Source organism: Rana temporaria, chromosome 1, assembly GCF_905171775.1.
Source record: "Rana temporaria chromosome 1, aRanTem1.1, whole genome shotgun sequence".
Taxonomy (NCBI): Eukaryota; Metazoa; Chordata; class Amphibia; order Anura; family Ranidae; genus Rana; species Rana temporaria.
In genome coordinates, this window is record NC_053489.1 from 180,628,517 (window position 1) to 180,751,008 (window position 122,492).

Consider the following 122,492-nt stretch of genomic DNA (forward strand, 5'->3'; position numbering starts at 1 on the left):
TACAGGCACTCCTGCATTAGAACTACAACTAGCAGCATGAGTCTAGGGATACAGGGAATCCTGCATTAGGACTACAAGTAGCAACATGAGTTTAGGGATACAGGGACTCCTGCATTAGGACTACAAGTAGCAGCACGAGTCTAGGGATACAGGGACTCCTGCATTAGGACTAAAAGTAACAGCATGAGTCTAGGGATACAGGGAATCCTCCATTAGGACTACAAGTAGCAGCATGAGTCTAGGGATACAGGGACTCCTGCATTAGGACTACAAGTAGCAGCATGAGTCTAGGAATATAGGGACCTCTCCCCTAGGACTACAAGTACCAGCATGAGTCTAGGAATATAGGGACCTCTCCCCTAGGACTACAAGTACCAGCATGAGTCTAGGAATACAGGGACCTCTCCCCTAGGACTACAAGTACCAGCATGAGTCTAGGAATACAGGGACCTCTCCCCTAGGACTACAAGTACCAGCATGAGTCTAGGAATACAGGGACCTCTCCCCTAGGACTACAAGTACCAGCATGAGTCTAGGAATACAGAGACCTCTCCCCTAGGACTACAAGTACCAGCATGAGTCTAGGAATATAGGGACCTCTCCCCTAGGACTACAAGTACCAGCATGAGTCTGGGAATACAGGGACCTCTCCCCTAGGACTACAAGTACCAGCATGAGTCTGGGAATACAGGGACCTCTCCCCTAGGACTACAAGTACCAGCATGAGTCTGGGAATACAGGGACCTCTCCCCTAGGACTACAAGTACCAGCATGAGTCTGGGAATACAGGGACCTCTCCCCTAGGACTACAAGTACCAGCATGAGTCTGGGAATACAGGGACCTATCCCCTAGGACTACAAGTACCAGCATGAGTCTGGGAATACAGGGACCTCTCCCCTAGGACTACAAGTACCAGCATGAGTCTAGGAATACAGGGACCTCTCCCCTAGGACTACAAGTACCAGCATGAGTCTGGGAATACAGGGACCTATCCCCTAGGACTACAAGTACCAGCATGAGTCTGGGAATACAGGGACCTCTCCCCTAGGACTACAAGTACCAGCATGAGTCTAGGAATACAGGGACCTCTCCCCTAGGACTACAAGTACCAGCATGAGTCTGGGAATACAGGGACCTCTCCCCTTGGACTACAAGTACCAGCATGAGTCTGGGAATACAGGGACCTCTCCCCTAGGACTACAAGTACCAGCATGAGTCTGGGAATACAGGGACCTCTCCCCTAGGACTACAAGTACCAGCATGAGTCTGGGAATACAGGGACCTCTCCCCTAGGACTACAAGTACCAGCATGAGTCTGGGAATACAGGGACCTCTCCATTAGGACTACAAGTACCAGCATAAGTCTAGGGATACAGAGACTCCTCCCTTAGGTCTCCTAGAAGGCCCGGGCTCCTCGTGTGGTCCCTGGTCTGCTGTCATTTCCTGGGTCACGTGGTGTCAGGTAAGCGGCCAGTGTGGGAATGTTTATCCCCTCCCCCTCTCCCCGGTGTAACACAAAATGGAAGGCAGGTTGTGATTGGCAGATTCCACACACAGGGAGCCGGCTGATAACAATGACAGGACTCGGGTTTTGTGGCTGGGTTTGTTCCCTCAGGACCTTCTCTCTCCATCACATATGCCATAAACACAGATAACAGCTCCCCTCCCGTGTCTCCCTCCCTGCCCCGGTGTTCACCGGACACTTCCATCTTGTCTGGCGACTGTTTAGAGCCGCCATGTAAATCTATCCGGCAGATTCCACACACCGCTTTCCTTCCACAACAAGGGGGGATTCCCTGCACCGCTTCCCAATACTAAACACACATTTACCACGAATAAGCACTAACGTCGCCTGAACAACCTAGAAAATGACCGGGACGTAGGCAATGTGAACGTTAAAGCGGTTAGAACTTGACGGTTATTGCGGTAGCAATGTATATCAATAACGGCTAACGGTAAAAAAAAACAAGACCTCAATGTAGGTAAGGAAATTATATCCGGGGGGTCATCCTGGTTTTTTAGAACGGTGATTTTTGTGCATCTAGCAGGCGGAATGTGTTGAGACGAAAGTGCGATGGGGGAGAAGCAGGCTGATCGCGGGGACTACTGACTGGCTGGGGACAGAGGAGGGAGGCGGAGGACAGGGGAGGCCGCGGTGCATTGTGGGCTGCCCCAGAGCGAGCAGAAGCAGCTCACACACACAATATGTGTTGCCTCGCCAAAAAGGAGCAGGCAGGGTGCCCTCCACAGCATGCCATGTAACCCGGGCAGGCTTCGGTGAAGCGGCTCAGCCTTTCCTGCGGGGGCAAGAAGAGGAGCCCGGGCGCAGGGGAGAGGGGTTGGGGGGTTGGGGGGGTGGGTGGTGTGGGAAAGGCGGGCAGGCATGTCTTTCAAGGAGGCCAAGCTCGGGGAGAGAAGCAAGAACCCAGAAGACCATGGCAGAAAGCAGAGCACAAGTGAGCCTGGGCATTGTATGTATGAGTGTGTGTGCCCCCTGTCCTGGAGTGCAACCATGGGGGAGCATCCTAGGGGCTCAGTGTATGTGTGCTCCCCCCTCCAAACCCCAACATTCACATCTCCTTCTTTATGGCTTGCAGGCTGGATCAACGGCATGGAGGCGGCGGGCAACCAAGCCGGCACTTCTGGCGAGAAGAAAAGTCACCATTGGAGGAGTTACAAGTTGATTATTGACCCTGCACTGAAGAAGGGCCAGCACAAACTCTACCGATACGATGGAATACACTTCAGTGTGCCTGTATGTCACCCCTTTCTCATTACCCCCCCCCCCCCCCCCCAGATCTAACTCCCATCCATAGATCTATGTGTGCATTCTGACAAGTGTGCCTGTATGTCACCCCTTTCTCATTACCACCCCCCCCAGATCTTCCTTCCATCTATAGATCTATGTGTGCATTCTGACAAGTGTGCCTATATGTCACTTTTCTCATTACCACCCCCCAGATCTTCTTCCCATCCATAGATCCATGTGTGCATTCTGACAAGTGTGCTCCCTACTTGTATGTGCTCCCTACTTGGCTGTCAAGATCTGTGCACCCCCTTCAGGAGTATAGTGCTGTCCTGGATGGAGCCCCCCATCTTCTTCTCCCTGTCAAGAGTATAGTGCTGTCCTGGATGGAGACACTCTCCTCTTCTCCCTGTCAAGATGCATGTCCCCCCTGTATAGTGCTGTCTTAGATGGAGACCCCAATCCCCTTCTTCTCCCTGTCAATATGCATGTCCCCCCTGTATAGTACTGCCTTAGATGGAGACACTCTCCTCTTCTCCCTGTCAAGATGCATGTCCCCCCTGTATAGTGCTGTCTTAGATGGAGACCCCAATCCCCTTCTTCTCCCTGTCAATATGCATGTCCCCCCTGTATAGTACTGCCTTAGATGGAGACACTCTCCTCTTCTCCCTGTCAAGATGCATGTCCCCCCTGTATAGTGCTGTCTTAGATGGAGACCCCAATCCCCTTCTTCTCCCTGTCAATATGCATGTCCCCCCTGTATAGTACTGCCTTAGATGGAGACCCCCTCTCCCTGTGAAGATGCATGCCCCCACCCCTATAGTGCTGTCTTAGATGGAGACCCCCCTTTTTCTCCCTGCCAAGATGAATGTCCCCCTCCCCCTGTATAGTGCTGTCTTAGATGGAGACCCCTTCTTCCTTCCTGTCAAGATCCATGCCTCTCCCTCTTCAGGTGTATAGTGAAGTTCTGGATGGGCACTCTCCCATCTATAGGTCCATGTGTGCATTCCGACAAGTATGCCTGTATGTGCCCCACTACCCGCACAGCGGTCAAGACCCATGCACCTCCCCTCCTTGGTGTGTAGTGCTGTACTGGATGGCGACCTCTTTCTCACCCTGTCCAGATACATGCCCCCCCCCCCCAGGTGTATAGTGCTTTCCTGAATGGAGGACCCATCTCCTCTCATCTATAGGTCCATGTGTGCCTCTTGACGAGTGTTTGTACTGATGGATTGTTTATTTTGCAGAACTCGGGCGTCCCCCCGGTGGACACAGTCAGAGATCCCCGGATCGGCAGGATATGGACCAAAAACAAAGAGCTGGATCTACCTGTGCCCAAGCTCAAGGTATTACAACAGCTGCTGACAGCGATCATCCTCAGCACATCCCTGGCTGGCTCTTGTTTTTTGTTTATGGAACTGTAACTATGTCGCCGATTGCAGCCCAGCCGTCAGTGATTAATAATAATAATAACATGTGCACTATCCATGGACTGTGTACGATCCGCCTTCTACAACACTCTACAAAGTAACCATCTTCTCCGGCCGGCCGGCGACTTGTGTATCTGACAGCTTCCCCCCTGTCTGTGTGTGTCTCTATCTCTGTGCCTGCGGAGGAGATCCCGAGTGTCGGATCACTCATCTCCATTCTCTTCTTCTTTTCTCTTCTCAGATCGATGAGTTCTATGTCGGGCCGGTACCTCCTAAGCAAGTGACTTTTGCTAAACTCAACGACAACATCCGGGAAAACTTTCTGGGCGACATGTGCAAAAAATACGGGGAGGTGGAGGAGGTGGAGATCCTGTACAACCCCAAGAACAAGAAACATCTGGGCATTGCCAAAGTCATCTTTGCCAGTGTGACAGGTGCCCGGGATGCAGTGAAGCACTTGCATAACACCTCTGTGATGGGCAACATCATCCATGCGGAGCTGGACACCAAAGGTGGGTGATGCAGGGGGGGCAGGATTGGGGGTGAGGAAGGGAGAGGGGGTGATGGGTACCGATTTGCTCTGTTCATTACTATCCCACTGAAGGATGTGTTTGTGTGTGTGTGTATGCTCGGTCTGTGTTGTACCCTGAGTCACGTGTAGAAAGTGTTGTCTGTTGCTAGGAGACTAGAGATCTAGGCTGTCTGTCATTAAAACTTTGTGCTCCTAATGTTTCTCTGTAATTTTATTCCACAAACTGTTATTATTCTTTCATGGTCTCACACCTTGATTGCTGGAATATGTGTGTGTCAATATCCCTACCTCGATTTTGTGTGCTTTTTTTTTTTAAATCTGTGTTTTGCATGCAGACTTTCACCAAGTGCCAAGCTAGAAGATGCAAATAAAACAGGGATAGTGTTACAAGGGACAGTGCTAGGAGGGTTGCCTTGTGTTTTGGTATCTTTGCTGCTTTGTTTTTAGTTTGAAATTACTCACTTTGCTCATGCAAAATATAGATAATTAGCATTGTAGGTGCCACTTGATTGTGTGTGTGTTTGTGTTTTTTTTGTTTTGTTTTGTTTATTTTTGCAACATGAGTATGTTAGTTTGTATCTGTTAGCTTAGTATCTAAGCATTGCATTGTAGGCTGTTCTAAGATATTGTCAATTGTAATTGTTTTTGGCATTCCTATGGTGGTATAGCCTTTGCTTAATAACTGTGGTGTTTTTCTGCTACTTTTGAAATTTTCCATGGAATTGCACTTAGTATTTTGTCTTAAGCTGTATTTTGTCTTAATCTAGTAAGGTTTGATAGTTCTGCATTCTACTTTTAAATTTTTGACTTTTTAAGAAACCTTGTATCATTATTGTGGTACTTTTCTAGTAAAAATAAGATCTTCAGTTTACAGAATTCCTATTTTGTTCTCTTAAAAGTAAATCCTCCAAACATATTCATGATTTCAGTTAAAAAAAAAAAAGGGAAAAATTAAATCAATTATGGTTAAAGGGTCACTAAAGGATTTTTTTTTTTTAGCTAAATAACTTCCTTTACCTTACTGCAGTCCTGGTTTCATGTCTTCATTGTTCGTTTTTGCTTTGAAGTAGCTGTAATTCTGCTGTGATCTCCACACTTCCTGCTTGTCTGGCGCCTAGTACTGGGAGCTTTTCACGGTGGTCTAAGCTGTCATTACTGTGTGTCTAAAACTCCTCAGTACCAATCATATTCATTTTAAAAACAAAACACTGCCCTGGATTTGTTTGTTTTTGTTCTGTGGGTCTCTTTACTTCACAGAAACATGAAACCAGTTTAAAACCGAAAGTGAAACTAGAGGCACATTATATGATTGAATTTAATCAATTTTTAATCATTTTTAAAAGGAATCGGTTAACTTTTATGTCTCTATACCCTGTAAACAGTCATTTCAGCAAAATTTTTTTTTTCCTTTAGTGACCCTTTAAGCTAGTAAGGTTTGATAGTTCTGCATTCTACTTTAAATTTTTAAGAAACCTTGTATCATTATTGTGGTACTTTTCTAGTAAAAAGAAGATCTTCAGTTTACAGAATTCCTATTTTGTTCTCCTAAAAGTAAATCCTCCAAACATATTCATCATGTTTCAAGTTTTCAGTTTAAAAAAAAAAAGAGAAAAATGAAATCAATTATGGTTAATGCAGGTGTACAGTTTCATGGATGGTAATACCTGTGTGCAGTATGCATACACTAAAGTTTTTTTTTTTTCTTTTTGTCTTTCCAAGTGTGTGTGTGTGTGTGTGTGTGTGTGTATTCGTTCCTCGGAAGGTTTCCTTTTCTCTGTTTTTATTTAAATAGAGTTAAAAAAAAAAAAAAATAATCTTTTGCTAAATCGGTGTCGCACCAATTGGAACGGTGCCATTGTCGTCAATAGGCTGCGACTTGTCATGCGATTTGATCGCTCCAATGTGAACCTAGGCTTAAAGCGGTTGTAAACCTGCATCAACATTTTTTATTTTTTTTCTCCTGCAAGGCAAAAGTCATAATGAGCTAATATGCACCGCATATTAGCTCATTATGAAATACTTACCTCGGAACGAGGTGTGTAGAACTTACCTGGTCCACGCCGAGTGAGATGTCCTCTTGCCTGGCGTGTCTTCCGGGTATCGCCGCTCCAGCGCTGTGATTGGCTGGAGCGGCGATGACGTTGCGCGTGCGCGCAGGAGATTTAAATTCGGCAAGGTCCGGCGGCTGCCGGTCCTTTCGCCGTAGATCCCCCCCCCCCCCTGCGCATGCGCCGCGGCGCATTGCGAGGGGAATATCTCCTAAACCGTGCAGGTTTAGGAGATATTCTCCTTACCTACAGGTAAGCCTTATTATAGGCTTACCTGTAGGTAAAAGTAAAAAAAGTGGGTTTACAACCACTTTAAATAAAGATGTTGATTTGCTTTAAATGTGTGTAGTATGTATGTAAATAATTGTTTGAGAAGGCTGGTGCCTGCAACAGATCTAAAGGGTTGTAAGGATTAATCCCCTCTTAATATCTGGTGTACATATTTGCTTTCTGACAAAAGCAATGCAAAAGGAATAGCTTGGAAAATATGTATGTAGACACCATCCCTGCACATGTTAGTGTTATGCATAGTGTTCAGTTACCACTGCACTCGCTGCTGTTATTTTGCAGTAAGAATATTGACTGGATGTCAAGAATACAGAATTAATTAATTTATTTGCTGTGTAAATGGGTCTCATTTCATTGAGGAGAGTATAGGCTTGCCAAAAGCTTTGACATTGCCCATGTATACATGCTGCAAATAGGAAAGTTTCACTTATTTGAAAAAAAAAAGTCACTAAACATCCCATAACATATGACTTCAAGGAATTGAAGATGATACAAATAATAAATGCATGTTTTTATAGTCCTATCAGACATTGGAATATGGCTGAATCATTTTAAAACATCATCATTTTAAGTTATAGTAAACGTATAACCTTCCAGTGTTTCCTTGTACAGTCAAAGTATAACCTGCTGACTTTATTGACATTAAAGTGGTAATAAACTATCACTTTAAAATTTGTACCTGCAGGTAAGCTTCTATTCTTGCCTATATTATTATGAATATCTCCAAAACATGCACAGTTTAGGCTCCAATCGATGATGTCACTGCACGTGTGCCATGAATGCGGAGAGTGCCATTCCACAATCGAGACTCCAGTGCGCATGCACAAGAGTGACGTCATCACAACCTGGCCGTTATAACGGCTGGAGAGTGCAAACCCAGAAGGAAGACCTGGTGAAGATGGAAGCACCAGGTGCAGTGACAGCTCAGCACAGGAAGGCTCCATTTGAAAGGTACATCTGTCATAATGGGCTAGTATGTAGTGCATCCTAGCACATTATTGCATAAACCTGCAGGGGCCCAATTAAAAAATTGGTAGTTTTTACTACCGCTTTAAAGGATAAAGCTAATTTAAAAGAGAAGTATGGCCAAAGTGTTTTTTTTTTTTTTTTAGGCCATACATCTCTTGTTGTTCGGGAGTGAACTTTTGCTTTCCTCTAAACCAAAATTGCCCCCCCCCCCCTTATTGGTTGAACTAGATAGACTCATGTCTTTTATTTAATTTTTTTTCCCATCACACTAACTATGTTAGAGTCAACTGACAGTGGGCTATTGCCGCTTCAGGCTCAGGAAAGATCCTGGCCCAATTGACAGCTGAATCCACTGCTCCGTGTGAAACCTGCCACCTCCTCTTCCCAGTGCTTCAGGGAGCACTGGAGGAGAAGAGCACAGTGACTGTCTCTGTTCCAAGCAGATCGAGAACTGAGAAATCATGGGTTGTATGATTGATCAGTTCTCAGGCATAGAGCTGACGTGGAATAGCTGTAGCATCACACCAATGTTGCACCATAGAGGTTAGTATGGATGTGTTTTATTTTTTTTGACAAGCCCTATACATCTCCATTATTTTATTTTGACATATTTTAATTTGTGATCCTTCTAGTAATGGTACTTCCTGTCATAAGGTGACAACACTGTTTCTGCAGTGTTGTCACCCTGCAGCCACAGCTACAGGCTAATTATTATTATTTTATTTTTTATTGAAAGCCCATGGTGTGTGTAACACACTCAAAAAACTTCACCTGGTGCAAAAAAAATGTGCACAACATAAAGGAGTGACACAAAAATGTGCAGCGGGTACACTTGGCCCTCTAAAATCAGAGGGCCCTTAATCCCCTGGGGAGTTGGGCTCCTGACAGGGAACAAGGTACTTACACTATGGTCTGTCCAGCCGAAGCCAGACAGACCCCTTTCTCTGGAGGGTCTGCCGAAACAGACCCGCCCAAGTACTCGGTGAGGCTCCCCCGAAGGAAGACCCCACGAGAGAGGGTGAACTAAGCCAGAAGGCCATGTCCATCCCCTCCCAAGACTTTCAGGACAGGCCTGAGGACCAGTACCCTACTCATCACAGGCTAATTACACAGTGCATAAGCACATTCAGCCTGTGTGCTCCTGTACTGGAAGCCATGTGTTATAGTCTGATTTTTCACAGCCTTTAACTGTTCTCTGCTTGCAAAAATATGTTTGGAAAGTGCCACCTCTCCCAGAAAAAGTCAGAATATTTTGTAAAAAAAAAATTACAAAACCTAGAATTTTCTCCAAAGGATTTAACCCTATTTTTTTTTTTTTCTTTCACTGAAGATTCATTAGCATAGTATTGACTAATTTGACCCACAGGCCACATAACGTTCTATCATAGGGAGATTCACCCTCTCTATTCATCATGCTTGGAGTTCTCACCAACAGTGAAATACTATCCCACATTTTAGGTTATCCCCAAAACAGTAATAGAGGGGAAATATTCCAATGGGGACCCTGGTTCTGGTGACCCTAGTGACAAAAAATGATCTCCTCAATTGAGAGGGATTTTGTCTAACTTCCTTTTCAGACTATAGAGCGGCACGATTCTGACCAAAATGAGAATCGCAATTTTTTTGCTTAGAATAAAGATCACGATTCTCCTGGCGTAAAATCATTAACATTATATAAAAAAAATTAGGCTAACTTTACTGTTTTTTTATTCATTGCATTTGAAAGACCGTGGCGCAAATACAGTGTGACATAAAATATTGCAACAACCACCATTTTATTCTCTAGGTTCTCTATTAAAATATATAATGTATAATGTATGTTTGGGGGTTCTAAGTAATTTTCTAAAAAAAAATGATTTTTAATTTGAAAACAACAAATGTCAGAAAAAGGTTTAGTGTTTAAGTGGTTAAGCTGTCCTAATTTACATACATAAATCTATTCCTTTGATGTAAAAGACAAATTCATACAGTGTTTAGACTTAATGTTCCACTGATAAAGAATGTTGTAAAACTTGGCACACTGCCCGGACTTTTGAAAGCTGAGAGCAGAGAGAATTTTCTGCATACAAAAGTTCGGGAAATACTTTGTCAAGATCACAACGGGAAAAAATTGCGATAACGATTCTTCACGATTAATCGTGCAGCTCTACAAATCGGGAATATTTTTCCTTTCAGTGGCACCACCAACTTGGGGACATTTTTTTTTTTTTTTATTTCAGTAACCTTGCTGATTCATGGACATTCTTTTGTTTGCCAGTATTTGTACACCAGTTTTATAGTTTTTACTGGTACTATTTAATTGTATGCCACAAACACTTTGGCGTTTGCCACTATTGGCCCAGGACCCTTCTCCATCCAATACAGGGTGGGCCAAGGATGGTGGTGTGGGGGGGGGGGGGTGCAGTTTCCCATCTTTGCCCTGGTCACTGGTTGACATTGTCCCAGCACTGGGTACATCTAATTATGTGTATGACACTGGTGGCTTCCTTCTTGGAAAATTGCATGCAGCCTTCGATGGTGATGCCTCCTCTAAAGTTCCAGCAGTGAAGACTGACAGATGGGGCTGGAGTACAGTGATCCCAGCAGGCCCTTCTTTGTGCAGCTCCCTAATTCAGGAAACAACTTCTATCTTCAGCTTGTTCAGTTAAGCTTTTAAAATGAAGATAGAAGCTGATTGCATAGCATACATGACTGCTCCAGTTTTGATAAATTCTCCTCCTTCTATTCCTTTCAAAGAATACAAGGCATTCTGTGACTGGACAAGGGGCGTATGAACATCGCAATTGCAGAATGCCTTGTGCTGTTTGAAAAGAATACAAGATGTTTTTGCTCTGCTCTACCCCTCACTGCCAGAACTTCAGTGGTGACGTCACCATCAGAGGATGCATGTAAGTAACATTTTTCATGTTTTTGCCCCCTTTAGGTAGATTGTCCCTCTCTTTTTGTACTATTTACCAATATCATTGAAAGTGAAAGTAAAAAATAATTTGGTTTGGGGTTGTCCCCAGGCCAGTAATAGATGTGAAACCTGTCAATGGGGACACTACATAGAAGGTATAAGAAAAGCGAGCCACTAATGCCCATGCAGGGGTTAACCTTTTTGGCCTCTTCCTCTTTTTTTTATTTTTTATTTAAAGTTGTGTTTATTGAAAGAAGCAAGATACAATCTCTGATCCAAGTTATGCAACTTGACGAGGACTACGATTCAACAATAGACGAGGTGTTTAAGTGCAACTGGTAGACATAACAGTTGGCTATAATGACATGGCAAAAGGTGGCAACAATTAAATGAAAGCCAAACTTCATGCCTTATTAACATGCAAATACAAGATGTTTTATTGATATAGTAAGAGATAGAGGGAAAAGAAGGAGAAAACATAATAAAAAAAAAGGGTGGGGGGAAGCTCATTTTAGACATATAGTTCTATCTCAGAAACAAACTGGCTTCATAATAAAATAGAACTTAAAGGGGAGTTCCAGCCTTGTTATGTTTATTAAAAGTCAGCAGCTACAAAAAGTGTAGCTGCTGACTTTTAATAAACAGACACTTACCTGCTCCACTGTCCAGCGATGCGGCTGCCTGGAGCGTTGCGCCTCCATTCACATTGTGGGCACCCGGCCATGACAGCTTTTGGCTTCACGGCCGGGCACTCACTGCGCATGCGCGAGTCACGCTGCTCTCTGAGTGGACAGGCGATCTCCTGGGACCTGTCACGTGTCCCGGGAGATCGCCTTGAGGGAGGGTCCGCTTAATGCGAAAGAAGGAGTCGCCTAGGCGGCCCGTAGGTGGAGTAGGACAGGAAGTTCCACTCCTACCGACGCCCCCACTCCCCCCCCCCCCAAAAAAAATTGCATGCCAAATGTGGCATGTAAGGGGCTGAGGAGTGCTTAAAGCGGAAGTTCCACTTTTGGGTGGAACTCCGCTTTAATGCGTTTTTGTTACCCCAACATTTCATATTCCTGATATGTGTCTGATGTACCATGTACTTGTATGAGAAAGTATTCTGTCCTGTTCTCTTTTTGTATTGCTTCCTTTATGTGAAATCCCTTTCTCCTATTAAAAACTGACCACACTAAGCAGGAGAGCAAATCGTGGTCAGTTCTCTAGGTAGGCTGGGAACTCTGTGTGCTCTCCTACAATGATCAGACTTGTCCTGACACGCCCCTCCTGCACAGACTGAGCTTCCCAGTAAAAGTGTGCTGCTGCTTCCCCTACCACCAGCTCTTATGCAGCTGAGAACAGAGGGAAGGTAATCGCTTATTAAAAAAAAAAAAGGGGGGGAAAAAGGTATTTACATATTTATTTTATTTTTATATACAAATGTTTTGCCTTTTCATTTATTTTTTAAACCAAGTGGGTTGTTTTACAAGGTGATCGTTTACAACCACTTTAAAGAGTAACTTCACTTTAAGATTTTTTTTTTTCCCCTTTTTCTTCCTTTGTTATATGAACAAAAATAAATGCGTATACTTACCTGCTCTGTGCAAGGGTTTTGCACAGAGCGGCCCAGATCCTCTTTTTCTGGGTTCCCCTAGCGGCGCTCCTATCTCCTCTATTTCATCGAGTGCCCCCACAGAGAGCTGCATTCCATAGAATGCATTATGGTGAAAAACCCTGAGGGTTTACAACTCCTTTAAGTCTGGGCTCTGATTAGGCCATGCAAGGACGTTCAGCTTTTTCCCCTTCAACCACTGTGTGGTCATTTGTACTGTGTGCTTTGGGTCATTGTCATATTGGAAGGTAAACCTTCCCATTGACAACTTTCTGGCAGAGGGCAGCAGAATTTTCTCAAGAATTTGACAATATTTTGCCCCATCTATTTTTCCTTCTATCCTGACAAGTGCTCCAGTCCCTGCTGCAGAGAGAGGCCCTCATACCAGGCCCTCATAATATTACCACCTCCTTGCTTTACTGTAGGAATGATGTTATTTGGATGGTGAGCTGTATTGGCTTTCCGCCAGACATATCGTTTGGTGTTGAGATTAAATTTTGGTCTCATCTGACCATAAGACCCCTTTCACACTGGGTCGGTTTGCAGGCGCAACAATGCTAAAAATAGCCCCTGCAAACCGACCTGAAACAGCGGCTGCTGTCTCTCCAGTGTGAAAGCTCTGAGGGCTTTCACACTGGAGTGGTGCGCTATCAGGATGGTAAAAAAAGTCCTGCTAGCAGCATCTTTGGAGCGGTGTGTGTGTTTACTACTCCTCCACTGCTCCTGCCCATTGAAATCAATGGGGCACCGCAGCTATACTGCCGTCAAAGTGCCTCTGCAGAGGCGCTTTGCAGTGGTTTTTAACACTTTCTTGGCCGCTAGCGGAGGGTAAAACTGCCCCGCTAGTGGCCAAATAGCGACGAAAAATTTATGGTAAAGCACCGCTAAAAATACCGGCACTTTACTACCGACCCTGCCCCAGTGTGAAAGGGGCCTAACAGAATCTTCAAGGTGCTTTTTGACAAAGCTCAGTCATGACTGCATGTGGCCTTTCTTGAGGATTGACTGTTTTTTTGCCATCCTCCCATACCAGCCACATTTGTGGAGAATTTGTGATATTGTTACATGAACACAATGACCACTCTTTGACCACTTTCACACTGAGGCGCTTTTCAGGCACTTTCGGTGAAAGAAAAGCGACTGAAAAGCTCACGAAAACCTCACGAAAACCTATTTCCATGAAAATCAATGCATGCTTTCACACTGGGACAGTGCGCTGGCAGGGCGGTGAAAAAAAATACCCTCTCCATTGAAATTAATGAAAAGCTCTTAAAAAGCGCCTGCAAAGCTCTTCAAAAGTGCTCATTGTTTTACTGGCAGTTTAGAAGCGCCTCAGTGTGAAAGAGGCCTTAGTCATATAAATTCCTGCTTCAGAGTTGGTGTAGACGTTTTGGTAGCCTCTCTGACCAGTTTTCCTCCTGGCTCTTTCTTCCAGTTTAGAGCGACGTCCTGATCCAGGGAGGGTCTGTGTTGTACCATATACCTGCCACTTCTTAATAATTGACTTCACTGTGCTTCTAGGTATTGAATATGTTTTTATCCATCTCCTGACTTGTGTCTGTCCACAACTTTATAATGGAGATCTTTTGACAGTGCCTTGCCATCCATAGTTAATTGTTTGCTTCAGTTGTACTATCAGGGACTGACATGCTTCAGGAAAGCTCTTTTCATACTGAACTAATAAAAATGACCACAGCTAATCAGTTTAAAATCAAATGGCTTTGTGTGTCATTGATAATGTGATTAGCTACACCTGATTGAGTTTACAAGTCATTTTTAGGGGGGGCAATCCCTTTTCCAACATTTTAGTTCTATATCTTTCACTTGCATGTTATAAGTTGCACTAAGGAAATAGCTGCATAAAACAAAAACTGTGCCTCTCAATTTCAGGCTGCAAAGCAACAAAGTGTTATTTTTAAGGGGGTGATTCTTTTCTATACAGACCTGTAGGTGCCCTCGTGCCTGTGGTATTGCCAGCAGTTATTTGATAGGGTAGGAATAAGTTTGGTAAGTGTAATTGGTCTGTATTACCATTGTGCTGGTATTTTATAATTACACTCTAGGGCTTTACAGTACATAGAGAGGGAATGGGTGAGGGAAAAAGCGATGAGCCAGTCCACATTGGAGAAATGTGTATCACAGTTTAACTCCCATTGGGCACGGAAGGGAAGTGGGGGAGCTTTTGCATCCTCCCTATGAAAACTACAGGCACTCTACAAATTGTGATTCACAGGAGATTTTTGTGGGCTTGGGTCAAGGTGAGAATAATTCTTGTCTGGATTATGAGGAGAATGCAAAATTAGACTGGGGTAAGCATATAAAGACTGTGCCAACTGAAATGTATAGGTTGCTATTTATGGCCTCTTCTGTTTGGTTTCCTGACTTTGTAGACCTTTTTGCTTAAACGAGTACAGCTTGTTCACTCTGCAAAGTGAATGTTCACTTAAATTTCTAATCCAATCATGTGCAATCAAGTCCTGTGATTTTTTTTTTTTTATATATTTTTTTTTTGCACGTGCAGCTTAATAAGTAACGATGAAACAGTGTTACTTTTGTAATGCCCAATTATCATGTACAAGGGGAAAAAAAAACAGGTATTTGCTTGTACATGATTGCATCAGTAAACTAAGTGAATGTGTTTACTTTATAATGTTGACCTGCTCTATTCCTTTAGTAAATCATCCCCACCATTTGGCAGCAAATATGAGTTGAGTTGAGAGGTATCTTAATATAGCACTGTCTTACCTGAAGGGTCCCAACATGCATAGCAGAGTTCCTGGGAAAAGAGGAACCAGTAGCAGCAGAAAGGGTGGAAGAGAGAGGCTACGCAGGGAAGGCTTTTGTGAAAAGCCAAGTCTTCAGTAACCCGCGGAAGACCGGCATAGTAGGGGCCTCCTGGAGCTCGACAGGGAGGCTATTCCATAGAACAGCACTCTGGTTTGAGACAGGGCTGTGGAGTCGGTAGATAAATGTTCCGACTCCTCAGTTTTATGTACCTCCGACTCCTCTGTATTAATATGCAAATGTATTTTATACATTCCTTGAGGGAAAGAAACGCAACCTACCACAGGACTACTGGCTGGGAAGCCAACAGTCTACTGTATTGCACAGTTTAAGCAAAAGACAAACACAATGAAAACAAAGTTTTTTATTCTAAAACATGATTTTCCTAGGAGAATCCCATAGTCATGTTTTTAAGTTTAAGCTAACAATCGGAGTTTACAAGTTTTTATAGCCTTAGCTAAATGACAGCAGTTTTTCCAATGGTTTACAGCTTCAGTCTTGAACTATTGGCCCTCCATTCCCTTCACTTATACAAGTGTCTCACTCTCTAGTCCTGCAAAAAACATATTTAATCCCTTATCAGTGAGAGGCTAGGTTACCCATGGGCGCTGCGTTCCCTGTAAAAGCAGAACACAACACTATGGAAAGTATAAGTATTGCAGCTCCTAATTGTGCGTTGCGTGCCATATAGTGAAGCACATGAAAAGCATGCTTCTTCACGGTCACTTAACGTGTTCGTTTTGCGGTTACGTGAGGCACTGCATGCATTGGTCTTTATTCTTACGGTAGAGAAGTCATTAATTATAACTTTTTGTGAATTGGGACATTTAAACTTGCTTTTTTTTTTTTTAAATTCCAAACTAAATTTAGTAGGAGTCGGAGTCGGTGCATTGTTTGCCGACTCCGACTCCAGGTACCCAAAATTTCCCCCGACTCCGACTCCTCGACTCCGACTCCACAGCCCTGGTTTGAGAAGGCCCAGCCACCACGCCGGATCTTCTTGGGCACCAAAATGTAAAGAAGATCTCTGCCGGTAGATCTGAGTGATCTAACAAAAGCTTGTTTATGGAAACGAGAGCAGAGATGGCTTGGGGCCAGGCCTCTAATAATCTTAAACATAATACATCCAGCCTTAAATAAGGTGTGATAGTGGACCGGCACTCAGTGCAAGGCGCAGATGACAGGGGTGATATGATCCCTCAGTGGGACATCCATGAGTAACCTAGCTGCAGCATTTTGAATAAGTTGAAGCTTCTGCACTAACATCTTTGGCAATCCCAGATAAAGAGCGTTGCAGTAGTCTAGGCAGCTACCTATCGTGGCGCGGATGACATTTTTTTGTCCGAGATATCCAGATATTTAAACGGCCCCCTCAGGAGTTTTAGCTGCCAGTGACATGCACTGATGACCTTTTTTACCTTAAGAGCCAAAGTTATTCCTGAATCTAAGACAAATCCCAGATCACGGACCTGGGGGGCCACTTTCAGAGCAGGACCAAATGAGGGAGGCCAAGGTGGGATATCTGGGGGGGTGGCAAGATCACCTCAGATGATCACCTCAGTTTTTTCCCCCATTAAGTTTCAGGAAGTTGTCAGACATCCAAGTGTTAATGGCCTCCAAACAGCTGGCAAGGGTGACATCAGCCGTCTGGTTCCTAGGAATCTTCAGGTAAACCTGGGTGTCGTCCGCATTAACGTGGTAATGGACGGCATGGGACTTTAGCAGGTCGGCAAGGGGCCTCATATAGATATTAAACAGCAGGGGAGACAAGGCAGAGCCCTGTGGCACTCTGCAATCAAGGGGGTGTACTTAGAGTAAAAGGGGCCAGTCTTGACTCCCTGAACTCTGCCCTCTAAAAAAAAAAGAGGCCACCCATGCCAAAGCCGACCCACTCATACCCAAAACAGATCTCATCCACTCCAGTAAGATTCCATGATTTATGGTATCAAACGCGGCCGACAGATCTAAGAGAACCAGAGCTACTGAGTCACCCCTGTCCAAGCTGTGAAGGACATCATCATAGACACAGATGAGGCTTGTCTCTGTTCCATGTCCAGGTCGAAATCCGGACTGGAATTCGTCCAAAAGACGAATTCGTAAACCTGACTTCAATGGCTACATATTTGTTAAGGATCAGAATGTATTAAAGTCAAAGGATCAGCATGACAGCTGGACAGCTTGCATTTTCATAAGGGCACATAAATGTTAGTGTTGGAGAAGGTCATGTCAAGTTCTACATTTTTTAATCTGTTACCTCGGACTGTTCGCAACCCTCCTTCTCTTCTTCGCTTTTTTTTTTTTGTGTGTAGCTTTATGAAAGCTGCCAGGAAGAACAAATGAGACCTTTTTAGCTGCAAAATGTGCAGGTATATAAATGATATTGCAAAGTATTGTGTGAAGAAGACAAACACTGCTATGTGTTGGCAGAAGTGAAATCTTGACTTCTGGTCATGGAATAATTACTCTTCCTGCCTAATGGAACCCTACTGCATCTACGCGTGTGCACAGCAGAACATCCTACAACTTTTTATTTATTTTTGCACAAGTGTACTGTTCATATTTTAAAAAGGAACCACCGGTAGTAATGTAATGTACAATGCAGATCTATAAGACAGTATCACCATGCCAAAATCAAACAATCTTAAGCAGCAGTAATGGATTTTTTAGTTACGAACTCTTGATAATTAAATTAGAATTTCATATACATAAAGAAATTGCCACAAAAGCAAATGTATTAGGTAGTGTATGCAAATAATACTGTTATGTTTGTTTATTGGGTAGTATATCAGTTTGTGATCAAATTTTCAGCAGGGATGGAACTCTGTAATATTACATGCATACATCTTTCTGTCTGTTGGAAAGCATCGGTTACTTAAAAGTTATGTTTTGTCCATTAAAATAGTGATTACCGTACATGTTGTGATTAGAAGCAAAAATGTTACTATTCGGTGCAAACAACTTACTTGCATCCTTGAAAGTTACTGATACTTTGGCTCTCAACTGTCAAATTTGCAAAGGCTATTCTGCATTTAACTGCCTATATCGGGCATGTCAAATTCCAATTAAAACAGGAGCCAAATTTGGATTGGATCACCCAGGAATAAGACCATAGTAGTTCTAAGGGTTGCACCTATATATTTTTGCTAGAGACCATTTAGAGATAAATATACCAATTAAGCCTTTAAAAAATAGTTTGAAAATGATAAAAAGACTTCTCACCATTATGAGTTCTAAAAAGTACTGGAACCTCATACATACAATACAAACAGATATTAAAACATCCCAGTACCAGACAAAGAAACAAAATAAAGGTCACAATCTTTGCAATACAGTCTAAAATAACTTTCTTTTAAAAAAACAATGAAACACTATCTGAATAACCTATATTGTAACTGCATAAAATTAAAAATGTACATTATGTGGTACCAAACCAGGTGTCTGGAGCCATTCCAAGTATCTCTGATACTAAGCCGTCAGTAGGAAAACAAACCTTCAATCCTGTAAATTGAAAAGAGGGGCCTCCGTGGATCAAACTTGTTTTTCCAGCACACCTTAGATGCTCAGTTAGATTGAGATATGAAAAATTTGTAGACCAAGTTAACACCTCCAAAACCGTTGTGTTAGTCAAACCACCTTCTTCTATTGCTCCATGGTCAAGTTCTAATGTTTAAATAGCCATTGTAGGTGCCTTTTTGGCTGTAAATAAAGGTCAGCATGGACACCCTAACATATGCCGCTACACAGCCCCATATGCAACAAACTTCAATGCACTGTGGTCTGACATGTTTTTATCAGAACGAGCATTAACTTTTTTCATCAATTTGAGCTACAGTAGTTATTCAATTGGATTGGACTTCACGGATCAGCCTTCACTCCCCATGTGCTTTGACAAGCCTTGGCTGCCCATGACCCTGTTGCCAGTTTTCCTTCCTTGGCCCACTTTTGGTTGGTCTTGATCACTGCAGACTGGGAAGATCCTTCAAGAGCTGGAGGTTTGGAGATGATCTGACCCATCTACTCATTACGATATGACCCCTGTCAAAGGCCCTCAAAGCCCTTTTATTTTTTTTTATTTTTTTTTCTGCTTTTTAATACACCAACATCAGGGACAATCTATTCACTTGCTGGCTAATATATCCCACCCAGTTTTAGATGCCATTGTCAAGAAATGGTGAACTGTCAGTGGTCATAATTTTAATAATGGCTGTGTATGTGTGTATACATAATTTGTACCATGATTTAGACTGTGCACACATTTTAGAAATAAGAGGCTCTTATGAAATATTTTTCTTGGGGTCAGAAAAAAATGATGGGTCACATTTTTAAAAGAAGCAACAATCCTAACAGAACTGACATAGCTGGACAAAGAAGCAGAAACAGTCTACAATGTGTGCAAAAAAAGGTGTGATGAGCGCTACACACTGAAGTGAGAGTGATATATAAAAAACCACAACAACTTCATAAGGCCCATTATAGGATTCCATTATAGGATTCCTTTGCTAAAGGACATTTTTTTCTCCTTTTAGGACTTTGCTTATCTCCATTCCACACATATGTTTTTCACTGTTTTGCATTTATTCATTTATTATTTTACTAGTTATTCATTTATTGTTTCACTAGTCATTTTTTTGTTTATATGTTATGAGCCACTTCATCACTAGTTATACTTCTCGATTAGTAGTTGCTAGCTTACGAAGTTGTTGTGGTTTTTTATATATCACTTTCACTTCAGTGTGCAGCGCTCATCACACCTTTTTTGCATTTTTCTGTTTGTGTCCAATGACCACTACTAGATAGAGCTGCTTCCACGTTATTTATTCCAGCTTTTTTCACTTTAATATTTATTTACTCCCAGTAGCGCATTTAGTTCTTACCCACTCATTTAGTCTACAATGTGTGTTTTACTTCTTAAAAATAAGAATAAAAATGATATATAATTTACAGCATGCAGTTCCCACATGCCTATACATACTTAGGCATTTTTATAGCAGAACAAATTATATAACATCTGAAGGTTGCCTAATCAAAATTTTCAATGGATCTGTAGTTATAGGGACGACCCTGATGACTGCCACATTGTAATTTACAACAAAGAAACAAACAGTAACTCTTATGCAAGTATTGGATAGAGTATTTGGATACGTTTTGTTAACCCGTATTTGTACTTTTAAGAAAGTATGTCAAATTTTAATTTTAGAATTTTCTAAATTTCTGTAGCTAACTGATTAGCTTACATTTTAGCTATCAATTTAACATCTACTGTAAGCAAAGATGTCAGCCAGTTCTGATTCTGGGAGTAATGAATATTTGCCTGGCTGTCATGTAGTCACTAATATTACTGACCATTTGGGAACATATACAGGACCATGAAAAAGTATTCATACTCCTGGAAATTTTGACATGTTGCATCCAAAGACGTATATGTGATCAACCAACACAAAAGTGTCAAGTGAAAGGAAAATACATGGTTTTCAATTTTTTTTTTTTACAAATTAATGTGTGGCATGCATTTGCATTCAGCCCCCCTGTCTCAAGTCTTTTGCAGACTAACAGGTTTTCTTCTAAGATTGCCCTGTATTTGGGTCCATCCATCTCCCCAACTACTCTGACCAGCTTCTCTGTCCTTGCTGAAGAAAAGCATCCCCACAACATGATGATGTGTTCGGGGGGGGGGGGGGGGGGGGGGGTTGTGCAGTGTTAGTTTTGTTTTTAGGCCAAAAAGTTCAAATTTGGTCCCAAATCCTTTCCATTTTTGGGTGATGGATTGAACAGTGCTCCGTGAGATGTCCAAAGCTTGGGATAATTTATTTTTATTTTTAAATTCAGCTATATCGGTACCGCCATGTTGCAACCATTGCTGGAGTGCATGTCTCTTCTCACTCCTTTATCAGCATCACCTCCAACATAAATGGAGCCAGCCAAGTGCAGAGAGAGAAAGGAGCGAAGGGAACAGACCAAACTGAGACGAGAGCTGAGCATCCCATAGCTGCAGTCGCCGTGCTACAAGACGCACTGTTATCAAATATGATGTAGTGCAGGATCCAAGATGCACATCTCCAACTCCCTTTACCACTCAGCAATTTAAATCTTTAGACTGGCTAAGGACCTGCTAAAAAGCAGCATGCAGCTGAAAAAACACGAGATTTAGGCCCCATGTACACCAGACGTTTTTACAACCTCTCCTGAATGATTTAACTTGACAGATGGTAACCCACGTCTAAAACTTCAGTTTTGCCGCGTTTACATGTTGCGTTTAGCAGCGTTTTACCTCGTTTGTGTTTTTAGAAGCGCTTAAAAAAAAAAAACTTTTGCCTTTGTTTCCCTTTGCTTTGAGAGCTGCCATTACAGATCCAAGCCAAACTGCTTTATTTACATTTCAGGCTGTCGTCAATCTGCTCTGTATTTTGTAGAGATATACATCTGCATATCAGAACAGACGGCCAAGAAGGCATAAGTAATCACTATAGATGTGCCATATTTGTGAAAGTGTGGCAGTATTATTTGGTGAGTACAGATCCATGTGGGTGTAGGACAACATGTGGTGTTTGGAGGGTTTAGTCATCGCCACACAAGGTAAAGAAAGAAGCCTTGCTACATTTATTTTTTCCTTTGGACACTGTATCACTTTGTATCAGCTTCAGCTCGTTCTTGGGACACTTGAGTTTTTTTTTTTTGAGGATTTGTGTACACATTTATTATTTGCATTAGTTTTGAAGTGATATTATTTAGATGATTTTTATATAATCTCCATCTTTAGGCCCCTTTCACACTGAGGAGTTTTTCAGGTGGTATAGCGCTAAAAATGGCACCTGAAAACTCCTGCCCAGCATTCTCAATGTGAAAGCCCGAGGACTTTCACACGGAGGCGATGTGCTGGTAGGAGAGAATAAAATCTCCTGCAATCAGCATCTTTGGAGCGGTGTGTAAACCTCTCCTTCCCATTTAAAACCATGGGAAACCGCGGTAATACTGCCCGCAATGTGCTTCTGCAGAGGCGCATTGCGGGCGGTATTAACCCCTTTTCGGCCGCTAGCGGGGGTTAATACCGCACCGCTAGCGGCCGAATCCCGCGGCAATTCCGACGGTATAGCGCCGCTATTTTTAGCGGCACTATACCGCCACCGCACCACCACTGCCCCGTGTGAAAGGGGCCTTAATATAAAAAGTCTACACACCCCTGTTAAAATGTCAGGTTTCTGTAATGTTAAAAAAACGAGACAAAGCTAAATAATTTCAGAACTTTTTCCACCTTTTCAATGTGACCTATAAACTGTTGAGCAACAAACCTGAAATATTTTAGGTGGAGGGAAATGAAAATAATATGGTTGTATAAGTGTACACCCCTTAAACTAATACTTTTGAAGCACCTTTTGATTTTGTTACAGCACTCTGTCTTTTTAGGTAGGAGTCTATCAGCATTACACATCTTGACTTGGAATATTTACCCACTCTTCTTTACAAAAAAATCTATCAGATTGCGAGGGCATCTCCTGTGCACAGCCCTCTTAAGGTCTGGGCTCTGACTGTGCCATTCCAAAACCTTAATCTTCTGGGAAAGCCATTTTTTTTGTTGATTTGGATGTACGCTTTGTCTCGTTGTCATGCTGAAAGATGAAGTTGCTCTTCATGTTCAGCTTTCTAGCAGAAGCCTGAAGGTTTTGTGCCAATATTGACTGGTATTTGGGAAAATTTCCTAATTTCTTCCACATTGACTAAGGCCCCTGTTCCAGCTGAAGACAAAAAAGCCCCAAAGCACGATCGTGCCACCACCATACTTCACTGTGGGTATGGTGTTTTGAGAGACTTAAGATTTGTTTTTGCAAAATTTAGCCAGGCTTGGATGTTGTTCCTTGTAAGAAAAGGCTTCTGTCTTGCCACTCTACCCCATAGCCCAGACATATGAATAATACAGGAGATTGTTGTCACATGTACCACACAGCCAGTACTTGTCAGATATTCCTGCAGCTCCTTAAATGTTTCTGTAGGCCTCTTGGCAGCCTCCCTGACCAGCCTACTTTGAAGGGATGTCCAGTTCTTGGTAATGTCACTGTTTTGCCATATTTTCTCCACTTGATGATGCCCATCTTCACTGTGTTCCATGGTATATTTAATGCCTTGGAAATTATTTTGTACCCTTTTCCTAACTGATGATACCTTTTTAACAATGAGAAGACCCCTCTGATGCTTTGGAAGCTCTCTGTGGACCATGTTTTTTGCTGTAGGATGCGACTAATAAAATGTCAGGAAAGACCTACAAGAACAGCTGAACTTTATTTGGGGTTAATCAGAGGCACTTTAAATGATGGCAGGTGTGTATTGACTTCTATTTAACATGAGTTTGAATGTGATTGCTTAATTCTGAACACAACTACATCCCCAGTTATAAGAGGGTGTGCACACTTATGCAACCACATATTTTTTTATTTTTTAGTTCTGAAATTATTTATCTTTGTCTAATTTTTTTTACATCACAGAAACCTGACATTTTTAACGAGAGAGTGTGTGTGTGTATATATATATACTTTATTTCCAAGAGTATTGGGACCCCCTAGCCTTTACACGCACATGAGCTTTTAATGACATCCCAGTCTTGGTCCGTTGGGTTCAATGTTGATTTGGTCCACCCTTTGCAGCTAAAACTCTTCTGGGAAGGCGATCCACAAGACTTAGCAGTGTGTCTATGGGAATGTTTGACCATTCTTTCAAAAATGCATTTGTGAGGTTAGGCACTGATGTCTTTATGGATATTGATTTGTGCACTGGTGCGCAGTCATGCTGGGACAGGGCCATTCCCAAACTGTTCCCACAAAATTTGGGAGCATGAAAATGTACGAAATGTCTTGGTATGATTGGATTGGAATACTTATAGAGCGCCGAATGCGAGTTGTGATGATGCCTTAAGAGTTTCCTTCACTGGAACTAAGGGGCCAAGCCCAACCCATGAAAAACAAATCCCTCAACATATCCCCCCCCCCCCTTTCCACCAAATGATTTGGACCACTGCACAAAGCAAGTTCCATAAAGACATGGATGAGCAAGTTTGGGGTGGAGGAACTGGCCTGCACAGAGTCCTAACCTCAACCCGATAGAAGACCTTTGGGATAATGGAGACTGAGGGCCAGGCCTTCTCGTCCTGACCTCACAAATGCGCTTCTGGAAGAATGGTCAAACATTCCCATAGACACACTCCTAAACCTTGTGGACAGCCTTCCCAGAAAAGTTGACTCTCTTATAGCTGCAAAGGGTGGGCCAACTCAATATTGACCCCCTACGAACTAAGACGCCATTAAATTTCATGTGCATGTAAAGGCAGTTGTCCCAATACTTTTGGTAATATAGTGTGGTTGTTATTTATAATACAAATGACACTTTGCTACAATTTAAAGCAGTGAGTGTACAGATTGTATAACCATAGACCTTTGCTGTCCACTCAAAATAACACACAGCCATTTAATGTATAAACCACTGGCAATAAAAGGTGAGTACACCCGTAAGTGAAAATGTCCAAATTGTGCCCAAATTTGACCAAATTTAAGATGCCTGCTCCCCATTCACACCTGAGACCTTGTAACACTAACGCAGGATTTGACAAATTTACTTAGAATCTAGGAGCCAGCTAAAAAAGTTAGGAGCCAGAAAACGCGCCCCGTCCCAACGAGCTCGCGCGCAGAAGTGAACACATACATGAGTAGCGCCCGCATATGTAAACGGTATTCAAACCACACATGTGACTCAAAAGATGCAACCCGTTTTAAACCTCGCCTATGGAGATTTTTTAAGGGTAAAAGTTTGACGCCATTCCACGAGTGGTTGGTAATTTTGAAGCGTGACATGTTGGGTATCATTTTACTCGGCGTAACATTATCTTTCACAATATAAAAAAAATTGGGCTAACTTTACTGTTGTCTTATTTTTTTTAATTAAAAAAAGTGATTTTTTTTTTCCCAAAAAAAAAGTGCGCTTGTACGACCGCTGTGCAAATACGGTGTGACAAAAAGTATTGAAACGATCGCCATTTTATTCTCTAGGGTGTTAGAATAAAAAATATATATAATGTTTGGGGGTTCTAATTAGAGGGAAGGAGATGGCAGTGAAAAGAGTGAAAAATTACACATTAGAACTGCTGTTTTACTTGTAATGCCAACGGCCACCACCAGATGGCGCCAGGTCACAGAAGGAAGCTTGGGACTTCACAAGGCCGCAAAGCCGTGGCCTCAATTACCGGCAGGCGCCAGGTCACAATTCTTGCGACTAATGACACCAGTGAGGGAAAATGGCTAATTGGGCCCAATTTGGAAATTTCCAGATAGGGGTGTACGCACTTTCCTATTTGGGCGAGCAGGCATCAGTGGTAAAGCGCCGCTATTTTTAGTAACACTTTTACCATAGTTTTAGCAGCACTTTTCGAGCACTAGCGGGCGCTATTAACCCCAGCTAACAACCGAAAAAAGGTTAAAAGCGCCTCTGCAGCGGCGCTTTGCCGACACTGCCCATTGATTTCAATGGGCAGGGACGCTTTGGGAGCACACCACTCCTACAGCTCCTCAAAGATGCTGCTTGCAGGACATTTTTGAGCGTCCTGCCAGCGCACCACTCCAGTGTAAAGCGCCTCTGTGTGAAAGTAGCCTAATGGCTGTGTGTTGAGTTATTGAGGGGACGGCACATTTACACTGTTATACAAGCTGTATTAAAAAGCAATTTCTTCAGTGTTGTCACATGAAAAGATATAATAAAATATTTACAAAAAATGTGAGGGATGTACTCACTTTTGTGAGATAGTGTATTATTGTGTGCTTGTCTCAATCAAGAGCATGAAGTGTCATTTCTGTCTGCTGTCCTGTTCCTCTGCTATCAGCATGAGTCACTTTTGATAAGTTTTTTACTGACACCAATAGAAAAAGTTGACGTGGTTTCTCCAGCACACAGCTTGGGATTTACAGCCTCCGCTTGGGCGGGGGGGGGGGGGGGGGAGTACAGGTGTTGGAAGTTTTTTTTTTTTTTTTACATTAATGTATTAATAAAACAACACCTATTGTGTTAAGAACCACTTGACGACCAGCTCGCGTACATATACGTCATGACTTTAAAGATGAATATCTCGGTAACGGATTTCCATGGCTGGTCCTGTAAACGATAACGGTGGTCTCCGCGGCGGATTCGCCGTGAGATCAGCGTTATCTGTGGCGGGAGAGGGCCCCCCTCCCGCCGCTTTCCCGCGCCCTCCGCCGCTTACCGGAGCCGTCGGCAGCAGCGGAGGCGATCGAGGGTCCTTCATGCTGCTGTGTGTGGATATGAGTGAGGGCAAGATGGCCCCCACCTGTCTCCATAGCATAGCAGGGTGGAAGCGACATCAAAAAGTCACTTCCGTCCATGCGTCTTAGAGGCACTTTTTTGTTATTTTTTCAAATTACATTTTTTTTTGCATTTTAGTCTAAATATGAGATCTGAGGTCTTTTTGACCCCAGATCTTATATTTAAGAGGACCTGTCATGCTTTTTTCTATTACAAGGGATGTTTACATATAGGAATAAAAGTGGCCTTTTTTTTTTTTTTTTTAACACAGTGTAAAAATAAATTAACATTAAGTAAATAAAAATGTATTTATTTTTTAAAGTGCCCCGTCCCGACCGAGCTCGCGCGCAGAAGCGAACACATACGTGAGTAGCGCTCGCATATAAAAACCGGTGTTCAAACCGCACAAGTGAGGTATCGCAGCAATCGTTAGAGCGAGACCAATAATTCTCGCCCTAGACCTCCTCTGTCGTTCAAAAGATGCAACCCGTTTTAAACCTCGCCTATGGAGATTTTTAAGGGTAAAAGTTTGACGCCATTCCACAAGTGGTTGGTAATTTTGAAGCGTGACATGTTGGGTATCATTTTACTCAGCGTAACATTATCTTTCACCATATAAAAAAAATTGGGCTAACTTTAGTGTTGTCTTATTTTTTTTAATTAAAAAAAGTGATTTTTTTTTCCAAAAAAAGTGCGCTTGTACGACCGCTGTGCAAATACGGTGTGACAAAAAGTATTGCAATGACCGCCATGTATTCTCTAGGGTGTTAGAACCCCCAAACATTATATATATTTTTTTCTAAGTAATTTTTTTGCAAAAAAAAACTGTTTTAAACTTGTAAACACAGAGTCTGAAAAACAGGCTCGGTCCTTTTGTGGTTAAGTCATTTAGAAGTTACCTCTTCATTTCAGTCCACAGCAGTAGTTCTCAACCTTTCTAGTGCTGTGGCACCTTGATAAAAATTCCCAAGTTGTGGGGACCCCCAACAATAAAATTATTTTCAAAGTGTGGGCTGTCAGCACCCAAGGCAAGACAAGTAATTTTGCACCTCCAACCCATGGACATTTTGCGCTCCCTGAGTGTCTTCCACTTTGAACAGTATTAAAACCTCATATGGTACATTTTAGGATGTACCACTCTTTCCTTCTTCTCCTTTCTTTCCCTTTTATCTCTCTCTATCCCAATTTCTTTTTTTTCCCCCCATCCCTCTCTCAAGCTGTCTTTCCTGTTCTTTCTCTTATTCTCTGTCCCCTTTTCTTTCTTCCTCCCCCTCTTTTCCTCTCCCTTCCATGTATTCTCCATTTTTATTCCTTCTCTTAAGCCTCGTACACACGCTCAGTTTACTTGGCAAGAACCAGCGAGAAAACTGCTGGCAGAGCATTCTTGCAGAGTAAACCGAGCATGTGTACGAGGCTTTCAGGTTTCTCGACAAGAAAACTGCCCAGAATCTAGATGAGAAAAATAGAGAACATGTTCTCTATTTTCTCGTTGTGACATTCTCAGCAGTTTTCCTGCAGAGAAACCCGAGAGTGTGTATACTTGGTCGCCGTGGAAACCCACGCATGCTCGAAATGGCTTAGACGCATGTGCGGTAGCTTCCTAGGCATCGGTAGGATGCAGCAAGATGGCGGCGACGACTGCATCGAATGTGTAGAGTGCATGCTTATCGTACGCGATGACGTCACCGTGTTTTTGCCTTTCAAGAGAACCGCAAGGAGAAAGGAGAGTATGTACACTTGGGCGGCAATAGATTCTTGACAAGAATCTCGTCAGGAAAAACAAAGTTTTTTTTTCCTGACGAGATTCTTTCCCGTGTGTACAGGGCTTTACTCCTTGGTGGGGGGAATAAGATGAGTGGCAGTGCTGGTGGGGGGGTGGGATGAGTGGCAATGCTGGGGAGAGTTCTGATTAGCCAACTTAGGTGCTCTTGATCAAGGTCATCTGCTGATCTGAGAACTGTAGTGGGGACTTTTAATGGCAACTATAAATCGCAGGTAGTGTTACCCACTGTGTCTCCGACTTTGTAGTGTCTCGTAGCAGTGACACCTATGCTGAAGTCAAGTGATAGGGTCTCCTCCAGCCCCTCCCATCTCACAATCCTCACCAGTCAGCGGACATCTAGTCTCTGCCCCCCAGCCATGCCGTAAACTGAATGGGCGGCTGCAAAGAGGCTGAGTAGGTGGCCTTGGGCTCCAGGAACAGCCCAGCTGGGAGGCCACAGGCTCCAGGGACAGCCCTGCTGGGCAGCCGCAAAAAGTCTGGGAGAGCAGTGCGGGCTTCAGGAACAGCCCAGGATTTGGTGACCCCTGGCAAATCATCATTTGACCCCCGAGGGGGTCCCGACCCTCAGGTTGAGAACCACTGGTCTACGGCCAGCAATGAACTGTCAAGGTTCTTTTCTTTGCAGTCATGGCAACTTTTTGGGACGCTTTTCCAGAATCTTTATTCCCATTCTTCTTAAAATGGCGTATTGCTCCTGCACCAGATTTTTCTGTGTTTTTGCGGTTTTTAATTTCTTTCTTTACACACTGTACGTAGCTAAATGTTAAGGAGTGGGCTGGGAAGCTGGCTGTCGTGTTCTTATCAACTGATGAGTCATCGGCTGTCAGCGGGGTTTCCCCCCATGACAGCTGAATGTAAAAAAATAAAGATTTGCTGGCAAAAAAATAACGGTGGAAAAAAAATACCAACGTGGGGTCTCCCCTAGGTCCATACCTGACCCTTCGGGTATGATATGGATTTGGAAGGTACACCCCCCCCCCCAGGCCAAAATTTAAAAAAAAGAACAGCATTGGTCCCCCCCAAATCCATACCAGACCCTTGACCCCACCTCAAAGCACATTGTCCCCCATGTCAACGGGGACACGGACATCTTCCCAACAACCCTGGGTGACTCGACCATCCTCTCGCCTACATTCTCTCTACTGTTTGTAACTTTAAGGAATGTGCCATCACTGTGGGGATGTGAGTCTCCATGGGTGTACTTGTAGTATGGCAGGATCCAGTTGCTTCCCCCGGCAGGTCCCGTTACTATAGCACCCATGGTAATTTGCAGCCTGACCTCACCATGCCCATTGCAGAATTCCATCTGTGTACCCGAGTCCGTGCAGTGTTAAAAACTCGCCCTCCTCCTTGTGCTGTTCCGTGATAGGCGGAACACTCGGTTTGCCAGCAAACACTGTGTTCAGTGTTCCGCCTATCACGGACACCCTCTCGTCCTCTCGTCTATCACGGACGAGAGGGCAACCGTGATAGGCTGAACACAGTGTTTGCTCGGAAACCGAGTGTTCTGCCTATCACGGAACAGCACAAGGAGGAGCGCAAGTTTTTACCACTGCACGGACTCGGGTACACAGATCGGATTCTGTAATGGGCACGGTGAGGTCAGGCGGCAATGGACTCCGGTACGCTGACTCGAGTATAAGCCGAGGGGGTCATTTTCAGCCCAAAAAGAGGGCTGAAAAACTCGGCTTATACTCAAGTATATACAGTACTCTGTTTATCTTTGTAATAGTAAAACGTGTTTGATGATCTGAATCATGTAAATGTGACAAATATGCAAATAAAATAAAAAATCTGGAGCGAAGCAAATACTTTTTCACAGCAACCCCCCCCATACAGGCCTGTGCATGATATAGAAATCCTCCCTCTTTTGGGTGATTTTACTGTTTTTATCATGTTGATGTACCTGCCATAACACAGTGGAGGAAAAGGACAGGGCTTCATGATAAAGAGGGGTAGTTTTTCTATCCACATAACGTTGGTATCTGCAACCATTTTGCATTTGCTATATTTTGATTTGTAGAGTGTGTAATAAGTTGCTTTTATTAATTTAAAGATGTTGTGCATGTGCAACATAAATTCCAAGATAATTATCAGTACATTGTAACGAAACATTCCCAACCTAGATTACAAGGGACTTTTACAGAATAACACTTGCTGCTACCTCAAGGTACTTGCGTTTCAGGACTCTTATTATATACTTTTTCTTTTCTTCACTTAAATTTCCTTTTTACTAACCTTTTTTCCTTTAACAATATTTGCTTATGTCTTTGTCTACAGGCGAGACACGAATGCGGTTCTATGAACTGTTGGTTAATGGTTTGTACACGCCTCAGACTCTTCCAGTTGGCAGTGACTTGGATGCTTCACCCACTGTGAATGAAACGCCACAGGTAAACACTTTTTTTTTATTTTTGTTATTTTGTTTTTTTTGCTTGCACCTTTTTGAACAGTAATACTCATGCTTTTTCATTTTAAAAACAAATGTGTAGAAACGTGTTGCCAAATGCTGAAGGGTAGCTGGAGCCAAAAAGTTTTCATTTAGTCAAAAATGTTTCAGTTTCAATAATGTTTTTTTTTTTTTTTCTCCATATGGGGGCTTAGGAGACCTGATCCAGCCCTACCCTGCAGCAATATATCACATGGTTACATAGTAGGTGACGTTGAAAAAAGACACAAGTCCAACCTATGTGTGTGATATGTCAGTATTCCATTGTATATCCCTGTATGTTGTGGTCATTCAGGTGCTTATCTAATAGTTTTTTAAACGAATGATGCTCCCCGCTGAGACCACGGCCATTAGAAGGAAATTCCACATCCTTGCCGCTCTTGCAGTAAAAAAAAACCCTCTACGTAGTTTAAGGTTAAACCTCTTTTCTTACCTGTTCAATAGATCAATTGTGATCTGTTTGCAGTTATTATCAAGCCGTACATTACTGTTGCAAAATGTGTAGAAAGGGCTAAGCCGGATCGGCTCTGCTCCTTCTAAACATGAATGCTAGAGTTGTAGGAGGTGCTGATAACCTTGTGTCAAATCTCCTTTATGCACAGTGCTAAAGTATTGTTTTCTATGATGCTACTAAGCGCTCTTACAGAGTACTTTTTAGCAAGCCAAGTAGGTGACTGTTTCAGCTCATGAGCTTTAGGCCGGGTTCACTCTGGTACGACACAACGGTCATACTACTTTGGATTCGACTTTGCCCTGTGACTTGAAGTCCGACATGCACCCCTCTAAAAGCATACCAGGCCCTTCGGTCTGGTATGGATTGTAAGAGGAACCCCTACGCCCTTATTAAAGGGGGCTCCCAAATTCCGATAAGCACACTGTCCAAAGACTCCGAAAACCAAAGGCCAGGGTTGTCGGGAAGAGGCCCTTGTCCTCATCAACATGGGGACAAGGTGCTTTGGGGTGAGGGGCCGCAGGCCTACCCTAAAGCGCCCACCCCCCCCCATGTTGAGGGCATGCGGCCTGGTACGGTTCAGGAGGGGGGGGAGCTCACTTGTCCCCACCCCCTTTCCTGACCAGCCGGGCTGCATGCTCGGATAAGGGTCTGGTATAGAACTGGGAGTTCCCACCTCAAGATCATCAGCGCACAAGTCGCATGCTAAAGTTGGGTCAGGTAAGACGGTGATCCGACTTTGATGCGACTTCAGTGATATTCAATGGGCTGAAGTAGGATCAAAGTCGGACCAAAGTAGTACATGGAGCGTTTTCAAAGTCGGACCGACTTGTGTCTGACCATTGAAGACTGTTCCCACAGGGAAACATTGATTTTAGCATGTCATGTCAGAAGCTAGGCAGCCGCTCAGCCGTTGTCACCAGCTGCGGGAGGAGATGTCCTCCTCCCTTCCGACACTCCGCCCAGGTCTCCCATCCCACCGGGAGGCCCAGACGACCAGCCGCCACATCCCCTGGCTCGCCAAGGGCCCTAACAAAGCCAAGGGGTCCGATCCTCTGGAGGGGACCCAGCAGCTGTGGTTGCGCCCCCAGGTGGCAGTGCACCCTAGGCGGCTGCCTAATTCGCCTAGTTGGAGCGCCGACCCTGCCCTCGGGTGGCTTGAGAGGCCTTTACAGGTGCTATTTTTGGCGATAAAATGCCTAAAAAGCACCCCAGTGTGAAAAGGGGTCTTAAGGTTTAGAAAAGATTGCTGGTGCATTGGCGGTTATTTCTCAATTGTAAACTATACTGTATAGAATATATTTTTTTTTCCCTGTTCTCTTCCCTTATGAATCCTTGTTGATAACCATTTTCATGTGTGTTTTTTTTTTTTTTTTTATTTAACTTAGGTTAACGAACTTGTGAAACGTCCTAAAGAAACAGGTGTAGCTGCATCAGTTACCCCAAATAGCAGTACCCCATTTTCCCAGGATACAGCCTATTCAAGCTGTCGACAAGACACCCCAAACTCTTACAGCCAGTTCACCCCTCAGTCACAAGGAACCCCTCACACCCCACGTCTGGGAACACCTTATTCTCAAGACTCCAGCTATTCCAGTCGGCAAACAACACCAGCTTATCATTACGCACAAGACTTTAAACCAAGGAGACATGAAACAAAGTTTACGGACGCTTACAACCGGAGGCCTGGACATCACTACGTGCACGGCTCCAGTGTTTATAGAGGATCTGAGCAGACTTTTAATACTACCAGATCTCAACCGGAGACTCCACAGTTTTCACATACATCACCCTTGAGTCAGTCTGGTTTGAATTTTGGTAAGTCAGCCTTTTCCCCTTACCAGGCATCTTCCGTTTACACCCAGCACGAGGAGACTTCTTTCCCACAGACATCACGAGAACCTGATTATAGAAGAACAGCAGCGCCACCACTGCCACCAGAGCCTTTTTCTGATGACGTGTGTAGCGCTATAAATATTGACTTTATACCAGTTAAGGAGAAACCAGAGGAACCCCCCCCACCAGAGCCTGAGTGCCTCATAGAGCATAAATCTGCATCTCGTGCTCGGACCCCTGAGAGTCGGAACTCTCCAGGAACTCCTACTTTGGAGTCGGCAATGCAGCACAATAGTTTAGACTCCAGAATTGAAATGCTTTTAAAAGAGCAAAGAACTAATTTACGTTTCCTAAATGAACAAAACTCGGACAATGAGGTTTTGATGCAAGGAAGTCCTATATCATCCTCTTCTTCACAATTATCACCTATTCCTCCTTATAGTTCGAACTCTCAGTATCAGGATGTTACACCTTCTTCTAGACCTTCCAGCACTGGGTTAGAGGATATAAGCCCAACCCCACTGCCAGATTCCGATGATGATGAGCCAATACCTGGCACTGCATCTCTCTGCCAGAATTCAAGGTCAACAACTCCCATTGATCAACTGAGTCAGCCTTTCAGAAAGGTGGATAGTACAGAATCAAAGGAACATATGGCAGGCGATGAAACCCCTACATCGGAAAAGATGGATGAGGTAAGTTAAGATGCCCAGAAAGAAGCCTGGAATGTATGCAAATAGATTTTGTCTGTATTTATGAACTTGGTAAATTACTGCAGAGAATTATGTAGGAATTGCTCTTACTACTAAATGGATTTACTTTTGTATTCAATGATCTACGTTAAGCTGTTTAAGCTGCTGTTTCTGAATATGCATAGCTGTACTAGTGGGTTTAGGCTATTTTGAGAAGAGTTATTCTCAGAGCTTTTTTTCTCAGAAAATAGGTGCAGGAACTCAACCACGACCCGTTCAGATTTCACAAACAGTAGAAGGATCTTAAAGGGGCATTAAATACCAGAATTGCATTACATACAGTGTGCAGAGTTCAGGGGGTTACAAAGCTGTCACTTGTAAACACAGAAACCAGACTTATGTGTTTACAAGTGATTGTGGTGAGCAGACACCAAAGGGTCTGAGCCAAAGGTGGTGGAACCGAGTTCCCCCAAGTTCCCCCTGAAAAAAAAGCCCTGGTTATTCTTATTCTTTAACTGGAGAGATTTCCCCGCCGGCGCATAAGGCGCGTCACCAGTTTCCGAAAGAAGCGAACGTCGGTGCGCAGGCGCCGTATAGAGCCGACTCGCAGTTCGGGTTCTTTTGGAAACTCGTGACGCGCCTTATGCGCCGGGGGGAAGTTTTTGTCAACACGTCAATCACTTAGCCTCTGCATAGGAACGCCCACTCCTGTGGGAGCTAGTACCCGGGGGAAAATAGCTATACGACGGTATGTACAGCAAAAAAAAAAAAATCAGCGTACTGTCAATGTTGGAAGTGAGCTCAATGTAATGTTAGAAAAATGTTTTTAGGGTGAACCTCCCCTTTAAGTCATGATTCCTCTGAAGCTGATTAACACCATTACCTCAGCATGTTCGGCTAACCCAGGGCTCAACAAATCCCGGTCGCCATGGCGACTAGACATAGTGTCCTGGCATAGCATACTAGCTCATTAAGAATTATTTACCTGAGATCAAAGCCCCCAGGGGCTCCCGTTCCCTTACCTCCGCCGCCATTGATACCCGGGTTACTTCCGGGTATCGCGGCTCCGGCGCTGTGATTGGCGGGAGCCGTGATGACGTCACTCCCGTGCATGCGTGCAGGAGACGTCAGTGAGGGAACGATCGCCCTCACTAACGGCACACTCGGTGCGTCTGTGCCGTTGTCTACAGCGCGCATGCCCTGTAGACATGGGTGCAGTCTTTTCAGCAAATATCTCCTAAACCGTGTAGGTTTAAGATATATTTGTTGCACCTACAGGCAGGGCTGTGGAGTGGTAGATAAATGTTCCGACTCCGACTCCTCAGTTTTATGTACTTCCGACTCCGTCTCCCCGACTCCGACTCCTCTGTATTAATATGCGAATGTATTTTATACATTCCTTGAGGGAAAGAAACGCAACCTACCACAGGACTACTGGCTGGGAAGCCAACGGTCTACTGTATTGCACAGTTTAAGCAAAAGACAAACACAATGAAAACAACGTTTTATTATTTTTTTTTTATTAATCAATCAAGTGGCTGGATAGTAGCAGCAGGCATAAACATCAGGAACAGGATCTTTACCAGTTCAAAAATACAAACCACATTATTTGGTTTTTTTAGAACAAAAACAAAGCTTATCTATAATGAACCAAAAACAAAATCTGTAAAACCTAGAAATGGTTTATATTATTCTTGAAATGTAGTTATAGGCTTAGCAAATGCAAATCAATTCAATGTAGAGGAAGAGAATTGCCTCTGCCAGATCCTCTTTCATAGACGCTCTTAAGTCAGAATTTATTATTTTTAGGGCTGAAAATAATCTTTCGACACTGAATGACAGCAGTTTTTCCAATGGTTTACAGCTTCAGTCTTGAACTATTGGCCCTCCATTCCCTTCACTTATACAAGTGTCTCACTCTCTAGTCCTGCAAAAAAACATATTTATTTAATCCCTTATTAGTGAGAGGCTAGGTTACCCATGGACGCTGCGTTCCCTGTAAAAGCAGAACACAACACCATGGAAAGTATAAGTATTGCAGCTCCTAATTGTGCGTTGCGTGCCATATAGTGAAGCACATGAAAAGCATGCTTCTTCACGGTCACTTAACGTGTTCGTTTTGCGGTTACGTGAGGCACTGCATGCATTGGTCTTTATTCTTACAGTAGAGAAGTCATTAATTATAACTTTTTGTGAATTGGGACATTTAAACTTGCTTTTTTTTTTTTATTCCAATCTAAATTTAGTCGGAGTCGGTGCATTGTTTGCCGACTCCGACTCCAGGTACCCAAAATTTCCCCCGACTCCGACTCCTCTACTCCGACTCCACAGCCCTGCCTACAGGTAAGCCTTAATCTAGGCTTACCTGTAGGTTAAAGTGGTCTGTAAGGGTTTACAACCACTTTAAGGCTCCGTGCACACAGCATTTTTTATAAGCTAAAAAAAAACGCTAGAAAAACATGCTGGATGAAAAATTCTGATAATGGCTTTTGTGCCGGTTTGTAATGGCATTTTAGTAGCTTTTACAGTATGTGATGAAAAAAACGCAGTTTTAGTAGTGTTTTGGAGCATTTGGGTTTTTTTTTTTCTGCCAGGGAAACTGTCCCAAAAAACAAAAAAAAATATTATGCTGCTCCCAAACACCGAAGCTTGAAAAATGCTTCTCGCATAAAATAGTGTGCCTTGACACATAGATTACAATATTCGCGTCTAGAAACAGGAACAATGTTCACGACCCCCACGTTGCTTCTGCCTCCCGCTGTGTACCCTTTAGTACCAGAACCCTCTCAGCAAGCCGTTTGCTAGGGGATACTTGTGCATGCTTGCGTAAGTATAAGGCTGCATTCACACCTGAGCGTTTTGTTTTCAGGCAGAAAGTCGCACGTTTTTACAGTGATTTTTGCTGCGGTTTTGTACAGGTCAAAAGTATACCGATGTAAAAAGCAGAAGAACGCCTGTAATCTACCCAAAAAGAAGCTTGTGTACTTTTTTGAGCTTCAGGTGACAACGCTCAGATGTGAACAGGCGCCATTAAAATGAATGGGATTTTGCTTGTTGGACATTTTTCAGGCGGGTTTTGGGCATTTTACAAGCTGAAAATGCTCAGGTGTGAATGCAGCCTTAGGGCTCTTTCACATGGAGCGCCCGTACAGGTCCGCCTGTCAGTTTTTTTTTTTTCCGGAACTGAACGGGCGCTCCGTGCTCCTCTATGGAGCCACGGATGTCAGCGGTGACATGCCCGCTGACATCCGACCCGCTCCGATCCGCCAAAGTGTGACGGAGGAAAAACCTACTTTTCCATCCGTCTGGCGGATCGGATCGGGTGAACACGGACATACGGTGTTCACCCGATCCCCCCTGTCATCTGCCGCCCTGTCATCTGCCGGCTCAGCTGGGATCAACGGAGCGATCCCCGCTGAGCAAGCGGAGGTGCACGGGGCGGATCATTACTGATCTTTTTTTTTTTTTTTTTTTTTAAATGTTTTTTTTACTTTTTGCTATAATACATATCCAAAAAAAGACACATCAGTTTAGGCCAATTATATATTATTCTACATATTTTTGGGGAAAAAAAACGCAATATGCGCATATTGATTGGTTTGCGCAAAAGTTATCGCGTCTACAAACTATAGCAGGGCTTGACACATTTGCTTAGAATCTAGGAGCCAGCTAAAAAATTTAGGAGCCAGTTTTTTACATCAACTGTCCAGTACTCAGAACTGCATGTCCGGTGCATCAGGCACTGATGAGGCTGCGCTTATGGGCACTGATAGGTGGCGTTGATTTGTTGTATTAATTGGCACTGACAGGTGGCACTGATGAGGCTGCGCTGATAAGCACTGATAGGCTGCACTGATTAGATAGCACTGATGAGACTGTGCTGATAAGCTACAATGATGGGTACTTATAGGTGGCACTGACAGGCTGCAATGATGGGCACTGATAGGCGATGCTGATAAGCACTGATAGATGGCACTGATCAGGCCATGCTGATGGGCACTGATGAGGTGGCACTGACAGGCAGCACTGATGGGCACTGACTGGCGGCACTAATAGGCACTGACAGGTGGCACGTATAGGCACTGATAGGCTGCACTAATCGGGCTGCGCTGATGGGCACTGATAAGGTGGCACTGGTCACTGATGAGGTCGCACTGACAGGCAGCACTGATGGGCACTGACAGGCGGCACTCGGCGGAGCTGTGCCTTCTCTTCATCCCTTGCATTGCCTCCTGGGAAATGGGGCACACTGTCTTCTGGGATCTGTGTGTGTTCTAGAAGACACCCATTCCCAAAGCGCCATACGACTCGCACATGCGCAGTAGGAAACGGGCAGTGAAGCCGCAAGGCTCCACCGCCTGTTTCCCTTCGTTAGGATGGCAGCGCCGGCAACCGATCCGATGGACGCGATATCGCGGGCTCCCTGGACAGGTAAGTGTCCTTTGTAAAGTCTCTTTTTCTTAAGATTTTTAATAATCACTTTAAATTTGGATAGAAATGTTTAGGACACCTGTAGATTGGTTCCCCTCACCTCCTCCTATTCTTGTGTGACGGCTGGAAATTTAGGATTGCATTTAACTTTCAATGGTCACCTGAAAAGACTGAGGACATTTAAAACCTGACAGAGGTTTCTATCTCTTACCTACCCTATGCAAAACTAAAAAAAAATAAGAAAAAAGTTGCTTAGAAATACACTTTTAAAGGGGTTGAAAAACCGCCTGTGACGCAGCATCCCCCCAAAGCCCCCCGTTTACTTACCTGAACGAGCACACCAGCTTCAGCCGGTATCTCGGGTCCTGATTGGATAGATTGATAGCAGCGCAGCCATTGGCTCCCACTGCTGTTAATCAAATCTTTGTCAATGGACGCAGCAGCAAGACACTGGATCGCTCCCGCACGAGTGCCCCGAGGGAGAGAAAGGGGATCGGGGCCACTCTGTTCAAAACCAACTGCACAGAGGAGGTAAGTATGACATGTGTTGTTTTTTTTTTTTTTTTTTTAAAACAAACCTTTACATATCCTTTATGAAGCATTACATTGCAGTCAGATGAATCAGTATTTGCAGTGAAACACAGTAATGTGTACATACTATAGAGATGCTTAAAGTGGTTGTAAACCCACTATTTGGACTTTTACCTACAGGTAAGCCTATAACAAGGCTTACCTGTAGGTAAGGAGAATATCTCCTAAACCTGCACGGTTTAGGAGATATTCCCCCCGCAATGCGGGCGGCGCATGCGCAGGGGGGAATCCACGGCTGAAGGACCGGCATCCGCCGGACCCTGCCGATTTTAAATCTCCCGCGCGCACGCGCGGGAGTGACGTCATCGCCGCTCCAGCCAATCACAGCGCTGGAGCGCCGATACCCGGAAGACACGCCGGAGCAAGATGACATCCTGCTCGGCGTGGACCAGGTAAGTGGTACACACCTCGTTCCGAGGTAAGTATTTCATAATAGGCTAGTATGCGGTGCATACTAGCCTATTATGCCTTTTGCATTGCAGGTTTGGGGGAAAAAAAAAAAAGTGTATGCGGTTTACAACCGCTTTAAAGACATAGGTGGTCACAGGGTGTTTTTTATTTAAATCACTAGTAAAAACCCTTGATTTAAATCGGCTTGATTTTAAATCATAGTTTTTAAAGAGCAACTGTCATCTCTGTCCCGCATCGGCTCCTCCTCTGACCCCTGGTCGACTCACCCACAGTCCCATTAATTTTAATGGGACGGCTGGTGATGTGGCAGTGACACAACAAGGTGAGGGACGTGGTGGCATCAGGTGAGTGGATGCCCGCTAACGGGCGCTGCCATGATGGATCTGAAATGACAGGTACTCTTTTAAATGTAAGGACTCATTCTTGCTGGTAGTTAGAATCTTTAATATTTGCAAACAAAATGAAGGTTTCCTATTTAGAATAATAAACTGTCAGGTTAGTAAAACAGCGACATCCGAACTGACTACTCGCACATAAATAGAGAACTACTTAAATTATTTTATTTAAATAAAACAATAACATTTATATTACATATTCTTGTATTTGCTTAAAGCGGTGGTTCACCTGAATTGTTTTTTTAAAAGCCAGCAGCTACAAATACAGCAGCTGCTGACTTTTAAAAAATGGACACTTACCTGTCCAGGTCGCCCGCGACGTCGGCAGCCGAAGCCGAGCGGCAGCTCGGCTTTCGGCTTCTCCCGCCGCCATCCTCGATGAGGGAATTGGGAAGTGAAGCACTGCGGCTTCACTGCCCGGTTCCCTACTGCGCATGCGCAAGTCGCACTGCGCCGTTCCCCTTTGTGTTCTGGGAGCCGAGTGTTTCCCAGAACACAACGGGGGGGGGTTGGGGTGACACCGAGGGGCCGGAGTCTATACCGGGAGTCTATACCAAGAAGTGGTGCAAATACCTGTTTTATACAGGTATCTCCCCCCTGAAAGGTGTCGAATGTGACACCGGAGGGGGGAAGGGTTCCGAAAAGCGGAGGTTCACTTTTGGGTCAGCCTCTGCTTTAAACATCAATGTTTAGTAACCAAAGTGCATAAACAAAATATCTTTGGAAAAACAAACAAAAGAACTTCAAGTAGGTGGGCGTCTAAAAACGTCAGTTTAGCCGCGTTTGCGTCTAGAAGGGTTTGTAAAAAAAAAATTTAAATGAAAAACGGCTGTAAACGAAATGCTGCTAAATGTGAGTTATTGCGTTTAGCAGCGTTTACAAGCTGTTACAGGCATTTGGCGTTTCAAATACCTCTAAACATCTGTCTGAACCCATTTTTATTGCGTTCCAAAAAATGCTTCTAATCTCAACTGCCTAGAAATGACTATAAACGACCCAGTGTAGTACATGTACTGATAACAGAGGAGAGTTCAGGGGCAGCTGAAAAAAAAACCTCCCAAATGCTCCTAAGGCCCCTTTCACACGGATGGATAGAATGGTGCTTTTAGCTGCGGATCTTACCGCAGGTGGAAGCACACAATGCCTTCCTATGACACCTTTCACACACTGCGGTTACCTGCGGTTTTGTGTGAATAGAAAAAATAGAATTGAATGCGTCCAGGTGCGATCTGGCGCAGCTATCGGCACATAACTGCAGGTAATCGCAGTGCGTGTCAGCTGCGTTTGTATGAATCTGGAGGGGGGACTCAAGGCTGGGAAGCCTAAAATCCCCCCCAAAAAAACGATCACAGCCAAAGCAGCGCCATTTTTTTAATGCAGAGGCTTCCGCCGATCATAGAGACTCCGGCGACCATCTGGTACGCCTGAAATCTCTGATCAACATTCGGGGCCGCCGAATTCTCTCACCGACTCACCGAACGCACAGATGAGTCCTGTAGAAGCACCGGAGTGATGAAGGTAATCCCTTGCTGCTTTTTTTTACAACAGCAATTTAAAGTGTAGATCCACCAAAAAGTGAAAGCTCCGCTTAGCAGCCTCCACCGCTTTTGGCACCTTCCGAGGGGGGGGGGGGGGTCGGTGTAAAGGGTACCTGTTTTTTACTCCACGCCAAAAAAAACAACGTGGTGTCCGTTTCCCCCCGCCACCCCCCCCCCCCCCCCAAGAGCCATACCATGCCATGCGAGTCTGGTATGGATCTTGAAACGGAACCCCCATGCCCAAAAAAAGATAAAATGCGTACGGCCCCCCAAAATCTGTACCCGGCCCTTATCCTAGCATGCAGCCCGGCAGGTCAGGAAAAGGGGGCCCCACCCATGTGAATTAAACCTAAAAAGGCAGTGTAGCGTAAATAAAAACAAGAGACGGTTTTGACATGTCCTTTCATTAAAAATCTTCTTCCCGTCTTCTTCCTCCAATGTTTTCCTTCAGGTGTTCTTCCTCCATTCTTCTCCGGCCCTGAACCAGTCCTCCTCCGATGCTGTCTCCCATGGTTGTGCCAGCTCTGCTCTCTGCCGGTTCTTATATAGCCATGGGACGTGTCCATTCGCTGACGTCACCATGAGACCTTGCCCCCTGTGACGTTACTGGATAGCCACGCCATGGCTATATAAGAACCGTCAGAGCGGGCTGGCACAATGACGGGAGACAGCATCAGAGGAGGAATGGGTTGGTGGCGAAGTCTGGAGGAATACCGGATCACCACCACACCAGTCCCAGTGCCCCTGATCATTACCAGCAGTCATGCGTGATGCTCTCTGAAGAGCCATCCATGTTCAGATCGCTCTTCAGAGAGCATTGGTCAGGCAGTGAGAAGGCTTGTATTGCCTCCTCACCACCTGCTTTAACTCCTTTGACTGCACGTAAACAACCCCATTCACTTCAATGGGTCACGATCTTTGGGCGTACAGGGGGTATAATAGCTGCAAAGCATTGCAGCCTCTGGCGTGTGTAAGCTTGACCACTGCCTCTGTGTAGTTAACGAGGGTAATGGTTGAGGGGCTTAGCAACCACAAGGTTTTACCACCCCAAACCTCCCACATGAACAAGCCCTAATAGTGTAGCCAGTAACAGTTCGTGTCCTTGATTGTCACCTGTGCTGTCTGCGCAAGTGACAATATATATATATATAATATATATATATATATATATATATATATATATATATATATATATATATATATATATATATATATATATTATAATATAAAAAAAATCTTTCTGCTATTTTACAAAAACAAAAAATTACATTTCTCTTATCGTCCATGGACGGACACTCCAGACATAACCCTCCTCACTGCAGCATGCAGCCTCAGTTTCGTTCTGCCTAGCAAGGAGATATGGTTCCCTTTGGGCCAAGCACCCTGAGGAGAAATTTTATTTTACCTTTTCTTGAAGACTCTTCTTTCAACTGTCGGCTGAGAGACAGGCTGGATAATATAGATCCTTGTAGTCTACATAGTCCAACCAGCAAGCGTGGGCACACCTTTGCAAAGAGGCTGGGTCTGCCACGCCATACCCCTTGACTCCTAAGGTGGCCGGTGAGCTTTGCTCCGAGGTCCACATTTGACTGGGCTGTGGTGTTGTCTTATTCACAGTGGAACGGGCCGACAGCTACCTCCATTGCGGTTGTAGTTCTGTCAGAAATGCGTCAGCGAGTCCTCGCTCGGACGGGTAAGTACAGTCCCTCCCGCTTCGGTGGGTTGGTATGGCTGGGCATTCCTGGGGTTCAGGGGTCCTCTTCTCCTCCCTTCCCTGCTCCTTTTCCCTTGCTGCATTGCTAACATTGCCGCTGTCAGGGGGGAGGGGGCCTTCCTGAGGGGACTGTGTTATCTGGCCTGTGTTTTTTCTTTTTTGTATGGGGCTTTCCTGTGAGGGGTTTTTCACTGTTAAAAAGCCATAGGAGGCTTTTCCTGTTTAAACGCAGCATTTTGCAGCTATTTGGCCGGCACTGGCGCCATTTTTTGGGAGGGTTTTTCAATGAAAACTCCCATTGGCGGCCATTTTGTTGTAGCCGCGCTATGGCGCAGCTTACATTGCGGTCAGCCATTTTCCTGTGGCCGCGTTCTGAACGCTCGGCGGCCATCTTGGAGTAGTCCTAACCCCTAGTGCTGTATCCTACGGCGCACACAGGTCCCTGCAGATGCCGCACAGTTACCTCACGGTTCTTTTCCTCTTACACGCCGTGTGCTGAGAGCAGACGGCAGCGCTGGGTAGTCTCCTCCTGAGGCGAGTCCCCTGGGTACCCCTGGTCAGCGCAGCAAGTGGGTGAGATGCCCTGAATAGGGCTCTAGGAGCTTCTGTTTATTTGTAAGGACAGGTGTGCATATTATACATACACACTATGTAAATATTAATATTTAGAGTCAGTATCTGGGTCCTTCCCCCAACATGCTGGTGGTAGCAGCAGGTGTTAGCACCTGGGATTCCCACAGAGGTTTTATTGTTAGTCCTGGTCACGATTGTGCCAGGGTGGGGGTGGACTGCGGATGGGCGGTAAAAGAGTGCCCCCTTCCCCCTTTTTCCCCTGGGGAATGCTCTGTTATGGAGCCATGGACCAGGTACCTGGGTAAAAAAAAAAAAAAAAAAAAAGAAGCAGGATAAGGCACTTATGGGTGCGCTTCTCGCTGCTGCAAGGGACTCTCTTAAGCTGGATAGTGCAGCTGGGTTTCCGCCAAGGGCTCGGTCTTTTTTGGATCACACAAATCGGACCGCTCTGTGTAGGTGTTTTCCTTCTGTGCCCTTCTTTGATAATTTCTAAGATGCGGTCATGAGAACAGCCGCTGAGGGCTTTTGTAGTCCCTCACCGCCAGGCGGTTCAGTGCCCCTTTGAGGAGAGGTGGGCTTCTTCTCCGGTGGTGGACCCTCCGGGTGTCATAGGTGACCACTCTCCCTATTGCAGGAACCCCCGCTTGTATGGATCTGACTGATAGAAGATCCGAAGTACTGACCTGTTCCATGTTTACCATGCTGGGGTCTGACTTGCAGCCTATTGTGGCCACTACTCTGCATTTTGCACCAGACAGTGGAGGAGCACCGACTCTCTCCTGAAGATATTAGGCTAGCGGACCAGCTGGTCCAGGGCCTCATATTGGTTTGTGATGCTTCATTGAATGCTGCGCCCTTGTTATCCAGGTCTTCTGTTTCAGAATGGTTTTATGCACACAGTGGTGTAGTGGTTAACTCCATTACTTGGCAGAAAGAGAGTCATTGGTTTGCATCCGGACTTGCTCGTCCGTTCACGCTTTTTCCAGAATTTACATGGTTGCCGTGAGTGCATCTTCTGATGCTTCTTTTGGCCGCTAGTTTTTGCAGGCGGCTGTTTAAAGTTTCACCTCCTCCATTGAGGAACTCTGCTTGTTTTTGGGGTGAAGTTAAAATTGTTTTTACGGATATATTTCCCACCCCTCGTTTTTGACACTGCTTGGGGACGTCCCACTTGTCAAGATTTAAAGAGCTGTGTCCGTCCATAGACGATAAGAGAAAATAGGATTTTTTTGTACTCACCGTAAAATCCTTTTCTCGGAGTCCATGGATGGACACAGCACCCACCCCTCCTTTTTAGATTTGTACTGCTTGTTACGAACTGAGGCTGCATGCTGCAGTGAGGAGGGTTATGTCTGGAGGGACTGCCCCCTGTGCGGGGTTGTTCAACTCTGTTAAAGTAACATCTATTTAATTATCTAACATGTTTCTGCCTAGTCCTCTCCTGTAAACAGGGAACATAACCCACTTGTCAAGATTTAAGGAGCTGTGTCTGTCCATAGACTCAGAGAAAAGGATTTTTATTTTTATTTTCAAAAGACTCTCACTATTCATTTGCCTGTCATGGCATTTTGGAGCCTCAAAAATGAAATAGGCAGCCAGTACATCAGGATTGGTCAATTTTCAAATATATACCAGTTTTTGGTCAATTCACTTTCACACAGGATAAATAATATACACTGATTTGGAGTACATAGAAATGTAGTAGAATACCTTTTGACCTAAATTTATGAGGAACAATTATTTAATTACAAAATTTTATAACCAAAATTAAACTTCTTTTTTATTTTTTTAGTTTATATAGAAAAATGTAAAAAAATTGTTATTTAAATTCTTAACAGCGCTGAAAACTGAAAAAATGGCCTGGATTGGAAGGTGGTGAAAGTGTCTGGACTGTAATTTTACTTTAAAATCACTGCTCTCAGCGCATTGGTACATGTTCCCCATGGCAGTGCCCAGTACACCCCATGCCATTTTTTTTATTCACAATACTTTGCCTATTCTAGACTATCATCCGAACCATTTTTCAACATTTAGCTCCCATCATCTTCCAAGGGATTTAGACCCCAAACTTTAGTCATGTTCTCCGCACCTGCTTACACCAAACTTGAATATGTTCGGCTCAACACTATTTCTTACCCTTTGCTAATCTAAAACTAAGAATAAAACCTTTTGGCTCTACATACACTTTTAAGAAAATGAGAAAGAATCCAACATCTGGTTGCTGTAGGCAACAATAATGTTATCACTTTCTCCAATTACATGTTTTAAATGCAATTTGGATACAGATACTCCTCGTTTAATGACTTACCTGTTTAACGACCACTTGGACTTGCGACCAGCTCTCTGCATCCTAACGACCCGCTATACATCATTGTATTGTACAGAATTTTCATTTGTGTTCTGTACTTGTGCAAATTAAAATAACAACATTGAGCTGGAGTTTTGTGTTTTAGACCTTTTCTTCACAATACAGTACAGTAATTAAGAATGCTTAAAATATTGATTTACTTGTGGCTCCCTGTTTTAACGACTAATTTGTTTAATGACCTGATTGTTGGGATGGAGCCTGGTCGTTAAGTGAGGAGAGCCTGTATCTTAATATGGATTATTATACGCAGCGTGAAATAGTCGGTGCTGTCGTTGTGTATTCACAGGTTGTTTCACAGCTTCTCTGCTTTGTGCAATTACAGCAAGGGTACAATGCTTTTGTGCGTCTCTGTTGACTGAGGATAAGAGACCAGCTGCTCTCTGGTAACAGAAGTCTATGGTGAAACGTTAGATTTCAGGGAATGAATAATAGGTGATGTAATCAATTTCTGTTTCTCATTTTCAGCTTTGCACCTGCTCTAAAAAATGTAGGTGCATTTCCTCTTCACTGTTTTGGAATCCTGTTGAAAATGACGTTTCCTTGCTTTTTAACTAAAATTAAGGAATGCTGAAAATCTATGAACCAGATTTATATTCACCATACATGTTAATGTGTGTTTATTGTAGGCACGTAAAGTGGAGCTACACTGCATCTGATCACCACAAACTAAAAACTGCTAATAAATTATTTGTTAACTAGTTGCCGCCGCCCACCGTCAAATCCCGTTCTGGGATGCCTTAATATAAGACAAAACATGTAATTGGGGTGCTGATTATAATAAAGTGCCAACTGTGTCACCAATTAGTGCCAACCATCAGTGCCCATCACTGTCCACAAGTGCCACCGATCAGTGCCCAATAGTGATGCCAGTCAGTGCTGCTATCGTTCCCATCAGTGCCGCCTATTAGTGCCCATAAGTGTGGCATATTGGTGTCTCTTCATCAGTGCCCATAAGTGCCACCTCATCAATGCCCACCAGTTCAGCATATCAGTGCTCATCAGCGCACATCAGTGAAGGAGAAAAATTACTTAATTACAAGATTTACTGTCAGAAACCAATTTTTTTTTTTTCTTTTCAAATTTTTGGTCTTAGCTGTGATTTATATACCACCACCATCAAAAAGCTTTTTCTCTTTCGTTCATAGACGGACACAGCCTTCATTGACCTTAGGGTTATGCTTCTTTCTACCAGGAGATTTAGGCAGAATTCTACAGCACTTAAGGTGTTAAAAACTTTCCTTCATGCCGCTCCTCCCAGGGGGCGTGGCTCCCCCAGGCATAACCCCCACTCTGCTCTAGCAGCTTCAGTTTGTTTCTGCCTAACCGTCAGGAGAGTCAGGCTCTCTCTGGAGTCCTGGACTCTGGAGTTTTTCTTGCAAGTTTCTTGCGATTTTTCTTGCGATTTTTCTCGCTTTTTATTATTTTGTTCCTGCATTTTTTGAATCCTGCGATTCTTCTATCAACAGCCGACTGGGTGACAGGCTGGGTCCTCAGCCCTTGTAGTCCCCCCAGGTTCGGCCTTCGAGCGTGTGCCGGCCCTCAGCTCAGCTTTGGGACGTCCACGACAGGCCCCATTTGCTCCAGGGGCGGCCGGGGAACTTCGGTTCTAGGGCACACATATGACCGGTCTTTATGGCCTTGTCACAGTGTGTCTGGCCGACAGCCATGCCGTTTAGCGGACGTTGGTTCTGTCTGGGATACCTCCAGCCGGTAGTCGCAGGACAGGTAAGTAGTGACCCTTGCTCAGGTAAGTGGTCTGGCTGGAATTTTCCCTGGGGAGGTCGACTGAGGGTTCGCCCTGCTTTCCTCTCTCCCTTATTCCTCTCCTTCCTTCCCTTTTGGGTAGCGGCTGTGAGGGGGGTTTTTCTGCGGTCTCTTTATTATCACCGGGGCCTGTGTGTTAGCTGGGGCTGTGTATGTTCACTGCAGGGGGCTGTAGTGTTCTCTGCGGGACTTGTGTGCTGTTTTCTATGCTGCTGTGGCTGCTGACTGTCTGTTTTAAAAAAAAAAAAAAAAAAAAAAAAAAAAAATTTTTTTTGAAAAGTGCGCCACGGCCGCCATTTTGCCGTAGTCGCGCCTTGTATATCTCGGCGGCCATTTTCTTGTGGTCCTTGGCAGTTTTTTTGCATTACGGCGGCCATCTTTAATTTTCGTTTGTCCTCGTGTGGCCGTTTTAGCGCTCGGAGAGACCGCGAATCTCTCCGTGGGGACTGTCAGCAGCGCAGCCGGCTTCTCAGCACATCATCAGGCTCCTCTCAGCGCGATGCACCAGGCGGGGTGGTGAGTTCCCTGGGGGCCCTCATGCTCAGAATAGAGCTAGAACAGCCGGGAGGTGACCGTGGGTGGTTCTCTGCTTAGCAGTTTGGGTAACTCGGTGGTGGGATGCCCTGGAGCCTGTACTAGGTACTATCCTCCCCACTAAGGCCTGAGTTAACCCTTGATACCCCTCCCCCTGCCACTTCTGTTGAGGGAGTGTTATTTCTGAAGCAGCTAGTGCCTGGTTGGGGGGTAAAAAAGCGCCCCCTCCCTGAGCCTGCTTCAGGGGATGCCGCTGACATTATACTATGCCCGGCTATTGCGTCTGGTTCTGTGGTGTCAGTGGATGCGGGATATAAAAACCCACGCGACCAAGGAATTTGTTGGAGCTCTTATTTTCTGCGGTTAGAGCTTATAGCTCAGTAACTAGACGGTTTGTGGTTTTGGCGGAGGTACCAGTTGTACCGGTCCCTTTTGGGTTCCGCAAAAACGCAGCGCACTGCAACTGTGTTCCTTATTTGGACTTTTTATGTTACACCGCAGTGTATGTGTGTGTATATATATATATATATATATATATATATATATATATATATATATATATATATATATATATATATATTTTTTTTTTATTTTATTTATTTTTTTGCAGTCCCTGAATGCTTTGCGACCCCTTTGTAAGTAGGTGGGTCTCTCCTCCTGTGGACCCTCCGGTGTCCGGATGGAGCAAAGCCGCCACGTTGCCCGTGGAAGGGGCTCCTGCCTATGGGTACCCCGCTGAGACCGGTCTTGACTCGGTCTCTGGTGTCACAGACTCTGACTAGAGGGCTGTAGCTCCTGCTGCAGGAGCTGGGGGCACAAGATGCTGCTGAGCCCTGTAAGGACCTAGCTGAACGTTTGGTTCGGGGTCTGTAGTCCGTCTGTGAGTCGGTCCTGGATGCGCTTCCCTTGCTTTCCAGGGCCTCCGCCTGTGTGGGGGTGTTTGCGCCGCCTCGTGTGGCTTACATGCTGGTCTTCGGACCGATCCTCAAAGGGTCCTTGGTGGACTCACCCCTTTAGGGGTGGGCGGCTTTTTGGGCCTCCCGGGTTGGCACTCCTAGGGATGCCACGGGTGGTAAGAGCACGCTGCTTCCTCTGCTAGGAAGGGCAAGGAGCCTCGCCGTCTCCCGAGCGGTTCGTGCGCCCAGCACGGTGGGTATTCTGCAGGGTGCTAAGGCCCCCGCTGCGGGGCTGTGACGCGCCTGGCACCACGTGCCTTATGGGCCTGCGGACGGTATTGCTTCCGCATGTAGGTCTGCCCCCGCCCGTGTCGGGTGGGGGGCTGGCTTTGTGATTTTGCGGCTCGGTTGAGGCCTCTTCTTTCCAACCGTTGGTTTTGCGAGGTTTTCTCGCGGTGCAAGATAGATTCTCTCTCTTGGCTGCCTAACAGATTTTTTCCTCCGTCCTCTGGCTTCCTCCGGTTCGCATGTTGGTTCTGTCCAGGATCTTCTGATCGGGGGGGTGATGGTGCCAGTTCCCTCAATGGAACGGTCTCAGGGGTAATACTCCAATCTGTTGGTAATCCCCATGGTGGACGGGGTCCGTCCAATCCTGGGCCTCAGGGCCCTCGTTTGTTTTTTTGTAAAGTACAAAATTTCAGGATGGGAATTTTTTTCTGGCGTCCTTGGATGTCATGAACGCATACCTGCATGTTCCCATATGCTCTAAGCACCAGAGATTCTGGGCTTTGCGGTCAGGGAGGACCTTTTTCTTTTTGTGGCCCTCCCGCTCGACTTGGTGTCGACACCACAGGTTTTTACCGGGGTGCTCGTCCCGATACTGGCCCGGCTGTGTCAGCGGGGGTTTATCGTGGGGTGTCTGAGCGACATTCTCCTACGAGCTTCTGAGAACTCTGCATTTGTGGAGCCGTGTCTATCACGTGTCAGACTCTCCAGGAAGTTTGGCTGGCTTCTGTTTTTGTCCAGAAGTCAGTGTTGGTCCCGTCTGGGACTGGAATTCCTGGGACTAGTCCTGGATTCCGCCGGGGCGGGAGTTTTGTTCTCCTAACGGAAAAATTTAAGACTCGGCAATCTGCTGGGCAGCAGTTGTCGACCTAGTGGTGGTCATCTCCGCGATTCTGCTTGAGGGTTCTGGATCTGACGGTGGCCTCTTTCGAGGCGGTTCCGTATGCCCAATTCCACGCCAGGGTGCTACTGGAGGACCTGTTGTCACGTGGGGACTAGCTTCCGTCATCTCTGGATTACCAGGTTCGGATGAGTCATCTAGTCCCTGGTGTGGTGGCTGATGTTTTCCGGTGCTTCGGGCCGGGAAGTCGTTTCGGCCAAGCCACTGGACAGTGGTCGCGACGGATGCCAGCCTCTCCGGTTGTGGGAGGGGTTTTTGGGGCACCCAGTCAGCCCTGGGGTGCTGGACTCAGGTGGCGACCCACCTACCAATCATTGTTCTGAATCGAGCTTTGCCTTACCTGGTGGTCCCTGGATCTACAGGGCCGACCATTCGGGACCCTGTCCGTCAACGCTGTGGCGTACGTCGACCATCAGGGAGGCACACAGAGCTCTGTTGCAGCGACGAGGGTCGCGCACATACTTTGGTGGGCCGAAGGGTCCGTTCCGGCTCTATTGGCCGTGTACATTCCGGGAGTACGGAATTGGCAAGCCGACTCCTAAGTCGGATTGTGCTTGACCACGGAGAGTGGTCTCTCCACCCGTAGGGGTTTTTCAGTATATGTGCCGAAAGTGGGGCACTCCAGGCGTGGTCCTTCTAGTGTCCCGCCTCAACCGGAAGGTGCCATGTTTTTGGCCAGGTCACGGGACCCGTGGGCTGACGCGTCAGGTGCGTTGGTGGCTCCTTGGGGTCGCTATCGCCTGCTTTACACCTTCCCTCGGTAGCTTCTTCCTCGCCTGCTGCGCAGAGTGGAAGCCGAGGGTATTATCAATCCGGATTGCCCCAGATTGGCCGCGTCGCTCCTGGTACGCGGACCTGGTGCGTCTGGTGGCTGACGCCCCCTAGCATTTTCCCCTGGGGGTTGATCTTCTGTTACAGGGTCCGATCTTCCACCCTGTTTTTACAGCCACTGGCTTGGCGACGTGGCTGTTGAGAGCCTGGGGCTGAAGGCCCGAGGCCTATTGGGCTTGGTGGTCTCGACCGTGCTGCCGGCACGGTAGTGTACCTCACGTAGGATTTACATCATACGTGGAGGGCCTGCATCTCTGGTGAGGAGATGAAATGGCACCCTCGTACGTACGTGGTATCCAGGATTCTGATGTTTTTTACAGCAAGGAGTGGATCAGGCTCTCGCCTTACGTACAGTTGGGAATCAGTTTTCTGCTCTGGCTGTTATTTTCAATGAGCCTTGGCGTCGCACTCCTTGGTGCGTACGTCTGTTCTGGGGGTCTGGCATATGGCCCCTCCACTACCCCCATGGGACTTGTATTTAGTCCTTTTGGTTCTTCTGGATGCTCCCTTTGTGGACATTCGGGAGGTTTTTTGTTGACTGTCACGAGACGGGAGCAGGTTTAGCTCAAGTGCTAGAGTACCTGCCCTTCAGGCATTTGACTCTGGGTTCTAGCCCAGGAAGGTCTGCGTTGTCACGTGGCCGTGGCTCGTCGTGGGCATTTCCACTGTGATTTTTTCTGGTAGCAATTACCTCGATCAGACGAGTGTTTGTCTGAACTGGAGGCCTTGTCTTGCAAGGCTCCCTGCTTGGTCATCCATAAGGATGAGGTGGTGCTGCGGCGCAGCCGTCTTTTCTCCCCCAAGGTGGTTTCGGCTTTTCACGTTGGTGTGGACATTGTTCTTCCATCCTTATGTCCTTGGCCGAAATGGAGGGAGGTGGCCACTTTTACATCCTCTGGATGTGATTCGGGCCCTACGTATGTACTTATCTGCTACGATTCCGTTCCGGAAGTCGGTCTCACTGTTCGTGTCGCTGGCTGGTTCTACCAGGGGGCCTGGTAGTCTCGTCGGCCACCTTTTTCCGGGGTGGATCCGACGGATTGTGCTTCAGGCCTATGCCCTGAAGGGGCAGGCGCCTCCCTTTTGGGTTACGGCGCATTCGACCAGGGCGATCGGGGCCTCTTGGGCTTTCTGGGATCATGCCTCTGTGTTACAGGGGTGTATGGCAGCGACCTGGTCGTCGTTCCACACTTTTTCTAAGTCTTAACCACTTCCATACTGGGCACTTACGCCCCTTCCTGCCCAAGCCAATTTTCAGCTTTCAGCACTGTCGCACTTTGAATGACAATTGCGCGGTCGTGCTACACTGTACCCAAACAATTTTTTTATCATTTTGTTCCCACAAATAGAGCTTTCTTTTGGTGGTATTTGATCACCTCTGCGGTTTTTATTTTTTGCGCTATAAACAAAAGAAGAGTGACAATTTAAAAAAAAAACACTATTTTTTACTTTTTTATTTAATAAATATCACAATTTAAAAAAAAAAAAACGTTTTTTTTTCCTCAGTTTAGGCCGATATGTATTCTTCTACATATTTTTGGTAAAAAAAAATCGCAATGATCATATATTGATTGGTTTGCGCAAAAGTTATAGCGTTTACAAAATAGCTGATAGATTTATGGCATTTTTATTTTATTAATTTTTTTACTAGTATTGGCGGCGATTTGCGATTTTTTTACTGTCACCGTGACATTGCGGCGAACACATCGGACACTTTTGACACGTTTTTGGCGCCATTCACATTTATACAGCGATTAATGCGATAAATATGCACTAATTACTGTATAAATGTGACTGGCATTCAAGGGGTTAACACTAGGGGGTGAGGGAGGGGTTAATATGTATCCCTAAATTGTGTTCTAACTGTGGGGAAAGGGGGGTGACTGGGGGAGGTGACCGATGCTGTGTCCCTATGTACAAGGGACACAGATCGGTCTCCTCTCTCCCCTGACAGGACGTGGAGCTCTGTGTTTACACACAGAGCTCCACGTCTTGTCCCTGTAGCCGCCGATTCCGAGTGCCTGGCGGACATCGCGACCGCCAGGCACGCGCATCGGCATCTCGGGGACGCGCCGGGCGCGCGCGCACGGCCGCCGGCGCGCTCGCGCGCCCCCCAGTGGCCGCAAGAATACAGGACGCAATATGACGTCCTGTTGAATTTTCAGAGTAACCGTGGAGCCGTCATTTGACGATGGCCCGGTACTCTAGTGGTTAAAGGTGGATGTGAGTGCATCTTCTGATGCCTCCTTCGGCCGCAGGGTGTTACAGGCGGCAGTTTACGGTTGGAGTTCCTCTGTTGAGTGACTCCGGTTTTGTTTGGGGTGTAACCTGTTTTTGCTGTGTTATTTTCCCACCCCTCGAATTTTTTTGACACTGCTTGGGGATGTCCCTAAGGTCAATGAAGGCTGTGTCCGTCTATGAACGAAAGAGAAAAAAGGATTTTTGTACTCACCGTAAAATCCATTTCTCTGAGTTCATAGACGGACACAGCACCCACCCCTCCTTGGTTTGTACTGCTTGTTACGAACTGAAGCTGCTAGAGCAGAGTGGGGGTTATGCCTGGGGGAGCCACGCCCCCTGGGAGGAGCGGCATGAAGGAAAGTTTTTAACACCTTAAGTGCTGTAGAATTCTGCCTAAATCTCCTGGTAGGAAGAAGCATAACCCTAAGGTCAATGAAGGCTGTGTCCGTCTATGAACTCAGAGAAATGGATTTTACGGTGAGTACAAAAATCCTTTTATTTGTGTGAATAAAAAGATAAAAAATGAATTTGTGTACAGTGTAGCATGACCGCGCAATTGTCATTCCAAGTGCGACAGCACTGAAAGCTGAAAAATGGCCTGGGCAGGAAGGGACTGTAAGTGCCCAGTAGGCAAGTAGTTAATATATAAAGTGAACACATCCATCTACCCAAGTCTCCATGCTTTATTGTGCTGCTAAATCGCTTTAATAAATAAAAACTCCAAGCATTTCTGGTCGTGGCCATCTTGAGTAAGGGTAAATGATTCATGAAGCATTTACTTCCTAGAATTAACCTGCCCTTGGCTCAGGCATGCAGGCAGGAGGGTGTGCTTAGCTGAGAGAACCCCTCATGAAGACTCCTGGGATGTATTACATCATTTGCCTAGGCCTGGATACCAGGAAGGTAAAGGAAGATATATTTACACGTTTTAATTTTTTTTATATGATATACCTTACTATCTATTTACCAATGCTAGCAGCACAAGGATTACAAATAGTCAATGTTGACTGAGCGAGGGAACATACGCTTTAAGGAAAATTTTCCTCAGAGAAACATAAACTCTGTCACTGCTCATTTCTCATTCTACAAATGCTGGTTGCCTGGCAGTTTTACTAATCCCCTTGCTTTATTACTTTGAGTCACTAACCAGAAGAACAAGAAAGCAGATGGGGACTTCTGATTTGACACGCTTGTTCTTGGTCACTTTCTCAGGACGTAATAAAGCCAGGCGATCAGCGTAACAACCAGTCGGCTAGCATTTTTAGATCAGGTAAGCACCAGTGGCAGCCCCTATGTTTCCCTTGGGGAATTTTCACTTCTACGTGGAAAGATTAAGGGAAATCGTAAATCGTACATCTGCAAAGGAAGTGCAGTTTAGAAAAAGTAAGGGGGGCTGCACAGGTTTTGAGAACCATTTGCGGACTTTGGACATATGGGGTGCTCCAAAAAAAGTCATCCTAAATATTTTGTGCACATCTCGTACGCCATAATCTTCCACCCTGAGTGCAGCTTCAGTACCCAGCAAATCTATTGGAGCTCTTGTTGCAGGATCACAGACCGTGATTCCTATGTAAATGAAGCCAGCAAACACTATGGGTGCTTCATTGTTGAATGCATAGTAAAAATATTATTTCTGCAATTTTAGTTTGGCTATGTGTAGGGCAAAGGGGTGAAATTTGCTATGTGTAGGGCAAAGGGGTGAAATTTGCACTTTCTGTCTACTGTAACAATAGCTCTTTTAAAACAAACATTGGTCAAACTAAACAAAATAACAATTATTTTTATTTTTCTCTTGTGTTGCATAGCAAATAATAATAATAAAAAAAAATGCATATTTTGCATGACAGTATTGACAAAAGAAATGCTTGTTTGTCACTCTACAAAGGATATGTGTATTAGAGAGATTTGTTTGTCCCCCTACAATTGATGTGTATTAAAGCTTTGGATTTTTATACATTAAAATAACAAAGATGTTATACTTGCCTGCTCTGTGCAATGGTTTTGCACAGAGCAGCCCCATTCCTCCTTATCTCGTGCCCCCCTCTGGCGCTTCTGGTCCCTGCCGAGTGCCCCCAGAGCAAGCGGCTTTGGGAGCACCCAGGAAGGCTTGCTCCTGAGCCGCTCACACACAGGGCTTCGGTTCAGCCCCTAATCTCTCTCGCCCTCTCCCTCCTTATTGGCTCACTAGCTGTAAATGACAGCAGTGGAAGCTATTGGCTCCCACTGCTGTCTCAGCCATTGAGGCGGGAAAGTCCCCAGAGAGCTGTTGCTCTTGTGCACAGCACTGACAGATGATCAGGCAAGTATTGGGTGGGGTGCTACACAGCGAAGGTTTTTTACCTTCATGCATGAAGGTAAAAAAAGAGGCGTCCTGCCCCCCCAGTAAAAAATGTACAGTCTGCAGCTACACAGTACACTTGACACTTGCCTGTCTTGCAATCCAGCGATGCCAGCACCACAGTTGTTGTTTTTATCAGCTATCGGGTCCTGCGCTGCCATTTGTAGTAAGGGAACCCAGGTGGGAAGCCTTTCGGCTTCACAGCTGGTTCACTCCTGCACATGCGCGAAGTGTGCTGCGCTTTCTGAATGGCCTAGCGGCGGGGGGGAAGGAGTGGGGGGCCGAACTTCTGAATGATCGTGCCGCGATGACAGGTACCTGTCAAAAACAGGTATCTGCTCCCCCCAGAAATGTGCCAAATGTGGCCCCAGAGGGGGGAAGGAGGCTGATAAGTGGAGCTTTCACTTTTGGGTGGAATTCTGCTTTAAACCTTTAGAACCACTTTAATTATTAGTAATGGTAAAATGTATTTGTAGTAAATATTGCTGTATTCCATAAGGGGTTTGTGTGAGGGAGCGGATTCTCATCTAAGACCAAGTCATTCATTAGGGCTCCATTTCCACGGTCCTTTAGCAATGCTACAAATTCTAATGGCGAAATCTACTGATTTATGCAGCTAGGATTGACAGCTGCTCATGCAGATAGCTGCAGCCACCAAGCATGTACAGTGCAATGAAAGGCTGTTGGCGGCTGCAGCTGTTAGTGACTGCACAGCCAGTGATCATCTGCAGAGATTGCAGCTGTACCTACTTTGTGTGTGTCCAGCCACAGCGTTGCTAAACACTCAAGCAAATGGAGCCTTTGAAATGCTGCAGTACGTTGTGTTGGCGTGTCCCTATGTTTTATAGTAGGAACTATCTCCATTTTCTTGCATACAAATGATTTCACTATTGCTATTAGAAGCACTCTGTTTTCATTGCAGCACAGGCACTTACAATTGAGAAGTTTCAGTAGAATTGAAGCCCTAATCCTAAAGGTCACGCAGATTACATATTATTGTTGTTGGCTTAAAGGATACGTTTGTGTAGTTTAAGTAGGTATCATGTTGTTATTGTAACATATTCCTGAAATAGGTTTTCATGGTTGCATGTTTATTTTATGCCACATTTTAATGACTAAGAATCTATACTGATTTGTAGATTCTATTCATATGCAAGTAAGAACAACCTTTTGTTCAGTGGCCCTGTATTTGTCACCAGGCATTGGATTATGCTAAGATTTCCAGTGCATTGATCCTATTATTTCAATAAAAATTTCACAATGGCTAAATACTTTTTTTTCCTGTTTTAACTGTACTAAAATTTACAGTAGTACTCATTTTGTTATTAACAGATCTCTTTTTATTGATATACATTGTATTAGATTTCTAAAAGAATAATAATGGTGATATCTCTGTTTGTTTTTTTATAGGTTCATCCGTCTTCAGGAGAGGACATGGAGATTTCAGATGATGAAATGAACACTTCTCCTATCACTAGTGAAGAATGTGCCAATTCCATTGTTGTGAATTCAGCTGTCACTAGTTCTGGCGTTATGACATCGGTCATTTCTATCCTACCTCCTGGTTTTCCTCCACTACCACCACCACCTCCCCCTCCTCCCCCGCAACCTGGATTCTCCATGCCACCACCTCTCCCCCCACCACCTCCACCAACTCATCCTTCAGTTACAGTACCTCCTCCACCATTGCCTGCCCCACCCGGAGTACCCCCACCACATATGTTGCACCCTCCACCACCACCATACCATCAAGGCATGTTCCCCATGATGCAAGGTGAAATGATGAGTGCCCTAGGTAATCAGTGGGGAGGAATGCCTATGTCCTTTCAAATGCAAACTCAGATGCTCAGCCGCATGATGCAAGGACAAAACCTTTACCCTTACCACCACTTCATGGGGAATTCCATGCAGTTTAGTAACCAGCATTCGTATCGCCCTTTTGCCATGTCCTCTTACCTTTCACGAGGTCAGCCTTGGCCACCTTACCCAAAGTTCGACCCTTCTGTGCCACCACCAGGCTATGAACACAAAAAGGAGGATCCACACAAGGCCACTGTGGATGGAGTGCTGCAAGTCATTGTTAAGGAACTTAAAGCCATCATGAAAAGAGATTTGAACAGAAAAATGGTTGAAGTGGTGGCATTCCGGGCGTTTGATGAGTGGTGGGATAAAAAGGAGCGTCAAGCAAAGGTTAGTATTTGCAGTATATATGTTTTCAAAAGGGTACTGAAAATATCCTAAATGTGGTTATGCTCAGTGTCAATTGTACAATACAGGACACAAGAAAGTATCCATGTTAACCGTTGGTCACATTCAGGTGATTGGACACTGACAAATAAACATGCAAGGACACCCCCCATATAACCTTTCCCACTTCCAGCAAGTCTAAGTTAGGTTACCAGGTGATGATAAGTGTTTTGTCTATTAAGAGAAGCTTACATCCTTTTATGTGAGTTTTTTTATTCTCAAGGTTTTTTATTAGCTTCCTAGCTGCAACATAGTCATTATGGTTTTCCTGCAGCAGCTCTCTGGATAAGTTGACTCCTCTGCAGAGCCTTGGATTGGTAGGGGGACATACCCAGACCCTCCTGGAAGAAGATGCAGGCCAGCCTGTAAAGTCACTTTGACTACTGGATCCTGTGTAAGCACTCATATTGACTCACCGTGTTGAGTTGGATAGTGAAGTCCCCATCATCGTACCGTGGTGAGTTACATAGGACTTGTGTCTTAACTGGTCCCACTCAGCTGGCGTTTGGAAAGATGAGTGACTAGTGGGGGTGATGGTCTCTCTCCAAAGAGCCCCAGTGCCCTCTATTCTGATAACTGTCCCAGTCTGATTCCCTGCCATCTCTTGGAACTCTGCTGGCCCCTTGGCTGCACACTCCTTTTCCTGCCTATGTAGAGAGGAGTTTTCTGCAATCGTGTCTGATTTTATTGACAGGAACTTGGTCTCAGAAGTCAGGTCTCAGAAGTCGCTCTCTCCTCCTGAGTGGGTCTCTGACTTTTGGCTTTGCGGCTGATGCATTGCCTGAGCTGGAGGTAGACTAGAAAGCCCCCTTCCCCATTTCTTCTTCTCTCCTTCTTTTTTTTTTAAACATTATTTAGGAATGGGTTGCATCACATACAGTATTCATGAGGAAGATTTTGTACAAGTCATTTTCATCAGAAAGAACAAAAGGGTTATAAAATGGACATGCACATAGTATATTCAATGGTAATTTAGAGAAATTTAAAGAAATGTTGCTGATTGTGGTTCACCCCTCCCCAATTTCTGAGGAATTAAAGCAGGATGAGACGCCTTCAGTTTAGTACTTATCAAAGCTTAAAAATACCATTTTTTTTTAAACTAAATTTATCAGCCATACAATCATATCAGCCATGTAGTTGTTATGTTTAGTAAAAAAAAAAAAAAAACCTACATGGCTGATATGATTGTATGGCTGATATGTTTAGTTTAAAAAAAAAGCTGAGTGGGACCAGTATAAAAACCATATAAAACAACAACAAAAAAACATCCTATCCCATTTCTGCACAACCCAGACCATTATACAAAATGGACAGAGAATACAAATACAGTAATACCTGAGTTGCGTGGTTTCTAAAATTGCTACCCTTATTGATGCAGTACACTCATGTTTCGAGTCAGCAGACTCAGGTTTGCTCTAACCCTAAAGTCACACAAACCTGCTTAAGCCTTCCCAGTGCACTCACTCTTAGAACCTACCTTGTACATTGACTAACCTCACTCTTGGCCCTTCCTAAACATTGTGCTCAGCAATATCCAACTGAGTAGAAGTTCCTGCAGAATTGGACAGTCTCTGTTACCCTGTGGAGGATAATACTGTGTTCAAGGACCAGTTGGACAAGAGTTTAGCATCCCTCTTTTTAAGGCCTTGTTTTCTTTGGCGGACCCCGCCATGCGACCTGTGATTGCCTCTATGGTGGTCTGGAGCTTTTACCTGTGCTATTGCCGGAATGGCTTAGTGCATAGGTGTCAAACGCAAGGCCCGCTGGCCGAATCCAGCCTGCCAGGCCATTTCATGTGGCCCTCGCACCTCTCCTGCAGATGCAGGAGAGCTCCAGCCCCCCTCTGGATCTACTCCAGACTCTTACTTTCTGCATTCAAGCAATGCATCCAGCTTCTTCCCAGAAGCAGTATAAGGAAAGGGAGTGCACTGTGATGTAAGGGAGAATGGGGGACTAAACTTCTGATGGTGGATTGGCTCTTGACATCTAACGTAAAGGAGAGGGGATGTGCTGACGTCTAATCTTACAGATACAACTGGCCCTTTTGAAGGTAATCATAATTTTGATGCGGCCCACAATTAAATAGTTTGACACCCCTTTCTTGGTGGATTTGCTTCACCAGATCTCCAGGATGAGCTTCCCTTTTGACCATATGCGAAGGATCCTTTGTCTCAAATGCTTTTTTATCCTGGATTAAAATAATCGCATGTGCTTTGCAGTAGTTGACTTTATACATTCCTGTACTAAATGACCAGGAATATAGGCTATTGGACTATCTGTCTATTGAGCTGCCTATTGCTTACTACAAAGCTGAGGCTAGCTGGGAGTTGGAGGGGTTATGTAAGGCATATCCATGCAGCTTTTTCATACCATTTCCATGTCCAATTGCCGGAAAGTAGCTGCATATAACTTATAGTTAGGACTAAGTTCCTATGTCCTGTACTGAACTTTACTGGCAAGTAGAGAGAGGCTCATGCGTGTTAGAAACCACACATGCCTGATCCCGCCAGGAAGCCGACGCTGCACACGGTTGATCACAGGCAGTGAGACATTTCCCGATCTGTGCAGCTGCGGACCGGGAAATGTCTCAATGCCTGTAATCAGCCGTGTGCTGTGTTGGCTTCCTAGCAGGATTGGGCACATGGGATTTCGAACACGCCCGAGCCCATCTCTACTGGCAGGTAAAAAAAATGATTTTTCTGCACATGTATTTTAAACCTGAGAACAGGTATGTGTATCCATGAGAATTGTTTCATAGAGTCGACCATTGATTATTTAATCTTCTCTTATGTCATCACTGATAGCAGTCGCTGACCCCTGTAAAATCTGGGGATAACAAAGATGAAGAAAAACCAAAGGCAACTGTCCAAATAACATCAAGTCTGTTAGAAAGCTGGAACAAGGGAGAAGGTCTGGGATTTGATGGAATAGGAGGTCTTGGCTTTGGTCTGCGAGGTGCAATCCGACTCCCTTCATTTAAGGTAAATTATTTAATTTTATATATTGTCTATAACATCCTTTTTGAGTGTATAGCTTATTATAATGTAATAGTCCATAAAATACATAGTCGTTAAATATCTTCATTGACAAAAAAGTATGATGGTATCCTGTGGATACTCAGCCTTTGAAACAAATACTAATGGTACTTCTTTAGCCCACAGCTCTCCCCTCCATTCCAATGCTGCAGCCTCTGTAAAACTATTCAGCATTGGACACTTCCTGGAGTGTCCAATGCTTGTGTTCTGCATGTGGCGGGATGTACTTCATTCAAACAGCTGCAAACGAAACGGCAATGGGCAACCGTTGAAAAAAGAATTAAACACTTTAATACCACACCTTAACATATGGAACACATAACATACAGAGAGCATACGTGTAAGACTGGCCATACTTTGAATGTGTTGTGTTGTTTTTTTTTTATTTGATAAGCCAGTGGGCTGATTTAATAAAAAAAAAAAAAAAAAAATCCACATCCACAAAAGCGAGGTGATTGAAGAAATCCTCCCTGCTGTGTTACTGTATTCTAAAGCCGGCCATTTATGGATTGAAATGTGTCTGGTTCAGCAGTGACCAGATGAATTTCTATCCATGTATGGGCACTGTGCTTGCACTGAAGTTGATCTGCCGCCCTTACAGATTTTCCCCAGTTGATCAACACTGCAGGCTATAGCTGGCAGTGCTAATACGTGTTTTCTGATGGCGGGGAAGTCTTCCTGCTGTCCGAATACAATACCACAGGGTGGAGGATCCCCCCCCCATGCACACACTCAATGTGGTTGAATGAAAAAAAATGGACTTATCAAGGATTTATCGATGGCCAGCTTAACAGTGAGATAACTAAAAGTTGATCGATGGATCAATGTCTGTCAAGTTAGAAAGGCCATTGGTGGATCAAAATTTAGCTGGTCCCTGTTGAATGGACTAGAAGGAAAACTTCTGTCGCTCAGCAGCCACGGCCACAGCCACTGATCAGTATATTATGATGGCACATGGTCCAGCTGTCAGAATACAATGTTCCTGGTGGGGAAGGATTCCTCCACCACTTAATTTGTGTGGATGAAGAAATCTTTTCACTTTTTTTCACTTTGTTCAGCGCATTGACAGCCTGTTCACAATCATTTGCCCTAACATAATGCATATAAATGCAGTGAACAAGTGTGAACCCAGCCTTGGGGAGAATAAGGCTACATCCAGGGGCAGTCACCAGCAATAATCTTTCGATTCATAGCGGTTGTAAAGCTGTCTGCACACACTCTGAGCAGGGTTGCCAACCCCCAAACCTCTTGAAGCAGAGTGACAAAATGTGCATGGCTAGTATTATGAAAGACCTTGGGACACCCTAGGATAAAAAATAAAAAAAGATTTCTATGGCATGCGCAGTACACAGGGCCAGGTTTGGCTTATCAGTCAGGGATGAAGGGGGATCAGAGAATCTGTACCTAATTTCTATATACACTGCATACATATAATGGTCCTTGTACCCACAAAATATACCTAGTTACTGTACCACAACTGACAGCCTCACGGACACAAAACTCGGGACACAATTTTCTGGTGCAGTACAGGGCAGGAATGAATCCTCTTCTCCTCCTACTCCCCCTCCTTGCAGTACGTTTTGAATTTGTGGAAGAGGTGTCAAGCACCTTTATGGCTCCACACAGTGTGCATTGGGTCAGCACACTGCTGCCCTGCCCAAGCCGAGCCGGCCCAAAATGTAGATAAACAAAGAGTTCTAAAGCGGCCTAGCCCTGGAGAGAGGAGGGGGAGCATCGGCATGATGCAGACAGCATAAGCGGCTCGGCTGGATCGACACTTTTACAGAAGCTTACCTTGTTCCCGTCCATTGACTATCACGAACCAGACAGGAGAACAGCTCCCTGTTTTTTCACAAACATAACTCTGCTCGGGGGGGGGCTTTCAGACGCCCCTTACCTCCCCTTATCTACGTCCCTGGTGGCAGGGGACACATTTATCAATGCCCCGTTGAATGCCAAAGAGTCTTACGGAGGCTGCAGCACTGGAACTAAAGGAAGGGAAGGTAGGAGGCGTAGGCTGTCAGACGAGCATAAGACCCCTTTTTCATTGCTTTTCATACAGATTTTTTTTTAGAGACTGATGATTTAAAGACAGTAGTTTTTTTTTCTCTTTAAATATAAATTGGTCTTTGGTGACATTGACATCTTGTTGAAGTGAAATTGAACATACTGAAATAACATTTAGAATGTTCTGAAAAAAAGAATAGCTTTACCAGACAAAGTACAATTAAATGTGTGACCTGTTGGTGTCCTGTCCTTAAATTAACACTACAGTAGTTAATACATTTATTCCCTTTTATTCCTTAAAATGTACACACTTTTATACACTTAGGGCCAGATCCAGAGAGAATTACATCCGCGCAACGTATCAGAGATATGCTACGCCGCCGTACCTTACCTGGCGGAATTTCGAATCCTCAACGATTTTGCGCCGTAAGTTACGGCGGCGTAGTGTATTTCTGGCGGTGGAATTTAAATCGGCGATTAATCGGAGTTACGTCCATCCCTATTCATGGACGACTTACGCAAAAAAAAAAAAAAAAATTCAAATTTCGATGCGGGAACGACGGCCATACTTAACATGGCAAGTCTATCTATACGCCGCAAAATACCAGCTTTAACTATACGCCGGTAAAAGCCGACTACAGACGACGTTAGAAAATGCGACGGCCGCGCCTACATTCGTGGATCGTCGTAAATCGCTAATTTGCATACCCGACGCGGAAAACGACGCAAACTCCACCCAGTGGGCGCCGAAGTATTGCATCTAAGATCCGAAGGCGTACAAAGCCTGTCGGATCTTACCCAGATGCCGTCGTATCTTGGTTTGAGGATTCAAACTAAAGATACGACGCCGTAAAATTTGAAAGTACGCCGGCGTTTCAGTAGATACGCCGGCGTACTTGCTCTGTGGATCTGCCCCTTAGTTCTTATGTCCCTAAGGATCTGTAAAAAGCAGTAAGTAAACTATTTGTTTAACTTCTAAAGGTAAAGAGGAAAGAACCTCCTGAAGCTGCACTTGGGGGAGAACAGAAGAGAATTCGTCCATCGCCTTCAGTAGATGAGGAAGATGAAGGTTTGTGAATGCATTAAGATGTGCACAGTTGTCGGAGGTATAAATATTCCAGTTAGCGCGTCTTTTTTCACTTTTAATACATTTTTATGAGAGCGTGTCAGACATTTTCTATGAAGGATAATACATGTATGAATAGTACACAAGTGACTGCAAAAGTCATGATAACCTGTAACACAGGACTATAATGGGACGTTGTAGAAGCTTTCAGATATACAGCAAATTAGATTGATGGTATGTGAGCAACATCTTGGATGTAGTGGTGCATTCAGCTATGTGCAAGTCTGGCGAAGATTGTGATCCAATTGGGGAGCATGGTCTGCTTCATGAAGGAGAAAAATAAAAGAGCTGAAGAGCCCACTTGGTAAGAAAATAGAGAGGAAAAATGTATTGGTGAATTAGGTTGGTGGAAAAGACTAAAAACAATTGGAAGGTAGGGACCAGGAGCCGTGTCTTGGGTTGGGGGGGATGGGATTGGGGGAAGGGGACATCAAGGCCACCCGATAAAGAACCTTAGGGTTCTGCTCCTACAGGGTAGACAAACTTGCTATAGGCATTGAAGGGTGAGCTTTTTTCTAAATGGGTTCCTTTAGCTAGTGCATTGTTGGTTCTCTAACCCTTTTCCTTCGATTTCCCTTCTAAAGCTTTTTTTTCTTTGTCTGAATTTCTCACTTCCTGTTCCTCCTCAGTAAGCTGTTCTGGCTGACTAACCCCCAAACTTACTGAGGAGAAACAGGAAGTCAGAAATTCAGACAAAGAAAAAAAACATTTAGAAGGGAAATCGAAGGAAAAGGTAAGTGAACCAACAATGCACTAGCTTAACCACTTGACAACTGGGCACTTAAACACCCTTAATAACCAGACCAATTTTCAGCTTTCGGTGCTCTCACATTTTGAATGACAATAACTCAGTCATACAACACTGTAACCAAATGAAATTTTTGTCCTTTTTTTCCCACAAATAGAGCTTTCTTTTGGTGGTATTTGATCACCTCTGCGGTTTTTATTTTTTCCGCTAATAATGAAAAAAGAACGAAAATTTTGTAAAAAAATGATTTTTTTTTCATTTCTATTATAAAATTTTGCAAAAAATTAATTTTTCTTCATAAATTTGGCCTAAAATGTATACTGCTACATATCTTTGGTAAAAAAAAGTGAAAGTTAAAAAAAGTGAAAGTTATAGGGTCTACAAGCTATGGTACCAATTACTGAAAATTGATCAATTTGATCACACCCGATGTACTGACAGCCTCTCTCATTTCTTGAGACCCTAACATGCCAGAAAAGTACAAATACCCCCCAAATGACCCCTTTTTGGAAAGAAGACATTCCAATGTATTTAGAAAGAGGCATGGTGAGTTTTTAGAAGTTGTAATTTTTTCCCACAATTCTTTGCAAAATCAATATTTTTTTTTTTTTTTTTTCACAAAATGTTCATATTCGCCGGTTATTTCTCACACACAGCATATGCATAACACTAATTACACCCCAAAACACATTCTGCTATTCCTCCCGAGTATGCAGATACCAAATGTGTGAGACTTTTACACAACGTGGCCACATACAGAGGCCCGACATGCAGGGAGCACCATCAGGCGTTCTGGAGCATCCAGACCAATTCTGACATTCCTCTCCTACATGGAAAAATCATCATTTATTTGCTAGAAAATTACATAGAACCCCAAAACATTATATATGCTTTTTTAGCAAAAACCCTAGAGAATACAATGGCGGTCGTTGCAACTTTTTATCGCGCACGTTATTTTCGCAGCAATTGTTCGAATGCGTTTTTTTGGAAATAAAACGGTTTTGTGCTTTTAAAAAAAAAAAACATTAGTTAGCCCAATGTTTTTGCATAATATGAAAGATGAAGTTACGCCGAGTCAATAGATACCCAACATGTCACCCTTCAATATTGCACACGCTTGTGGAATGGCGCCAAACTTCGCTACTTAAAAATCCCCATAGGCGACGCTTTAAATATTTTTACTGGTTACATCTTTTTAGTTGGAGAAGAGCTCTAGGGCCAAAATTATTGCTCTTGCTCCAACGTTCGCAGCGATACCTCACATGTGTGGTTTGAACACCGTTTTCATATGTGGGCGGGACTTACGTGTGCGGTCGCTTCTGTATACGAGCACGCAGGAACAGGGGCGCTTTAAAAAAAAAAAAATATTTTTATTGTTCATTTCACTTTATTTATTTTAGTTTGATACGTTTTTTCCCCAAAAATAAATGTTTTGATCACTTTTATTCCTATTACAAGGAATGTAAACATCCCTTGTAATAGGAATATAGCATGACAGGTCCTCTTTACAGTGAGATGTGGGGTCAATAAGACCCCACATCTCACCTCTAGGCTGGGAAGCCTGAAAAAAAATAAAAAAAAATAAAACGATCCTGGTTTCGATCGTAGCGGTGAGTCAGAAGAGGCACCAGAGGGAGAAGGGAGGGGAGACGTCCCCTTTCGCCTCCCGTAAGAACGATCAAGAGGCGGAACAGCCGACATGATTGTTCTTACGGTGTAGGGAATCGCCGGCTGAAAAAAATGATATCTGAATGATGTCTGTAGCTGCAGGCATCATTTAGATATCCCTGCACAAAGTCAAGGACGTCATGACGGCCGGCGGGCGGGAAGTGGTTAAAACGCATTTTTTTCCCAGAGTATTTTCTGGGTACTGCAGAGTATTAGCCGGGGTATTGCAGAGTATTGGTGTTGGGGTATTGCAGAGTATTGGTGTTGGGGTATTGCAGAGTATTGGTGTTGGGGTATTGCAGAGTATTGGTGTTGGGGTATTGCAGAGTATTGGTGTTGGGGTATTGCAGAGTATTGGTGTTGGGGTATTGCAGAGTATTGGTGTTGGGGAATTGCAGAGTATTGGTGTTGGGGAATTGCCGAGTATTGGTGCGGGGGTATTGCCGAGTATTGGTGCGGGGGTATTGCCGAGTATTGGTGCGGGGGTATTGCAGAGTATTGGTGCGGGGGTATTGCAGAGTATTGGTGCGGGGGTATTGCAGAGTATTGGTGCGGGGGTATTGCAGAGTATTGGTGCGGGGGTATTGCAGAGTATTGGTGCGGGGGTATTGCAGAGTATTGGTGCGGGGGTATTGCAGAGTATTGGTGCGGGGGTATTGCAGAGTATTGGTGCGGGGGTATTGCAGAGTATTGGTGCGGGGGTATTGCAGAGTATTGGTGGGGGGGTATTGCAGAGTATTGGTGCGGGGGTATTGCAGAGTATTGGTGCGGGGGTATTGCAGAGTATTGGTGCGGGGGTATTGCAGAGTATTGGTGCGGGGGTATTGCAGAGTATTGGTGCGGGGGTATTGCAGAGTATTGGTGCGGGGGTATTGCAGAGTATTGGTGCGGGGGTATTGCAGAGTAATTGCGCAGAGTAATTGTGCAGGGGTATTGCAGAGTATTGCCGGGGAGCAATGCAGAGTATTGCCGGGGAGCAATGCAGAGTATTGCCGGGGAGCAATGCAGAGTATTGCCGGGGAGCAATGCAGAGTATTGCCGGGGAGCAATGCAGAGTATTGCCGGGGAGCAATGCAGAGTATTGCCGGGGAGCAATGCAGAGTATTGCCGGGGAGCAATGCAGAGTATTGCCGGGGAGCAATGCAGAGTATTGCGCAGGGGGTATGCAGAGTATTGCGCAGGGGGTATGCAGAGTATTGCGCAGGGGGGTATGCAGAGTATTGCGCAGGGGGGTATGCAGAGTATTGCGCAGGGGGGTATGCAGAGTATTGCGCAGGGGGGGATGCAGAGTATTGCGCAGGGGGGTATGCAGAGTATTGCGCAGGGGGGTATGCAGAGTATTGCGCAGGGGGGTATGCAGAGTATTGCGCAGGGGGGTATGCAGAGTATTTCGCAGGGGGGTATGCAGAGTATTTCGCAGGGGGGTATGCAGAGTATTTCGCAGGGGAGGTATGCAGAGTATTGCGCAGGGGGGGTATGCAGAGTATTTCGCAGGGGGGTATGCAGAGTATTTCGTAGGTGGGGGGTATGCAGAGTATTTCGTAGGTGGGGGGTATGCAGAGTATTTCGTAGGTGGGGGGTATGCAGAGTATTGCGCAGGGGGGGTATGCAGAGTATTGCGCAGGGGGGGTATGCAGAGTATTGCGCAGGGGGGGTATGCAGAGTATTGCGCAGGGGGGGTATGCAGAGTATTGCGCAGGGGGGTATGCAGAGTATTGCGCAGGGGGGTATGCAGAGTATTGCGCAGGGGGGTATGCAGAGTATTGCCGGGGGTATGCAGAGTATTGTAGGGGGGGTATTGCAGAGTGTATTGCACAGTATTGCAGAGTATTGTAGGGGGTATGCAGAGTATTGCAGAGTATTGTAGGGGGTATGCAGAGTATTGCAGAGTATTGTAGGGGGTATGCAGAGTATTGTAGGGGGTATGCAGAGTATTGTAGGGGGTATGCAGAGTATTGTAGGGGGTATGCAGAGTATTGTAGGGGGTATGCAGAGTATTGTAGGGGGTATGCAGAGTATTGCAGAGTATTGTAAGGGGGGGTATTGCAGGGGGTTTCAGGGATGGCTGAGCAGGGATGGATGGATCTGTGACTGCAATAGTCACAGATCCATCCACAGCGCTGCTGACACCCGCGCTCCCCCCTCTCACACTGTACCGCTCGGTACAGAGAGAGGAGGGAGGAACCGGCGTCATCAAAAGACGCCGGTTTGTTTACATGTGATCGCTCCGTCATTGGACGGAGCGATCACATGGTAAACGGCCGCTATCAGCGGCCGTTTACCGCGATTCGTGATCGGCCGGGTCCTCTGGACCCGGCGGTCACGGATGTTCCCGTGTGCGCGTCCCAGGGGACGCGCGGGAGACGGACTCTGGGAGGACGTACATTGACGCCCTCCTAGAGTTAACCACCGGCCCTGTAGACGTATATTGTCTATAGGGCGGTTACCAAGTGGTTAAAGGAACCTATTTTAGAAAATAAAAAACAAACCATTACAACCCCTTTTAAGGTGAAGAGTATTGTGAACCAAGAGTCTCTTGGAAAGGGACAGTTGAAGAGGATTTGCAAAAGTTTTAGGACATAAGTCCAAAGTCTTGCAAGCATGGGACAGGTTTTCCAGATGTGTAAGACATCTCCTGAGACAGTGCAGCCATGAAAGCATATGTTGGTAAGGGATGGGTGGAGATGTGCTAATCTAGATCGGACGATGTTCCATCACATAACAGTTTTGATTGCAGGTTCAGCCATGGCTATATTTATAGAGCAAGTAGCAATGGTGGCTAAGATTTGTAACATCTTTCCTGCTTTAGTGAAACTGAGGTTCCCTAGGTTGTTTGTTTAATTTTGAATAGATGGTGGATATCCGCTTGGAACAGAGAGGTGTATGATAGCAGATATTTATGAAAAGTAAAAACTGAGTTATACAATCTTTTTGTTAAGTGTTAAAGTTGACCAGTGTTTTGTTGCAGAAAGAGTGGGTTTGATCATTTGCCCTAATGTCTGCCCATGTGTAAATATTGCAGCCATTGATAAAGGACTAAATGTAGTGAAATTTGTGAAAGTGCCACCAATGGAAGGCATTAGGCGAGTCTTGCCATGGGGGAAAATAGTGGGTTGCTTGAAACGGGTAGCAGAGCTAAATGTGGTGATATTAGTTTGCTGAAATATTTGATGTTATCTCATATATTCAGTGTGTGCGCCACATTAAAGTGCTTGTAGAGGTAAGCTCTTAGCGGCCCGCTGAAAGCCTTGACAGCCCAGCGCTCCAGTGAGTTCTGGAGGGTAGAGCAGAGAGCTTCTGGGTGGATGGTCAGAATCTCTTTGGAGCCTGGACCAGCTCAGGGCATAATGTATATATTCAGAACATAATATATATATACAGGTAGTTCCCGGGTTACAAACAAGATTTCATAGGTTCTGTAGGTTTGTTCTTAAGTTGAATTTGTTTTTATGTCGGAACAGGTACGATTATTTTAAGTGTAGCTCCAGCGTAAATATTTATTTATTTTTTTACGCTTTTTTTGGATAGCATAGGGAAGGGTTTACACCCCTGTAATGTTTGTTTTGCTTTCTGTGCCCCTGTTCAGAAGATTTCACCTCACTGTCTGTTCCTATGACGATTGGATTTAGAAAATGTTGGGTTGTTGCGGGAACAAGGATTGGTAATAAAGCTTCAGTGGAGACACCTTTTTCCCATGATAACTCTTACAGGAGTGAATTTCCCTTCCTTGGGGAGGGGGTTCCTCTCACTTCCAGTTGTCTCCCTCTGTTTGTAAGTTGGAGTTGTTTTGTAAGTCAGATGTTTGTAACCCAGGGACTGCCTGTACTGTGTTCCCAAGACATAGTCGTTTGAATGCCTTGTGTGTGTATATACAGTCCGAGTAACATGCCATATATTTGTTTTTTTGTGCATTAGTATGATGACTTTACATATGTTATCAAATGATTGTTCTGTGTGGGCCAAAGCCCATGTGGTCCTTGTGGGTTGTAGTGTGTAGGAATGTATTGAGTCTCTTCACAAGAATTTTGGTCAAAATGTTTTACGTACATGTTTGGAAGCATATTTGGCCTGAAGTTTTGTGGATCTTTACCCAGTTTTGGGAACATAACTATGTGGGCCAACAGGGAAGAAAGGTGTAGGTCTGAGTGGGTATGCAGGTGGTTAAGGAGGTTGGTTAGATGTGGAGCAATTATTTCAGGGAACTTTTTGTAGTATAAAGCCAAGCAGTGATCAGTACCTGGAGTTTTTCAGTTTAAAAACGTTGATTGCTCCGAGGATCTCCGCTGTAGTCCTTTCTGCTTCCATGTTGTCTTCCATGGCTTGGGAGAGGGTGAGGAGTGCGATGCTTTGAATTAAAGTGTCTGCTAAGTCCCTATGGAAAGAAGCGGAGGGTTGGTGGATTGTGGAGTGTGGATGGATTGGCAGTAACTATGGGCCAGATCCACAAAAGGGTTACGACGGCGTATCTGCTGATACGCCGTTGTATCCCTGTTTCTATCTATGCGGCTGATTCATAGAATCAGTTACGCATAGATATCCCTAAGATCCGACATGTGTAATTGTTTTACACTGTCGGATCTTAGGATGCAGTACCGCGGCCGCCGCTGGGGGCATTTCTCATCGTAAACCAGCGTCGGGTATGCAAATTAGCACTTACGGAGATCCACAAAGGTTTTTCCCTTCGTGAAGTCGCCGTAAGTGTTAGTTTGCCGTCGCAAAGATAGGGCTGCTTTTACAAAGTGTAAAGTTAGTACACCATGTAAAAGTATACCTGTCTTTCCCGCGTCGCTGTCAAATTTTTTTTTCCCCGCCGCATCTCTTTTTTACCCGTCGCGATTCACAAAACTCGGCGCAACGTAACGCAAAGCACGTCGGAATAATAGCGTCGGGAGCATGCGCAGTACGTCCGGCGCGGTAGCGCGCCTAATTTAAATGGGACTCGCCCCATTTGAATTGGCCCGCCTTGCGCCGGACTGATTTAGGATACACCGCCGCAAATTTCCAGGTAAGTGCTTTGTGGATCGGGCACTAACTTGGGCAATTTGCGGCGGTGTAACTTAAATCACAAAAGTTACATTGCGCCCGCTGGTTGTGGATCTGGCCCTATATTATTAGGTAAATGTATATTAATAGGTTTTGTGTCTCCCACATGAGCATTGAGTAAGTTGGCTAACTTGGAGCCTTATTTGTCACCACAGGTATAAAATTTCCTTTTTGGCTAATGAAATTGTTTTTCGGCCCTATCATTAGGGAAGAGATTGGGTTCTGTCTTTGCTGCTTCAATCCCTTTCTGTGGTGTAGTCTGTAGGTATTTGAATCATGTCTCAAGGTGTGCAAGATGGGGATGACATTGTGGAAATTTTACAACCTCTTTCCCTAGCATACTGAAAGTTGGATGATGGCTCCCGTAATAATAGCCTTATGGGCTTCCCAAAGAATTGTTGGAGAAGGCGGAGTCTGTATTCTCATTAAAGTATGCAGATAGGGAGGTTTGGATCGAGGTGATGCACCATTGAAGGAGAGCAGGTATTTAGGCATCAGGGGAAATGCTTTTGGCCAGAGCTCAAGGTTCTGCAATCAATTGATAGTGGCAAATGATCTGACCATAGGGCAGATAGAATCTTCAGTGATTTAAATATTGCCAAGCACCTCTATTGCCCTGTGCACATGATAGGTTAGTCTGATGAAAACGGTCTGATGGATTTTTCCATCAGTTATCCGATGAAGCTGACTGATGATCAGTCGTGCCTACACACCATCAGTTAAAAAAACGATCGTGTCAGAACGCGGTGACGTAAAACACAACAACGTGCTGAGAAAAATGAAGTACAATGCTTTCAAGCATGCGTCGACTTGATTCTGAGCATGCGCAGATTTTTAACCGATGGACGTACCCACAGACGATCGTTTTTTCTATAGGTTTTTTATCCATCAGATCATTTTAAAACAAGTTCCTATTTTTTTAACCTATGGATAAATAACCAATGGGGCCCACATACGATCGGTTTGGTCTGATGAAAACGAAAAAAACAAACGCATACAAATCAATGGTAATAAAGCTAGAAGCAGAGCTAGTGAGCTAAGACACAGGGAGAGCTATAGACTGGAGTGGGGGGGAGGGGGGATGCTAGTCACAGAGGGGGTAATAAAACTGTAGTATAATGGGTAAGGAAACCAATGTCTAAATTAAGGCCATTATGTCAAAAAGAAGTATCATTCTTAGTTCAAATGTTTTTCCTTTCTTGGATAGTTCTGAAATTCCCTCATTAAGAACTAAAACATTAGAAATGTGTTTGTTCGAGAATTTTCCAACCCGCTCCTTTTTGAATTTTCTCGTCACTGCGGTCAAAAACATGTCAGTTTGACCCACTTTCTTTAGAAAGTGGGTCAAACGGGGGTTACGCCACTTCCCATCCCCACCCCTGCTGTCTGTCCCAGAAGACGGCAAAGACCAGTGAGGACACACAGCACGACTAGCGCATGCGCAGTAGGAAACTAGAGAACTGTGGTTCTGACTTGACATTTGTTTATAATTAGGAGCTCTAGCAATGCCCTTAGCACTTTAGTCCCATTTAAACTACTTTGCCCTCATATTTTGGGATGGAGTTCCACTGTGACTTTGTTTTGTGACCTTTAAGGGACTTGTCCTCTGCTGTTGTGGGACTTGGTGACTGGTCTTTCAGACTATCTTATTGAATTGTACATATGAGTTGATTTTACTGCCATGTTCCTGTTTTATGTGATGATGGGAAAAGCTATGTATTGCCTTTAACCCTGATGTTTGGTTTTGATGGCATTTTGGGAGGTGGTGGAGTGCAGCTTGCTTGTTCGTCTGTCTATTGTTAATGGGTTTATTTGGTGACCTGTATTGTTTTTTGTGTCTTCTTCTATTTTTTTATAACTCAATGCAATGGCATTTATTAAAAAAACGAAATATGTGCAGATAAATACCTTATTTATCAGCATATAACACGCACAGGCATATAACACGCACCTTCATTTTAGGAGGGAAGTTTCAGGGAAAAAAAGTACATTTTAAAAAAATAGGATTTTTTGTACTCACCGTAAAATCCTTTTCTCTGAAGTCCATGGACGGACACAGCTCCTTAAATCTTGACAAGTGGTTATGTTCCCTGTTTACAGGAGAGGACTAGGCAGAAACATGTTAAATAGTTAAATACATGTTACATTAACAGAGTTGAACAGCCCCGCCCAGGGGGCGGTCCCTCCAGACATAACCCTCCTCACTGCAGCTTGCAGCCTCAGTTCGTAACAAGCAGTACAAACCTAAAAAGGAGGGGTGGGAGCTGTGTCCGTCCATGGACTTCAGAGAAAAGGATTTTACGGTGAGTACAAAAAATCCTATTTTCTCTTATCGTCCATGGACGGACACAGCTCCTTAAATCTTGACAAGTGGGACGTCCCCAAGCAGTGTCAAAAAACGAGGGGTGGGAAATATATCAGTAAAAACAATTTTAACTTCACCCCAAAACAAGCAGAGCTCCTCAACTGAGGAGGTGCAACTTTAAACAGCCGCCGGCAAAAACTAGCGGCTGAAAAAAACATCATAAGATGCACTCACAGCAACCATGTAAATTCTGGAAAAAGCGTGAACGGACGAGCAAATCGCCGCCTCGCACACCTGTGAGACCGACGCATGATGTCGAAAAAAAAAAAAAAGAAAAAAACCCAGGAAGCACCAATTGCCCTGGTCGAAAGTGCCGTGACCGGAAAGGGGGGCCCGCCCTTAGGAGCATAGGCCTGTATGACGGCCTGCCCGATCCACCGAGAAATGGTGGTCGACGAGACCGCCAGGCCTTTTGTGGACCAGACACCGACACAAAAGAGAGTCAGAAGCTCCGAAATGGAGCCGTAGTAGGCCGGTATACCCGCAAAGCGCGTACCACGCCTAAAGTATGAAAGGCCGAAACCTCCTTCGGAAGAAGGGAAGGTCGCGGGCGCACCATCACCTAATCCTTATGGGGGATCAAGCATGGCGGCTTGCAAGACAAGACCGCCAACTCAGAAACCCCTCTAACAGAGGTAAAGGCCACTAAAGGGGCCACCTTCTGAGATAGTGTCAAGAGAAAATCTCTCTGATGTTTCCAAAAGGAAGGTTCCTGAAGAACCGAGAGCACCAGAGTCAAAACTCATGGGGGAAGAGATGGGCCAAGAGGGGTAAGTATATGACAAACCCCTTGCACACAAAAAAAGGGGACCCACCAGGGAACGGGCCGCAAAAAGGCCACTAAAAGAACACAGCCAAGGCTGAAATCTGCCCCCAAACGGTGCTTTAAGCAATTTTTAGATCCAATCCAAGCTTTAAAAACAGCAGGACCCTGGACACCGAGAGTACGCCCGTGGACGTCACTCCATCCCTTCGCACCAAGAGAGGTGCGACGGTAGATCCTCCGGAAGAAGACTACGGTGCCCTGTTGAGATGACCGAGTCAGACAGACCCTGGTCACCTAAAGTCTGGCTTCCAATAACCATGTTAAGCAAGTCAGTGACTGTACAACAGGAGGAAGTATGGGACCTTGAGACAGGAACCTCCTGCCCTGGCAATCGCCAGGGTGCCTCCGCTACCAGGCGCCCGATATCAGCGTACCAAGGACGCCGAGATTAATCTGGAGCGATTAGAATCATCGGGATCGCCTCAGCATCCACTCTGTGGAGCGGCCGAGGAAGCAACTACCATGGAGGAATAGCAAAAAATCACTGATACAGACAACACAGGGCCACCAGCGCGACTGACGCGTCTGTACAAGATCACTAGACCTGGCCACTAACTGACACCCTTGCGGCGGAGACAAGCTGCCAGGAGATCCATGCCATGTGAGGCTCACCTCTTGCAAGGGAGCCGAAACACCCCAAGCACAAAGACCAGTCGCCCTGGTCCAGCATCTGGCGACTCCAGTAGTCCGCCTGCCGGCATACCTGATGGTAGACTGAAGCCACGGCCGTGGCGTTGTCCGGCTGAAACCAGATCGGTCGACCACAAGGAGAAGCATAGCCTGATCGCCTAAAATAGTAGGACAATGAACAGTAGACAGCACCTGGTATTCCCAGGCGGTCTCCCACCAGGCACTAGCCAGGCCCGACCCTGGGTAGCTACCGAGACCAGACACATTCAAGGAGGTGTGGTCCACGCAAGTCCAGCGACTCAGGGCCGACTGGACCCCCCAGTTTTGTGAACCTCCAGGTTCACAACCCGTGAGCTGGCATCCGTCGTAAACACCGACCACTGGAAGGAAGGAACAACTTCCCGGACCGAAGAGTCGGGAATCTCTGTCACCAACTCAGAGAGACTGACTAGGTGGCGCACAGGAATCTAATGATTTCAGAGACAAGAGATTTTTACCACCTGGACAGTAGTTCCACTGGAAAACCAGGGTGTGGAACTGGGCATACAGTACCACCTTGAAGGAGGCTACCCACAGACCCCGAACCAGCAGGCGCCCGGAGAGAAGACCGATTGCGTGATGCCAATACTTTCTCCGCAGACTGAAGAGTCTGCAATTTCTCCAGGGGAAGAAGGACCTTTGCCACTGAGGAGTCTGGATCAACACTAGATACTCCAACGCTGAGTCAGAACCTAGCATGCCCATAATTTGAACCCTGGGTCGCACACATGGAGGGCAGGCTTGCTGCCACTGAGCTACACTTTCTGGCCTAAACGTTTAACATCCGCCCGAATCTGCGGAGGGTCTGAATGGGAATAACCCATCCACTAGGTCGGAGACAGAAGCTGCTCTCAGAAGAAAGTCGTCAAAGTAGCCAATGAGGCAAAGCCTCGCTGTCCCAACAAAATTCAAATAAGTGCGAGCTCCTAGCTGAAAACCCATGGTGCCGACGCCAGATCAAAAGGGAGGGCCACAGGCTGACAGAGACCCTTCTCTCATCACGAAGCACAGAAAAAAACACTGTGACATGTGCAAAACGGGACATGCATGTATGCGTCCCTGATGTCCGAGGACGTCAGGACATCCCCCGGATGAAGCGCAGCTACCACCGAACAAATGGATTCCATGCGGAACTACCCGACGTTCACAAAGGTATTTAGGGCCTGAGGCCCATAGAAAACCCCAAAACTCTCGTCCTGCAGGAAAGGTAAAATTACCTTGCAGCTTAGCAAATCCCACACTGCCCAAGGCAGACCGACGGGCCGGGAGGGGAAGACACAAGGACAGAACAGGAAACCCTATCTAGTACTCCGAAGAGACCACCTCGCAGACCCACTAGTCGGAGAGCATGGAGGTTTCACTGAATTGTGAACCTGCAAGCCGCCCCTCCCACCTAGAGACAGGGAGGGAAGGCTATATACATTGGCAGGACTTGGGTGCCGGCGTGATCGGCTTATGCACCCAGGGACAGATTAGTCCCCCAGCTGGGCCTTTGACGGCCTGGGAGGGTTGCCCCTAAATAATACACACACATAGTGTGTATGTATATTATGTAGGTGTATGCACACATGTCTTTGGAGGAAACCGGAGTACCCGGAGGAAACCCACGCAGACACAGGGAGCGACAATGCAAGCTCCAGGCAGATTGGCGTCAGTGTGCAGATTGGCGTCAGTGTGCAGATTCGAACCAATGACTCTTTTGCTGCCAAGTAATGGAGTTAAGCACTACACCACCGTGTGCATAAAACCATTCTGAAACAGACGCCCTGGATAACAAGGGCGCAGCATTCAATGAAGCATCACAGACCTATATGAGGCCCTGGACCAGCTGGTCCGCTAGGCTAATAACCTCAGGAGAGAGTCGGTGCTCCTCCACTGTCTGGTGCAAAATGCTCACTCTGTGAGTTGTATACAGCACTAGGGGTCAGGACTACTCCAAGATGGCCGCCGAGCGTTCAGAACGCGGCCACAGGAAAATGGCCAGCACAATGTAAGCTGCGCCATAGCGTGGCTACGACAAAATGGGCGCCAATGGGAGTTTTCAATGTAATTGAAAAACCTCCCAAAAAATAGCGCCAGCGACCACTGAGACCCCAGTGTAGTGGCCACAATAGGCCGCAAGCCAGACCCCAGCATGGTAAACATGGAACGGGTCAGTACTTCGGATCTTCTATCAGTCAGATCCATACAAGCTGGGGTTCCCGCCCGGCGGTGAGGGACTACAAAAGCCCTCAGTGGCTTTTCTCATTCCGCATCTCAGAAATTATCAAAGAAGGGCACAGAAGGAAAAAACCTACACAGCGGTCTGATTTGTGTGATCCAAAAAAGACCGAGCCCTCGGCGGAAACCCAGCTGCACTATGCAGCTTAGGAGAGTCCCTTGCAGCAGTAAAAAGCGCACCCATAAATGCCTTATTCTGCCTTTTTTTTTTTTTTTTTTTTAACTAGGTACCTAGTCCATGGCTCCATAACAGAGCATTCCCCAGGGGATAACGGGGGTAGGGGGCACTCTTTTACCGCCCGCCCGCAGTCCACCCCCACCCTGGCACAAACTGTGTCCAGGACTAACAATAAAAACTCTGTGGGAATCCCAGGTGCTAACACCAGCTGCCACCACCAGCATGTGGGGAAGGACCCAGATACTGACTCCAATATTTACATAGTGTGTATTATAATATGCACACCTGTCCATACAAATAGACAAAAGCTCCTAGAGCCCTATTCAGGGCCTCTCACCCACTTGCTGCGCTGACCAGGGGTAACCAGGGGACTCCCTCAGGAGGAGACTGCCCAGCGCTGCCTGTGAGGAAAAGAACCGTGAGGTAACTTCTGCAAGGACCTGTGTTTAAACAGGAAAAGCCTCCTAGGGCTGTTTTATTTAAGGATAAGACACAGATACAGCATAAAAAGCAAAACCGTTACAGGTGTCACCAATCAGTCAGCGTCTGCTGAAGTATAATCATAAACATCTGTGCTCATCACAGGGCTTTTTACCTCACAGGAAAGCCCAATACAAAAAAGAAAAAGCCCGAACCCCAGGAATGCCCAGCCGTACCAACCCACCGAAGCAGGAGGGACTGTACTTACCCGTCCAAGCGAGGACTCGCTGACGCATTCCTGACAGAACTACAACCGAAATGGAGGTAGCTGTCGGCCCGGTCCACTGTGAGTGAGACAACACCACAGTAAAATAAAATTAAATTTCTCCTCAGGGCGCTGGGCCCAAAGGGAGCCATACGTCCTTCTCCTTTGCTAAGCAGAATGAAACTGAGGCTGCAAGCTGCAGTGAGGAGGGTTATGTCTGGAGGGACCGCCCCCTGGGCGGGGCTGTTCAACTCTGTTAATGTAACATGTATTTAACTATTTAACATGTTTCTGCCTAGTCCTCTCTTGTAAACAGGGAACATAACCACTTGTCAAGATTTAAGGAGCTGTGTCCGTCCATGGACGATAAGAGAAAAGAACTTTTGAAGCACAATAAGGATCAGTGCCCATAAATGCAGCCTGATCAATGCCCATCTGCAGCCTCACCATTGCCCATCAATGCAGCTTAATCAATGCCCATCTGTAGCCTCACAACTGCCCATCAATGCAGCTTGATTAATGCCCATCTGCAGCCTCCCCATTACCATGAATGCAGCCTGATCAATGCCCATCTCAGGGAGGGGGGCGGGATGAGAGCCGTCAGATTACATACAGCGAGAATCTCCTGTTTACTTGGTGGCCACTTTAATATAAAGTCCCGCCTGCTGGACCAGCTTCTATGATAGACAGAACATTGGTCCAATGCCGGTCCAGGAGATGGGACTTCTTATTACAGAAACCACTGCGTAATCGGAAGATTCTCGCCATATGTAATCTGATGGCGCTCATCTGGCCCCCCTCCCCATTCTCTCCGAGGCAGCCCAAATTGCAGTATCGGTGTATAACACGCGCACACACTATTTGCAACCGATTTTGCAGGGTGAAAAAGAGAGTGTTATACGCCAATAAATACAGTATTTAATTCCAAAGGAGAACCCAAGCTGAGGGTCTAGTTGTTCCAGGAAACCCATAATGTCGTGCATAAAAGTTATTATTTGCTTCCATTAAGTCTGTATTTTTGGGCATGACCATAGCAAGTGAAAAAAAAGCCAGGCCCCCGTGACACTTAGGATGTAATGAGTTATAAGATGGTTTATATCCTGCTAACCAAACTGGAATCAAATTGGTATAATGAAACATAAATAGATGGGCGAGATTATCAGTAAGTTTCAGGGAGACTAATCTGGTGGCTGGTTAGAACCTCTTCCGTGGTCTCATCATTAATAGGATCCAGATTCGCCCACACAAAATATTTCAATTATAAGGCTTGTGTTGTGTCATTGGGTCCTGGAAGGCTGCATAGAATGCTGGAATCACTTGTGTGGGAGAAGCTGTAACCATAACATCAGCTGAATGATTATCTGCAAGCACAGGCAATATGAAACCAAATTGCCTGGTGACAGCATGTCTAAACTGGAGATATTGAAAAAGCATAGAATTCAGCAAAGTGTTAGCATGTCTACACCAAAGATCAGGATGTGGTACCATAGAAATCTCAGGTAAAGATTTGTTCTGTTAAAATGGAGTGTGACTATTAACCCCCATAATACTTAGTTTGGACATAGAGTATCCATGTCCCTTAGCTTGACACACTGAGTCAACATCAAGTTGACAGAAACTTGGTCTACTTAACCTTTACACCCACAATTAATCATAGCAAGAGGGTCTAGGGGACTGGTAGTGCTGTCAGGTAGAATAAGGTGCGTAAACCAGCAAACGGTGCGCCAATGGAAAATCTGAGATGTCTGTGAGTCCAAGTCGTTTAAATTGAAGTCTGGCAGTGCCTGGCCTCCCAGAGTGGACCGATTTCAGTTTGTCTGCCGGAGCCAGAGTTGAAAGTTTTCAGTACGGATTCTAACGCTTAAAATATTTTATGGGCACATGGATCAGAGAGGTCCTAACTATATTAAGGGTTTTGGGAAGAATGGTTTTAACAAGGTTAATGCATCCCATTATACAGTAGTAAGCAGAGATTTTCAGCTTTTAGATCACTTGGTTGTCCCCCTCCTGAGGAATCTAAATGACTCCATCTAGATAGTGACTGCTTATATAAATGAAGTGCTTACAATTTGAATTTGGTTTGAATACTACAGAGTGTGAACGTGACAGAGATGCTCTGGGAACGTCATTGGATCCATCCAAAAAAGATGCAGACCCTGTGAATATCCACAAAAAGCCAGCAAGACCTCTAGCCAGTGAGGGTGAAGAAGAAGCAGAAAGCGATGGAGAACAGGAGGCTTCTTATAAGGAAGAGGCCTTATCTGAGAAAGATGAAGAGCAAGATGGCAACTCCGTTGGAGACCTATTCAGTAAAGTAAGTTGCCTGTATAGTAAAATTACAAGATGTATTACAGTGTATTACTACCAGGTCAGTTGTCCTGTGCTGTCTTGTCGGATATCGTTTTTTTTATTCATAACCACCTTTTGTAAGATGTTCTGATACTCAAAATTCAGTATTCAAATATCAAAAAATCTGAAGTTTAACTTTCCACACTAACCGGCTTATTTATTATGTAGAGCTAAGTAACCATTGGTCATTTAAATTAGTGTATGTTGTGTGAAATACCTAGTGATCCTGCCAGTCCCCTCTTGTTTCCCTATTTCAGACTGACCACGCTAGGCATAGAAGCACATTTTTCTCAAGTCTTCTTCCAGGGCAGCATCTGAGAGAGGCTCCTCCTATAGGAAACACAATGTCCACCATTATAAAAAGATTGAACATACCTGCATGCCTCAGTTCTTGTATATCCTCTGGACCAACAGGATCAACTCGGTTTATTATTTTCTTCCAGTCCCTGTGCCAAGTTGCAGGGGACTACCTGGTCGGTCATCTCCAGTTGCCTCTGAGGAGGTCATGCGGCTTAGGCCAGGGCTGCCAGGGACCACAACAAGCCTGAGGTTTTGCCCCTACAGTGGGTAAGCAACCATCCCCCCAGCCAACAAAGGTATCTTTAGGATTCCTCCCTGCAACCCCCCTCCAGCGCTGTGATGCAGCAGCAGGCAATCTGGACCAATGGGGTGGCTGCTGGCCGCCTCCTGAGCTCTTCTCCCTCATCGAGCATTCAGAAGGGTGTAGCAAGATGGCAGTGAGTGAATCCTGGACGCCGAGTGCATCACTTCCAGTCACGTGGGGCCGCAGGAGCCATCTTTTTGGTGGATATCTGTACATGGAGGGGCAAAGGAAAACCAGGGCAGCAAAAGAGGCTCTTCTGGCTGTGGCCGGAATTGGGACAAGACTGGACTTGGAGTAGTTACACCCATACCTCTATCAGGGCGGCTGGGGGCAGGGAGCTATAAAAGAGCACCTGACATGAGGCTCAGTGGGCTAACCATGTCGGAAGCTGCATCACCCTGCCCTGCAGATCCTGCAAGCCAGGAAAGCTCCAAGCCAGAGCATGTACAGGCCACCTCTGCACTTACTAACCATTATTGCGCGTATAGCGTATATTGGCTATATAGTGGTATGCTGCACATTATCTATATCCTTCTCACTCTGGGTCCTTTTATCTCACTCCACAGTCAAAAGCCCCAGAAGAGAAAAGGTCCAGGTCTAGCAGCAAAACATGTTCTTCATGCGGACACAAACTAGCGTCAGATTGGACGAAACCGCCATTCCAAAAATGTCTTAGCAAACTGGTGGCAAAGAATGGCAAAAGAATCACAGGGGTGTTTTAAAGAACTTATGTCATCTTTCAAAAAATAAATGTGGGACACCTCTTTGACCCCTTGTGCATAGCAATAAAAATAAATAAAAAAACTTGCAAACCCAGACCAAAGAAGGGCTTAGCAGTAAACCTTCCACCAGTCGGGCAGCCTCCCCGTCCACTAGCAGAGAACAGCCTGACAAATCTGACCAAAAAAAATCTTCAGCTACCTCGTCTTCTGACTCCGACATAGGCTTATGTTTGGACTCTAAGGATGAAGAGGAAGACCCTCAAAGGTAACTCTTCCCAACAGAGGAACTACTAAGGGCAATCACAGATACACTAGGAATAAAATAACAAAAGCCAGAGCTGTCACTACATTATTTATTATAGTGGTATGCTGCTGGTTTTCCAGCATGCCATTCGACAGAGGCTGAAGAGGCTGCTGTACACACTAGACGAATGTCGTCTGGTTTCTGTTGAACCAGCTGATACTGGACTAATATTCGACCTGTGTGTACCAGCCTTAAGACTTGTGCTGACATGCCAACCTGCTCAGCTCTTCACTGGGAAGATCATGTATTTCTCTTTCTCTGCCTCCTGCTGATACACCTACCTGAATGTTTTTAATCAAGAATTCTCTCTATATCACTGCTGGGGCTTTGTGTTTTCATTTGTAGCTATTCAGCATTGATGACCTCAGTCTGGCTTTGGAGTACTGCCGTCAGACTGCCCTGGATTGGACATGGTGGGGATAACCTTAAGGTTACCTTCTGGGTGCTGGGTTTTGCAGAAGGTGCTTTTTAGATTCCATTCTGATAACGTTGGCTGCGGAAAACCGTTTCCTGGTCCAGAGCCGCTGGCATAGCCTTAAAGGGGTTGTAAAGGTAAAAAAAATGTTTTCCAAAATAGCTTCCTTTACCTTAGTGCAGTGCTCCTTCACTTGCCTCCTCCTTTGATTTTGCTTTTAAATGTCCTTATTTCTTCTGAGAAATCCTCACTTCCTGTTCTTCTGTCTGTAACTCCACACAGTAATGCAAGGCTTTCTCCCTGGTGTGGAGTGTCGTGCTCGCCCCCTCCCTTGGACTACAGGAGAGTCAGGGCGCCCACTAACGCAGCTCCTTTCTCTATCCTCAACGTAGAGAGTGTCCTGACTCTCCTGTAGCCCAAGGGAGGGGGCGAGCACGACACTCCACACCAGGGAGAAAGCCTTGCATTACTGTGTGTTGTTACAGACAGAAGAACAGGAAGTGAGGATTTCTCAGAAGAAATAAGGACATTTAAAAGCAAAATGGAAGGATGAGGTAAGTGAAGGAGGACTGCACTAAGGTAAAGGAAGCTATTTAGGAAAACAAATTGTACCTTTACAACCCCTTTAACACTAGACCTGTCTCAGAAGACTGCTTAGTGAGTGAATTAGTAATTTTTATAGGTTTCTGGGTGCTTTTATTTCATCTTGACACCATTTTTTTTTTTTTTTTTTGCCGCTAAAGGGGTTAGTGTTGACATCATTCGCAAAGTGGAGTGTTGTGCATGCTCCATGCTCTGCCATATAGTGTCGGCAAAGCATCTCTCTGCTGTCGCTCCTGCTTGCAAGAACGATTTAGAACTTCAATTTGTTCCTACTACTTTGATCAGTGACTTTGATCATTTTTGGCCATTCGACCCTCACCTGCTACCAGATGTCCAGGTTTCATGAGTACCTGAGGCCCTGCTCCTTACCTTGAGCCTTTACAATGCCTTTGCACCATGAGGTGGTAACATGTCTGATTCTAGACATAGAGAGGAAAATCATGATGTTCTGGGTGCCCCCAGCTTACCTTTTCTACTAACGGCTCCAGTGCAAACTGTGACAATGCTATTGTCTGCAGTCTGGAGTCATTTTGCCCTCGGCTCTTGAAATATATTTTGTTCTCAGAGCCCTCTTTAGCTCAATCACATGTGGCTGTGTCCTCTCCCCTTTCAGTTGATGTCTTTACAATGGTCATGCAAGACTTTATGGTCCAAATAATCGTTATTAGCTGACTCGGATAGCAGAAGCCACAAGCATGCTCCCATGCCCTATCCTGCAGATTTTTAACCTGATTTGTTTATGGTCTTGCCCAGGGTATACACACATAGTGTTTTTTGTTTTTTTTATACATTCACCCAGCAGGTTGAACAAAAAACTCATAGATCCCCCTCATCCACACAAGCAATGTGGATGCAGGGTTCTCTCTCACAGCTCTATTGTATTTTGACAACAGGGACACCCGTCAGTCACTAGAACGCAAGTTGTTAGAAATTCAGTCGTCTGCAACAACAAAAAAAGTGTATACCAAGCATTAGGACCATGTAGTGGGCAGAAGGCTATAGGTCCTATCAGGGCTGTGGAGTCGGTAGATAAATGTTCCGACTCCGACTCCTCAGTTTTATGTACTTCCGACTCCGACTCCCCGACTCCGACTCCGATGTATTAATATGCAAATGTATTTTATACATTCCTTGAGGGAAAGAAACGCAACCTACCACAGGACTACTGGCTGGGAAGCCAACAGTATACTGTATTGCACAGTTTAAGCAAAAGACAAACACAATGAAAACAAAGTTTTTTTATTCTAAAACATGATTTTCCTAGGAGAATCCCATAGTCATGTTTAAAGTTTAAGCTAACAATCAGAGTTTACAAGTTTTTATAGCCTTAGCTGAATGACAGCAGTTTTTCCAATGGTTTACAGCTTCAGTCTTGAACTATTGGCCCTCCATTCCCTTCACTTATACAAGTGTCTCACTCTCTAGTCCTGCAAAAAACATATTTATTTAATCCCTTATCAGTGAGAGGCTAGGTTACACATGGACGCTGCGTTCCCTGTAAAAGCAGAACACAACACTATGGAAAGTATAAGTATTGCAGCTCCTAATTGTGCGTTGCGTGCCATATAGTGAAGCACATGAAAAGCATGCTTCTTCACGGTCACTGTTCGTTTTGCGGTTACGTGAGGCACTGCATGCATTGGTCTTTATTCTTACAGTAGAGAAGTCATTAATTATAACTTTTTGTGAATTGGGACATTTAAACTTGCTTTTTTCTTTTTTATTCCAATCTAAATTTAGTAGGAGTCGGAGTCGGTGCATTGTTTTCCGACTCCGACTCCAGGTACCCCAAATTTCCTCCGACTCCTCGACTCCGACTCCACAGCCCTGGGTCCTATGCTGGGCATATACTTTTTTTTTTCTGGCAGAGATTTCTTCATGCACAAAAAAAGTAAAAAAAAAAAAAAAACCCCAGTGGTGATCAATTACCACCAAAAGCAAGCTCCATTTGTGTGGAAAAAATGATCTACATTTCATTTGGGTACAGTTTTTTGCATGACGATCAATTGCCAGTTAAAGTAGCACAGTGATCTCATCAAGCCATCAACATTTTTATAAAATGTAGATAAATGGTAGAGGGTGAGGGATCCCTGTAATTATGATGAAAAGGAAAAAAACTTTAGTTAAAATATTCGCAAAAGTATTAACTTTAGAAATTACAACTTAAACAAATTTAATAGTGCATTTGTCTTATATTTTTCCAATTTTCATTTAATAACAATTATAAGTTGGGTATTTATTAAAACTATGTGCCAGTTAAATGTTTTTAAATGCAGATTTAAATGAACAAATCTGTAACCCTACATTGTGATTTCTTCACAAAACAATTTTTTTCTGTTTATTTATAGGAACCGCTTTTTAATGAAGATGATGATCATTCATCATCGTCATCGGGGTCGGATGATGAGGAGACCAGTGGGAAGGATGCAGATCAAGATTCAGATGATGGTATTTGCAGCAGTAATTCTTCTTTTTTCTTTTTTTTTTTTTTTTTTAGCTTTTTCTACAGCTCTGGTGTTTATCAGGGTTATGTATAATAACATTAGTGGTGACAAAGGTGTAGCTTTACAGAAAACAACTCCATGCATTACATTTTTTTTTAATTATGAACTGTATTATTGTTTCACATACCCCTGGTGGGAGGGTGACACCATTATTCTAGCTCTTTGGATTACTGTGTCACCCCTCCTCCCCGTATTCAGCCAACTCACGTAAGTATATGGGAGTATTAACACACAGATGAAGTTCTCTCTGTAATCCCCAGTGCCTGATAATACACTAGTTTGTTGGTAAAAATTGTTTTATTGCAGCTTACCAGTTCTCAGATGTTGTGGCTGGATTTGTTTTTTAATTATTATAAATGCTGGCGGCATTCGTTTTTCATTTTTCAGACTAAGAACTTTTTTTGGTAAGTACAGAAAACACTTGCCAACCTTATTAGAAATGCAGTGCTCTTGTTACTTTTATGTAATTAGCTAGAAACAAAAAAAAATTCTCTCTCATACATTGAGGGACACAGTAAGTTATCAATTCCCCATGCACACTTGAGCGTTTTTCTGCTCATTTCCCTATGCCTGACCTCAGCCGACTGCAGAATCCCATTCTAATTGTCCCTGTTCACACAAGTATGCTGTATGCCATAGGCTCAAAAGAATGAGTCGTTTTATTGAGCGTATTCAGGCATTTTTGGTTCCATAGACATGTTGTTTTTGTGCTTTTTAAATAATTATTATTTAGGATTTCTATTTTGCCAACAGTTTGCACAGCCCTTTACAACATGAGGGAAGACAGTACAGTTTCAATACAATTTAATACAGGAGGAATCGGAGGACCCTACTCATTAGAGCTTGCAATCTGAGGGATAGTCATGTGATACAAAAGATAATGGCTTTAGGGAATGAGCTGATGGAGAAACAAAAGTACAGTTGTTAAGTGGAGGTGGGCTAGGCTTCTCTAAAGAGAAGGCTTTTCCGGGATTGTCTAAAAGCAAAAGTAAGTGTCAGCCGATATAGTTTTTTCAGGGCCGATTCCGATTTTTCGGCTGCCTTTCGGGCCGATATCGGGTGGCGATATTCTTTAGATATAAAAAAATATATATATATATTTTTACCCTGTCCAGTGGGACGGGAGACCCGGGTGGAGCGGCGGGTGGAGGAGGGGGGAACGTCCCCTCCTGCTGCTTGTAATAACAGCCGAGCGGCTGCTTAGCCGCATTGGTTTTTATTACAAGAAAGCTGACTGTCTGCTCTAAAGAACGGTAGATGCATCACCCCGGTACAACTCCTTGAAGCAATATCGGTAAGTTTGTGACTGGTACCGATTCTTCAAAAGTGAATATCGGCCGCACCGATAATCGGTCAACCCCTAAAACAGAGCAGGAGATAGTCGGACAGATTGGGGTAGGGAGATCAATAGAATGGGAGAGGCTCTGGTTAGTGATGTCGCTGTCCTAGGTTAGTGATGTCGCTGGGGGGCCAAGTTGTGGTTGACTTTGTAAGTTGTTAGTATTTTGAATTTAATTTGTTGTGTTAGCGGCCAATGGAGGGATTGACAGAGAGGAGTAGCAGACACTGAATGGTTGGTAAGGTGGATGTGTCTGGCCGCAACGTTCATGATTGACTGAAGAAAGGATAGCCTATGTAAAGGAAAGACAATGAGGAAGGAGTTGCAGTAGTTGAGGCGAGAGATGACCAGGGAGTGAATAATTGCTGTCATTGGCTAGGAAGGAGCGTATTTTGGACATGTTGCATAGGTTGAGGTGGCACGCTTCGGTTTACTCGGCTGCCAATGGCGCATGTTATTTAAAAATACACAGTATTCAGAGTCGCCGTTTTCGGCGATCTGAATACTTTGAAGTGCAAAGGAGGGATTGGGGGTCTTTTAGACCCATCATCCCTCCATAAAGAGTATCTGTCACCACTTTTTTTAAAACACAATGTAAAAAAATTCATGTAATAAATAATAAAAAATATTTTTAAAGTGCCCCCGTCCCCGCAAACTCGCGCAGCAAAGAAAACGCATACTTAAGTCGCACCCACATATGTAAATGGTGTTCAAATCACACATGGTATCGCCGCAGGAGAGCAATAATTCTAGCACTAGATCTCCTCTGAAACTCCAACCTGGTAACTGCTAAATTTTTTTAAAGCATTGCCTATGGAGATTTTTAGGTACCATATTTTGTCACCATTCCACGAGTGCGCACAGTTTTAAAGCGTGACATGTTTGGTATCTATTTACTCGGCTTAACATCATCTTTCACATTATACAAAAAAATTGGGCTAACTTTATGGTTTCTTTTTTTTTATTATTTATGAAAGTGTCCTTTTCCCCAAAAAGTTGCGTTTTTAAAAGACCGCCGCACAAATATCATGTGGCATAAAATATTGCAACAATTTATATTTTATTCTCTAGATTCTCTGCTAAAAAAAATATACATAATGTTCTAAGTGATTTTCTAGCAAAAAATATGGATTTTAACTTGTAAACACCAAATGTCAGAAATAGGCTTAGTCATGAAAGGGTTATATTACATCTAAGATTTTGCTTTTTGTTTTTAAATATGTGCTGGCTTAACAACCCCCTCAGCGAGTGAGTGGAAAGAGGCTTTCTGGACAACCTGTTATGTTTTAAGATTAAATAAATTAAACAATGTTTTCCTGTGCCTATTTAGAAATATTCTGTAACCATTGATTTGCTTTCTCTAGAAGACGCCACTAGTGCAACTTCCTCTAAAGCTGAGGTAGATTCCTCAGATGAAAGTGAAGAGTCCTCGGAGTATGAATCTAGTTCTGAATCTGAAGAAGATGAAGAGGTGGGGGACTCTGAGGAGGAAGAATTAGTTTTCGAGGAAGATCAAGATGAGGAAGTGGATGTGGAGCACGAGGATTCTGCAGAAATTTACAGAGATGATGGCATGTCCATTCAGAGTAGTCCAGCCAAGGCCTCAGCTGAAGAAGAGCAAAGAACCGAAGAAGGTGACGTTGTGGAAGACTTAACACCATCAACGGTGGAAGAAGTATCAGCTTTGGGTGATGGACACCTCGATACAGCGACTGTTTGCAAAAGTGAATTGGAACATGACACAGCAGAAGTGGTACCAGAGAAACCAGTGGAAGATGAGACAGAGATGGATATTGAGAAAGCTCCATCACCATCAAACCAAGGTGCCACTTATGAAAGTGTGTGGTTATATCATTCGATAATGGGTTATGGAAAAATGTTGAATATATTTCAATTTTGACAGCTAAGGAGTTGTATAGTTGGGCTAATTGTATTTAATAAGACTGGTAGTTCTTTCATGATTTTAGGTCAATTCAAATGTATGTGTTTTTTAGTGGGGTGCCAAAACCGAAAATTCAGGGTGCACTCAGCCGAAAACGTAATAAATAAATAAAACAATATATATACATATATATATATATATATATATATATATATATATATATATATATATATATATATTGAGATTATATATATATATATATATATATATATATATATATATAGTGATCTCCCACTAGAAAACACATTCACATCTATTTTTATAAATAATTTTATTATATTCGACTTTTTTTTATTGATATCATGAATTTTAATTTAAAGGGGTTGTAAAGGATTTTTTTTCATAATAAGCATCCTTTACCTGCAGACATTCCTCTTTTCACTTCCTCATTGTTCGTTTCGCTCAGAAGTTTCTCCATTTCTTCTCTGTTCTGTTCACTTCCTGGTGACTGCGCTGTGTAAGGAAGGGTAAAGAGCAGATGCACAAGGAAGTGAGTAGCAAAAACCCACCACTGAGTAATCGCTAGAGCCAGTGAGGGTGGGAGGTCTGTGAGTCAGTAATGGTGAGCATAAATTAAATATTAATCATACACTATAATTAAATTAAATGATGAACATCACAAACATGAGAAGCATGTAAAACCAAACAGCTTAGTTAATGTGAATAGTGCCAAAAAGTTCAAATATAACACAATCCAGATGAGGTCCCAGAAGTCCCAGAAGAGGGAAGATGTGGGACCGTAATAGGTAAAGAAGTCAAATAACAGCTTAGTTGATGTGAATGGTGCCAAATAGTTCAAATATAACACAATCCAAATGGAGTCCCAGAAGAGGGAAGATGTGGGACCGTAATGAGGTAAAAACGTCAAATAACACAAATGAAATCTTAAAGTGCACTGTGAACGATAATAGAGGCCCAAGGGGGTATCCCGTGGTAGAAGAGCAGACTTCGGTGCGCACACCTCTAGTGGTATAAAAGGCTCACCTCCAGGCCATAGCACGGACAGCCTAAAACCAATTTACACACTGTATGTTCACAGGCTCAGCAGGGTAGAGGTGACATCAAAATCTCCAAATCAAATCAAATGGTCACGTTGAAAGTGAAAGACAAGGGCAAATATGGCATAATACTGTGACTGCAGGTGTGGAAGATAATATATCACATGCACGTGCACTCACATGGAGGCCTCTAGCAGCGGGCCTATCTCCTACGAACAGCGAGTTCGTGCGATCCGTCTTGATAGGTGTACTTCCTCTATCTTTCGTTACCACCTAGGCATCCACTGGGTATTGGGTGCTCGGAGGGGTATATAAACAAAAGACCCCTTGGGTCTCTATTATCGTTCACAGTGCACTTTAAGACTTAATTTGTGTTATTTGACGTTTTTACCTCATTGTGGTCCCACATCTTCCCTCTTCTGGAACTTCTGGGACTCCATTTGGATTGTGTTATATTTGAACTATTTGGCACCATTCACATCAACTAAGCTGTTATTTGACTTCTTTACCTATTACGGTCCCACATCTTCCCTCTTCTGGGACTTCTGGGACCTCATCTGGATTGTGTTATATTTGAACTTTTTGGCACTATTCACATTAACTAAGCTGTTTGGTTTTACATGCTTCTCATGTTTGTGATGTTCATCATTTAATTTAATTATAGTGTATGATTAATATTTAATTTATGCTCACCATTACTGACTCACAGACCTCCCACCCTCACTGGCTCTAGCGATTACTCAGTGGTGGGTTTTTGCTACTCACTTCCTTGTGCATCTGCTTTTTACCCTTCCTCACACAGCGCAGTCACCATCATCTATTTCATTCACACATTTCTGGCCAGGACCGGTTCCAGGTAACTGCAGCAGTGCCCCCCCCCCCCCATAGTATTTAGCAACGATAGCGCGAGAGCCCTTCCAATTTATCTGTTCACTTCCTGCTTGTCTGATTTTACTCACCACCGTGATGGGAGGCTTTACTGCAGTGGTCAGTGACGTGCTCACTCCCTCCTGGGAACTACATCTGTGCGCAGGACGCTCTCTACGCGTTAGAGACTTCAAGGAGGTGTGAATTACTGGGCGTGCCGCAATTCATACTGGGAAATGTAGTTCTTACATGAACGAGCAATGCAAACCAGGAAGTGAATGAGCGAACAGAAACTAGAACGCTGGAGGTGATATAGATTAAGGAATTTAAAGGGGAGTTCCAGCCATTTTTATGTTTATTAAAAGTCAGCAGCAACAAAAAGTGTAGCTGCTGGCTTTTAATAAACAGGCACTTACCTGCTCCAGCGACGCGCCGGCCGGGGCTCCGCTCCTCTCCCCCCCTCCCCGGCCGGCGTCTTCATCTTCAGTGTGGGCACCCGGCCGTGACAGCTTTCGGCTTCACGGCCGGGCACCCACTGCGCATGCGCGAGCGGCGCGGCACTGCGCATGCGCGAGCGGCCCGGCGCCGCGCCGTGTAATTGGCCAGGAGATCGCCTAGGACCTGTGACGTGTCCTAGGCGATCGCCTACAGCAGCCACTTCCTGAAGGCGATTAAGCTTAGTCGCCGACAGGAAGGAGGAAGTGGGACAGGAAGTCCCACTCGTGCTGAAGCCCCCACTCCCCCCCCCAAAAAAAATTACATGCCAAATGTGGCATGTAAGGGGGAGAGGAGTGGGTTAAGAGGAAGTTCCAAATTTGGGTGGAACTCCTCTTTAATAGGTATTTACTCGTTTTTTAACAGAATCATTACACTATTCTGTCTGTTTACCTTGCAGACATTAATTTTAGGCAAAAAATGTTTTTCCTTTAATATAAATTTATTGTCGGGCATCATTGGCACCTTTTTGAAGCGGTGTTAAAAATGATACTTGCTACATTTCTTAATTTCACTGGTCCGTTAAAATAAATGAAAACGCAGCAAGGCATTTTAAGGCTTGCATGACCCATAATAAACACACCATAAGCATGGTAAAATGATGTCAAAATCACGGGCGTTTTCAGCAGCCATTGTCGGCATCTTTTTTTTTTTTTTTTCTGCACAAGGCTGAACACCCTATTTTTGGCCGATATTCTTCGGTGGCTGAAATTTCAGTGCTTCACTATAATTGTTTTTTTTTTTTGTTTTCATTCGTTTAGTGTTTAAACTGAACTTCAGGCAAAATGGGCCAGATTCACAAAGCACTTACGCCGACGTATAACAAGTTACGCCGACGTAAGTGCAAATGTGCGCCGTCGTATCTGTGCGCCAGACCCACGAATAGATATGCGCCTAAAAACAGGCTTCACCCTACCGACGTAACTTGTTTACGCCGGCGTAGGGTGGGCGCACATTTAGGCTGGGCGCATAGTGCCCCTCCCATTGATTAGCCATTCAAACATGCAAATGAGGGAAATACGGCGATTCACGAACCTACGTGCGCCCGACGCAGGCTACGAGAGGTGCGCGTAAGTTGTACGTCCGGCTTAAAGTTATGCCCCATAAAGGAGGTGCAACCCAGCAGCAGACATGCAAAGGTCTGCACCAGGGAACACAAGCCTGCGTATTTTACGTTGGACGTGTGTCTGGCTGGGCGTAGGTTACGTTCACGCCGTACACAGTGATCCGGCGTAGTTTAGACAGTGATTCCGACATGGTTGGGCGCAGGGGGATGCGTCCACGGCGCATGCGCAGTTCGTGATACGTATCTGTCTGGTGCTCGGCCCATCATTTGCATGGGGTCACGCTTCATTTGCATGGGTCATGCCCACTTCCACCTACACCAGCGTACGCCTTCGAATCCCACGGCATGCTGGCACAGCATAATTTAAAGCTTGCCTCTCTGCGCTAAGCCGGCGTGGCGTACAGCGTTTACGCTACGGCGGCGTAATGTGCACCCACACTCTGTGAATCTGGGCCAATGTGTATTATCTAAATACATGAGGCAGATGTATTCTTGTTTTTTAGTGTTCTTTGTGTATTTCATCCAGATCTGTGTAGTAATTCAGCATGAAAGAGCCCTTTCACTTTTCTGGAGCTCACTGAAGCTCCCTTTTAATAAAAAAGAAAACCGTCACTAATGCTCCCTATTCGTGTATAAAGGTTTTGGCCAACCTGTAGTTTTCTACCAACACCTCTTCTCTCTGCACAAGCTATGTGCTGCACAGTGATGATGTCATTGCTACATTTACAAAGTACAGTCTGGGTTTGAATATGCATATGGTAAACTTATATTGTTTGTGTCTATTAAATGTATTTTAATGAAAATTGTTGTGCCTGGAGCTCAACTCTAAAACCTTACCAAACTTTTTACTAAGGTCCTGATGTGCTTTTTTTTATCTATTCAGAAAATGTTTGTTTTTCCAAGATTTGTGCTTGCCATCATGACAACATTTTTATATTTATTTTTTATTTTAGCTAATGCAGATTTAGCTGTTGAAGACCCTTCTGAAGTGTATGTAGAACTCCGCCTAGAGCCAGTCTTAGACATCCCAAATGAAGAGGCTCAGGAGAATGTGGCTATTCGTCCTGCAACACCTACTGGAGCTTTTGGTGAATCCAGCTTCACTCCTAAACCCGAGGAGATTCCTTCAGATACTCAGCAAATAGCAGCTAAATTGCCTCCTTTTGTTGCAGAGGAAGAGGTACTCTGTCCTCGCACGCCAGGACGAGACACAGCTGCTCATTTGGATTCTGAGGTCCCTCTTCCAGCTGTCCCCAAAGTAGCTCTTACTGCACTTCCCTTACTCCCCCATAAAGATGAGGAGCCAGCAGTCCATCATGAAAAGAACTGTGGGCATTTAGCAGTCACAAAAATGCTATCTGAGGAAGAGTTGCCACGAACTCCAGGCAGAGAATTCTCTGGCAAGCCATCACACCTTGGGAAGTCACAGAGCACTGATACTGTTCCTGCTACGCCTGGTAGTGATGCACCTCTCACAGGTAATAGTCTGACTCTAACTTCCCCCCACATTCCTGGAAGCCCATTTTCATACCTTTCTCAGTCCCCGGGCATAATCAACAGTGGCATTCCAAGGACTCCTGGAAGAGACTTTAACTTTACCCCAATTTTCCCTGAATCTAATGCTATGTTTCCCTGCCACCCCTCAAACAAGAAACCCTCTGTTGATGAGCCTGATGAAAAATCATTTAAAGAACCAGACAGTGCTTCCATAATCATGAATAGTGTTCCTTCACCCATCCCATTTGCTAGTCCCCCAAGAGGGGATCTTCAGAAGGACATTGGTTTAACTGTTGATGATCTGGAATTATCTGTAACGCCAACATACCTTACAGAAGATAAACTATTAAGTGAAGAGAGTGAATGTGAGCCCTCTAAAACGCATCTGCCTTCCATTGAGGAATCTGCACCCTCACCTACACTTCCTACAAGTAAAAGGAAGTCTGGGAGGCCCAAAAAGGCACCTCCTTCTGCACTAGCAATAGAAGATAATGTTGGCAAAAACTCTGAAACCCTTCCACTGGCTGCATTAACAGAAATTGCCCTGGGTAAAGACGTGTTTGATCAAGCTAGTGAAGTCTGTGGAATTAAAGATCCAGCAGCTGTTCCATTAGACTTCAGGAACGAGGAACACCCTAATATTCCAGTGTATGAAGCCATAAATCAGAAGGTTCCATTAAAGGAACTTGAGAACCAATGGAAGGAGGAGAGACGAGAAGGGGAAGACTATAGCAAATTGAAAAAACCTAACTGGAGGTCTAAAAAAAGATTTGATGAGATATCTGCTATTCCTTCTCCTGAATTTTCTCCACCCCGATCTATCTTCAAGCCTCGCTCAGAGTTTGAGGAGATGACCATTCTGTATGATATATGGAATGGAGGAATAGATGAAGAGGATGTCAAATTCATGTGCATCACTTATGATAGGCTGCTACAACAGGACAATGGCATGGACTGGCTTAATGACACTCTTTGGGTCTACCATCCTCATATCCTTTACTACAATTTTATTAGTCTGTGATAATGAGGTGGAACATTTTAAAAGGCACCTTGTTTTTAGAAAGAAAGAGTTTTGCACTGGGTGTTATATATTGTCTTGCATCTTACTAGATGAGTAAAATGTGTTATCTTCTTTTATATGTAGTGCTTAGCTTTAATTTCTAACATTAACCTCTTTACGTCAAACCACTGCTCGTCTCTTTGAGACAATAGCAAAAGAGGTTTTACAAAGCGTCATCCCCCAGCATTTGTTGTCTAAATCAGCCTAGGCGTACAAGGCGGTAGGTGTGGCCAAATTTCTCTAACAGTGGGAGAAGTTTAAAGGGGCATAGTTTAAAAAAACTGCGCCTACTTCCCCCGTACTCGGCACACATATGCCACAGTCGTTTTATCCATAAAAATGCTTTAATGACTGTGCCACAATCAAGAATGTAACAGACATGTACAGTTTATGTACATGGGGTTTCTGTACAGAAGGAGAGACATATAGTTCTTGCAAAGGTTTTAGGCAGGTGTGAAAAAAATCTGTAGATTAAGGCCCCTTTCACATGTGCGAAACGTATGTCCGCATTTTCATCCATCCGTTTGCTGATGAAAACGGGACATACATTGGTCCCTATGTGATTGCGGGTGTCAGAGGATGAACATCCGCTGACACCTGTAATCACCCGCCTCCGCAAAGATCCAATTTTGCGGACGGAAGAAAATCTGTCTGCGGATCGGATGAACACGGACACACGGTCCGTGTTCATCCGATCCCCCCCATAGCGGAGAGCGGAGAAAAGACAGGGCGGTCCCTGCACAGTGTGCGGGGACCGCCCTGTCAGCCGACGGCTCAGCAGGGATTTTATGGAGGATCCTGCTGACCTGACGGACACACGGAGGCGGATCATTACTGATCCGCCCCGTGTGAAAGGGCCCTAAGAATGCTTTCAGAAAATAAGTGTTTTTAATATCTCATTTTGTATCAGTTAGCAAAATGGAAAGTAAATGAACAGAAGTCCAAATTAATGCTTAGTGTGACTACCCTTTGCCTTCAAAACGGCATAAATTCTTCAGTTCTTCTAGGTACACTTGCACACAGTTTTTGAAGGAACTCATTGGGTTGGTTGTTCCAAACATCTTTGAGAATTAACCACAGATCTTCTTGTATGTAGGCTACCTCAATCCTTCTGTCTTTTCACGTAATCCTAGACAGACTCGATTATGTTGAGACCAGGGCTCTGTGGGAGCCAAACCATCACTTTCAGGACTCCTTGCTCTCCTTCACACTGAAGATAGTTCCTAATGACATTGGCTGTATGTTTGGGGTCGTTGTCCTGCTGCATAATAAATTTGGGGCAAATCGTACTCCTCCTTGATGGTATGATATGATAAACAAGTATCTACCTGTATTTCTCAGCATTGTGGACATCATTGATCCTGACCAAATTTCCAACTCCATTTACAGAAATGCAGCTCCAAACTTGCAAGGAACCGCCACCATGCTTCACTGTTGTCTGCAGTCACTCACTATTCTACCGCTCCCCAGCCCTTTTAAGAAAACTGCCTTTTGCTACAGTCACTTATTTAACATTTTGACTCATCAGTGCAGAGCATCTGCTGCCATTTTTGTGCATCCCAGTTCCTATGTTTTCGTGCATTGTTGAGTCGCTTAGCTTTGTTTCCATGTCCTATGTAAGAAAACATAGGAACTGGGTTGCAGAAAAATGACTGCAGGTGCTCTGGACTGATGAGTCAAAATTTTAACCATTTGGCTGTAGCAGGAGGCAGTTTGTTTGCAAAGGGCTGAAGAGTGGTATAATAATGAGAATCTGCAAACAGTGAAGCATGGTGGAGGTTCCTTGCAAGTTTGGGGCTGCATTTCTGCAAATAGAGTTGGAGATTTGGTCAGGATCAATGGTGTCCTCAATACTGAGAAATACAGGCAGATACTTATCTATTATGCCACACCATCAGGGAGGCATGTGATTGGCCCCAAATTTATTCTGCAGCAGGATAATGAAACAAAACATACAGCCAATGTCATTAAAGCAAAAGACTGAAAGGACCTCAGAAGTGATGGGGTTTTTAAGGCAACAAGTATTCAACTCAAAAACGTCATAAAAAACATTATATATCAAAATGATACTGTCCGTCAAACAATGCCCGTCACCACAGGGCTGGTGGCAAGTAAGACGAATGATCCGTCTTACTTGCCACCAGCCCTGTGGTGATGGGCATTGTTTGACGGACAGTATCATTTTGATATATGATTTTCCTTTGTACATCTTCATGTTTTATCATTGAGATTGTTTCTATTTATATATTGTGTAATACATTTTGTATTTTTTTATGAAGTTTTTGAGTTGAATACTTGTTGCCTTAAAAATCCCATCACTTCTGAGGTCCTTTCAGTCTTTTGATTAATTAAGGGATGATGGCAACTACATGCCGCCCTACATGAGTTAACTTTTTTCATGTCATTAAAGCGGACTTTCAGTAATTTTTTCAGTTTTCCATCTATTAAATCTGCGCTTGTTGTTTTAACTTTGGATAGTAAAAAATAAAATTCTGCCAGTAAATACCTTATATAGCCCACTTCCTGTTTCTTGTCTGGTCATTAGCTTAGGCTTATGACATAATGCACAGCTCTCTCTCTCTCACTCTTGTGAGAGTTTGCCAGGAAGAGAGAAAGGATCAGTCCTAAGAGGGCTAATGAGAGCTGCAGAGCTGGAGGTGTGTGTCTGCGTAAATCCAGGAAGTGAACAGGCAGCTACTTCATCTGCACATAGTTAAAATTGCTGCAGCCAGACTCAGTGGAGGGAGATTTCTGCAGCATATTTGGCAAGTACAGAATCACAGTATATATAAAATAATACGCAAAGTGGTTGAAGGGAAGCTTCAGAATGGCAAAGACCTTTTTTTATTACAAATGATGTGAGCAGACTGCAGTTCCTCTTTGAGAACTATTTTCAGTGAAAATTGTGGTTTGGTTACCCCAGAGCCCTGATCTTGGCATTATCAATTCTATCCAGGATTACATGAAGAGACTTCGGCCCCTTTCACATTGAGGCGTTTTTCATGTCGTACAGCGCTAAAAATAGCGCTGCTATACCGCATGAAAAATCATGCCCTGCAGGCTTCAATGTGAAAGCCCGAAGGCTTTCACACTGAAGGGGTGCGGTAGCAGGACCGCTCCAAAAGTCCTGCTAGCCGCATCTTTGGAGCGGTATAGGAGCGGGGTGTTTACCGCTCCTATACCACGCCTTCCCATTGAAATCAATGGGAAGCCGCGGTAATACCGCCCGCAATGCGCCTCTGCAGAGGCGCATTGCGGGCGACATTAACCCTTTTTTTTCGGCCGCTAGCATTAATACCGCACCGCTAGCGCCCGAATATTGCGGTAAATACGACGGTATAGCGGCGCTACAAATAGCGCGGCTATACCGTCACTGCGGCTCCACTGCCCAATGTAAAAGCAGCCTTACGGAGTTGAGGCAGCCTACATCTACAGAAGATTTGTGATTAGTTCTCCAAGATGTTTGGAGCAACCTACCTGCCGAGTTCCTTCAAAAAGTGTAAGTGTTCCTAGAAGAAATGATGCTGGTTTGAAGGCAAAGAGTGGCCACACCAAATATTGATTTGATTTGGATTTCTATTCTTTACTTTCCATTTTTTTTGTTATTGATAAAAATAAACTAACACATCTATTTCTGAAAGCATTTTTAATTTGCAACATTTTCTTTCACACCTTTTGCATAGTATTGTAGTTTTACTTTTTGTATAGTATTGTAGTTTTACATGAGGTGAAAATATTTCTTTGGAATGTTATATGTGGGCTGATTTAATTTGAAAAATGTATCTGTGCATATTCCTTAACATTTCCCCACCAACCAGTGTTTTTTCCCCCAAAAAGAAGAAACGGGACGATGGACTACGGGAACATGTTACAGGCTGTGCTCGTAGTGAGGGCTATTATAAAATTGATTATAAGGATAAACTTAAATACCTCATTAATAATCGCTCTTTGGCTGAAGAGCCTCTGAATGATACCCAGGTAAGTGATGCTTGTTACTATTTCTAAAAAAAAAAAAAAAACTTTACACCATAAATCACTAATCATAGGAAAAAACTGAAAACTGACTTTATAAGTGGGACCAGTGTACAATTTGATATAAATTTACATTCCTCTTTCTGAACCTGAGTTTTTGAGAGCAGTCTTGCATGTGAGTGATTATTTGTAATTATTGTAATTATTACAAGTTAAGTGACTGTTCTTTATAAGGGATACATTTTTTTTTTTTTATCGGGGCCTTACCTGGACAGGATAACTGTAGGAAGGCTGTTATTCCTGATGATCTTCTAAAAATTCTAGTTGCCTGGCTGTATTTGTTTTTAAAAGTGGAGTTTCAGACCCAGTACATGCATGCAGATAAGAAAGTCAAAGTAAATGCTGAACAGGTTCCTTTGGCCTTAGAAACAGGTTTTTAGCATGTATTTGGTGCTCGCACATTTTTATTAAACGGGTTGTAAAGGTTATTTTTTTTTTTTTAAATAACAAACATGTCATGTTTACCTCCACTGTGCAGTTCGTTTTGTGCAGAGTGGCCCCGATCCTCCTGTTCTGGGGTTCCGCTGCGGCTCTCTTTGCTATTCGCCGTTCATAGCCGCCAATTGCAGGACTCGGCCACACCTCCCGGCGCCCGCGTCATTAGATTTGATTGACAGCAGCACAAGCCAATGGCTGCGCTGCTATCAATCTATCCAATGAAGAGCCGAGAAGCCCAGGTAACGATCGAGTGCATTCACGACGCAGGACTTTCCAGGGCTCAGGTAAGTAAAACGGGGGGCCGGTAATCGTCTGATGCATTCAGGTGAAAAAAAATGAACCTTTACAACCCCTTTAAGTAAAACATGTATCGTGTAACAGATGTGTCGTAAACATGCACCTCCTAATCTTTTCACGTTGACTTATTCAATGAGTGAGCTACCCAAACTCTTGTCAGTGACAGTTCTGTTTTTCTACCTAGGGGAAGAGTATTCCTGCTCAGCCTCACACCTCCACCAGAGCAGGCTCGGAAAGAAGATCGGAGCAACGCCGACTGCTTTCTTCCTTTACTGGAAGCTGTGATAGTGATCTTCTCAAATTTAATCAGCTGAAGGTATGGCAACCCTTTTGTTATTTTTAAATATTTTACTACTTTCTCCTAGACTCTCTTACTTCCTAGCCGAATAATGTTATCTCCGCTCTAGGTTCTCATCTGCAGGAGTAAAAGTTTGATAATTTTTAAAGTGGTTGTAAACCCTTTTGTGTGACTTTTACTTATAGGTAAGCCTTAAATAAGGCTTACCTATAGGTAGTGGAAATATCTCCTAAACGTGCGCCGTTTAGGAGATATTTCCCTTGTGGTGCGCTGATTATGTAATTATGCATACAAGCCCATTATGCTTTTAATTTGCAGGGTTTTTAGAGAGCAAAAGAGGAAGTAAAACCCATCGGGGGGTTTATTTCCTCTTTAAAGGTCCATATTGCAGTTGTCTTCTTATATAACGGTGGTCTCAAAAAGGCAGACCGCGGTCCCGAACTGTATTGAGTGACACTCCTGTGCCGATTCGTCGGCCCGCCAGTCTGCACCACCAGATCGCCGCTACTCCGCATTCATTGGTTGCTAGGATCATTGTGGCACTCTGATGGGCACACCTGATGTAAAGGAGCACTCTGATGGAGACGCCTAATGTAAGATGGTGCTCCAATGGGGGCACCTGATATAATGGTGCACTCTGGGGCACCTGATGTAAGGAGGCAATCTAATGGGCACACCTGATGTAAAGGAGGCACTCTGATTGTGGCATGTCTAGTATAAAGGGGCACTCTGATTGGGGCACCTGATGTAAGGGGGCAGTCTGATATATTTTTGATAGACTTACAATGACTACAATCTTTCTGAGTCATAGCACAAACCCCGGCTGTAACTGCCAATACTTGTATGAACGAATGGGTAATTTGACATTCATGTAGATTTTTTTAGGCTAGCAAGGTCTTGAAGGGTCACTAAAGGAATTTTTTTTTTTTTAGCTAAATAGCTTCCTTTACCTTGCTGCAGTCCTGGTTTCATGTCCTCCTTGTTCGTTTTTGCTTTGATGTTGCTGTAATTCCTCTCTGTTCTGGACACTTCCTGATTGTCTGTTTCCTGATCACCACAGTACTGGGAAATTTCTCACTGTGGTCACTAATCAAGGAGGTGTGATTAAAACCCCTCAGCACCAATCCAGTTCCGTTTTGCAAAGCCTTCACTGCCATCTATTGGCTCTCTGGCTCTGTACATCAGAGAACCAGGAAACAACAGCAAAAACGAAACTAAACTGCAGGCACATTATATGATTGTTTTTTTATCTATTTTTAATCATTTTTAAAAGGAATCAGTTAACTATTATGTCTCTATACCCTGTAAACAGTCATTTCAGCAAACATATTTTTTTTCCTTTAGTGACCCTTTAAGTGTTAATTGGCCATCTGATTCGATGAGTTACTGGACAAGAATAAGGGAGACTTCTGTTTGGGTTTTTATTAGTGTGTGTGAATCCCTTTTGGCAAATTACCCCTTCCTTTCTGTCTTCTGTTTACTAAAAAACTGACAGAGGTTATAGCACTGCCGCTGGAGGGAGTATTTTAGTTCATTTATATGTCTTGGCTAGAGAGATATTCCCTCTCTTTCAGTTCCTATAACAATGTCATGAGAACTGAAATTGGAGGTGGAGAAAGAATCTCACCAATGGGAATGTAGGCAATTAAAATCTGACAGATTTTCTAAACTTTACCAATTCCGTCCAAGACTAAAAATATGTTGCCCGATATCGGGCCTTAACAATAATACTTGATTGCTTATTTAACCATACTAATCACTGACAACTATAAATATATTTAATAAATTAACAATGTGTATTTTCAGTTCCGCAGGAAGAAATTGCGTTTCTGCAGGAGCCATATTCACGACTGGGGCCTTTTTGCAATGGAGCCAATTGCAGCAGATGAGATGGTTATTGAATACGTGGGACAAAACATTCGGCAGGTAAGCTTTTCTTGTAAGATGTCTCTGGTAGCAATTGACTGGTCTAGGTTTGAATTGTTATCTATACAACACAATTTATCTTTCTTTTTTTAGGTCATTGCAGACATGCGGGAGAAGCGATATGAAGATGAAGGGATTGGGAGCAGTTATATGTTCAGGGTGGACCATGATACCATTATCGATGCCACAAAGTGTGGGAATTTTGCTCGGTTTATTAATCACAGCTGCAATGTAAGTAATCTGTTATATGTTAACTTGTCACAGACGTCATACTAGACAGAGACTTAAACTAGAGAAATGTTAATTATTGAGATGTATTTATTCTCCAGCCGATTGAGTCTACCTAAGCTCAACGGTTATCAAATTTTAAATGACATGTTGCATTACATAAAAGGATATTGATAACATGCCCAAATATATTCATGGTATAGTTTTGATCCAGGTTATAAGCGGGAAATTACACTGGGATATAAAAAAGACTACATGAGCCATTAGTTTAGTGTGTAACTGGAAATATGCTCTGAAAGGTTACACTATGGCCAATTATATTGTTCAGCCAATGACTGTGGCCTTTACTGTGAGTCGCAGTAGCCTTTAAGGTAATTATAATATAGTTTTATTTTGAAATGCAGTATATGCTTGTGTGTGCGCGTGTGTGTGTGTGTATGTGTGTATATATATATATATATATATATATATATATATATATATATATATATATATATATATATATATATATATATATATATATATATATATATATATATATATATATATAAACTCATCTAAAACTCTGTTTTAAATACCTATAAAATAAAGAAAAAATTACATAAAATTGTCCACAACCGTTTCACTTTTAAGCACACACACTTTGTATTGCAGCTATAATGAGGTCAAGTTGAGGAAGGCTGCATGAATAACATCTTTGGTAATTTTATAGGCTTTTATAGGCTTTTTGAGCACTTGTACAGGCGCTTTTGCTAGCTTCTGTGTGGGTATCTGAAGCCTTGGCTTTTTTAATATATATATATATAATATATATATATATATATAATATATATATATATGTATATATACATACACACCTATACATATACATATATATTATATATATATATATATATATATATATATATATATATATATATATGTGTATATATACATATACACACACACACACACACACACACACATTTTTTTTAGCCAATAGAAAGCTAGTTACTAGGGAATAAAAACTCACAATAAGGGCATATTCTCGTATTTTTTGGGGGCCAAAAACACCTGTAGCTCAAAAGAAGCTCATGTAGTTTTTTGAACTACAAACTACAATTGACACTATGGTCAGGTGTGAACAGATGCAGTTAAAACACTCAGGGGCTGAACATTTTCATGTCTTGAAACATTTTGAGATGCAATGACATTTCATTCTGTAATGCTTGGTGCCCTTAGACAAGAATTTGTTCCTCCGAGTGAGAGGGGCAGTCAACTCTCTTCCCTTGGCCAAGAGGCGGGACCCCTGAAAAAAGTAGGATTTAGGCTGCTCTGTGCAAAGCCACTGTACAGAACAGGTAAGTATGACATGTTTGTTGTTTTTTAAAACACTGTTTAGACCCCTTTCACATTGAGGCGGTTTTCATGCGGTACAGCGCTAAAAATAGCGCTGCTATACCGCATGAAAAAACCTTCCCTGTAGTGTTTAATGTGAAAGCTCGAAGGCTTTCACATTGAAGCGGTGCGCTAGCAGGAGTGCTCCAAAAGTCCTGCTAGCCGCATCTTTACCGCTCCTATACCGTGCCTTCCCATTGAAATCAATGGGAAAGCGCGGGGGGTTAAAACCTCACCGATAGCGCCCGAATATCGCAGTAAATACGACGGTATAGCCACGCTACATATAGCGCGGCTATACCGTCACCGCGGCTCCACGCCTCAATGTGAGAGGCCTTAGAGGCTCTGTTTTTGACATCAACAAACAGATAAAAATTTCCTAAAATACTTACCAGCTATAGCATGCAAAAAAAAACAACAAACTGAATTGACCCGTTTAACAATTCTTGTTTAAAACAGAGGTTTTAGTTGCACATGTGTATATACACTACATTACCAAAGGTATTGGCACACCTGCCTTTACACGTACATGAACTTTAATGGCATCCCAGTCTTAGTCGGTAGGGTTCAATATTGAGTTGGCCCACCCTTTGCAGCTACAACAGTGTGTCTATGGGAATTTTTGATCATTCTTCCAGAAGCGCATTTGTGAGGTCAGTCACTGATGTGGACGAGAAGGCCTGTCTCTCAGTCTCCACTTCTAATTCCTCCCAAAGGTGTTCTTTTGGGTTGAGGTCAGGACTCTGTGCAGGCCTGTCAAGTTCCTCCACCCCAAACTCGCTCATCCATGTCTTTATCAAACTTGCTTTGTGCACTGGTGCGCAGTCATGTTGGAACAGGAAAAGACATCCTCAAACTATTCCTATAAAGTTGGGAGCATAAAATTGTCCAAAATGTCTTGGTATGTTGACACCTTAAGAGTACCCTTCACTGGAACTAGGGGGTCAAGCCCAACCCCTGAAAAACAACCCCACACCATAATCCCCCCTCTGACAAATTATTTGAACCAGTGCACAAAGCCAGGTAGATAAAGAAATGTATGAGCAAGTTTGGGGTGGAGGAACTTGACTGCACAGTCTCGTGACCTCAACCGGATAGGACACCTCTGGGATGAATTAGAGTGGAGACTACGTGCCAGGCCTTCTTGTCCACATCAGTGTCTAACCTCAAAAATGCGCTTCTGGAAGAATGGTCAAATGTTCCCATAGACACACTCCTAAACCTTGTGGACAGCCTTCCCAGAAGAGTTGAAGCTGTTATAGCTGCAAAGGGTGGGCACTCATTATTGAACCCTACAGGCTAAAGTGTAAAGGCAGATGTCCCAAGACTTTTGTTAATATAGTGTATATGTGGAAGCTGCAGTGCCCTACACCAAGGCTCCTCTGTATATTGTGGTCGTAACACTATATTTTTGAGAGTCTTCAAGTTGAAGTATATATAGCAGTGGATAAATTGAGGGCAGGTTTGCCTGGAGAGAGCCTTGGACACCCAGCATGCAATGCATTGCCCTTTCATGTACACCTTGCTACAGAACCTAGTTATAAATTTGAGGTGGTTGTCATCATTTTGTATAGCTTGTTTGCTGGATATGGCGTGCCTTTAGCTGCCATTGTGCTTTTGCTGGTCGTCCAACCTGTGCCTTTAACCACTTAAGCCCCGAGCCTGTTTTTCAGATTCGGGATTTACAAGACTAAAACATTTTATTTTGCTAGAAAATTACTTAAAACCCCCAAAAATTATATATATATTTTTTTCTAACACCCTAGAGAATAAAATGGCGGTCATCGCAATACTTTTTGTCACACCGTATTTTCGCAGCGGTCTTACAAGCGCACTTTTTTTGGAAAAAATTAACTTTTTGGAATTAAAAAATAAGACAACAATAAATTTGGCCCAATTTTTTTATATATTGTGAAAGATAATGTTACGCCGAGTAAAATGATACCCAACATGTCACGCTTTAAAATTGTGCCCGCTCGTGGCATGGCGTCAAACTTTTACCCTTAAAAATCTTGATAGGCGACGTTTAAAAAATTCTATAGGTTGCATTTTTTGAGCTACAGAGTAGCTCTAGGGCTATAATTATTGCTCTCGCTGTAACGATCGCGGCGATACCTCATTTGTGTGGTTTTCATATGGCGGCGCTACTCGCGTATGCGTTCGCTTCTGCGCGCGAGCTCGTCGGGACAGGACGCTTTAAAAAAAATTTTGTTTTGTTTTCTTATTTATTTTTATTAATTTTATTATTTTTTACACTGAAATAAAAAAGAAAAAAAAATTATCACTTTTATTCCTATTATAAGGAATGTAAACATCCCTTGTAATAGAAAAAAGCATGACAGGTCCTCTTAAATATGAGATCTGGGGTCAAAAAGACCTCAGATCTCATATTTAGGCTTCAATGCAAGAAAAAAAAAAAAAAAAGGAAAATTTGTCATTTAAAAAAATGACAACAAAAAAATTGTCTCTTTAAGAGGCTGGGCGGGACTGACGTTTTGACGTCACTTCCGCCCAGCAGAGCTATGAGGACGGGTGGGGGCCATCTTGCCCTCACTACAGTCCTCACTCTCCAGGCGGCAACATCCGATCTCCTCCGCCGCTACCGACAGCTCCGGTAAGTGGCGGAGGGCGCGGAAAAGCGGCGGCAGGGGGGGCCCCTCTCCCGCCACCGATGACGGCGATCTCGCGGCGAATCCGCCACGGAGACCGCCGTTATCGTTTACACGGCAGCCCACTGTAAAGGTGGATATCCCGGTTCTGGCAGCAGCTGCTGCCGTTACCGAGATATTCAGCTTTAAAAATAGGACGTGTATATATACAGTGGGCTGTCGTTAAGTGGTTAAGGAGAGGTGGGCTCCCTTCCGGCAAACTTGCCCTTAATTTATCTATAAGCTCCAATTTGGAGACTCGGAAATATAGTTGGGACCCCAGTATACAGAGAAGTCTTGAAATAGGCACTGCAGCTTCCACATACAGCTCATCCAGAAAGTATTCACAGTGCTTCACTTTTTCCACATTGTTATGTTACAGCCTTATTCCAAAATGGATTAAATTCATTACTTATCCCATAATGACAGCATGAAAAAAGTTTGTTTTGAAATCTTTGCAAATTTATTAAAAATAAAAAATTCTTATGTACATAAGTATTCACAGTCTTTGCCATGACACTCAAAATTGAGCTTACTTGCATCCTGTTTCCACTGGTCATCCTTGAGATGTTTCTACAAGTTGATTGGAGTACACTTGTGGTAATTTCAGTTGATAAGACATGATTTGGAAAAGCACACATCTGTCTATATAAGGTCCCACAGTTAACGATGCATGCCAGAGCATAAGCCATGAAGTCCAAGGAGTTGTCTGTAGACCTCCGAGACAGGATTGCATGGAGGCACAGATCTGGGGAAAGGTACAGAAAAATGTCTGCAGCATTGAAGATCCCAATGAGCACAGTGGCCTCCATCATCTGTAAATGGAAGAAGTTTGGAACCACCAGGCTTCTTCCTTGAGCCAAATTGAGCGAGGGCCTTATTCAGGGAGGTGACCAAGAACTAGATGTCAGAGCTCCAGCGTTTCTCTGTGGAGAGAGGAGAACCTTCCAGAAGAACAACCATCTCTGCAGCACTTCTCCAATCAGGCCTGTATGGTAGAGTGACCAGATGGCAGCCACTCCTCAGTAAAAGGCACATGACAGCCCCCTGGAGTTTGCCATAAGGCACCTGAAGGACTGACCATAAATTACTAAATTCTCTGGTCTGATGAAACAAAGATTGAAGTCTTTGGCTTGAATGGCAAGAGTCATGTCTGGAGGAAACCAGGCACCACTCATCACCTGGCCAATACCATCCCTACAGTGAAGCAGGGTGGTGGCAGCATCATGCTGTGAGGATGTTTTTCAGCAGCAGAAACTAGGAGACTAGTCAGGATTGAGGAAAAGATGAATGCAGCAATGTATAGAAACATTCTTGATAAAAACCTGCTCCAGAGTGCTCTGGACCTCAGACTGGGGTAAAGGTTCAGCTTCCAATAGGACAAACTACCCTAATCACAGCCAAGATAACAAAGGAGTAGCAATGGGACAACTCTGTGAATATTCTTGCGTGGCCCAGCCAGAGCCCAGACTTGAACCTGAATGAACATCACTAAAGGGATCTTAAAATGACTGTGCACCAACGCTCCCCATCCAACCTGATAGAGCTTAAAAAGGTCCTGCAAAGAATGGGAGAAACTGCCCAAAAATAGATGTTAAACACTTGTAGCATCATACTCAGAAAGACTTGAGGCTGTAATTGGTGCCAAAGGTGCTTCAACAAAAGCATTGAGCAAAGGCTGTGAATACTTATGCACAAGGGGTTTGTTTTTTATTTTTAATACATTTGCAAAAATTTCAAACAAACATCTTTCACGTTGTCATTATGGGGTAGTATTTGTAGAATTTTGAGGAAAAAAATGAATTTAATCCTTTGGAATAAAGTTGTAACATAACAAAATGTCAAAGTGAAGCGCTGTGAATACTTTATGGATGCGCTGTATATTTGCAAATGTGTGCAACCTAAATAATTTTTTTTTACCATGAATTGTTAGATAATTGTGTTTTTTTGTTTTTGTTTTTTGCAGGCTAGCTTGTATGTGTGCTGAGAAATTTGTCTGTCTGTGATGTAAATTGCCATTCCATAGGCACCTTGCTGCAGAGGCTAGTCATACATTGTGGTGATTGTCATCTTTTTTGTATAGCTTGTTTGCTCTGTTTGACAGCAGCTGCTATTGTCACTGCTGTCTACAAGTCCCAGATGACATTTTTAAAGCGGGTAATTTTGCTTTTAAGAGTCGGGGAAAGCAGCAGGAGGGGGAGAAGGACAGGGGTGCTTCTCTGCTGCTGCCCGGGCACAGTTCTAAAAGCAGAAATGTTCATTACTGAGTGTAAGTAAATTTAAGGAGATTAGTGAACATTAGAAGCATGTTTACTGATCTCCCCACATGCCATCCCTAAACTTTTTACTCATATCACTGGCACGATTTCAGATTTCACAGCCAGGTAGGGATGCTGTAAATTTGATCAGCGGCCAGATTATATTCACAGAACAAGGCATAGCAGTCTGACACAGAAGCTGTGCCTTGGTCAGGTGGAAAGATGTTGAAATCGATGGACCTGATGATAATTGAAGCAGCTGGTGCCCGTATGTTGGGGAAATGATGTGGTCAGAGGCAGTGGTGTATTTCGGTTTTGTGCTGCCCTAGGCCTGACTAAACCCGTGCACCCCCTAATTTAAATATGACACTCCCCTTCCTGTCAAGGCCACACCTCTTCCTTTTTAAGATCCGCCCTTTCATTTTCTTGGGAGGAGGACAGAGGGATGCCGCGGGAAGAGGGACTCCGCAGGAGGAGGGAAGAGCAGGAAGCTGGGCAGCGGTGCTGCAAACCCAATTGGAGCCTCTCTCTCTCCTCCCTTCGGCTGACAGAAAGGGGAGGGGGGGGCGATCGGGGGAGATACACAGACATTCCGCAGCTCTCATCTCCCTGTCACAGTGCCGCTGTTCCATTTGCCAGAGAACTCGGCATCAGCGCTGTGACAGGGAGAGAAGAGCTACTTTCTGTGTATCTCTACCGCTCCCCCCCTCCCCTTTCTGTCAGCCGAAGGGAGAAGAGAGAGAGCTGCTCTAATTGGATTCGCTGCGTCAGCGTCCTGCCCGCTGTTTCCCTCCCCATGATTGGCCCTCTGCTTTTGCCCAATCAGAGAGAGAGAATCACCGCTTTATGGGGGGGGGCAGCTTGACGGCTCATACCTAAACTGCTTCCTGGCCACCTCCGCACCCACAACGCCACTGCACTCCCCAGCTGTACTCCCCTGATGGTGGCAGGAGTCAGGAGGAGGGCGTGGGTGCCGTTTTTTTTTGGGGGGGGGCTTTAGCGCTTTTGCTGCCCTCCTTGCAAAGTGCCACCCTTAAGCCTAGGCCTAAACACAGCATTGGTCAGAAGTACAGCATAGTTTGGAGAACAAGGTGAGAAGCAAAGGAAAAAGGACACGGGCTGAAGAGGGATAAAACTGTTTGTCACATCCACATTGCTGTGTACAGTAGCTGCCACATTTACAGATTTTGTGGATGGATGCAATCGGTGGCTTCTTAACCACTGATCACATCCATTCACATGGAGCAAAGTGTCAGGCACCACTTGGGTGTAAGTTCTTGGTTTTGTAGTGACCATGAGCTTACAGCCTTGTGAAATGCAGCAGATGTAAGGGTTTCTGACCATAGTAGTAAAATGGTTAATGGAGGAACCAATGGCCACATCTACCTTTTTTAATAATTTCCTCCTTCACAGCATTGTTTATTTACCTGCTGCTTTTGTTAAAGGAGCTGTCTTTGACCCTGAAAATAATAAAGGCATATACATTTTGAACTCATGCGAATTCGACTTTGAGCCATGATCTTATTAACTGAATAGGTAGCCATCTGTTTTCAGCATGGTGAGAGTTGGTTCATACCAGGGGGAATTTGATTTAATTCAAGTCGATTTAAATCACAATGTTTAAAGAGCAGCTGTCATCTCTGTCCTGCAGTGGCTCCTCCTCTGACCCGCTGTTGACTCACTGAAAGTCCCATTCACTTTTAATGGGACAGCTGGTGATTCAGCAGTGATACAAGGTGAGGGACGTGGCGGCAGCGGTTGAGTGGATGCCCGCTAATGGGCGCTGCCATGATGGATCTGAAATGACAGGTGCTCTTTAAATGTAAGGACTCTCTTGCTGGTAGATATGAAACCTTCATTTTGTTTGCAAATATTAAAGATTCTATTTAGAATAATAAGCTGTCCGGTTGGTAAAACGGCAATATCAGAACCAGTCATAAAGTTTAGAGTGTACATAGATTTGCAAAACAATGGGATAATGGAATATTCCTGAAGGTTTATCTCATGGTTAATGTGAAATTGTGTGAATGCATCAATGCAGTGCATGTTATCTCAGCTTGCAGAGCTTGGATTCATTGAATGAGTTTATCAAAAATTTAAATATTGCAGAATATACAGCCTCATGCTACATAATAAAGCTCAATTTCATGCTGAATAAACAAAATTATTAATGGATATATTTTTACTCCAAAAGCATTTTATTAAAATAAATTTGATAAAAATCAAAACAATCCAATTTAAAGCAAAGAAATTTGATTCTTTTGATATTTATTTTTTATTTTTTTAAATCATTGATTTTTATCCACCCTGGTTCATACTGGTTTTCGGTCTGTGCTCATGTTGGTTACAGATTCTTAGTATCTTTAACATAGGAGTCCTTTATTGAAGCAAACGTTTAATTACCTCACCTGTGAAGTTATTGATCTAATATACAAAGTGCTCATTTCTCATACCATCACTTTTGCAGCCCAATTGCTACGCAAAGGTCATCACTGTGGAGTCCCAAAAGAAGATCGTCATTTACTCCAAACAGTATATTAATGTGAATGAAGAGATTACATACGATTATAAGTTCCCGATAGAGGACGTTAAGATCCCTTGTCTTTGCGGAGCGGAGAACTGCAGAGGGACACTGAATTAACCAACCATCTTTTCTTTTACACCTTTCAGCTATAGTGGACGGCAGGATATAGGTGTAAGTTGCACTTTTGCCAAAAAAAAAGTTATAAAAAAAATTAAAAAAATGAATGGTTTCGCACTTCTCTTGGGCTTTTGAGCAACAAGAGCACATGTACATTAAGACTTTGCTTCTGATTGTATGGATCCTGGTGTTTATTTTTATTTTCCACCTCACTGCGGGGAAAATAAGTTGACTATCACCGAGTGGCACAGAAAACATATACCAGTGGAAAGCATTTTCTAAACCAACCTTGTTTCTTTTTGGAATTAACACGGTACCTTTTTTCCTTTTTGTCATAAATGCTGCTAGTTTTCTTATCAGGTGATCGACATTAATATGAAGAGGAGATGCTGTAATGGTATCCATTGTAAGACTGATGTTACCTTTTGGCTTTACTAGAAGGGATTTTTTTTTTATTTTATTTTTTTTATCTAAAGTTAAACCTTTGTTAAATGAAATTTTGCTGGTTACTGTAGGTCCCCTGAATGTGGGTGTTAAGCTGCTCCTTGATGCTCCGTAAAATTCCTCGGCACTATTAATTTAAAATAATGTCAGATTTTTTGATAGGTAAAAGTCGTGCATAAGAGCAAATACCAAAGGATGCTATTACACTTATAAACCAGAAAAGATTTCTCTCTGAACTTTTGTTACAGGGCCGGACTTGAGGACTAAATCCTGCTAAGTGCTGTACTCTTGCCCAATTAACATGCCCTTACTGGCCAATAAAGCACTCTAGTTGGACAGGGAGATGGCATCTGGCAAGGCTTAGACCAAAGGCCAGGCCTGCTAACCATGGTAATACCAGGAATCCTGTGATATCTGTTCTTAGTCAGGATGTTTACTTTTTGTTTAAAATATTTGATGGGTTTGCTCCTGCAGTGCTGCAGCACATTTTACTGTACACCATCTGCACCAAAGTACATACCTGTGTTTGGTGAAGTGCCCTTCATTGTTGAACAATAACACATGTTTTAAAGTTTTTTTATTCATTATAGAGATGAATGGCATGCATAATCCACAACCTAATGTCATTAGTGCACTAGACTTTAGTGGATGTCTTGCTGCACCTGGGAGTAGTACCGATATTCCCATCGTACACTTTCCTGGATAAGGCTTTAGGAGTAGCAGGTGCCATAGCAACAACCAGCTGGAACTGGAAACATCACAGATCAAATGTACATATTTGGCAGCACACCACAGATCATCAATTATGTCTAAATCTTGATTGAAGAATTATCACATCACAAAAAGACAGTGCAATGTTTCGGAGCCGCCTAGGACCCCCTTCATCAGGCATGTGATGATCATCATGCCTGACGACGGGGTCCTGTGTAGCTGCACCTGGGAGTACACTGTTTGCTGCCAGCTTGCACTGGTCCTGAAGATTTTAGAACTGTCTCCACTTCTAAGAGAAATCCATTCATCCTTGTGTGTGTTATCACTAATGCCTATTCTCATTCAGCAAAGACCATTTGCCTCTCCCCATTCTTTTCTTTTACAGCCCAGCCTATTTATTTAATCATGGTTCTGTCTATGGAATGTGCATTTCTAACACGTTCTCGCAGTTAAGCTTCATATATAAGAGTATTTCAGGAGTGCATTGACCAGAGAACAAGCAGCTAAAATGAATAAATCATTCTGGTCAGCAGTTTATTCATGGTCCGGTCTGGTAGATGGGCTCTTCCCGCTCCCTAAATTAGGCAGCTGTACACTTTCACGGTAGTCTAAAAATAAGTAACATGGATAATACAATACAAATTGAGCGATTCCTTCGTCAATATGTGTTGGTATAGCATCTGCTGAAATAACTATATAACACATGATCAGCAAAATTTAACTGCTTTCATGCTCTTTGTTTCAAATATAAATAATGTTGCACTTCAGATTCTCAGAAATCATTTTTTATAATTATTTTAATAGAAGGCTTGGTACTAATGTCCTTGTACGTTAGAACCTATGCCATATCATGCATTCATCTGGATGTAGCTTTTTTGCCTGTATATACTAGGGTTAAGGCTCATGCACACAGACCAATAGATGCATTTTTTTGAAGACCAGCCTAATGTACACTGGTGCATACATGTACGCACATCACGTTACCATGCAGCAAGCCAACTGTTTCTACTGTAATGCACTACAATTCAGTCCCAAGTTGTATGTGCACATCAACCTGCATACACCATAGATGTGAAGATGGTTGTCATGCATGTGCTGTTCAACATGGTATAAGCACTAGGCATCAAGCCGCATCTATTTGTGTATGTAGCACGGAACGTAGGCTGCATTATAACTTCCTTGAGTTTATTGGTATTGTAACGAGGGCACATCAGGCTTTATAAGAACAATACTGTCTTGTAGTTTTCACGTGAATGTCTAGTAGGCAGTGGCTGCCTTCTTACATGGCAGACATTTTTAATGTATTTATTTTAGCTATACACTGCTGCCAGTATTATAGAAAGATCCATATAATGGACTAGACAATAATTCAAGCAACTGAAATGGCTTCTGTGAAACTGTTCTGTTATAGGAATTGTGTTTACGTGTTGATTTTGGTATGGGGGGTGGCACAGTAACAGGGTGGCTTGATCAGTGTATATCTGCCTAGTAAAAAGGAATTGCAGTGTGGAGCTAAAGGCAGATTGATTTTCCAGCTTGCATATATCTTTTTAATATTATTGCAGCTGTTATTTTTATCATTTCAACAACCTTCCGTATTTATTTTTGTTTTCCACAGTCCACTGACAAAATTAATCTTGGTGTTTAGTGTCGTAGCACTGTAATTTTGTTAATTAAGGGCTCTTGTGGACATCAAGTGTGCTTTCCTTCTGCCTGGAAAATAATTCCTCTATTTGGGCGCAGAGTTTTAGTGATTACTGTTCAGTTGCTTCTGTAAATTCTCCTTTTTTAATCCCTTTGGTAGGTCATTTGAAAAAAAAGTGCATTACCTCATTTCACTTGTGACTCCTGAAACAATCGGTCACAAAGTAGTATGGTGATGGCTGGCATTTGTTCAGTGACCCAGTAAGGCTGATTTACGAAATGCCTAATTTTCATGCTATCCTAATTTAATTTCAAATATCCAATCATGTTTCAAGGAATTGCCATTTTTCTTTTCACTCCACTGAAGCAGTTTGACTCTGTTAGCAGATAATCTCCGCTTAATAGAACCTTTTTAATGAAAATCTTCCTAATTGGTGAGAGGTTTTCCCATTTGCAATACAGTACTGAATTTGTTTTGGGTAGTGCAGCATATTGGAGACATTTTACAGTAAACTACCAATACTCTCCCAAAATATTCTGTAGCAGAGAGTTCTCGCTCAATTTTCATGGAGTGTGTTGTAGCACAGACCTGAACCCTAGAATGCACGGCATAACATCTTAGACATGTTTAGATTGCTTTCTTCACTTAAGTGAATTCTAAGATCAGAATGGTGGACATTACATAGATCTTTATGTAAGAATGTGAGAATGAGTGATTCTCTATACACTAAAAGAAGATTTTTTTTCTTTCCATGTATGTTTGTTGGCGTGAATGGAGCATTATATGTTTTGCATCCTATTTTACTTACAGCTGCATCAAAGTGATCTAGTATGACCTGGATATTTTAATCGTGCATCCATCACACCTAGCCCTGAATTCTATCTTTTGACAGTGGGTGTTTTCTGTAAGGGCACATTGTTTATGTCTGGGAAAGAACCCTTCAAATACCATGCTTACATTATCTTCTAAAGGGGAAACCCTTTCCATGAATGTATATCATTACCACTTTGAATTTGCACAGTTGTTTAATAGATCTGCATCCCAGTAGTCAGTTTGGACCAGCCAGAGTAGAGCACAGCACGGCACATTCTCATATTTATAGTAAATGGACATTTATTCCACTCTAGGGTTCCAGCATACAACATTACAGGTGATATGAATAAAATAAGTGTTTTCTTAAGAGGACACTCAACCTAAAGCACAACCCAAGGTATACAAGAGATTTATAGTTTGTATCTTTAAATATTACCATACCATAGCAGCATTTTTAGAAAGTCCAGACTGCGTATTCTCTGTGATTAGCCATGCTCTTGGCCATTTCAGACTTGCAAGAGTTCGTAAACTACTCATAACTTTTCATTAAATTACACCTCTGCTTGCTTGCTGGTAGCAAAACGCTAGCCCTTTTCAGAATACCATTTTATATTTAAATACCTATGCACACAAGCAGCTCCACTTTACAAAAAGGTTTACAATACTATAAACCACGTTGTACCGCTCTACTTGAGCTTTCTTCCCATGCATACTGCCCTCCACTGTTAAAAAATATGATTCAGCTTATAGTGACTTTTGTGTCTTCCAAAGATTAATTATTCCTCAAAAGCTGTACAATAAAGTATTACTGAATATCCCCGGTATACCTTATGTACTTGCCTTGAGAAACTTTTCAGATGTTACTTTTCCTCGTGAATTATCACCTGCTTATTTATTAACCCTTACGCTCAATTTACATCTGGCCACCATGCAATCTATCATGTGTAAATCCATAGCCATGATAAGGAAACCCACTGTGACTCTAAAAAACAGCACTTGCTGCTATTCTAAGTACTCTGTGTCATACAAGCTTGCAGTGAATACTTACTAGCCCATGGCAGTAGACTGTAAAAGTTTTCCTTTTTTAGTTAATTAAGCAAGTTGTCAAGGCAATATTTACCCATAGAAAATATAGACAAAGGCCTTATTTAAACTTGTGTTTGGGGGTAGTAAAAATGCACAGCTGAGCCGCATCTTTACTGCCCGCCAACTGTTCACCATACAAAGGCAAAAAAGGGGAGCGTACATATGCTGTGGCCACAATGCTTTTAATTTCCCTGCAGCAAAAATCAGCAACACATGTGGTTGCAGCGTGCTAGTGGGGGATTTGAGGGGTTAAAACAACATGTCAACTGCTGTCTGAAGAGCTAACCAAACATGGATCACTTTTCAGGAAGAAACACAAGTCTAAACTAGCCCTTAAAAATTCACAGCCCCTTCCTAAATTGGGAACGAATGCATCTGGATACTGGAGCAATGAGGTTTAAATGGCATGTAATGAACTTGTAGGTTTGTTTGAATAACACATCCTTAAAGTGGTTGTAAATCCAAGTGAAATAAAGTGAATAGCCTCAGATGATACGTAAAGATGAAAGAAACATAAGTTTTACTTGTTTATCTGCAGTCTTCTCTTTTCTACATCCCTTCAAAGTTCTGAAAATCCTTCTGCATCTGTCAGTAGCACAGAGGAGGGGCGGGAGCTGCAGTTTAGAGCTCTTGTACAGTGTGTGAGAACTGATTGGAGGAAAGGGACACACCCCCTTCACACACTGCACAGGAATGAAGGAACAATGCAGAGCTGTGTGCTGAGCTCTCCTCCCTCGTCGCCATTTTATCTGCTGATAACAAAGGGACTAAGCACCATAAATGAAAGCGCTTTGGAGAGAGACAAGTAAACACTACAGATATAGGTGCTTTGTTTAGATTTCATGTCTGGGGTTTACAACCACTTTAAGCTGTATATGAACCAAGAACACTAACACCCGTGTGGATTTACCTCTGTATAAATTATGTCAGGGCAAAATAACCTTATAGAACTGCTTGAAATAATATTTTAAGAATGAAATCTATGATTTCTAAGCATCCAGTGTAGTTTTTTTTTATTTTTTATTATTATTAAACTAGTTGACCGAACTTAATATGTTCTGTTCTCACTTATGACCTTATTTAATATCTGTCTTTAAATGAAGACTCTGGTTAATTTGTTCCTTCAGACACTTTGATAAGCAATGCCTCTGGTAAGTGCCCAGATGTTTACACTCCTCAAACCTGTTGGAAAAGAGGGCATCAACAGCATGGATGGAATAAGAGGATAAACGCCTCTTTTCCATGCCCATGGTGATAACAGTGAAAGTCTGTTACAATTTTTCTTCCTTCCCTTCTTTCTCTACATATCCCAAAACAGCTGATGTGGTTAAGAAAAAATGATAGACTTGGTGACAAGACCCCATCACGCTAATGTGAATGCTTGGTTTATATCGTACTGAATTGTAAATTAAGAAACGTACTTGTGTTTGTTTCAAGTGTATATAAGCTAGCATTCCTTCTTTTTTTTATATATATATATATATAAATGCGCAGCCCCAGTATTCCCATTTTTCTCCATTAGCAGCCTTTTTTATATAATGTTTTTTCAATTCCAGCTCCTCTGTTAAAGAAACCAGTTTATTAAAATAACTATTCTTATAATTGGGGGGAAAAAAATCAACCAAATAAAACACAACTGAAGAATGGTTTATAATTTTTTTCATCCAGTGGTTTATCTGTGCATTTGTGTAAATTGTATATGTGTGCGTGTGTAAATATGTATATCTATATACTGTATATATAAATGAAGAGTTTTTTTCCATGTACCCAGAATTTTGCATCTTGTGTACAAAGACTCACTTCAATCCCTAAGCATTTGTTTCTTGTAGAAACAAGATGGATTTGGTTTCTCTTTGCCGACATATTTTTTTGCGTCTGAAAAAGTGTGTAAATAACTGAAATGAATATTATAATTTTGAGGTTTTTTTTTTAAGTTACAGTTGAAGATATAATGGTTTCTATTCAATATGTTTAAAAGTGAACCTGCCAAGGTAGATTGTGTATGCCATACATAGGAACCGGCATTTTTCCTTTTTTTTTTAGATTAAGAATATAACTTTTAGCATATTGAAAAGGAACCAAGTGTGATATGGCATTGTATATTGGAGTGAACAAGTAGCAAATTTTAGCTTGTGTCAAGCTTTATAATATGTACATTCTGTATAAATATAATTTTTTGTCATGTTCTGTGTAATTTAGAAGCATTAACAAATTAAATGGAAGAAAGTGGAGGACCCCCTGCAATATAAACATAAACCTTGTATTTATTCCCAGATAGAACATCTGTATTGTAGTATGCATAAAGCATATTTAATGCTCTTGCTTCCAGAAGCAGTGCAACAATTTTCTAATTGCAAGAGTGTTAAACCAGCTTGGCTTCATTGTTAGATGGCCAGGAACACGTGCAAAATATTTGCAAAGGCTGTTGCAGCGAGTCACAACTGGATTATTCATTACCTGCATTTATATTTTTGTTTCATTTGTCGGATAAAAATTGCCATTGTAGTATTTGTTAAAAATAAAACACTATAAGGAATATTTTAAAGGGGTTGTTTAATAAAATAAAATCTAATGGCACACTGCTGAAAGTTTTGTGGGATTATTTTGTATATAAGGATATTTTTAATTGACAAAAGTCAAAAAAACTAAAAAAAAGACAAAAAAAATTATAAAAACCAACCAGAAGCCAAGTGACAGGTTTTGCAATAAAAGAACTTATTTTTTCATTAGCATCATTTAGCTCTTGTTTTGGAATCTCTGTCAAAGAGATTTTGCGGGTTCTATATAATTATTTTTTAAAGGAATTCTACATTTAGGGATTTTTTGTGCATAAAACTGCCTTGGAAATGTACCTTGTTTTGAAGAAAGTGTTTTTTTTTTTTTTTGTGGGTGTGTCTTGCCTGTATATATCTGTTCATATTTTTGTGAATTCAATACTCTGTACCATTGTATTATAGTAACTTTTATAAAGCAAACCATAAATATACTCACTTTTCTTACAGAAAATTTGTTGTCCTTGCGTATTCTTTAGAATGTGTTATAATAAAAAATATGTGTCTAAGCAATTACCATGTCCTTCTCTACACAAATTACAGAATTGTATGCACAATTGTCTTGCAGGATATATCGCTCAAAACCTGCAAGCAAATGCTTTCTATTAATGGATTTTCAACATTTTATTAGGAATAACAAGTGTGTGAAGAGCAAGTGTGACCAAAATAAAACTCAGGCTTCAATGCTCTTCTGCTGTCTCCTGCAGTACTCTCGTTTTGACACAAGGGGGTTATTTACTAAAATTGGAGACTCCAAAATCTGGTGCAGCTCTGCATAGAAAGCAATCGGCTTCAAGGTTTGATTTGTCAAAGCTTATTTGAAAAAAGTGAAGTTAGAATCTGGTGTAGCTGTGCTTGGTAGCTAACCAGCTTCTGAGTGCACTAGTTTTAGTAATATCTCCCCCAAGGTGTCCTCAGTCTTCCAGTTTGAAGACTGGGCACAGCGCATCTCGTCAGTGTTGCACTCTGCATGATTGAGGACCACCCATTACAAGGTGAAGACAAAAGAGGCCCCTGTGGCATCACATGACCGGCTTGAAGACCTCTGAAAATGGTAGGTATTTAAAAAATATGAAAAAGCATAAAATACTCCTGGGGGGAATTCAGGGAACAAGGATGAAGCACTTGAGAGTTGAAGTGAGCCTGGAATTGGACTTTAGTAGCATGTAGTGTTTCACATGTTTAAGGAAGAAGACTAATTTTGAATGGGTCAAAAACACATGGCAACAGCCCAAGGGCAGCAGTATACCACAACAGATAGCATGGGCATTATGGTGCTTTGTATCATGGGTTCTGTAATTGTGCATTGAGGTGTTATTCTAAATCTGGGGGTCAGCCTGTAGACTGTGATCTGGACTTGCTGACCTGCCTTTCCAGAGCATCAAAGAAAGTGCAATATAGAGGGACTACTTGTGAAATTGGAGCTGTAGTAGGGAGCAAGAACCGCCTAAGCCTCCTCTGTAGTTCTGATTTCTGTGGAGTGATACCAACTGCACTCCACCTCTTATCCCGGCTAGCTGTTTCCAGAGTGGTGCCAGCAGCGGAAGAGAAGAGATCTTCAGGTCAGTGTGAAGCAATACACTGGGCATGATGGTATAGGGCTGCTTTCACTCTGATGTGCTGCAGTTCACCCACACCATGGGTGCACTGCAGTGTACCTGCAGCTTTTCTGCGAGTTTGCTGCACTTGGCAATAGACTTCCATTATATCCTGCAGGTTTGGTGCACTTTGTGAAAGCGCACCAAAACTCCTGAATGCACAAGTTTTTCTGCACTTTCAGAAAGTGCAATGCACATGCAGATTATAATAGAAGGTGATGGCAAAGCGCAGCTAGCCCAGGAAAATCACAGATGCACTGCTCTGCACCCGCGGTGCAGGTAAACTGCAGCACATCAGTGTGAAAACAGCCTTTTAGGGGGCTTAGAACCATGTCTTTAGCTGCAGTGGCCAGGGATGTACACATGCTGCAGCAGGAGTTATATGCCCTGTCATGGTTGGTGGGTGTAGCACCCGCCAAGCATCACACACGCTCAAGGGAATGAGGCCACTCTGCAAGTGCCCTGCAACCCTGTGCAATACAGCACACATGGGGTTAAAGCAGGCAGCATTGTGTTGCTTTCTCACCACCTGCTTTAACCCCTTGCAAGGCACTTGCAGAGTGGTCCCATTTACTTAAATGAGTCGCTATTGGCAGGCGCCTAAAGCAACACAGGGTTTCAGTCCTGCAACCGCATATGTACACCTTTTGGCTGCTGCCTCAGCAGCTAAAGGGGGGTAGAGATTGAGGGCTGTAAAACTGCATCTTAACCGCAGGGTTTTACCTTCCCCCCCCCCCCCCCCCCCCCCAACTTTACATGTGTACAAGCTCTAAGGGTGCCGTTGCTGAATGCAACCAAGGGCTCAATCACAAGTGCTCCTCTGAAAGCAATCCGAGTGTGTTTGACAGGTGTTGAGGGGGCCATATGTTGCCTCTTCACCACCTGATTTGAACCCATGATTGAAGTGCAATGCACGGGATTGCAGCATGGTAGTATGGCAACTTTAAATCGTGTGTGTGAGGAGGTGACAATGTGCCCGGTTATCTTTGACTTCTCTAATGTGGTTCAGGTAGGTTTCCACCTCTTTAAGGTTGCCTATTCCTGTTCTAAATGTCATGCAGCACAAAAACTGCCATTCATTAAAAACTGTTGACACAATGCATAGGCCTAAATGCAATACTGTAGACTTTATTGCTGCAATAAAGAAAGTATGCGTTTGCAGCCAATAAAAATTGATCTACCAATAAAGGAAAGTGTGTACAGTACATACTTCCAAAAGTGCACTATAGATTAGAGACATTAAAGCCACAGATTGGATAACATGTTAATGAAAACGTATTTAATCCGAACTCCTTTCAAACTGCTAAATGTGCAATTGAAATATATGGGAGCTGGTTAACAAATCATTTAATCTTTTTATTCCATCTTTTCCTGACATTGAAATGGCACTGCCAGATAGTAGAAGCAGTTACTTGACATTCATATTTATACGGATTAGTCCCCTCCATGCCTCCAGCCTCTAACTGGATAGTGAAGAAGAAGCAGCGCACTGAGGAGGGCATCTTTCTGCTCATCTGCTGACAGCATGTTCACTGTCTGTCCGCATGGGTTTGTGCAGCACATTGGATTGATTTCTGATAGTGCCCCCCCTTCCTCCTCCCAGTAAGGGCTCTACTGCCAGAGGATAACAAAGTCTGATGTCAAGTCAAATTATTTTGCATTTAAAAACACATTATTTTTAATAAAGAAGAAATACAGTAATTGCATAAAGCATAAGATCACTTTTATTGAGTTCTGGTGTCCTCTCTCTAACTACAAATTTAACCATCAAAGTGAGCGGAGTATAGACTTTCCATTGGATTATATTGAGATGTAGTTTTCAAAAAAGTTACAAAATTGGACATTCTTTTACAGGATTGTTTCTTTTAATCCTGCTATGTGTGCTTTTATCTTCTTTCATAGCACAGAACACTCATGACTTCTAACATAATATACAATAGGAGGTTGTGTGAACCCATAAAAAAAAAAAAAGCTTTTTTTTTTTTTTTTTTTTATAAGACAGAGGTTACCAGCCATTTTATGCTCTGACCTGAATGTCCGTGTAATGCCGTGTACACACGATCGGAAATTTTGACATGAAAACCATGGATTTTTTTCAGACGGAATTTTGGCTCAAACTTGTGTTGCATACACACGGTCACACAAAATTCCGACCGACAAGAACACGGTGACGTACAACACTACAACGAGTCGAATTTCCGACAAGAACTTTTCTCAAATTTTTGCTGTCAGGAAAATTCCAACAGAAAAAATCTGATGGGGCCTCCACACGGTCGGAATTTCCGACCAAAAGCTCACATCGAACTTTTCTAT

The 122,492-nt window shown here is 43.7% G+C and overlaps 1 protein-coding gene across 3 annotated transcripts; it reads left to right on the forward strand.

Annotated features, from left to right (window-relative positions):
* Window positions 1-1,534: 1,534 nt before the first annotated feature.
* Window positions 1,535-119,035, forward strand: SETD1B (SET domain containing 1B, histone lysine methyltransferase). Of its 3 annotated transcripts, none has more exons than XM_040347003.1 (18): window positions 1,535-1,983; window positions 2,599-2,756; window positions 3,995-4,093; window positions 4,419-4,689; window positions 30,647-30,759; window positions 32,655-33,797; window positions 57,016-57,795; window positions 60,657-60,833; window positions 63,876-63,963; window positions 80,516-80,736; window positions 85,768-85,867; window positions 88,627-89,085; window positions 93,584-95,116; window positions 98,999-99,165; window positions 100,139-100,270; window positions 102,059-102,178; window positions 102,272-102,409; window positions 111,157-119,035. In XM_040347003.1, the coding sequence occupies exons 2-18, from the start codon at window positions 2,613-2,615 to the stop codon at window positions 111,328-111,330; spliced, it is 5,859 nt and encodes a 1,952-aa protein (XP_040202937.1). In that variant the 5' UTR covers window positions 1,535-1,983; window positions 2,599-2,612; the 3' UTR covers window positions 111,331-119,035. The 3 variants fall into 3 exon arrangements, with proteins under 3 accessions (XP_040202937.1, XP_040202918.1, XP_040202928.1); XM_040346984.1 differs by lacking the exon at window positions 1,535-1,983 and adding an exon at window positions 2,363-2,457; XM_040346994.1 differs by lacking the exon at window positions 1,535-1,983 and adding an exon at window positions 2,363-2,457 and having other exon boundaries at window positions 60,660-60,833.
* Window positions 119,036-122,492: the final 3,457 nt, after the last annotated feature.

Coding starts and splice junctions, on each gene's coding strand:
- SETD1B (XM_040346984.1), top strand. CDS start 2,385: ATGTCTTTCAAGGAGGCCAAGCTCGGGGAGAGAAGCAAGAACCCAGAA. Junction 2,458..2,598: donor TGGCAGAAAGCAGAGCACAA/GTGAGCCTGGGC, acceptor TATGGCTTGCAG/GCTGGATCAACGGCATGGAG. Junction 33,798..57,015: donor CATCGGAAAAGATGGATGAG/GTAAGTTAAGAT, acceptor GTTTTTTTATAG/GTTCATCCGTCTTCAGGAGA.